Source organism: Chiloscyllium plagiosum, unplaced genomic scaffold (assembly GCF_037043375.1).
Source record: "Chiloscyllium plagiosum isolate Xiang-an unplaced genomic scaffold, Cpla_swu_hap1 HiC_scaffold_27, whole genome shotgun sequence".
Taxonomy (NCBI): Eukaryota; Metazoa; Chordata; class Chondrichthyes; order Orectolobiformes; family Hemiscylliidae; genus Chiloscyllium; species Chiloscyllium plagiosum.
This window is the reverse complement of record NW_028270165.1, coordinates 44442155-44571677: the sequence shown is the minus strand read 5'-3', so window position 1 is coordinate 44571677 and position 129523 is coordinate 44442155. Positions and strand designations below refer to the sequence as shown.

The window sequence follows — 129523 nt, the reverse complement described above, 5'->3', positions numbered from 1 at the left end:
GCCATTTGCTCAATTATTAGCGCGAATAGCAACGGTGAGAGAGGACATCCCTGACGGCAGCCCCGACCCACACTGAAGCTATCCAAACCTAATTCATTGGTGATCACAACTGCTTTGGGATCATTATATAGTGTTGAGACACATATCTCTAGCCTCAATGCTAATGTTTTAGAGAGAATTTTAAAATCTACAGTTAGCAAGACACACAATCATCTGGATCATTTCCTTTTTTGAGAATAAGGGAGATATTCACCTCTTTCAGTGAAGGCAGGAGGCAGCCCTGACTTATATGAGTAGTTATACATGTCCATAAGTGGGCCAGCTCATACTCCTGTGAACTCTTTGTAAAATTAAACCTGAATGCCCTCTGGGCCAGGTGCCTTACCGCTCTGAAGTTACCTGATCACGTCAAGTATTTCCTGGGTTGTTAGGGGAGCATTCAGGACCGATACCTGTTCCGGGGTTAAGTCCGGAAAGGCTTTTAAAAAAGGACTGCATCCTCCTGGCTCTATCTTCACAATCCTGCGATCAGAATAAAACTTTCTGAAGATTGTGTTGATCCTTTTAGGATCGTGAGTCAGAGTACCAGCACTTTCCCTGATAGCTGTGATAGCTTGAGGGGCCCTTTTTTCCTTGCAAGAAATGCTAAGCATCTACGAGGTTTATTGCCGAAATCATATAATCTTTGTTTTGCAAATAATATTTCCCTCTTTGCCGTTTGGGTGAGCGTGGTATTCAGAGCTGTCCTAAGGACCGTAATCCTTTGTAATTTGGCAATAGAAGGTCTGTCAGCGTATGCTGTTTCAGCTGCTTTTGAGCGAGCAGCAAGTAGACGCTGTTGTTCTCCCTTTAATTTTTTCTGGGTCACCGAGTATGAAATGATCAGACCTCGCGCATAAGCTTCAATAGTCTCCCACATCATTGACGGGTTACTAGCCGTACCTAAATTAATTTCCAAGAAAGCTTTAAATTCTTGAGCAAAATATTTTGTAAATTTACTATCCTTCATTAAGAAGGAATCCATACGCCAATGTCAGGGGGATGCCTCATTGTTCCTAGCCTTGATTTCCATGTACACAACAGCGTGATCAGAAATTTTCATATCACCTATTTTACAGGATGATATGGAATTTAAAAAAGTCGAGGGGGCAAAAAACATGTCAATTCTAGTGTGACATTTATGTGGATTAGAGTAAAAAGAGAAATCTCTGCCTTGCGGGTGGAGGCACCTCCACACATGTATTAATCCTAATTCTTGATTCAAATCCGACAATTGTCTAGATCTGGGGGATACACCCGTAGTACTCTTGGGTATCCTGTCTATTTCCGGCTCCATAATGCAATTCAAGTCTCCCCCTATAATTGTATGACGAGCACCGAGAGCCATCAGTTTGGAGAAGGCTTCCGTTATAAATTTGAAAGGATGCACCGGGGGACAATACTGGTTTAAAATCCCATATTCCTCTCCATTTATAAGGGCTTTAATTAGTATATATCGTCCAGATTCATCTTTTATCTGACTTATGATTTTGAAAGGGAGATTCTTCCAAATAAGAATGACTACTCCCCTACTTTTTGAGCTGAAGGAAGAATAGAAGGCCTGATCAAATCCACCCTGTTGTAATTTCAAATGTCCTTTATCCAATAAATGGGTCTCCAGTAGAAGAGCTATATCAACCCTTTCTTTTTTGAGGTTTGGTAATATTTTCTTCCCTTGGATTGGAGAATTACTCCCCTTGACATTCCAGGTGCACCATTTAATCGAATGACTAACCATAATCATCCAGGCAAGTCCGAGACCCCCCCGGAGGAGAAACACCATCCAAAACACCACGAGCATAGACCATAGAAAATTCACAAAAATAAAGATTCTTTAATACATTCACAATATAATAAAAAACTATTTCTAAATAAAAAAACAAAAACATATTTAAACGGAGATTTTCCCCCTCGTTTCCGGGGGAATCACTTCCTTTCCGAAAACCCATCATATCCTCTCCCGACCAGTGCCCCACCCTCGACCCAGGCACCCCATAATAAAGTGAAGAAAATTCAAGTGTATGACCAAGCTAAAGTTAACAGTGAGTTAACTTTACAATACAACGGATACAATAAATGATATTAGTGGATGTGCAGGTAAAACTTTGATCGATGTGGAAGGCTCCTTTGGGGCCTTGGATGGAGGTGAGGGAGGAGGTTTTGCAGTTCCTGCGGTGGCAGGGGAAGGTGCCAGGATGGGAGGGTGGGTTGTAGGTAGTCACGGACGGAACGGAAGGTGGAAAGGGGTGGGGAGGGAAATATATCCCTGGTGGTGGGGTCTTTTTGGAGGTGGTGGAAATGTCAGCAGATGATTTGGTTTATGCGAAGGTGGTAGGGTGGAAGGTGAGCACCAGGGGAGTTCTGTCCTTCTTATGGTTGGAGAGGTGGGGTCTGAGGGCAGAGGTGCGGGATGGGGACGAGATGCGTTGGAGGGTGTCGCTGGTGTCACCAACACATTGTCCATACTCCTCGCTGTCAGCAGAAAAGGCGACATCGCTTGTCTCTGTTTCTAAAGGTCTTCCCTTTATTCTTAAAGCTGTGCCCTCTGGTCCTAGTCTCTCCTACCAATGGAAACATCTTCCTAATGTCATTGCACTGTGGGGATGAAGCCGTACGCTGTCCGGTAACTTCTGCTGGTAGGTGAGACTGGGCCTCAAGGTTAGAGGGAGTAGCTTTCAGACAGAGATGAGGAGGAACTGCTTTTCCCAGAGGGTCGTGAATCTATGGAATAGTCTAGATTAGAGTGATGCTGGAAAAGCACAGCAAGTCAGGCAGCATCCGAGGAGCAGGAAAATAGATGTTTTGGGCAAAAGGTCTTCATCAAAATCTATGGAATACTCTCTGGCCAAGGAAGCAATAGAGGCAGCTTCATTAAGTATATTCAAGACACAGTTCGGTGGGTTTTTGCCTGGTAGGGGAATTAAGGGGTTCCTTGTGACAGTGCAGGGAGGAGGAGATGAGACGATGGACAGGTCAGCCATGATCTTAATGATTGCGGAGCAGGCTCACTTTGTAGCAACTGGATTGATTCCAGGGAGCAGACTTTACGACCTCAGGTATGTGTCTTGTTTACCCGGGTGAGGAGAGACATAAGGACAGACTGGGACTGTTTTCCGTAGCTTGCCAGAGTCTGAGGAGTGACCTTATACGCTTTTATATCGTCATGCGAGACATGGATAGGATAACTAGACATGGTATTTTCCTTTGGATGGGGGAGCCCATATGAAATGAACTGCCAGAGGAAGTAGTGGAGGCCGGTACAATTACAGCATTTAAAACACATCTGAATGGATATATGAACAGGAAGTGCTGGCAAATGGGACTAGATTAATTTAGGATATCTGGTTGGCATGGACAGGTTGGACCGAATGGGTCTGTGACTTTAAATAATAAAGTCTACTTTTCCAAATAACAAACTATATCCATGTTAACAAGGCTTAGTGCACCACATGCTTTACTAACCATTCTCAACAGGTCCCCCCCTTCAATGATTGAGGAACATATACATGCTGGTGCATAATCTCCTTCACTAGTATTTACACACTAACCTCAGCAATTGCACAAGTAACAGTAAAGGGCAAAGAGCACAAGGATTAAACAAACAGTGAGGGGGAAACAACACAAGGATTAAACAAAGTGAGGGGTAAACAGCACAAGGATTAAAACAAAAAGTGAGGGGGAAACAGCACAAGGATTAAAACAAACAGTGAGGGGGAAACAGCACAAGGATTAAAACAAACAGTGAGGGGGAAACAGCACAAGGATTAAAACAAAAAGTGAGGGGGAAACAGCACAAGGATTAAAACAAACAGTGAGGGGGTAAACAGCACAAGGATTAAAACAAAAAGTGAGGGGGAAACAGCACAAGGATTAAAACAAACAGTGAGGGGGAAACAGCACAAGGATTAAAACAAACAGTGAGGGGGAAACAGCACAAGGATTAAACAAACAGTGAGGGGTAAACAGCACAAGGATTAAACAAAGTGAGGGGTAAACAGCACAAGGATTAAAACAAAAAGTGAGGGGGAAACAGCACAAGGATTAAAACAAACAGTGAGGGGGAAACAGCACAAGGATTAAACACACAGTGAGGGGTAAACAGCACAAGGATTAAACAAACAGTGAGAGGGAAACAGCACAGGCGCCAGAAAAAGCAGATGGAAAGTGAGTGTAAAATGTCACTATGACAGGACAGGCCCCACATTCCTTCCCCTCCGTCCCCCCCAATCTGCCTCACCTTTCACCTCCCGGGCCCAGTACCTTCCAGGTGGCCCCATAGTTGACACAGGGGCCGCCCCACGACCAGTAGAACTCCACCGACGAGTTCCCAAGCAGGCCCTTAACCCCATCCGCCTCCAGAATGCTCACCGGCTCCTGCCTGCTGTACAGCCGGCCAGTGTGGCCGGAACACAGCAGCTGCGCCAGGAAGGCAGCGGTGCCCAGTGACGGGTGTCTGCCCCGGGCCGCACGGCGCCATTTTCCTAACGGCCGCCCTCCCGCCGCTTCCCCGCTCGAGCGACTTCTCCTCCCAACCGCCTTCGCCCCCGCGTGACGTCTGCACGGGGGGATGGGCGGGGCCGGGGGAGCCTCACCGTCACCAAGCAACAGCCACCTCGCGCTACAACTGCTCATTCACAAAAACAAACTCTCCTGTCTCGCTCTGCAGCTGCAGGGGGGACACTGCCACGTTTCCAGGAGCCCTGTCTACATTGGGAAAGCTCACGGCTCAACTTAAACAGATATTCCGACATCTAACGGAACGGCGTTATATCTATAGGGGGAAATCTGCATTTTAAAGGGACATGGACATTTTTACGGGCTATTTCTGCAAATAAAGAGGTTTAAATGGACAAGATTACATTTCAAAGGGATGTGGGCACATTCAAAGGGATATCTTAATATGTAAAGTGACGCAGTTATATCTAAGTGAATCTACATTTCGAAGAGACATTGCCCTATTTATAAGCAGAAATATCCCTTTAAGAGACAATAATTGTGAATTCTCTCTGTGTCCCAATGTTGAGTTAGACTGACATTTTTCTTAGAAAAGCTCTGCATGAGAAGGTAATTTATAGATTAGGGTGTAGAGGTTAGGGAGGATTGGCCGTGCTAAGTTACCCATAGTGACCAGGGATGTACAGGTTAGGGTGGATTGGCCATGGGAAATACGGAGTAAGGGGTTCGGTATGGGTGGGATACTGTTCAGAGGGCCAGAGTGAAATAGATGGGCTGAATGGCCCGCTTCCACATTGTTGGAACTCTATGACCCTCCCCACAAAGGAGCATTTTATCTGCATCTATCCTGTCAAGCCCCTTTCAGAATTCTACTGGTTTCAATAGAGGGATACAGCACAGAAACAGACCATTCGGTCCAATTCGTCCATGCCGACCAGGATTCCAAACTAAACCAGTCCCACTTGCCTGCATTTGGCCCATATCCCTCTAAACCTTTCCATTCATGTACCCATCCAAATGCTGTTTCAATGTTGTAACTGTATCTGCATCTACCACATCCTCAGCAAGTTCATTCCACATGCAAATCACCCTCTTTCAAAATATTGCCCCTCCAGTTTCTTTTACATCTCTCTCCTTACATTTAAAAAAAATGCCCCCCCAGTTTTGAGTTCCCCTATGCTAAGCAAGAGCCATTTGCTATTCACCTTACCTCCACTCCTCATGATTTTATCAATCTCAATGAGGTCACCCCCCAACCTCCTGTGCTCCAGTGAATAAAGTCTCAGCCTCTCCTTATAACCTCAAATCCTCCAGTCCTTACAACATCCTGGTAAATCTTTATTAAACCCTCTCTTATAGTATTCTTCCTTTTACAGGGCCACCAGAACTGTACTGAGTACTCTGAAAGTGGCCTCACCAACATCTTGTACAACCTCAACATGATGTCCCAACCCCTATACTCAATGGTGTGAACAATGAAGGCAATGTTGCGAAATGCCACCGTAACCACCCTGTCTAGCAGTGATGCAACTTCCAAAGAACTATATACCTGAACATCCCCCACTACCCCCCATGACTGTCTGTTCTATAACACGACTCATGGCCCGACCATTATCTGTGCAAGTCCTTGTTTTAGCAAAAATGCAACTCCTTGCTTTTATTAAGCCTCTCTCTCACACACATACTCTATCTCTCAAACAGACACACACACACCCCTCAACACTCTATCACACTCCATCACACTCACTTTTCCAAGCATACACACACACTTCTGCGCACGCTCACGCATAAACTCCATGCACACACTCTCACTCTCTCATGCACACACACACTACTCTATGGGGTGAAATTGTATTGGCAGAATCATATTTGCAGATACATTCAATTTTGTTCAAAAAGCACACAATCTTCAGGCAGTCAATGCATCTAATATTTTACAAATTCCGACTTTGGAAACAGAACCAGTCTGATTCAAGATTGGAATACTGACAGACTCAAATCTCACACCTTTAATGCATTGTCTGAGCGGAGATGTTTTTTAATAAAACCTTAAGTCATCTCAAGAACATTGTTACATATTAATGAACCAAAGCGCACACCCATTCTAAGAGATGAAGACTAAGTTTGTTCAATATATTCTATCAGTTGCATGACACTGATCTTTTGACATAAATTCTGTGTCTTATGATGCTGTTCCATGAGGCTTATGTGTTGATGAGGCAAGATGGTACAGATGAGGCGATGGAGAATTACAGATCACCGAGGAAGGATTTAAAGAGAGAGTTAAGAAGAGCAGTCTTTAGCAAATAGAATAAAGGAGAACCCTAAAGCTTTTTGTAGGTATGTGAGGAATAAAAGGACGATTAGGGTAGGAATAGAGCCAGTCAAAGACAGAAGTGGGAAGTTGAGCGTGGACCCTGTAGAGATCGGAGATGCTAAATGAACATTTCTTATCGGTGTTCACTCAGGAAAAGAATGAGGTACGAGATATTAGACTTGAAAGGATCGAGGTTAGCTCCGCACAGGTGTTATCAATTCGTGAAAGTGGACAAGTCCCCTCGGTTGGATGGGATTTATCCGAGGATTCTCTGGGAAGCTAGGAAGGAGATAGCAGAGCCTTTGGCTTTGATATTTGAGTCGTCGTTGTCTACGGGTTTAGTACCTGAGGACTGGAGGATTGCAAATGTTGTGCCCTTATTCAAGAAGGGCAGCAGAGATGACCCAGGTAATTATAGATCAGTGAGCCTTACTTCTATTGTAGGAAAGATTTTGGAAAGAATTATAAGAGATAAAACTTATAATCATCTAGCAAGCAACAATTTGATTTCAGATAGTCAACATGGTGTCGTCAAGGGCAGGTCGTGTCTCACAAACCTCATTGAGTTTTTTGAGAAGGTGACCAAGCATGTAGATGAGGGTAGGACAGTTGATATGGTATACTTGGACTTCAGTAAAGCCTTTGATAAGGTTCCACCTGGTAGGCTGATGGAGAAAATGCAGAGGCGTGGAATTGAGGGTGATTTAACAGTTTGGATTAGAATCTGGAAGAAGGCAGCGAGTGGTGGTTGATGGAAGATATTCAGTCTGGAGTCCAGTTACTAGTGGTGTTCCACAAGGATGTTTTGGGACCACTGATGTTTGTCATCTTTATAACTGACTTAGACGCAGGCATAGGTGGATAGATTAGTAAATTTGCAGTAAAGTCGGTGGAGTACTGGACAGTTTGGAAGAATGTTATAGGTTGCAGGGGGATTTGGATAAACTGCAGAATTGGGCCGAGAGGTGGCAAATGGAGTTCAATGCAGGTAAATGTGAGGTGATGCACTTCGGGAAGAATAACAGATTGGCAGAGTAGTTGGTCAATGGAAAGATTCTTGGTAGTGTGGATGTGCAGAGGGATCTTGGAGTCCATGTGCATAAATCCCTGAAAGTTGCAACCCAGGTGGAAAGTGCTGGTAAGAAGGCACATGGTGTGTTAGGTTTCATTGGTAGAGGGATTGAGTTCCGGAACCGCAATATCATGCTGCAACTATACAAAACGCTGGTGCAGCTACACTTGGAATATTATGTACAGTTCTGGTCACCCCATTACAGAAAGAATGCAGAAGCATTGGAAAAGGGGCAGAGGAGATTTACCAGGATGTTGCCTGGTCTGGAGGGAAGGTCTTATGAGGAAAGGCTGAGAGACTTGGGTCTTTTCTCATTGGAAAGGCGGCGGCTAAGGGGGGATTTGATAGAGACATAAAAAATGATCAGAGGATTAGATAGGGTAGACAGAGAAAGAATTTTTCCTAGGATGATCACGTCAGCTTGTACGAGAGGACATAAAGCTATCACCCCTCAATTTGTAGTTAAGACAGATGTCAGAGGCAAGTTCTTTACACAGAGTGGTAAGGGTGTGGAATGCCCTACCTGCTAAGGTAGTCAACTCAGCCACATTAGGGAGATTTAAACAATCCTTAGATAAGCGCATGGATGATTTTGGGCTCGTGTAGGGGAACGAGCTGAGAATAGTTCGCAGGTCGGCGCAACATCGAGGGCCGAAGGGCCTGTTCTGCACTGGATTGTTCTATGTTCTAAACTTAGTGCAGGAGGCTGAAAGAAATGAGCTTTAAAACAAAAACCTCTTGGAGCTCAAAGCTTTCAATGAGAGTCTGAGCCTGGTGGTAAGTTCAGGTAACCTTTATTGCAACCCAACTTTGTTACAGCTTCAGATCCCCCCAGCAAAAAGGCAGAGGAAAAGTAGTTGCTTTTTGAACAGCTCAAGGTCAAAGTGCACACACCACACCTCCCCTCCTCCCCCGCCACCACACTTCCCCTCCTACTCACCCACCCCCATCCCCCACCACCACACTGTCTTTGCTATTGGCCAGCACCAAGTTGTCCATTTGTAATTGGATCCTTGGTACAGCCTTACCCCGGAGGAAGTATTGCCTCACTCAGCAATTTTAACCCATACCCTGTCTCCAACTAAGTTTCTCCCCGCTCCTTTGCCGGGGGAGAGGGGGGGGGGCGGGAGGGCAGTGTAGAGTCAACCAGACTGCTGTGGGTCTGGAGTCACGTGTAGGCCAGACCAGGTAAAGGATGCAGCTGGAACGACTGAGTGAATCCTCTCCCACAATGGCGGTTCCCTTCCCTAACAAGGGAGATGGTAAATCAAATGGGGGCTTTTTCCCCCCCAACACCTTCTCCCTGAAACGGTCTCATTGTTAGATTCTGAAATCCACATTTCTGACTGAATACCAATTCTGTCATCTGTCGTGGGGGGATTCAAACCCGGGAGTCCCCGGAACCGGGTTGATAGTCCAATCGATAATGGCACTCGGCTGTCACTCCTTCAATCCCCCTGCGATGGCACGTGAACTCGCTGGTACTTGTGCAGGTGGGAGGAGTAGGTGAAGCCCTTCCCACACTGAGAGCAGGTGAACGGTCTCTCCCCGGTGTGGACCCGCTGGTGCCTCAGCAGGGTGGAAGATGTGCTGAAGGCCTTCCCACACTCGGGGCAGCTGAAGGGCCTTTCCCCCGTGTGGACACGCCGGTGGCTCAGCAGGGTGGAGGAATACCTGAAGGCCTTCCTGCACTGTGGGCAGCTGAACGGCCTCTCTACTGTGTGGACCCGCCGATGGGCCAACAGGCGGAGAAAAACATGAAGGCCTTCCCGCACTCGGGGCAGCAGAAGGCCTTTCCCCCGTGTGGTCCTGCTGGTGGGCCAGCAGGTGGGAGGAATGTCTGAAGGCCTTCCCGCAGCGGTGCAGGGGAATGGCCTCTCCCCGGTGTGATTGCGCCGATGAGTCTCCAGGGCAGATGGGAAATGGAAGCCTTTCCCACAGTTACCACACTTCCACGGTTTCTCCACGGGGCGGGATTCCTCTGGTTCCTCCATGGCCAAAGCTTCAGCTGCACACAAACACGTGTAGAGACCTTCCCTGCCGTGAAATCCCCTTTCCAGGCCGTATAACAGTTTCAGGCTCCACACACAGTGCGCTGCAACAGTGGAGGCTCTCGTCCAGTCCCACTGATGCTGAAAGCGTACTCAGACAGGAACCAAAAAGCTTTGATCCCTCTCACAGAAATCACGGTTGAAAATCTTTGCTGGCCCTGGTGGATTGAGTGACTGTCAGACATTGACATCAAAATGAGGACCGAAGATGCTGGAGAGTCAGTCGAAAAATGTGGCACTGGAAAAGCACAGGGGAGTCAGGCAGCATCCGAGGAGCAGGAGGGTCAATGTTTCGGGCATCAGCCGTTCAAAATCTGTTGATTTTGAAACTTCTCTCTTCAAATCTTCAAAAACTCTGTCAGAATAGATTACAAAGCTCAGCACTGCCAGTGCAGGGTAGAAATTCTGAACAAGCAATTCTACTTTTTGCAGTACATTCTTTTCTTTTGTTATTTCACAAAATTGAAGGCACCATCCCACTTTCTCTCCCCCTCTATTCTCACTCCGTTCTAACTAATTCTCCTGAAGGTGCTGATTCAGGATCTTACAGGGGCAGAAAAAGCAAAAATGTCAAGACTTGATATCTCTCTGAATTTTGAATACCTCCATCTGAAAAGTTAATATCTTTCACAACACTGGGATACTGCAGAGAGTGAGCAGGTCTGATTTTGGGAAGCAAAAAGTGTCAATTCAGGGTGAACCTGCCACGCAGCTTCTTGATGAACAACCAGACACAAAACGGTTAACGTCCCCGGGAAGGTGGGAGCAAAATGAGACGTCAAGGCATTAACACCGGCATTAGAGTGAAAGTGAACCTATTGACATGGCAAAAGTTCGTCATAGAGATATATAGCACAGAAACAGACCCTTCTGTCCAACACGACTGTACTGACCAGATATCCTAAATCAATCTAGTCCCATTTGCTGGTATGTGGCCCATAGCTGGGGTCATCCCCACCCCTGTCCTGAGATCTTGATGCCTCCAAGCTGACCCTCAAAGGTTTGGTTTGTCCCTCCATTCTTTCCCAGTTGTCTTTTGTAGGTTTTGAAAACTTTCCCGATCCTCTGAGTATAGGATTTGGGAAGTTATGTTGTAGCCGTACAGGACATTGGTTAGGCCACATTTGGAATATTGTGTGCAATTCTAGTTTCCTTACTATCGGGAAGATGTTGTGAAACTTCAAAGTGTTCAGAAAAGATTTACAAGGATGTTGCTAGGGTTGGAGGATTTGATCTATAGGGAGGCTAGGGCTGTTTCCCCTGAGCGTTGGAGGCTAAGGAGTAACCTATAAAATCATGAAGGGCATGGATAGGATAAATAGACAAAGCCTTATCCGGGGAAGGGGGTCAGGGGGAAAGAGTCCAGAACTAGAGGGCATATGTTTAGGGTGAGGGGAAAAGATACAAAAGAGATCTGAGGGGCAACTTTTTCACACAGAGGGTATTATGTGTATGGAATGAGCTGCCAGAGGAAATGGTGGAGGCTAGTACAATTGCAACATTTAAAAAGACATCTGGACAGGTATTATGAATAGGGAGAGTTTGGAGGGATATGGGCCAAATGCTGGCAGGTGGGACTAGATTGGGTTGGGATATCTGCTTGGCATGAACGGGTTGAACCGAAGGGTCTGTTTCTATGCTGTACATCTCTATGACTAGTTGGACTAAAGGGTCTGTTTCTGTGCTGTATGACTCTGGAACTGTTCTTAAAACCATTTTCTTGCCTTCCCCCACAAAATTCACTGCTGTGTTGTTCAAAAATCAGATGAACTCAGCCTTGAATATATTCAATGACCCCCTAATTGCAGGAAGACATCCCCATTTCTAAACTCAATTCCTCTTGCTAATATACACTTGCCTTGCTGATCGCTTGCTACACCTGTCTGACAAATGACAGTGACTGGTGTAGAAGGACGCTGGGGCCTCTTTGTCCATCCACACATCATTCCTGATAAAGGGCTCGTGCCCAATACGTCAACTCTCCTGTTCCTCGGATGCTATCTAACCTATTGTGCTCTTCCAGTACCACACTTTTTGACTCTGATCTCCAGCATCTGCAGTTCTCACTTTCTCCACATTCAAATACATCTCCATTTAAACAATGCACCTCCTTTCTGTGTTTTTTTTTCCACAGCCAAGGCTATAACTTCATATTGTGGTACTGCATTTGCCATATGTTTACCAATTGTGGTCTTCTCTATATCGGAGAGTGAGTGCAAACTTGGGGAACGATTCGCCGAGCATCGCAGCTGTGTCTGCAGAGGGCGACCAGACCTCTCAGTAACCACCCATTCCAATTTCCCTTCCTACCCCCTTTCTGACATGACCATCTTTGGCCTCCTCCATTGCCACAACGAATCTAACCGCAAATTGGAGGAACAACACCTCATCTTCCGGGCAGCCTGCAGCTCGAAGGACTCAACGTTGAGTTTTCCAATTTAAAAAAAAACATCCCTCTCCATTCCCTAACTCCATTCCCATCCTCCTCCCTGCCACCAACCAGATTCATTCCTCCCATTGACCAGTCAGGTCGTTTCCTCTAACTATCTCGACCTACCCCCACTTCACCACCACCCCCTTTTATCTGCAGCTTCTGCACTCGCTCTCCGATATAGAGAAGACACACTTTCCTCATTCCTGAAGAAGGGCTTATGCCCGATGCTGCCTGACCTGCTGCGCTTTTCCAGCAACACATTTTCAGCTCTAAATCTACTCCCATCAACTTGAGGTCTGGTCTCATCCATCAGCAGAAATGACTGTCTAGGGTAGGGCTTTGTCCCCACAGTGCAATGAATTCCCACTTTCCACCAAACTCTCAGATGTACTCTCACTCAGTTGCTGTCTCACAAACGAAAGACTTCATTGTAACTTCTTTTGCTCCCAGTAAGGGCACAACATCTTGGAAAGCTGCTCTGAAAGTCCAACCACACTTCTGCATTCATCGAAGACAATTCCAGTGTTACAGCACAGAAACAGACCTTCCGGCCCAACTCGTCCGTGCTGGGGGGAATATGTTAAGCTAAATATGCTTGCAAGCAGTTACAAGTAGCTGCATCTTGCTTCTGCAAAAATCGCAAGGCATGAGGGTATATTCCAAAAACATAACTAACTGAAAAGGGAGGTGGTCGACTGGTAGAAGCAGATGTTTTGACATGACAATAGCAATGGTCACGCACAGAGGGAGTTAGTTTGAACAAGGTAACCAAATAAGACCCTGTATTGCATCAGCAAAAGTAATAAGACCCAGCTATCGGGGGGGGGGGGGGGTGCACGCTACAGACAGATGTGGTAAAACGATTAGATTAGCAGAAGTAAGAAGGGAGTCTGGAACAAACTCAATCTTCATTCAGAGAGCAGCAACTTCCAAAACTCGTGTTCCAGCTTCTGGATTCAGACAATAGGAAGGCTCTGATTGGCAGGAGGACCAGTCACCTTCCGGTCCTCCAGTGCTCCTGATTGGCCCACCAAAAGAAAGTCGCGAGGCGTGCCTTGCGTGCACTGAAGAGCATGCGCAATTTCATCCTGACGCCGGCGAGCACGGGCAGTATGCTCTCTGGCGATGAGGCTGTTACTGACAGAATTTAAGTGTCCAAATGCCAAGAGAAGTAAAAAAGGGGAGATGCATAATTTTTCCCCCTGTGATATTTACCTTTCCTATACGCCCCAAGACTTTATAAATCGAAATAAGGTCACCCATCAACTTGTGGTCGTCGATAGGGCGAACAGAAGTGTACTCAGTCCTCTCCACGTGGTCTCACTAATATCCTGTACAACCACAACGTGATGTCCCAACTCCTGCACTGAACGGTGTGAACAATGAAGGAAACTGTGCTAAACGCCTCTTTCACAACCCTGTCTACCAATGATGCAACTTTCAAAGAACTATGTCCCCGATTTGGAGATGCCGGTGTTGGACTGGGGTGTACGAAGTTAAAATTCACACCACACCAGGTGATACTGCAACAGGCTCATTTGCAAGCATTAGCTTTTGGAGCACTGCTCCTTCATCAGGTGGTTGTGTCTTATGTACCTGCTCCACAAACACCCCATGAAGGAGCAGCGCTCCGAAAGCTTGTGCTTCCAAATAAACCAGTTGGACGATAACATGTCGTTGAGAGATTTTTAACTTTATATACCAGAACCCCTCCACGCCGCCCCCCCCCATGAATCTGTTCTAGAACACGATGCAGGGCCCGACCATTAACTGTACACGTCCTGCCCTTCCTTGTTTTAGCAAAATGCAACCCCTTGCCTTTGTCTGTCACTGGCTCAGACACACACACAGCCTAACACTCACACCATATCACAGGCTTATACTCCATCTCTCACACACACTTCATTAGCATATGTGCACAAACTCGCATGCGCGCACACACACTCTCATGCACACACAGTCACACATAAGTCTATGGGGTGAATTTGCATTTGCAGAATTATATTTGCAGATATATTCAATTTTGCTCAAAAAGCACACAAACTGCATGTAATATTTTATAAATTCCTACTTTGGTTAATAGAACCAGTCTGATTCAAGATTGGGATACAGACTCGAACCTCACACCTTTTATGCAGTATCTGAGCTGAGACGTCACCTATTTTTATAAAACCTTAAACCATCTCAAGAAGGTGAATTAAAAGTAGTTCTGGGGTTTACATATTAATGAACTGAAACCTGCAACCCATGGTAAAAGATGAAAGACTAATCCGCAATCTAGATTTGTTCAATATCTTATCAGTTGCATGACACCGTCAGCTTTTGCTATAAATTCTGTGTCTTATGATTCTGCTCCACAGCTACCTGATGAAGGAGCAGCGCTCCAAAAGCCAGTGCTTCCAAATAAACCAGAAGGAAGATAACCTGGTGTTGTGTGATTTTTAACTTTATCCACCCCACCGGTCCAACACCAGCACCTCCACATCATTTCCAGTGGACACAGCCCACACCTCCCAGTGCTGCCAGGAAACTGTACAATGACAATGGGATGATGTAGTACCTGCACTCCTGAAAAATTCACAATTTCTAACAATACTGGCCACTCATTCACTGTTGCAACCGATACACAACATTGGAAACATAGTACAGGAGGCTGTCAGAAATAAGCACAACAGGTCAGGCAGCATCGGAGGAGCAGGAAAATCAACATTGCCCGAAAAATGGAGATTTTCCTGCTCCTTGGATGCTGCCTGACCTGCTGTGCATTGCCAGCACCACTCTAATCTTGACTCTGATCTCCAGCATCAGCAGTTCTCACTTTCATCTGTAAGAAATGAGCAGTTTTAAAACAAAAACCTGTTGCAATTCAAAGCTCTCAATGAGAGTCTGAACTTGGCGTGAAGTTCAGGTAATCTTTATTGTGACCCAACTTTGTTACAGCTTCAGAATCTCCCAACAGAAAGGCATAGAAAAAGTAGCAATGTTTTAAAAACAGCTCACAGTCAAAGTGCACACACTCCCTCCAACCCCTCACTTTCTTCATTATCGGTCACCACCAAGTTGCCCTTTGTAATTGGATCCTTGGTACACCCTTAACCCGGAGAAAGTATTGCCTCACTCAGCATTTTCAACCCGTATCCTGTATCCAAGTAAGTTGGATGGACAGTGCAGAGTCAATCATACTGCTGTGGGTCTGGAGTCACGTGTAGGCCAGATCAGGTAGAGGATGCAGCTGGGACGACTGAGTGAATCCTCTCCCTTAAAAAGAACTGTGTGAATCAGGTGGGAGTTTTCTTCCACCCCCACCCCACCGACAATGGTTTCACCGTTAGATTCTGAACTCCAGATTTCTGACTAAATTCCAATTCCACCATCTGCTGCAGTGGAAATCGAACCCGGGAGTCCCCGGAAACAGGTTGATAGTCCAGTCGATAATGGCACTTGGCTGTCATTCCTTCAATCCCCCTGCGATGGCACATGAACTCGCTGGTGGCTCCGCAGGTAGGAGGAGCAGGTGAAGGCCTTCCAGCACTCGGGGCAGCTGAAGGGCCTGTCCCCCATGTGGACCCGCTGGTGCCTCAGCAGGTTAGAGGAATTGCTGAAGGCATTCCCGCACTCATGGCATGGAAACGGCCTCTCCCCTGTGTGGACCCGCCGGTGGGTCAGCAGGTTAGTGGAATGCCTGAAGGCCTTCCCACACTCTGTGCAAGGGAACAGCCTCTTCCCAGTGTGGACCTGCTGGTGGCTTAGCAGGTTAGAAGAATTGGTGAAGGCCTTCCCGCACTCAGGGCAGCTGAAGGGCCTTTCTCCCGTGTGGACCTGCTGGTGCCTCAGCAGGGTGGAGGAATTACTGAAGGCCTTCCTGCACTCAGGGCAGCTGAAGGGCCTCTCCCCGGTGTGGACCCGCTGGTGCCTCAGCAGGTGGGAGGAATTACTGAAGGTCTTCCCACACTCGGGGCAGCTGAAAGGCCTCTCCCCTGTGTGGACCCACTGGTGGCTCCGCAGGTGGGAGGAATTGCTGAAGGCCTTCCCACATTCAGGGCAGCTGAAGGGCCTCTCCCCCGTGTGGACCCGCTGGTGGGTCAGCAAGTGGGAGGAATTCCTGAAGGCCTTCCCACATTCAGGGCAGCTGAAGGGCCTCTCCCCTGTGTGGACCCGCCGGTGGGTCAGCAGGTGGGAAGAATTGCTGAAGGCCTTCCCGCACTCGAAGCAGCTGAAGGGCCTCTCCCCCGTATGGACTCGCCGGTGGGTCTGGAGGTTGGAGGCCTGGGTAAAGGCCTTCCCACACTCAGGGCAGCTGAAGGGCCTCTCCCCTGTGTGGACTCGCTGGTGGGTCTGGAGGTTGGAGGCCTGGGAAAAGGCCTTCCCACACTTGTGGCAGCTGAAGGGCCTCTCCCCCATGTGGACCCACTGGTGGGTGTGGAGGTTGGTGGAATCGCTGAAGCCCTTCCCACAGACAGGGCTGGGGAATCGCCTCTCCCCAGTGTGGCTGCGCCGATGAGTCTCCAGGGCAGACGGGAAACGGAAGCCTATTTTGCAGTCGCCACACTTCCACGGTTTCTCCACGGGGCGGGATTCTTCTGGTTTCTCCATGGCCGGAGCTTCAGCCACACACAAACGTGTGCAGAGCCTATTTCCCACTGTGAATTCCTCTTTCCAGGCCATATAACTGCTTCAGGCTCCACACTCAGTGCACTGCAATGGTAGGGTCTCTCATCCAGTCCCACTGATGCTGAAAACGTACTCAAACAGGAACCAATACGCTTTGCTCCTTCTCACAGAATCATAGTTGAAAACGGTTGCGGTCCCGATGGATTGAGTGACTGTCAAAGTGAGGACTGCAGACGCTGGAGAGTCAGAAAGTGTGGCGCTGGAAAAGCACAGCTGGTCAGGCAGCATCTGAGGAGCAGGAGAGTCAACGTTTTGCGCATAGGGCCTTAAGCTGTTGATTTTGAAACTTCCATCTTCAGATCTTCAAATACTCTGTAAAAAGAGATTGTCAGTGCAGGGTAGAAATTCTGAACAAGGAATTCTACTTTCTGTGGAATATTCTTTTCTTTTGTTATTCCACAAAATTGAAAGCCATCCCACTCTCTCTCCCCCTCTGTTCTCACTCCACTCTAACTAATTCCCTGAAGGTGCTGATTCAGAATCTTAAAGGGGCAGAAAAGCAAAAACGTCAAGACTGAAATCTCTCTGCATTTTGGATAACTCCACAACACTGGGATACAGTTGACAGTGAGCAGGTCTGATTCTGGGAAGCAAACATAAGTGTGTCAATTCATGGGGTAACCTGCAACGCAGCTATTTGTGGAACAAAATGGTTAACATCCCCAGGAAGGTGGGAGCAAATTGAGACATCAAGGCATTAACACCGACACACTTCAGTGAAACTCTTCTGCTCCCAGTCAGGGCAAAACATCTTTGAAAGCTGCTCTGAAAGTCCAGTCTTCACAACCACACTTCTGCTTTCACCAAAGACAATTAGAGTCATACAGCACGGAAACAGACCCTTTGGCCCAACTTGTCCGAGCTGACCAGATATCCTAAATTAATCTAGTCACATTTGCCATCACTTGGCCCCTATATGGGCTGGGTGCTGGCAGCTGGGACTAAATTGGGTTGGCTATCTGTTCGGCAAGAATGAGTTGGACCAAAGGATCTGTTTCTGTGCTGTACATCTCTCTGACTCCAGTCGCATTTGCCATCACTTGGCCCCGATCCACTGAACCCTTCGTATTCATACACCCATCCACGTGCCTTTTAACTGCTGGAATTGTACCAGAACCCACCACCTCGTCTGGCAGCTCATTCCATAACTGCACCACCCTCTCCATCAAAAAAGTTTCCCCTAAGATCTCTTTTACATCTCCCCACCCCGGCCTTACCGGAAACCTATTACCCTCTCGTTCTGGACTCCCCCATCCGAAGGAAAAGACCTTGAGTATTGACCCTATCCATGCCCCTCAGCATTCTATAAAACGTCTGTAATGTCACCCTTCAGACTCTGGGGAAAACAGCCCCATCCCATCCTTCCATCCCTCCTTGCCCAGGTAATTAAGACACATACCTGAGTTTGCAGAACCTGCTCCCTCCCTGGATTCACTCCAGCTGCTACAAGTGAACAGATTTCCACCCCTCCCCTCTCTCGCCTTCCCAGGATGAACAGTTCCTCCAGAGGGAGGAAGTTTCAGCCTGAAACTGACAGGGCCACTTCCGCGCATTGTGACGCCATCAATGGGTCGGGGGTGGGGGAGGGTATGGGAGACGGGGCAAGAGAAAGGGGCAGGACGAGATACGGGGCTCGGCCGGAAGCGGGACCCCGCACTCCGCCTGCGCTGCCCTGCACAGTTTGCAGAAATTCCTTCCCTTCAGAGAATCCCCAGTGTAGAAGCAGGCCACTCGGCGCAATGAGTCCACACCGACCCTCCAAAGGGTAACTCACCCTCAACCATTCCCCTAGCCTTTTTGCTCAATACTGTTAGAAATGGGGTAAAGTGTTGTTTTTGCAGATGTAGAAAAAGCATACAGAAAAGGGGTACAGCAAGAGAACTATTAACCCTGCAGGTATTTAGGGACTTTTCAGTGTATAATTGTGGTTAATTAAATGCTAACATTGGTGTGTAATTACTATAACAAAAAATTCTTTTTGTAAAATTACGCTTTCAGCAAAAAGCTGAGATAACCGAAATGCTTGAGCTACACAAAACGATACAAGTTAATGAAATGTCCGAGGATGGAATGTACCAGCAGAATTGATACAAAATGTTAAACCAGATCTTGACAAAATAAATGTATGTGTCGGCATTTACAGAAAGGAAGGTTGCCAACCTGGGGAAGGGGGAAGTAATAAGGGTGGAGTGCAGCTGGGCAGTGGTCTGGTACAGTAAGAGAGATTGGGTAATTAGGAGTCTGGAGAGATGCCCTCACTCAGCTCAAAGGGTATAACTGTACATTAACCTAAGTTCTAATTTGCTCATTTGCTTCTGCATTTGATGCCCTTTCTTGCAAGATCGTAGAATAAATTGTCTTGTTTCCAGTTTTGGTGGTCTCGTCTAAATTTTATTAAACTTGTTTCTAAAATATTTGGGGGCGTGTTCCGGGATCCCAAGCTCCGGTCGCTCGGCATTCTTGGAGAAACGGAAAAGGTGCACCTCGCTGATTTCGGCGATCTCTAGTTTCCCCTTGTTGCCGAGGCAGCTCTGAGCGAGCGTGATCCGGACTGGGAGACCCTGGAGACAGGATGGGCAGACGCGACGCAGCGGGGTCGGTCGGGTAACTCTTGTGCACAAGACCCGGGTAAGAAAAAGGTCTTAAATAAGTATTATCTGGGTGACTGGGGTAGGCACAGGGTTTTGTTTTGTTGTCAGTCTTTGCCACGAGCGAGGCGCACTAAGACACGGCGGGTTGGTCGGGTAACTCTTATGGACTTAAGACCCACATTCGCGGGCGGCCAGGATTTGCAGCATTACTTGCTGTTTCGCCGTGCTGCGAAGGGCACTAAGACGTGGTGGTTCAGTCAGGTTACTCTTGTGTACATAAGACCCGGGTAAAGGTAAATTTCGGGCGACCTCGATTGACAACGTATTTTGCTGTCTGGTATTGCCGCGGGACGGGGTGCGCATTCGACCAAGTAACATTTGTGCACAGACCAAGGTATGAAAATTGACCTTTAAGTATTACCTTGGTGGTCAGTTCCGTACGAGAAGTACGGGGGAATTGGCAACTTAAAAAAATAGAGAATAAAGGTCTTTAATTGGCTAGATTAATCTAACAAGTAAGGTGTCTAACTGACTCGATCACCCAGCCTTAGACTGGTTATTAAGAAGGGAAACCCCCACGCGGAGATTAGGACCCTGAAGTGGGTGTGGAAGCAGGTAACACCGAACTTCAGAGAGGTTAATTTAAATTATATAAAGAAAACGGCCGAGTATTAAAATGGGAAATAAGAATAGCAATTTAGATGTAGAAGGGGACATGAGAGGGACGTTCGAGGACCACATCCCAACGGACAGTCCTTTAGGAAAAATGTTAAGAGATTGGAAGTACAATCCTCGGACGCGAGGAAAGGATAAAATACGAATGATAAAATGTCAATGAAAAACAGCCTTATAGTCAGGAGGAATCAGATCATGCTTCGTGTCAGAAGGGCTAGTAGCTGAAGGGCTACTGAGGAGGCACTTCGTAACTAACTTATGGCAGACGCCCAGAAAAATATTCAAAAGCTAGAGGAGTCGTTGCGGGAAACTCAAAGTATCTGTGAGACATGGTGTCTGTGTGTGTGTGAGAGAGAGAGAGAGAAAAGAGTTGTACAGCTAGTAGAAAGTTTAACCCTTTGTGATTCAGTGTGAATGCACATTTGTTTGTTGGTGATTGAATGTTCCCTGGAGCTTGAGATCCGGGATTGTTTTGAACCTGATTTCTATTATGGAAATTTTAACATGATTTCTTTTAAGGTTAAGGATTTTGCAAGATTATGAAATAAAATGTTCTTTTTACAGGTCATGACTGCCTTACTATCAGTTTCTAACTAACCTCTTTTATCCTTACATAAAAGTGATTTATGGAGGACAGTTGAAGTTTTAACTTGAATAGACAAATCCTTTTAAGGCAGCTCTGGTTATTTCACGACCTATAGCATTGTAATTGAGCAATGACTGGTCAGGACTACTTGGGAGGACTAGTTTTGGATTTGAATCAGGGGACTGGAACCGGGTGATTGTGGTGGATTTCAGAGTTGGGAACTGTGTGCATTTTGCATTTTGAATATTAAACACTGAATAAAAGAATTTATAATATATAAATATATATTTACAAGTAAGATTACAAAATGTATAGTTAGGAACAGGCTTTAAAGAAAAGCAAGCATCAATTGATAAATTGTATTTGAGATTACAGGGAGCAAGAAAAATTGCAATATTTCTTTAAAAGAATCAAGGTTTAAACAAAACATTGGGTGAGGAGATGTTACAAAAGGGAGGAGAAAGGATTGGGGAGGAGATGTTAAGGGGTCTGGTAGACAGGAACAAGGATCAAAGTGGAAATCCCCACAGGCGGGATGTTATTACTGTGGAAAGACAGGTAACTTTAAGAGAGAGTGTCCAGATCCAAAAAAGGAAGTAAAGGCAGTGTTGTTTATGAACCTTGATGAAAAATAGGGGTGTCAGGAGTTCCTGCCCCCGGGACCCACCAGGAACCCTTGATAAATTTAAAGGTGGGACCTTACAAAGAGGACGTAGTTTTCCTAGTCGAGACGGGGGCAGCAAGGTCATCCTTAAATTTTAAGCCCAAGGGAGTGGGAACAAAAACAAAAGTTAATTGGATTATGGTGACAGTTTTGTGATGAGAGGCATGAAGAATCAGTTTTGCGTTCATGACGAGATATTGCCACCAAATTGGGGATCGAATTAACTGCAAAAGGTGCTATTGAATCTGTTGAGGTTCTTATAAATGAATGTGCTTGAGCAAAAATATATAATTAATAATTAATATTTATAATAATTCAATTGTGTTAGCCTGAATCAATATTAATTGGCAGGATTCCTTCATGCATTCTCAGTGACCTGTCATATTGATTCATGGTTAATTTAAAACATGACTGCATTAATTCATTGTTAATTAAAGAATGGAAAACTACATTACTGGCCAGTGTGTGTGCAGGCAGTGGTAGCAATAGCCTTATTGGTAGAGGAGAGTCGGAAACTTACTTTTAGGGGAGCCTTAGTAGTCAGCACCCCACATCAGGTACGGTCAGGAGAAGAAAGGGGCATGATTAGAAGAGCTGCTCTGAGGGAATGGAAAAGAGACATCTGGTGGGTGAGGGAGTGATACCAGCCAAAAACAAATTCCCCAATGTGGACCCACATTGGAAGGATATCGATGAACATGATAGAGGAAAAATGAGGGACTTACGAGAAATGGTCATTTTGGGTATTAAAGAAGCAGCACCTAAATCTCAGAAGTTTTTTAAAGCTTTTGAAGTAAGACAGGAAAAGGAGGAAGCCCCATCAGCCTTTTTACAGGGATTAAAAGAAGCCACTAGAAAATATTCGGGAATGAATCCCGATGATCCGGTAGCACAGGGACTTTTAAAGGTCCAATTTGTGACTAAATCATGGCCGGACATACAAAAGAAATTACAGAAATTAGAAGGCTGGAGTGAAAAACAGATAGAAGATCTGTTATATGAGGCACAGAAAGTGTGTGTGAAAAGGGAAGAGGAGAAACAAAAACAAAAAGCTAAAATAATGGTTGCAGCAGTTGAAGAAATTACGATAGACAATGTCCAAGGTTAAGACGACAAAGAGAAGCGGTATCATTGATGATTTTTGATGAAGATTAGGGGAGTCAGGGGTTCCCTCCTCCTGTGACCCACCGGGAACCCTTGATAAATTTAAAGGTGGGACCTGAAGGAGAGGAAACAGTGTTCTTAGTGGATACGGGAGCAGCACGATCATCCCTAAGCTTTAGACCTAGCGGTGCTAAATTAACTAACAAAGGTCTCAAAGTTCCTGGAGTAAAAGGCAAAGAATTCTTAAATCAGAATGCAGGACAATGGCTCACAGACTCTAGGATCTTGAAATATGAGACAATCTTAATAGAACAGGATGACCTTGTGTTAGTCACAGACAGTTGCTTGAATCCAGCTGCATTTCTGTGGCGGAGAGAGGGGGGTAGCCCCTGTCAATCCAGAATATGACTGTCTTGATATTACTGAATATCAGACTAAGTGCGAATGAACTTAAGAGACGTACCGTTGCATGCGGGAGCTCGGTTGTTTATCTGCGGGTCCTCCCGGCTGATTGAGGGTAAAAAGCACAATGAATATACTGTAGTAGACGGGATAGAGGGAAGCATTATCGAGGCTGAAAGACTGCCTAATGGCTGGTCAGAGTTCAATGATAAGTTTTTAAAGAACTATACTGTGGCGCTCGGCTCTTCTTTGTCTATTCTTAGGAATAAAGGCCTGTTGGTACAGACACTGCCACTCAAGTTTGCAGTACATCGAATACAACCGGGTGATTGGGTCCTGATCAAGACCTGGAAAGATACCAAACTGCACCCATGCTGGGAGGGACCATTCCTAACCCTCCTGACTAGTGAAACAGCTATTCGGACTGCTGAGAAAGGGTGGAGTCATCACACTCGCGTTAAAGGTCCTGTGAATGCCCCAAAGGCGGAGTGGCACGCTCATCCTACAGACAACCCTCTGAAAGTTAAGAAAGAAAGAATGAACGGAGACAAAAGAAAGGGCTGTGTGACACCTAAAATGTTAAGACAGGACGGTAGGCAGAGTTCAGAGATGGGTAGATACTGGTATAGTATTGTAACGTTAGTAGTACTAACTATTCAAGGAAATGCAAAAAATCACTTCACTACGCTGTGCCAGAATTATGCTAAACAAGAGGGACTTGCCGACTGTTGGGTCTGTGCAGAGGTCCCACACCATGGCAAATCTGGGATCCCCACCTCAATAATATTGCTCACTAAAAAAGAAGTATACGATGCACAATAATTTGATGTGGGTTCAAATAATACAAAGTGGAGGTTTGAAAGAAGCAAATATAGCTTTGCGGGATGGCTCCCAAGGCCAGCTCCAAAACATCAGGGCACTATTGATAGTCTTAGAATTTCCCCACCGAAAGGAGCAGTAAATACCACCGGTTTCTGTAATCAGAATGATGCTGCACCTTTCCAACTAGGAAAATCATCTTGTGTCCACACCAGTCAAGCCACTGCCACGACCACTCCCCGAATATTAAACGGAACATATTGGGTATGCGGTCTGAAGGCCTATCCTTTTATTCCCGGGGAAAAATATGTTTGTGTGATCAAATGTGTCATGTTATGAAGTTGACGAAACACTTCCTCAAAACCAGAAAGGTTGGAGTGTCTGCTGTTACCTCGCTTATATAGTCCCTCACCTCCGAATAGAAAAGCATGAGCCCAACCTGAGAAAGGAGGGGGGGATAAGACGCAAGACCAGAGAGGTCTCAGAAGGAGACCGTCTACTGTGGACACTACTCCCAATACGGCACTACAAGGGCAGGGGTGGAAATACAGAAATAGCGGCTGCCCTTGAAAATTTAATTAATGATACCACCGGCGCGATGGGAGAAACTCAATCCCAAATATCGGCCATAACCACTGAAATGATTGCCACAAGACTGACAGCTTTACAGAATCAAATGGCTTTAGACTATCTTTTGGCCGAAAAAGGGGGAACCTGTGCTCTGATTGGTAAAGAATGCTGCACCTTCATCCCAGACACCTCTTCCATAGTGGAAGATAAGGTGGAAATAGTAAAGAAAAAGATAAGCAATATAAGAGAAATTGAAGATGAACTCCAAAAAGATGAAGGATGGGGATGGGGTAACTGGAGATTGACCGGGTGGGAAAACGGTTAGTGAATTTAGGCATTTATGTGCTACTAATAATTGTAGGTTTACTGATAGGGTTTAATGTGTTAAAATGGATAATGACTAAGCTGGTAATGTCTTTGGGAGGGCAACAACCAATAATGGTACAAACTTAGAAGGACAGAAATGACTAGATTGTGAACCTCGACACCATAGGGTGAAAAGAGGGCAGAAAATAAGATTGCAAAAACAACAAATGGTTAAGAAAAGAAATGGGGGAATTGTTAGAAATGGGTAAAGTATTGTTTTTGCAGATATAGAAAAAGCATACAGGAAAGGGGTACAGCAAGAGAACTATTAACCCTGCAGGTATTTAGGGACTTTTCAGGGTATTATTGTGGTTAATTAAATGCTAACATTGGTGTGTAATTACTATAACAAAAAGTTCTTTTTGTAAAATTATGCTTTCAGCAAAAAGCTGAGATAACCGAAATGCTTGAGCTATACAAAACGATACAAGTTAATGAAATGTCCGAGGATGGAATGTACCAGCAGAATTGATACAAAATGTTAAACCAGATCTTGACAAAATAAATGTATGTGTCGGCATTTACAGAAAGGAAGGTTGCCAACCTGGGGAAGGGGGAAGTAATAAGGGTGGAGTGCAGCTGGGCAGTGGTCTGGTACAGTAAGAGAGATTGGGTAATTAGGAGTCTGGAGAGATGCCCTCACTTAGCTCAAACGGTATAACTGTACACTAACCTAAGTTCTAATATGCTCATTTGCTTCTGCATTTGATGCCCTTTCTTGCAAGATCTTAGAATAAATTGTCTTGTTTCCAGTTTTGGTGGTCTTGTCTAAATTTTATTAAACTTGTTTCTAACAATACTAACGCTCCTGACGAATACACCTAACCTGCACATCCCTGGGCACTATGGGTAATTTAGAACTGCCAATCCATCCTAACCTGCACATCCCTACACACCATGGATAATTTTGTATTGCAAATCCCCCCCTAAAATGGATAAAATTAAAAATCACACAACACCAGGTTGGAGACCAACACGTTTGTTTGAAAGCATTAGCATTTGGAGCGCTGCTCCTTCATTCGGTGGTTGTCGAGATTAAGGTCATAAGACATAGAATTTATGGAAAAACATGACAGTGTCCACGTCATTGAAATGACATGTTGAACAAACCTGGATTGTTCAGTCTTTCATCTTTTCGATTGGGTTGCAGGCATCATTAACATGCAAATCCCAGAACTACCTGTAAGGCACCTTCTCAAGAGAACTTAAAGTTTTATAACAAAAAGTGACAGAGCTGAAAATGTGTTGCTGGAAAAGCGCAGCAGGTCAGGCAGCATCCAGGGAACAGGAGAATCGACGTTTCGGGCATAAGCCCTTCTTCAGGAAGGGCTTCTGTCCGAAACGTCGATTCTCCTGTTCCCTGGATGCTGCCTGACCTGCTGCACTTTTCCAGCAACACATTTTCAGCTCTGATCTCCAGCATCTGCAGTCCTCACTTTCTCCCCAACAAAAAGTGACATTTTAGCCCAGCTCTGCAAGTGAAGTGTAGTGCGGTGCGGTCATGAGAGAGAGAAAATGTCTATTTCCATCCTGTATGTCTCTACCTATTTGAGAACAGATGCCTTACTTCTGTTTGTTAAGTATTGTTGTAAATCATAGCTGGGTACTAATAGTTAGATATAAGCGGGAAGAGAATTCCTCAAATAGGGCAGTATAAGAATCCTGGGAGAGCCCTATTTCTGGTTTACTTGCTAATGAACAAACATTAAACACAAGCACCTACTTATTTCAAATTTGGTTTCATTTTTCTTGTGTGATTCCCTGTTGTGACTACACTGTGCCTGGATGGTTGACAGGCTGGGAGATTGTGGGTTGGGGCTTGATTGACTGAATGTTTTATTGTTCCAGAAGGTGTAGAAGGGAACAGGGAGATCAACAGAGGACAGAGAAATCAGGACCTGAAATCTGAGCCGACACCAGACTACCCTGTGATCAGTGCTTTGATTAGCAGTGCCAATCCTCCACCTTTACTTAACTTCCCATTTGAGGACACCCTCAATATTCAGGATCCAATCCTTGTCATCCTGAAGCCATGTCTCTGTAGGAGTGTCAGATTGCAATTATTCACTTCAATGTATGTAGTCAATTCATTCACTTTTGTTACAATGCAGCACACATTTAGACACACCATTTTTAGTTTCAATTTTTGTGATCTTTAGAGTCTAGTTTTGATTGCTGGTACATTTCCTCTCCTTGTCCCTTTCAACTGTTCTCTGATGTTCATTTTCCACATTACTACATTAGTCACTGGCCTTGATTTGGATTAGCCATAATGTCCAGGGACGTGCAGGTTAGGTGGGTTAGCCATGGGAAATGCAGGGTTATAGTTTCAGAGTAATAGAAGCAGGAGTAGGCCATTTGGCCCATCCAGCCGCTCCGCCGTTCATTTAGATCAGGGCTGATCTATCCATTCTCTCAGCTCCTCCTCCCTGCATTATTCCAACTACCCTTAATTCCCCTACCATTGCAAAAACCCATCCAACTGTGTCTTGAATATACTTAATGAAGCTGCCTCCACTGCTTCTTTGGGCAGAGAATTCCAAAGATTCACTACTCTCCAGGAAAAGCAGTTCCTCCTCATCTCTGTCCTAAATTTACTCCTCCTCATCTTGAGGCCTGGTTTCATTCACCAGCAGAAATTACTCAATAGGTAGAGCATCATCCCCACAGTGCAATGAATTCCCACTTTCCACCAAAATCCTGGATGCAACTCATTCAGTTGCTGTCTCACAAATGCAAGATTTCATTGTAACTTCTTCTGTTCCCATTAAGGGCAAAACATCTTTGAAAGCTGCTCTGAAACTCCAGCCTTCACAATCACACTTCTGCTTTCACCAAAGATTAGAGTCATACAGCACGGAAACAGCCCATTTGGTCCAACTTGTCCGGCCAAACAGATATCCTAAATCAACCTAATCCAATTTGCCTGCATGTGGCTCATATCCCTCAAAACCCTTCCTTTTCATGTTCCCATCCAAATGCCTTTTAAAATTCTCCCTCACCTCAAACATATACTTTGTAGTTTTGGACCTTTCTACTTTGGCAAAAGTAACTTGGGTATTCACCCTATCCATGCCCCTTACGAACGTCTATAAGGTCACCCTTCAGCCTCCAGTGCTCTAGGGAAAATATCCCCAGTCATTTGAGTCTCTCCCTGTAGCTCGAACCCTCCAACTCTGACAGGAGCCTTAAAAATCTTTTCCGACCCCTTTCAAAGTTTCACAACATCTTTTCTATAACAGGGAGACCAGAAATGAATGCAGTCTTCCAAATGTGGACTCACACAGCTGCAACATGACCTCCCAATTCCTGTACTCTCTGCTCTGACCAATAAAGGAAAGCATACCAAATGCCTTCTTCACTATCCTGTCTACCGGTGACTCCACTTTCAAGGAACTATGAACCTGCACTCTAAGGTCTCTTTGTTCTGCAACACTCCCCTTAACTGTGTCAGTCCTGCCTGGATTGCTTGACCAAAATGCAAACGACACACCTCTTAAACTAATGCAGGGAGGAGGAGCTGAGAGAATGGATAAATCAGCCCTGATCTTAATGAATGGCGGAGCGGCTGGATGGCCCATCAGCTCACCTGATCAATTCTCATTCATAGTGAACTCTGTTTCCTCTCTTATTCCTTTGAAGTTGAAAATCTCCACCCTACACACTCTCTCCATTCTCAGTTTGCTGAACCTCATCCTGAAGGGTCTGCTTCATGCTGATTAACAGGCCCACACTCAGGGTGGAGAGGGGGTGGGGACCTAATTGAAACAAGGAATACTGAACAGCCTGGACAGAGTGGAATTTGGAAAGGTGATTCCATTGGTTGGAGGGATTAGAACCAGTGGGCACAGCCTTAGAGTAAAGGGAAGACCTTTCAGCATGGAGATACGGAGAAACTTCTTCAGCCAGACAGCGGTGAATCTATGGAATTCACTGCCACAGAAGGCTGTGCAGGCCAGGTCACCGAGGATATTCAAGATTGAGATGGAGACGTTTTTGAGTCTCAAGGTGATGGAGGGTTACGGAGATGAAGTGGGAGAATGTGGCTGAGGAACCTATCAGCCATGATTGAACGGCAGAGCAAACCTTGAATGGTCCAATTTCTGCTCCGATGCCTTATGTTCTCTTGCTGTCCTGGACACACACAGAGCGCATTGGAAGCAGGAGTAGGCTATTTGGTCTTTCAAGCCTGCACCAACATTCAACAGATTATCGGCAGATTCACAACCATCGAGATGAATAGGTTGGGACTTGTTCACTGGATCACAGGAGGTTTAGAGGTGACCTAACAGAGTTTTATAAAATCAAGAGAGGCAGAGATGAGGTGACCGCTAGTATCCTTTCCCTAAGGTGGGGGTTTCAAGATTAGGCAGCAAATTTGAAGGTGTGAGGAGAAAGGATTTTAAAAAGGCAGGGGGGGCACTTTTCTTTTTACACAGAGTGGTTTGTATGTGGAATGAATGTGGATGCAGGTTGAGTAACAACATTGAAAAGACATTTGGATAAGTATATGAATAGGAAAGGTTCGGAGGAATATGTGCCAATCACAGGTAGGTGGAATTAGTTTAGTTTGTGAATATAGTCAGCCTTAGACTAGTTTGACTAAAGGGTCTGGTTCTGTTGGTGTCTGACTCTGTAACTGTTCTATACTGGTGTTAAATCATTTACTTGCCTTCTCCCAGAAACATCCACTTCTTTGGTGTTCAAAAATCAGATGAACTCAGCCTTGAATAATATTCAATGACCCCCTAATGCAGGAAGACATCCCCACTTCTGAACTCAATTCCTCTTGTTAATATACCCCTTGCCTTGCTGATTGCTTGCTGCACCTGTCCAGGCAAAAGTGAGGACTGTAGATGCTGGAAATCAGAGTCGAGATTAGAGTGATGCTGGAAAAGCACAGCCGGTCAGGCAGCATCTGAGGAACAGGAAAAATCGACATTTCAGGGAAAAGCTCTTCACCTGCACCTGTCTGACAACTGGCAGTGACTGGTGTAGAAGGATGCTGAGGCCCCTTTGCACATCCACACATCATTCCTGATGAAGTGCTCGGGAACGAAATGTCCACTTTCCTGGTCCTCGGATGCTGCCTGACCTACTGCCTTTTTCCAGCCACACTTTGACTCTACTCTACAGCATCTGCAGTTCTCACTTGCTCCACATCCCAATATATCACCATTTAAACAATACATCTCCTTTCTGCTTTTTTTTTCACAGCAATGGCTATAACTTCACATTGAGATACTGCATTTATCACGTGTTTGTAAATTGTGGTCTTCTCTACATCGGGAAGACTGAGTGTAACTGGGGAACAGTTTGGCGAGCATCACAGCTGGGTCCACAGAGGCTGACCAGACCTCCCAGTCACCACCCATTTTAATTCCCCTTCCCACTCCCTTTCTGACAAGAACATCTTAGCCTTCCTCTATTGCCACAACGAACCAAACCGTAAATTGGGGAAACAACACCCCATCTTCTGCCCAGGCAGCCTACAGCCTGTGGGACTCAACATCAAGTTCTCCAATTTCAAATAACCTCCCTTTCCATCCCCCTACTCCCTTCTCAGCCCCGTGCCCCTCATTTCCACTTTTCCCTTTCACTAACCTGATTTCTTCCACCCATTGACTCATCAGGCCGTACCCTCTCCCTGTCTTCACTTATCCCCACTTTAGCCCCCTGCCCCAGCACCCATCCCCAGTCCTGAAGAAGAGTTACACCCGAAACATCAACTTCTCCACTTCCTGATGCTTCCTGGTTTGCTGTGTCCTTCCAGCCTCCTGCCTGTCTATTTTGCCAATTGAGACACACACCTCGACCATGTTTCCAGAGTCTGTCCCCTCCCTGGGTTCACTCCCTTTCCTTTCAGTTGCTGCAAATCAACAATTGAATCCCAGAATGAAAACGAAACGGAAAAGGGGGCGAGAAAAGAGAGTGCTGTACTCACAGATCTTAGACAGAGGAAGGAATTTGCAGTCTGGGTGAAGCTCAATGTTGATTCAGAAAGAGAGGAGTAGGAGTAACAGCTTCAGAAACTCATTGTCCAACTTCCGCATTCAGACAATGCAGTGGCTCTGATTGGCAGGAGGACCAGTCTCCTTCCGGTCCTCCAGGGTTCCCTCCTGGACCATCAAAGGAAGGTCGCGGGCTTTTTTTTGCGGAATGCGATGAGCATGGCCAGAGTTTTGCTGAGCTGAAAATGTGTTGCTGGAAAAGCGCAGCAGGTCAGGCAACATCCAGGGAACAGGAGAATCGACGTTTCGGGCATAGGCCCTTCTTCAGGAATCCAGAGTTTTGCTGATACCGGTGGGCATGTGCACTGCGTTGCTGACACCGGATTACATGCGCAGTATACTCACTGGGGATGCTGGTGTTCCTGTCAGATTTTAAGAGTCCAAATGCCAATGGGTAAAAAAGGGGTAGAGGCACAATTTGTTTTTTCGCTGTGGTTCGACACTTCATTGCTTTTGCATTCTGTCTGGCTGCTCAACTTTTGTATGTCTTTTCACCACGTTGGGGGGCGAGTCCAGAACTGGAGGGCACGGGTTTCGGGTGAGAGGGGAAAGGTTTCTGAGGGGTAACCTTTTTGCACAGACGGTAGTGCGTGTCAGCCAGAGAAATTGGTGGAGGCTAGTACGTATGATATTTTAAATGCATCTGCATGGGGATATGAATAGGACAGATTCGGAGGGATAAGGGGCCAAATATTGGCAAATGGGGTCACTAGATTAATTCAGGATATCTGTTCGGCATAGACCGAAGGGTATGTTTCTGTGCTTTGTGACGCTATTTCTAGATAGTTGGAACAACTTCATTAGGCCATTCACCCCTTACAGTCAAGATCAGAGTGCTGCTGGAAATACACAGCAGGTCAGGCAGCATCCAAGGGAGCAGGAAAATCGACGTTTCAGACAAAAGCCTTGAATGCTGCCTGACTTGCTGTGCTTTTCCAGCACCACTCTAATCTCCAGCACCTACAGTCCTCACTTTCGCCCATTCACACCTCCCAGCCTCTCCTGAGCTGTGGCCTGACTATGCTTATTTCAGTGAAAGTTTCAGAAAGATTTCAGCAGCTCTTTGAAAAACTTGAATGTGCTTTCTGACTTTAACAATGTTTCTGAAGATATCATTTTAGGTATTCTCAATTTTGAAGATCAGCATCCAAGGAACAGGAGAATTCCTGAAGAAGGGCTTATGCCCGAAACGTCGATTCTCCTGTTCCTTGGATGCTGCCTGACCTGCTGCGCTTTTCCAGCAACACATTTTCAGCTCTGATCTCCAGCATCTGCAGTCCTCACTTTCTCTATTTCTCACCCTTCCCGACTCCCAGGTAGAGTCATCACCATCCATTTTCTCGGTGTGTGTGTGTGTCCTTTGAAGGGCTTGATATAGTAGTCAAAGCTGGTTCGAGGCATGAGAAAGGACGGGTGTGGTGGGGGCTGGGGAGAAAAGAGACAGAATGGATGGGGGACAGAGAGGGAGAAAATGGAAGGGATAGAGAGAAACTGTGTGGGGGGGGGGGGGGGGGGACCGAGAGAGAATAAGTGGGGTTGACAGAGAGATTGGGCGGGGGAGAGAGAGTGGGCGTGACGGAGAAGTGGGAGATGGCACAGGGCACGGTGATACTAGGCACACTGATACACAAGATGATCACTGAGCCATCAGTTGGCCAACTTGACACACAAGATGGCCGCCGGAGGACAATACAGAGAGAAACAGCAGAGCTGATACAGACACTGCCTGGCGCCACCAGAATGCCAGCACAATGGACTCACAACCCAGGTGATTAGTTTAAGGTGGGTGAGGGAGAGAATACACACGAGTAATGAACACTGCCCGCCGAAGTGTCTGGGTCCGGCCAACACCCATTATAGAAGTGCTAACAGCTTGATACAAACTCAATACCAAATGCTAATAGCCAGGGCTGCAGGAATCCTCCTTCTCAGGAAGAGCAATTAGCGCCCATTACTACAACAATGGATTTCCACGCAGACATTGAAATGGACAATGTCTGCACTGAAACTGACAACGACTGTGCGGAAATTAACAAAGGCTGTGCCTGAACTGACAAAGACTGTACCGAAACTATCAACGATTCTATAATGATTACCATAAACAAATCATGTTACAAAGACAATAATCTCATCCCTGACCGATTGTATCACAAGATGTATAAAAGTTTCTTGACGTGTGCTCCAGGTCGAGAGAAGTCTCGCAGCTGACACTGTGCTGTTGGTGTTTTTCTCTCCCCGGTGCCCCGGTATTTCCTTGTGCAATAAACTCTGTCATTGAACCTCAATTCTGAATCCGAGCCTGGTGTTCTTCCCCACAACAGGAGAGAGAGAGAATGGGCGGGGGTGGCAGACGGTGGGGGGAGGGAGAGAGAGAATGGATAGAGAGGAGATGGTGGAGGCCTGGAAGAATAGAAATGGGACAGAGGGTATGGTGAGAGAATAGATGGGGGCAGCGGGTGTGGTGGAGAGAGAATAGATGGGGCAGAGGGTGTGTAGAAGGACTGGTCAGAAGGCAGAGGGTGAGGAATGAAATGACAGGGTTGCGTGAGATAGAATTGCCAGGCTGTTTGAAGTATCGAGGGAGAATGGACAAGAAGCTGGGGATGGAAAGAGAATGGACAAAGGGCGCTGTGGATGGCGGGGGAGAATAGACAGTGGGAGCTGTGGGTGATGGGGGGAATGGACAGGGGGAGCTGTGGCTGGCCAAGATCAAAAAAGTTGATGACAGTCAACATTTATCAGATTGTTTCTGGAACAGAAAAACTTGCACTGGCGTCTCCCGGAAGAGGGGTGTCTCGTATGTATTCCTTAAATTTGTTTTAAAATAATTGTTGTGTATCTTAATTGTTAAGGTATACCTGGCACATACAGAGATGGCTGTGTTTGTTGGAGGTCAGTCATCTCAGTTCCAGGACCGTCTCTGCAGGAATTCATAGGGTAGTGTCTTAGGCTCAACCATCTTTATCAATGACCTTCTTCCATCATAAGGTCAGAGGTGGTGATATTCACCAATAATTGCACAATGTTCACAATTCCTCACAAACTGAAGCAGTTCAGTTTGAAATGCAACAAGACCTTAACAATATCCAATGGGCTGATGAGTGGCAAGTAACATTTATGCCACGCCAATGCCAAACAATGACTCATCCCCAAAAGAGATAATCTGACCGCTGCCCCGTGATATTCAACAGTGTTACTGTCACTAAACACCCCGCGATCAACATCCTTGGGGTTTACCATTGACCAGAAACTCAACTAGACTAACAACAGACACAATCGCAACGAGAGCAGGCAACAGGTCAGGAATATTGTGGCAAGAAACTCCCCAAACCCTGCCCATCTTCTACAAGGCACAAGTCAACTGTGTAATGGAATACTCTCCCACCAGCTTGGATGGGTGCAGCTTCAAAAACATTCAAAAAGCTTGATACCATCCAGGACAAAGTCGCCTGCTTGATTGGCACCATCTCCACATACATCCACTCCCTCTGCCCGACTGTTCAGAAGCAGGAGTGCATATGATCTACAAGACACAACACAGAAATTCACCAAAGATCCTTAGAAAATACCTTCCAAACCAGCAACCACTTCCGTCCAGATGGATCAGGCAAAAGATACTTGGGAACACAACTTCTTGCAAGTACCCCTCCAAGCCACTCGCCATCTTGACTTGGAAATATATTGCTGTTCCTTCAGTGTTGCTGGGTCTAAATCCTGGAATACCCTCCGTAAGGACATTATGGGTCACAGTACAGCGTGTGGACCACAGCAGTTGAAGAAGGCAGGTCACCATTACCTTTTCAAGTGGAACTAAATGCTGGCCAGCCAGCAATGCTCATGTACCATGAATAACTTTTAATAAAAGGATGGAATCTGCAAACTAAAAAAAAATCAACGTTCAGGTGGAACAGACGTCGGGTTTTGATTTGGTCCTTATTTGAGGACGGACAAAGAGCGATATACTAACACTGAATTGGAAATAGAGTTTCGAGTTAAACACCTGTAGTGTTTCACTCAGTGTATCAATTGAAAATCGATTAAAGATTGGCTCCTGGCGTGTACGTCAGGAACACCTGAAAAAGGACAGTTAAGAAGGCATGAGGGACTCTTGATTTCATCTCTTTCATGGCTGATGTCCTACCCACAATCCCATGCGATCCAGATACTGCTCTATCAGCTGTGAGCAATGTTCATGGTGCGCATGTGTGAGATCGGAATGTGGCCCCGCCCCTCGCCGTTCTGATGGACGGTGCGACCAACCTTTGGGAATCCCAGGAGGACCGGAAGGAGTCTGGTCCTCCTGCCAATTAAAACCCCCGCCATTGTCTGAATGCGGAAGTTCGACCATGAGCGTCTGAAGCTCTTCTCTCGCTGAATGAAGATTGAGTTTCAGTACATACTGCATCTTCCTTTCCCTGTTTAACATCTGGGAGTACCGCACTCTCTTTTCTCGCCCCCTTTCCCATTTCTTTTCTTATCTTGGGTTAAGCTGTTGCTTTGTAGGAGCTGAGGGAAAAAGGAAGTCAATCGAGGGAAAGGGGCAGACTCTGGAAAAGGTTGGTTTAGATCTGTGCCTGTTGATGTTTGACAGGCTTTGTTTCCTGAGCTTGATACATTCAGTTGTCTGGCAAAAAAGGATGGCCTCTTAATCCATGTTTGGGATGGAAATGGATTCTGCTGTGGGTGACTTGTTCGTAGTAGTCCAATAAGTATTGGATAAGTATTTATGACACACAAACCTTGAGTTATTGACTGTTTATTCGGGAGCTCACGGGGAGAGCCAAGTCGACCTAATAGTCACAAGTCACTCCGACGAGAAACAGAGTTATGTGATTATATAGGTTACAGTCATTTAACAATTAGCAAACTGTTAATAGCAGGATATTGAGCAACTAAGTCAATTTGCCCAGCGACGTAGTGTCTGGACGATGTTGGTTAGTAGCTGATAAGTGTGCAATAGGTCCTTGCAAAGAGAAGGATATTCCCATGGAAGGAAAGAATTTGTTTATCAGGTAGCAGTACAGCTGCAAGGGAATTAAGGGTAGTTGGGACAATGCAGGGAGGAGGAGCACAGATAATGGATAGATCAGCCATCATCTTAATGAATGGTGGAGCAGTATGGAAGGGCCAAATGGCATATTCCTGCTTCTATTACTATGAAACTATAACCCTGCATTTCCCATGGCTAACCCACCTAACCTGCATATCCCTGGCACTGTGGCCAATTTAGCATGGCCAATCCAAATCATGGCCGGTGAGCAATGCAGTGATGTGGAAAATGAACATCAGAACAACAGAAAGGGACAAGGAGAGGAAATGTATCAGCAATCAAGACTGAACACTAATGTCACAAAAATTGAAATGATACATGGTCAGTCTGAATGTGTGCTGCATTGTAACAAAAGTGAATGAATTAACTGCACACATTGGAAGTGAATAATTATGGTCTGAGACTCCTTACAGAGACATGGCTTCAGGATGGCAAGGATTGGATCCTGGATATTGAGGTGTAGTCAGATGGGAAGCGAGGTAAAGGCAGAGGGTTGGCACTGTTCACCAAAGCACTGAGCACACAGTAGTCTGGTGTCAGCTTGGGTTTCAGGTCCTGATTTCCCTGTCCTCTGATCTCCCTGTTCCCACGGAATAAGATGTCGGTCTGTTCTCAGCTTTGCTGGACTTCTGCAGAAGCTTTCACGCCTCTTTTACAGCTTCCAGAACAATAAAACATTCAGTCAATCGAAAGCCAACCCACAATCTCAGCCTGTCACCCATCCAGACACAGAGTGTAGTCAGAGCAGGGAATCAAACAAGAAAAATGAAACAAAATCAGAAATAAATAAATGCTTAATGTTTGTTCATTAGAAAGTAAACCAGAAATAGGGGTCTCCCAGGATCCTGAGAGTGCCCTACTTGAGGAATTCTCTCTCCCTAGATTTAACTATTAGTATTGTTGGGGCAAAGTAACTCGTGTGTCAAACCGTTTAAAGCAAAGTTGTCAGGAGAGGAGACCTTGAGCAATTGACTAGCTTTATTCATTGCCATGGGGAATACCTCTTAGTTCAAAACAAAGTCTGATGTATTCCAATAAAATACAGAATGTTACAAGTTTTATGTAAAACACAAGCCCCACTCTCCAATAATTATGCAACTGAGGGGCAGTTGTAAGGTTCACATACATTGTCCAGACCTACACTTCCTAATGCCTGCAAAACTGAATGTTTTCTTATACTGCATGTTCAGCTAGGCTCGAATTACTAATAAGGGACAGAGAGAACCAATCCATCATTCTATGAAGCAGCACAGTCTAATGGCCTGAGGAGCAGAGACAGCCTGCAGCTGCAAGGTCAGGCTATCAAACCAGAATTCCTTAGCCAGGGCTCAGACAGCATTCTGTTAACAGTCTACATTTTCCTCCAAACATTGCTTTGTGATAAAATGGCTTCCACGTAGTTTTGTGTCAATTTTGATCAAAATCTCCCACAATCCCTCGTTTTTTATTAAAAAGAGGAGATTGGGGGTGTCAGCAAAAGGGGGATTATACCCAGAGCCAGGGGGACTGTCGGGAGGTAGTGTTTGGAGAGCGAACTGTTAGTCCTCGGGTTCAGTAAGGACAGGGGCAGAAGGCTCCAGGGATTGGGAATCATCATCAGGGGTTTCATCAGGAAGAGGAAATCTCGGCAACTGGTAGATCACTGGAGAGGAGGGCCACAACAGTGAACTGAGCCGAGCACAGGATTGTATGCGGGATGACTTTGATTTCCAATCGAGCAGTTCCAAAGGCAGGGGGAAAGAAAGCTTCAAGTTGCTCAAATTACATAAGGGCTCGAGTACGAGTTCGGGATGGATGGGGATATGGGCACATAGCCAGCAGCTAGAGTGGTTGACCTTCTGTGCATAAAGAAAAGTATTAACTGTAATTTCTGTTTACTAGAGGTTATCAGGCCCAATCAAACATAGTTCGTGAAAGAAAGATAAGGAAGAGTGCAGTGAAAGGCAGAATGATCAGGCTGAGGCATTCACGGATGAAGGCTGAAGATGTGTCTCTGACGGGGTCTTCTGGTGTTCCTCCAGGAGGTGGCGCTCGTTTGCATTGTGTTGTGTGTGTCCATGCGGCCTCCGCTTGACCTTGACTTCTGACCGGGTAACCCAGCAGGACTAGGAACGGGCCTTTCCATCTCAGCGCCAATATGTCCCGGTCCTAATGCTGAGGGTTGGCATACCCATGAATGTAAACTCTGAAGAGTTTTGGTTAACTGATGCAAATATTTCCCACTTGTCCAACATTAGAGTGTCAGCTGTTTCAGCCATTGGGATGGTTTTGATTCATCTACTAAATACATTTACTCTTATTAGACAATATTCATAACAATGTACGCGAGGTGATTCTATAAAAGCAAGTTGTAGACAGGGAAAAGGCTGACCAGGCAAGGAGGTTGTTAGCAAACACACTCTCTGTCTGCCTGCACTACTCTCTCTCCCCCTTTCTCTCTCTCTCCCTTTTTCTCTCTATCTGCCTCCCTCATGCGCATACGCACACATAGAAGTCCATGGCAGTGAATGTGTATCTGCAGAATTAAACTTGCAGATACATTCTATTTTGCTCAAAAAATGCACAATCTGCAGGCAGTCAATACATGTAATATTTTGTGAATTTTGTTTTGGAAATAGAATCAGTCTGACTCAAGATTGGGACACAGAAGACTCTGACCTCACACCTTTAATGAATTGTCTGAGCTGAGATGTCACATTTTGCTATAAAACCTTGAGTTAGCTTGAGAAGGTGACAGACGGAAGATGTGGGATTTACACAGTAATGATACCTGCAACCCATTTGAAAAGATGTAAAACTTAACAATCCAGGTTTGTTCAATATATCATTTCAGTGGCAGGACACTGGAATGTTTTGCTATAAATTCTGTGTTTGTGATATTATTCTCCACAACCACCTGATGGAGGAGCAGCACTCCGAAAGCTGCTGGTTCCAAAGAAACCTGTTTGACAAAACGTGGTGTTGTGTGGTTTTTAACTTTGTCCAGATTAGGGTGGGTTGACCCTGCTAAATTACCCATAGTGCCCAGGGATGTGCAAGTTAGGGTGGATTGGTCATGCCAAATCACTCATAGTTGGCCATGCTAAATTACCCATAGTGCCCAGGGATGTGCAGGTTAGGGTGAATTGGTCATGCTAAATTACCCATAGTGCCCAGGGATGTGCAGGTTAGGGTGGATTGGTCATGCTAAATTACCCATAGTGCCCAAGGATGTGCAGGTTGGGGTGGATTGGTAATGCTAAATTACCCATAGTGCCCAGGTATGTGTAGGTTAGGGTGTATTGGTTATGCTAAATTACCCATAGTGCCCAGGGATGTGCAGGTTAGGGTGGATTGGTCATGCTAAATTACCCATAGTGCCCAGGGATGTGCAGGTTAGGGTGGATTGGTGATGCTAAATTACCCATAGTGCCCAGGGATGTGCAGGTTAGGGTGGATTGGTCATGCTAAATTACCCATAGTGCCCAAGGATGTGCAGGTTGGGGTGGATTGGTAATGCTAAATTACCCATAGTGCCCAGGGATGTGCAGGTTAGGGTGGATTGGTCATGCTAAATTACCCATAGTGCCCAGGGATGTGCAGGTTAGGGTGGATTGGTCATGCTAAATTACCCATAGTGCCCAGGGATGTGCAGGTTAGGGTGGATTGGTGATGCTAAATTACCCATAGTACCCAGGGATGTGCACGTTAGGGTGGATTGGCTATGCCAAATTCCTCATAATATCCAGGGGTGTGTTGGTTAGGTGTATTACTCAGGGTTAAATGTAGAGCGGTGGGGGAATGGGTGTGGGTGGGTTACCCTTGGGAAGGTCAGTGTGGGACTCGTGGGTCAGAGTAGCCTGCTTCCACACTGTGGGGATTCCCTGAAGGGAAGGGATTCTCCTCCCCTTCTGCTGCAGGGCCCCGAAGGTGCAGTGAGGTGGCCCGCTGTCCACCTCGCCCCGCCCCTTTACCGTCACCTTTCCCCGCCCCTTTAATGACGTCACAAGACAGAAGTGGCCCTGTTAGTTTGAGTGACACTCCCTCCCTCTGGGCAAATCCTCATCCTGGGAGGGCTGGAGAGACGGGAGGCGGGGAAGTCTGTTCTTTTGTTGCAACTGGAGTGAATTCAGGGAGGGAGCAGTCTCCGCAAACTCAGGTAGGTTTCTTAATTACCCCAGTGAAGAGGGATTAAAGGATAGAGATTGGAAAGGGGGAGGGGTGGACATTTTTTCTGTTTAAAATGCACCCGATTCCCACCAGTAACTGCAACAGGTACAAGTACAGCACATGCAATATTCCTCATTGCAGCTTCAAGCCGGTTATGCATCCTCTGTTCTTCCTCCACCTTGGCTCCAGCACATTCAGCTTCCTTCCCTCATTCCCATCCCCCCGCCCTGATGTCCAAGCTGACCCGCAAAAGTTCCTCCATTCTTTCTCCAGTGTCTTTTGTGGGTTTTGAAAACTTTCTCAATCCTTTAATTGAGTAGATGAGTTGGGAAGTTATGTTGTAGCTGCACGAGGTTAGGGCACTTTTGGAATGTTGTGTGCAGTTCTGGTCTCTCTGCTAGAGGAAGGATGTTGTGAAACCTGAAAGGATTCAGAAAAGATTGACAAGAATGTTGTCAGGGTTTGAGCTGAACAGGGTTGGGCTGTTTTTCCTTTGAGCGCCAGAGGCTGTAGGGTGACCCTACAGATTTCTATAAAATCATGAGGGGGCATGGATACGATAAATAGATAACATGTTTTCCCTGGCCTGGGGGAGTCCAGAATTACAGGATAATAGGTTTAGGGTGAGGGTGTGGGGAAGATTTAAAAGAGACCTTTGGGGCAATGCCTATGTTGAGGGTAGTGCATGTAAGGAATGAGCTGCCAGAGAAAGTGGTGGAGGCTGGTACAATCACAACATTTAAAAGGCATCTGGATGTGTAAATGAATAGGAAGGGCTCATTTTTTTTTTAATTGGCAGCTCTCAGAATGAACAGGATGTCTGTCTTTCCTGTGTATTTAAAAAATTTTTTTTTCCTTTTAACCCCCACGCTACCGCCTAACTGCGGTAGTGCTTATTTTTACCCCAGAACCCATGTTGTGTGTGTGCAGGTGTGAGACACCGTGAGAGACACAAGGTGTATGAATCTTTATTCAATTTCCACCACCAGGAAGAAAGGAAACACCCGAGTGGCCAATGACAAGCAGTGCCCTTCACAACTAGGAAGGGTTAACAGGGATGTGGGCCAAGTGCTGGTAAATGGGACCAGATTGATTTAGGATATCTGATCAGCATGGATGAGTTGGACTGAAGGGCCTGTTTCTGTGCTGTACATCTGGTAGACAGTGGTCCTCAGAATTCTGTTCCCATTAGGCTCTCCCTTAACTCTCTTGAAAATGGTCTTGGTGACAGTATGAGATTCTGAAAAGAAACAGGACCCATAAATGCGCAAGGGAAGGATTCCGTACATGGAGATGGGTATAGTTACTTATGCCGCATAAGGCCTGCTGTATCCCAGCCAGTGGAACGCAAGCTGTTTGTCTATACGGGCAGGAGGTATATGGCCCCTTTGTCTTACAGGAGTGGGTGAGACAAGTCTCAAATAGACAGGAGATGTTATGTGGAACATACACACCCATAGCTGGTTCCATTAAAGCAATTCTCATACGACCCTGCATGCTGCCTGACCTGCTGCACTTTTCCAGCAACACGTTTTCAGCTATAAAGGTAGTCTGTTTGTGATAGTACAACAGAGTAGCCTGCCAGGGCTCTTGAAGGAAGAACAATGTCCTACTCTCCTGGGTTATTAGAATCCAGTTAGCCTGGCTTATAGGTATCAGGGTTATGTTGTAACAGTGATGTTATTAGTAAAGGAAAGGGATGATTAAAATTAAACTAAAACTGTCTGCAAGAGTTTTTGTAAAATTCCAGACTACCAAAGGTACGATCTCCGGGATAAACCAAGAGAGGCTTGCAAGTTGAGTTCATAAGGAATTCCTTGGGCCGTCTCAAATCTGTACTTCATCAAGAGTTCTTCATTACTATTACCAACAAAGTGCGATCCATTGTCCAAGCTAATGCACGCAGGTATTCCGAAGCAGGGAATAATTTCCTTAAGCAAAATCTTCACAGTCTCAGCAGCAGTGTTAGGGGAAGGGTAGGCTTCAATTTACTTAGAAAAAACATCAACAATAAGCTAAACATATTTATAGCACTGACATTTCTGCAACTCAATGAAGTCCAGTTGAAGTGTCTCAAAGGGAAACTCCGGCAAGGGAGTTCTTCCCGGAGTGCAAGGCAAGCCTTTTCCGGGGTTATGTTCCTGACAAATAAGACACCGGCCGCTAACCCTTTGAGCTCGTTGTTGGAGGCGGGGATGCCACCAAGCCGTCAGGAGAAAGAAGGCGACTGAACGGGCACCACCGTGAGTTGCATAATGTACACAGTCAATAACCCATAGAGCAAGATCATCAGACATACAATTTTAACCCACGGGAGGAGTCCAGAGTTGGAATTGTCCTCCTGCCTATCAGAGCCCCCCCATTGTCTAAATGCAGAAGTTGGACGATGAGCTTCTGAAGCTGCTATTGCTCTCCTCTCTCTCTCTGAATGAAGATTGAGCTTCACCCCAGACTGCAATGCCCTTCCCCTGTCCAACATCTCTGAGCACGGTACTCTCTTTTCTCACCACCTTTTTCCAGAGTGGTGAAGGGAGGTGATTTGAAATTGGAGAACTCAATGTTGATCCTCAGGGATGCAGGCTGCCCAGGCACAAGATGAGGTGTTGTTCCTCCAATTTGCAGTTTGCTTTGTTGTGGCAATGGAAGAGGCCAAAGATGGTCATATTGGGAAGGGGAATTAAAATGAGTGGTAACTCGGGTGGTCCAGTCGGCTTCTGTGAACTCAGCTGCGATGCTCGGCGAACCATTCCCCAAGTTTATGCTCAGTCTCCATGATGTAGAGAAGACTACAGTTGGCAAACACATGGCAAATGGAGTGCCACAATGTAAAGTTACAGCCTTTGCTATGGGAAAAAAAAGCAGAAAGGAGGTGAATTTCCAATGCTGGAGATCAGAGTCGAAAAGTGGTGCTGGAAAAGCACAGCAGGTCAGACAGCATCCGAGGAGCAGGAGAGTTGATGTTTCAGGCACCAGCCCTTCATCAGGAATGATGTGTGGATGTGCAAAGGGGCCTCAGCGTCCTCCGACACCAGTCACTGCCAGTTGTCAGACAGGTGCAGCAAGCAATCAGCAAGGCAAGTGGTATATTAGCAAGAGGAATTGAGTTCAGAAGTGGGAATGTCTCCCTGCAGTTAGAGGATCATTGAATATATTCAAGGCTGAACTCATCTGATTTTGGAACAACGAAGAAGTGGATGTTTGTGGGGGAAGGCAAGAAAATGGTTTCAAGACCAGTCCAGAATAGTTAGTCAGACAGCACAGACACAGACCCTTCAGTCCAACTAGTCCATGCTGACTATATTCAGAAACTAAGCTAGTCCCACCTAGATTGGGCCATATCCCTCCGAACCTTTCCTATTCATGTACTTATCCAAATGTTAAGTTGTAGAACGAAGAGACCTTGGAGTGCAGGTTTATAGTTCCTTGAGAGTGGAGTCTCAGGAACATAGTGAAGAAAGCGTTTGGGATGCTTTCCTTTATTGGTCAGAGCATTGAGTATAGGGGTTGGCAGGTCATGTTGCAGCTGTACAGGACATTGGTGAGACCATTTTTGGAATACTGCATTCAGTTCTGGTCTCTCTGCTAGAGGAAAGATGTTGTGAAACTTTGACAGGAGTTGGAAAAGATTTACAAGGCTGTTGCCAGGGTTGGAGGGTTTGAGCTACAGGGGGAGGCTGAATAGGCCAGAGATATTTTCCCTGGAGCATGAAAGGCTGATGTTTAGCGGTTAGGATAAATTATACAAGAGGGACGGGTTGCACCTTAATAGGTGGGGAACCAGCATTCTGGCAGGTAGGTTTGCCACTGCACACAGCTGCGTTTAAATTAAATAGCTGGGGGGGGTAGAGGGGACAAACTGTAAGTTTAAGAAGAAAGTTAGAACAAGAGAAGTCAAGAAAAACAATGGAATCAATGGAGCAGAAAACTCAAAAGAAAAGGATCATGCCGTAAGGTCAAGTGAAATAGGGATTGATAGGAAGGGTGAGGGGAGTAACAAATTAAAAATATTAAATATGAATGCACGAAGCATTAGAAATAAAGTGGATGAGCTTGAGGCTCATTTGGAAATTGGCAGTTACGATGATGTGGGGATAACTGAGATGTGGCTTCAAGTGGACAGAGCCTGGGAAATGAATATTCAAGGGTATACGTGCTATCATAAGAACAGACTAATTGGCAGAGGGGGTGGGGTAGCCCTGTTGGTAAGGAATGATATTCAGTCCCTTGCATGGAGGGACCTAGAATCAGGGGATGTAGAGTCAGTATGGCAAGAACTGAGAAATTCTAAGGGTAGAAAGACCCTAATGGGAGTTATCTACAGGCCCCCACACAGTAGCCTGGATGTAGTGTGTAAGTTGAATAAGGAGCTGAAATTGGCCTGTCGCAAAGATATTAGTACAGTTGTTATGGGGGATTTCAACATGCAGGTAGACTGGGAGAAATTGTGGATGCATTGGTGATCATTTTCCAATGTTCTATAAATTCAGGATCAGTTCCCTGCAGATTGGAGGGTGGCTAATGTTGTCCCACTTTTTAAGAAGGGAGGGAGAGAGAAAACAGAATTATAGACCAGTTAGTCTGACCTCAGTGGTGGGAAAAATGCTGGAGTCAATTATAAAGGATGAAATTACAACACATCTGGATAGCAGTAACAGGATAGGTCATTGGCATGGATTTATGAAGGAGAAATCATGCTTGACTAATCTTCTGGAATTTTTTGAGGATGTAACTCAGAAGACGGACAAGGGAGATCCAGTGGATGTAGTACACCTGGACTTTCAGATAGTCTTTGACAAAGTCCCACATAGGAGGTTAGTGAGCAAAATTAGGGCACATGGTATTGAGGGCAAAATACTGACATGGATTGAAAATTGGTTGGCTGACAGGAAACAAAGAATAGCGATAATGAAAGTAAGAATAATGGCAGGCAGTGACCAGTGGTGTGCCGCAGGGATCAGTGCTGGGACTGCAGCTTTTTACAATGTACATTAATGATATAGATGAAGGTATTAAAAGTAATATTATCAAATTTGCTGATGACACAAAGCTGGGTGGCAGGGTGAAATGTGAGGAGGATGTTAGGAGAATACAGGGTGACCCGGATAGGCTAGGTGGGTGGACAGATGCATGGCAGATGCTGTTTAATGTGGATAAATGTGTGGTTATCCACTTTGGTGGCAAGAACAGGAAGGCAGATTACTACCTAAATGGAGTCAAGTTAGGTAAAGGAGATCTAGGTGTTCTTGTACATCAGTCAATGAAAGTAAGCATGCAGGTACAGCAGGCAGTGAAGTAAGCTAATAGCATGCTGGCCTTCATAACAAGAGGAATTGAGTATAGAAACAAAGAGGTCCTTCTGCAGCTGTCCAGGGCCCTGGTGAGTCTGCACCTGGAATATTGTGCGCAGTTTTGGTCTCCAAATTTGAGGAAAGACATTCTGGCTATTGAGGGAATGCAGCATAGGTTCACGAGGTCAATTCCCAGAATGGCGGGACTGTCTTACGCTGAAAGATTGGAGCGACTGGGCTTGTGTACGCTTGAGTTTGGAAGGCTGAGAGGGGATCTGATTGAGATGTACAAGATTATTAAAGGATTGGACACTCTGGAGGCAGGAAGCATGTTTCCGCTAATGGGTGAGTCCTGAACCAGAGGACACAGTTTAAAAACAAGGGGTAGGCCACTTAGAACGGAGTTGAAGAGAAACTTCTTCACCCAGAGAGTGGTGGGTGTATGGAATGCTCTGCCCCAGAAGGCTGTGGAGGCCAAGTCTCTGGATACTTTCAAGAAAGAGTTGGATAGAGCTCTTAAGGATAGTGGAATCCAAGGTTATGGGGATAAGGCAGGAACAGGATACTGATTGCGGATGATCAGCCATGATGGTGCTGGCTCGAAGGGCAGAATGGCCTACTCCTGCACCTATTGTCTATTTTCTGATGGATGTTCATAAGGGGCATGGATTGGGTGAATATCCAAGGTCTTTTCCCCTGGGTATGGGAGTCCAGAACTAGAGGGCATATATTTGAGCTGAGAGGGGAATGATTTAATAGGGACCTGAGGGGCAGACCTGCTCGCTCTCAGCAGTATCCCAGTGTTGTGAAAGATATTCACTTTCAGGTGGATTTATCTTGACGTTAGTCTTGACATTTTTGCTTTTCTGCCCCTGTAAGATCCTGAATCAGCATCTTCAGGGGAGTTAGTTAGAGCGGAGTGAGAACAGACGGGGAGAGAGAGAGAGTGGGATGGCGCTTTCAATTTTGTGGAATAACAAAAGAAAAGAATATTCCACAGAAAGTAGAATTCCTTGTTCTGAATTTCTACCCTGCACTGACAATGATCACTTTTGTAATCTCTTTTTAACAGAGTATTGGATGATCTGAAGACAGACGTTTCAAAATCAACAGATGAAGGGCTCTCCATTGTCTGCAGTCCTCACTTTGACATCAATGTCTGACAGTCACTCACTCCATCAGGACGACAACAATTTTCCAACTATGATTCTGTGAGAAGGAGCAAAGCTTTTTGGTTCTGGTTTTAGTACGTTTTCAGCATCAGTGGGACTGGTTGAGAGACCCTACTGTTGCAGTGCACTGAGAGTGGAGCCTGAAGCAGTTATACGGCCTGGAAAAAGAAATTCACGGTGGGGAGGGGCTCCACACGTGCTTGTGTGTGGCTGAAGCATTGGCCATGGAGAAACCCGAGGAATCCTGCTTCGTAGAGAAACCGTGGAAGTGTGGCGACTGTGGGAAAGGTTTCCATGTCCCGTCTGTCCTGGAGACTCATCGGCGCAGCCACACCGGGGAGAAGCCGTTCTTCTGCTATGTCTGCGGGAAAGGCTTCAGCGATTCCTCCACCCTGCTGACCCACCAGCAAGTCCACACGGGTGAGAGGCCCTTCAGCTGCCCCGATTGCGGGAAGGCCTTCAGTAATTCCTCCAACCTTCAGACCCACCTGCGGATTCACACGGGGGAGAGGCCCTTCAGCTGCCCTGTGTGCGGGAAGGTTTTTCGTGATTCCTCAGCCCTGCTGACCCACCGGCGGATCCACGGGGGAGAGGCCCTTCAGCTGCCCTGTGTGCGGGAAGGCTTTTCGTGATTCCTCAGCCCTGCTGACCTACCGGCGAGTCCACACCGGGGAGAGGCCCTTCAGCTGCCCCCAGTGCAGGAAAGCCTTTACCCAGGCCTCCACCCTGCTGAGGCACCGGCGGATCCACTTGGGGGAGAGGCCGTTCCCCTGCACAGAGTGCGGGAAGGCCTTTAGCAATTCCTCCAACCTACTGACGGACCGGCGAGTCCACACGGGGGAGAGGTCGTTCAGCTGCTTCCAGTGCAGGAAGGCCTTTACCCAGGCCTCTGCCCTGCTGAGGCACCGGAGGATCCACACGGGGGAGAGGCCTTTCAGCTGCTCAGAGTGTGGGGAGGGGTTCAGTCAGGTGAGCCACCTGCAGAGGCACTAGCGGCTCCACTAGGGGGAGAGGCCCTTCAGGGGCCCCGAGTGCAGGACGGGGTTCATCTGCTCGAATTAAGCTGCTGACCCACCAGTGTCTCCACTTCCCAGGGAGAGGCCGTTCACCTGCTCCTCCCAACTGTGGACGCACTGAAGTGGCGACGGCCGATTGCCATTATCGACTGGACTGTCAACCCAGTTTCGGGACTGCTGGGTTCGAATCCAGCCGCGGCAGATGGCGGAATTGGAATTTGGTCAGAAACTGGAGTTCAGAATCTAACGATGAAACCATTTTTTGTTGGGGGTGGGGTGGGTGGAGAAAACCCCCATCTGATTCACTCTCATCCTTTTTAGGGGAGGAAACTGCTGTTGTGGGAAAGGATTCACTCAGTCCTTCCAGCTGCATTCTTTACCCAGGCTGGCCTACACGTGACTCCAGACCCACAGCAGTGTGGTTGACTCGACACTGCCCATCCAACTTAGTTGGAATACAGGATACGGGTTGAAATTACTGAGTGAGGCAATACTTCCCACAGGTTAAGGCTGTACCAAGGATCCAATTACAAAGGGACAACTTGGTGGTGACCAATAGTAAGGAAAGTGTGGTTGTGGGGCGATGTGTGCACACTTCGGTCTTGAGCTGTTTGAAAAGTAGCTACTTTTTCTCTGCCTTTTTGCTGCGGGGATCTGAAGCTGTAACAAAGCTGGATCGCAATAAAGGTTACCTGAACTTACTGAGTTTCCAATGTTGTGTTTCAGATCGAGCAGTGAATGAGTAGCTAGTATCGTTAGAAATTGTAAATTTTTCAGGAGTGCAGGCATTGCGTCATTTCATCAGCATTGTAAAGTTTCCTGGCAGCACTGGGATGTTTGGACTGTGTTCACTAGATGTGGAGGTGCCAGTTTTGGATTGGGGTAGATAAAATTTAAAAACTCACACAACACCGGGTTTATTTGAAAGCACCAGCTTTTGGAGTGCTGCTCCTTCATTGGGTAGCTGTGAAGCAGGATCAAAGACATTACATTTTATAGCAAAAGATCACCGTGTCTTGCAACTGATAGGACATATTGAACAAACCTAGATTGCTGTGATTGTGTGCATGTGAGTTTGTGCATGAGTGTGTTTGTAAGAGTGTGTGCATGCTTGGTAAAGTGAAAGTGTGTTGGAGTATAAGTCTGTGAGAGTGTGGGAGTATGTGTGCTTTACGTTTTACTAAAACAAGAAAGGGCAGGATGTGTACAGTTAATTGTAGGACCCTGGTCATGTTGTAAAAGAGAGAGACGTAGAGTCATAGAGATATACAGCATGGAAACAGACCCTTCGGTCCAACCTATCCACGCCGACCAGATATCCCAACCCAATCTAGTCCAACCTGCCAGCACCCGGCCCGTATCTCTCCAAACCCGAGATATGGGGAGATGGGGTTTAGGTACATAGTTCTTTGAAAGTTGTATCACTGGTAGACAGGGTGGTTTAGAGTACTGGGTACAGTTTGGGTGGCCCTGTAATACGAAGAAGACTATTAGAGAGGGTTCGGTAAAGATTTACTAGGACATTGCCAGGACTGGAAGGTTTGAGTTATAAGGAGAGGCCGGGACATCTTTCACTGAGCACAAGGAGGTTGAGGGGTGACCTCATCGAGATTTATAAAATCATGAGGAGTGAAGTTCGGTGAATAGCAAAGGGCTCTCCCTTCGTGTAGGGGAGCTCAAAACTAGGGGGCATATTCTTTCAAGGTGAGAGGAGAGAGATTTAAAAGGAACCGGAGGGGCACTGTTTTGACAGGGTGGTTTGTGTGTGGAATGAACTTGCTGAGGAAGTGGTAGATGCAGGTACAGTTACAACATTTAAACGACATTCAGATGGGTACATGAATAGAAACATTTAGAGGAATATGGGCCAAATGCAGGCAAGTGGGACTGGTTTAGTTTGGGAATCCTGGTCGGCATGGACACGTTGGACCGAAGGGTCTGTTTCTGTGCTGTGTACCTCTATGAACTGGAGGTGATCTTATTGAAACCAATAGAATTCTGAAAAGGGCTTGATAAGATAGATGCCGATAAAATGCTCCTTTTTGGGGAGAGTCAATAGAATCCCAACAATGTGGAAGCAGGCCATTTGGCCTATCTATTCCACACTGGCCCTCTGAAGAGTGTCCCACCCATATCCATCCCCTCACTCTGTATTTCCCCTTCCCCCACCTCACCCCAGCTCCAAACTTCCAGCTCAGCACTGTCCCCATGACTTGTCCTACCTGCCTGTCTTCCTTTCCACCTATCACCTTCATCCCCACCCCCATTCACCCATTATACTCTTTGCTACCTTCCCCCCACCCTCCTCCCTGACCTATCCCCTCCATCCCCACCCCCATTCACCTTGTCCTCTATGCTACTTTCTCCCCACCCCCACCCCCACCCTCACCCTCCTCTCAATTGTCTCTCCACCCTGCAGGCACTCTGCCTCTATTCCTGATGAAGGGCTATTGCCTGAAACGTCCATTTTCCTGCTCCTCGGATGCTGCCTGCACTGCTGTGCTTTTCCAGCACCACTCTAATCAAGAATCTGGTTTCCAGCACCTGCAGTCCTTGTTTTTACCCTGTATTTCCAATGCTAACCTGCACATCCCAGGGCACTATGGATTGGTCATGCTAAATTATCCACCACAACCTGCCCATCCCGGGGCACTATGGGTAATTTAGTAAGGCCAATCCACCACAACCTGCCCATCCCGGGGCACTATGGGTAATTTAGCATGGCCAATCCACCATAACCTACACCTTAATCTATAAGTTAGATTAGTCCGCAAGGGTGAAAAAATCAGTGACGGTAAAAAGCACAAGGACAAGGTTAGTGACTGGTGTCTGCCCCGGGTCGCACGACGCCATTTTCCTAACGACCGCCCTCCCGCCGCTTCCTCGCTCGAGCGACTTCTCCTCCCAACTGCCTGAGCCCCCGCGTGACGTCTGCAAGGGGGGATGGGCGGGGCCGGGGGAGCCTCACCGTCACCAAGCAACAGCGTCAATAATGGACCAACAATCGAAACTGGATACTAATGTCACAAAAACTGAAACGATACATGGTGTGTCTGAATGTGTGCTGCATTGTAACAAAAGTGAATTAATTAACTGCACACATTGGAAGTGAATAATTATGGTCTGAGACTCCATACAGAGACATGGCTTCAAGATGGCAAGGATTGGATCCTGAATATTGAGGGGGGAGTCAGATGGGAAGCGAGGTAAAGGCAGAGGGTTGGCACTGCTCATCAAAGCACTGAGCACACGGTAGTCTGGTGTCAGCTCGGGTTTCAGGGCCTGATTTCTCTGTCCTCTGATCTCGCTGTTCCCACAGAGTAAGATGTCGGTCTGTCCTCAGCTTTGCTGGACTTCTGCAGAAGCTTTCACGCCTCTTTTACAGCTTCCAGAACAAGTAAACATTCAGTCAATCGAAAGCAAACCTACAATCTCAGCCTGTCACCCATCCAGACACAGAGTGTAGTCACAGCAGGGAATCAAACAAGAAAAATGAAACAAAATCAGAAATAAATAAATGCTTAATGTTTGTTCATTAGGAAGTAAACCAGAAATAGGGCTGTCCCAGATTCTGAGAGTGCCCTACTTGAGGAATTCTCTCTCCCTTCGATGTAAGTATTAGCACTGTTGGGGCAAAGTAACTCGTGTGTCAAATCGTTTAAAGCAAAGTAGTCCGGAGAGGAGACATAGAACATAGAACAATACAGCACAGAACAGGCCCTTCGGCCCACGATGTTGTGCCGAACTTCTAACCTAGATTAAGTACCCATCCATGTACCTATCCAAATGCCGCTTAAAGGTCGCCAATGATTCCGACTCTACCACTCCCACGGGCAGCGCATTCCATGCCCCCACCACTCTCTGGGTAAAGAACCCACCCCTGACATCTCCCCTATACCTTCCACCCTTCACCTTAAATTTATGTCCCCTTGTAACACTCTGTTATACCCGGGGAAAAAGTTTCTGACTGTCTACTCTATCTATTCCTCTGATCATCTTATAAACGACCTTGAGCAATTAACTAGCTTTATTCATTGCCATGGGGAGTCAAACAAAGTCTGATGTATTCTAATAAAATACAGAATGTTACAAGTTTTATGGTAAATCACAAGCACAATCTCCATTAATTATGCAACTGAGGGGCAGTCGTAAGTTTCACATACGTTGTCCAGACCGACATTTCTTAATGTCTACAAATCTGAATGTTATCTTATCCTGCAGGTTCAGCTAGGCTCGAATTACCGATAAGGGACAGAGAGAACGAATCCATCATTCTATGGAGCAGCACAGTCTAATGGCCCGAGGAGCAGAGACAGCCTGCAGCTGCAAGATCAGGCCATCAAAACAGAATTCCTTAGCCAGGGTTCAGACTGCATTCTGTTAACAGGCTACATTTTAGTGCAAACATTGCTTTGTGACAAAATGGCTTCCACGTAGTTTTGTGTCAGGGGTAGCTCGGTTTTCTGTTTTTATTTTTAAAATGCAGCTGATTCCCACAATTAACTGCAACAGGTGCACGTACATCACATGTAATATTCCTCATTGCAGCTTCACGCCGGGTTTTGCATCCTCTGTTCTTCCTGCGCCTTGGCTCCAGCACATTCAGCTTCCTTCCCTCATTCCCATCCCCCCGTCCTGATGGCCAAGCTGACCCGCAAAAGTTCGGTTTGCCCCTCCGTTCTTTCCCAGTTGTCTTTTGTGGGTTTTGAAAACTTTCCCAATCCTCTGATTATAGGAGTTGAATTTATGTTGTAGCTGCACCAGACATTGGTTAGGCCACTTTTGGAATATTGTATGCAGTTCTGGTCTCTCTGCTAGAGGAAGGATGTTGTGAAACTTGAAAGTGTTCGGAAAAGATTGACAGGGATGTTGTCAGGGTTTGAGCTGAACAGGCTGGGGCTGTTTTCCCTCGAGCGCCAGAGGCTGAGGGGTGACCCTACAAACTTTTATAAAATCAGGAGGGACGTGGATAGGGTAAATAGACAAGATCTTTTCCCTGGATGGGTCATAGCTTCAGGGTGAGGGTGAGATTTAAAATGAACCTAAGGGGCAACTCCTATATTCAGAGGATGGTGCGTGTAAGGAATGAGCTACCAGAGGAAGTGGTGGTGGCTGGTACAATTACAGCATTTAAAAGGTACCCAGCTGGTGTAATGGAAAATTAACATTTATTGTGAAATCTATAAAAGCACAGGGAAACAAAGAAGTAAGGGCCTGACTTTGCAGACAGGCAGAAAAAAAATGTAAAGTTAAACCGACCTAACAGCAGACTTACAAGACCAGTAAACTACCATATCAACAGTCAAGGAATAAGAAAAACAACTCCATACATGAAAAGGACCTCAAATGTTCCAGGCTCCTGGCCTTGAGCTGTTGATAAGGAAAAGTGAATCCAGCCAGGACTGACACAGTTAAGGCGAGTGTTGTAGAGAAAAGAGACCTTGGACTGCAGGTTCATAGTTCCTTGAAATTGGAGTCGCAGGTAGGCAGGATAGTGAAGAAGGCGTTTGGTATGCTGGCCTTTATTGGTCAGAGCAGAGAGTACAGGAGTTGGGAGGATAAGTTGTGGAATACTGTGTTCAGTTCTGGTCTCCCTGCTGTAGGAAATATGTGTGATACTTCGAAAGATTGACAAGGCTGTTGCCAGATTTTGAGGGTTTCAGCTTCATGGAGAGGCTGAATAGGCTGACAATATTTACCCTGGAGCATCGGAGGCTGCATGGTGATCTTATAGACGTTTGTGAGGGGCATGGATAGGGTGAGTACTTAAAGTCTTTTCCCCAGGGTAGGAGAGTCTGTGGCACAGCAAGGAACCGTAATGACCTCCTCAGGAGACAGACACATGCTGCAACTGACAGGGTACCCTTCATTGTTCTGTACTTCCCAGGGGTTGAAAAATTACGCCATGTTCTTCGTGACCTGCAACACATTATCAATGAGGATGAGCACCTCACCAAGACCTTCCCCACCCCTCCACTGCTTGCCTTTAAAGAACTGCTAAACTTCAAACAGATCATTGTTCGTAGCAAACTGCCCGGCTCTCAGGACAACTCCATGCAACCCTGTCACGGTGGACGCTGCAAGACGTGTCAGATTGTGGACATAGATACCACTATTAGGCATGGGAACACTTCCCACCTTGTACATGGCAGGTACTCATGTGACTCAGCAAACGTTGTCTATCTGATACGTTGCAGGCAAGGATGCCCGGAGGCATGGTACATTGGGGAAACCAAGCAAAGGCTACGACAACGGATGAATGGGCACCGCACAATGATCAACAGACAGGAGGGTTTCCTCCCAGTTGGGGAACACTTCAGTGGTCCAGGACATTCAGCCTCGGACCTTCGGGTGACCATCCTCCAAGGTGGACTTCGGGACAGGCAGCAGAGGAAAGTGGCCGAGCAGAGGCTGATAGCTAAGTTCGGTACCCATAGGGAGGGCCTCAACCGGGACCTTGGGTTCATGTCACATTACAGGTGATCACCATTGCACTACACACACACATATATTCCTACACAAACACACACGGACACAGGTGCACACAGGCGCCCACACACACCCTTATAGACACACACACTTCCACACGCACCCCCTCACAGACTTAAGACACTCTGCACTCACTACACGCACACACACACATTCTCAAACTCACAACTCCCAACCCAGACAGACACACACACACAGACAGACAAAGACCCACATGCACACATATATTTTGTGTGGTGAATTTGTACTTGCAGAGTTACATTGCACTTTGCTCAAAAACTGCATACATTCATGTAGAACTCTGAGCTCAAAAACTGCATGAATTTATGTAAAACTCTGTTATATCACTTTTTAGATTAGAATCAGTCTAAACATCAGGTCATAGACAGAGAACACAGGGGGCTAACTCCTTCAAAATATTATCTAGCTATCACCACTGTTAACAGCTAACCCGAGAATGCAACTTTAAAAAAAAGGGTTTTGTGATTTACACATGAAAGAAGTGAAACTATCACTGTATTCTGACAGATGAAAGGCTTAACAGACAGATCAATTTTTCAATGTATAATTTCAGTTACATCACACTGCAAATTTTTGCTATAAATTCTGTTACGATCGAGCCCTCCACTATCACCTGATGAAGGAGCGTCGCTCCGAAAGCTAGTGTTCTTCCAATTAAACCTGTTGGACTACAACCTGGTGTAGTATGATTTTTAACTTTGTACACCCCAGTCCGACAGCGGCGTCTCTAAATCAAGGTAATCGGAGTTTTTTTAAAACCCGAATAGTTACGAAGTTTAACGACGCGAACCCGAAAATAAACGAAGGCAATCGGAGTTTCTTTAAACCGAAAAGTAACGAAGTTTAAATGACGCGAACCCGAAAATAAACGAAGCTACAACCCGAAAAATAACGAAGTTCAAATGAAACGAACCCGAAAATAAACGAAGTTTAGGCAATCGGAGTTTTTTTTAAAACCGAAAACTAACAAAGTTAACACAACCCGAACCGAAAATAAATGAATTTTAAGCGATCGAATTTTTTTCTATTAAAAAGATAACGCCAGAAAATAACCAACCTCTGGAGATTGATTTTGTTTTATTTCTGAAAGCAACGAAGCTCGGGAGAAAGAATTTTTTTAAAAAAACCAAAAATTAACAAAGCTTGGGAATTCAGATTTCAACCCTCCCCTCAGAGTTCAGCAATTTTCGAAGACCACTGTCCGTAAGTACCAAAGCACCCTCAACTTCAATTAATCTCTCCCCCCTTTTTAAACATTTAACAAGTCCCCCAGACTCAACCATTGCTAAGACCGATCCTTTCGGTCTGGACTAGTCACGTCAGACACCACTTGACTGACAGGAAAACCAAACGTTCTCTAAATAATCACGTCTGGCAGGCCGAATTCCTCAACACTCAATAGTGAAGGACATTTAACTCGTACACTGCTGTTCACAATCTGTCCGAGCCGAAACGTGTCACGGCACCAAAATGAAGATCTGCGTCTCCTCAAGAGGGGCCTCTTGGTTCGAGATCGGTTAAAGGAATCGACAAATGCGGTGTATTCGAAAAGCAAGGTTCACTAGTTTATTGAATTAAGGTATCTGAACGCAATTCTATCCAGCAACACTGAGATTGAAGCTTCTGTGTTCCGTGATGATGTTGCGCAATTACATTTGAAAATTGCACATGATTTATATGTTTTTTTAAGAAATAGTAGTCTTAATTACGAGAAAGACCAATCACATATAATAAGGTGACATGATTTACAGCAAGTTAATCCAATGATATTTTCTTTAAGAAGGATATCTAATTTACATAAATTGTCATGCCATGTATTAGTTCACGTTAGTTCAAATGGTCAAATAATGTGTCAGTATTCATCTTATGAAAATTCTATTGTCCTCTTATCTTTGAACTGCAAGTTAATTCTGCGAATCAGCAGTATGGTTCACAGGCCATTTTGTAGTATTCTTTTAAATCGAGAAGCCATTTTGTTGAAATAAAAATGTACATATTTTGTTGCCTAAATTCCAACTTTAGATCCTCACACCCACCTCCCAATTCAATCTATCACGACCAGACTAGGCAACAGTTTCTTCCCCCAAGCCATCAGGCTCCTTACCACTACATGATTAGACTCTTTTCCGTCTGACTATTTTTGCACATTTTCGAATTTCTGCGAGAAAAATGTCTATTATTTATCATTCTTTTATTATGCTGTAACTTGCGTGTTTTGCACTCTGGTCCCTCGAAGTAGAGGAGATGACAGAAACATTGGAAGCTGGTGAGAGAGCGTTCACAAAATTAATCCCGGGAATTGACGTGTTTGCTAATTTTGCAATGTTGCGTAGCTTAGCTGAGCATTCGTTCGAGTTTGGAAGAATGAGAGGAGATCTGAATGAATAAATATCAGAATTTTAGTGGGCCTGAAAGGTTAGTTGCCAAAAAGGTAGTGCTCATTTGTGGGAGAGTCTCAGACCAGAAGGAATAGCTTCTAATCTTAAGTGTTTGCATATTTATGATGGAGATGAGGTGGATATCTTCTCTCCGAGGGTAATGAATGACAGGGCTATTGAAGTTCTATCACTAAGTATAGTCAAGGCAGATGTTGGGCAGAATTTTAATCAATAGGGGAATCAATAATAAGGCATGAATGTGGATTTTTGGATTATAATATTAATCATTATGGTAATAAATGGTGAAGCAGATTCGATGGGGTGAATGGATTATTTTGGCCAAAGGGCTTATAAACATCCTGTGGGACCTTGACAGGGGAGATATGGATAAAATGCTTCAACTTATGTATGATATTCAGACCTAGAGTTCCACAGGATCTGTCAGTCAACATTTTTCAGCATTTTTAGGAGAACAGGAATGAGGGTGATAATAGCCACAGTAGAATAAGAATGGAGGGAGACTGTAGCATTACGATTCACATTTTTGAGGGAAGGAGAAAAGAAAGAATGTTCCACAGAAACCAGAATTGTCTGTTTTGAATTTCTATACTGTGTAGACAGCAATGTCTTCTGTAATCTCCTTTTACAGGATACGAGAAAGGGAGGATTTACAGCCAGAAATCTCAAAACAAGATCTGATAGAGACAATCAATTCATTGGCACGGGAATATCATCGGCCTTTGAATCTAGTAGAATTTTTTTATTTCTCTCCTGTCCTGTCTGCTTCACAAGGTTTCAAACATCAGTGAGACTGAGGTATGCATACCTGAGTGAGAGTGTTCCAATGAACTGACCGTGGGAAGAGCTTTAAGCGGGTACACAGCCTGAAATAGCAACACCCCATTCGCAGCAGCAATAGATGGAACACGTTCCATACATGAGTGGTCTTTCAACCGATTGTCAAAGCTGGAGAGAGACAAGGATTTCCACATCATGGAGAAATTGTGGGAGCAAAGCAATATCTTCGCCCTTTCTATTCCTCATCCTGGGAGGGAGAGAGAGAGGGAGGAAACACTAATCACTTGTAGCAACTGAAGTGAATCCAGGGAGGGAGCAGACTCTGCACAGGTGTCAGATGCTCTCTGTCCTTCTTAATGGTATATTAATTTTTTTCCCCTCAGTTTGATACGTTTATTTATATACAATTTGCATTGTGGAAAAAGATCGCTTCTTTCCTCATGTTCAGAATTAAAAGGGTAGTTACTCATGGGATGGAGCAGAATCTAAGGGATTGGCACGTTGATATAAAATGTAGACATATGTTGCTTCATATGGTGTATATCTGATATTATTCGCTGTTATAAAAGCCTTGTGGCTATTATTTTTCACATTCTAATCTAGCACTGAAGTTATATTCTGTATTTCTTGTCATCTTTTTTATTGAATAGGACAGCAGAAAGTCATTCAGCAACTTTACTGGTTTGTTTTTCTCAAGTAGCCTTGACATTTCATTTTCATTGTCCTTGATTCAGCTCCATTTCCAGCGCCTTTGTCGGCAGCTTGTTCCAGGTTATTGTCACCGAAATGAAGATTTCCTCCATACACACTTAAGGCTATCTGGCTGCATGAGGGTTTTCAGGTTTCTGTGTCCTGGATAATATGTGATCAGGCATCTGGCAAACTACAGGAATTGTCACCTATGTTATGTTCATTTAACAGTATTGACTGTGATCACGTATTTTGTGAATTTATTTTTGCAGGAAGACATGTAGAAAGAAATCTGAAAGCAAATGATACATCAACTTCTGACAGAGCCACTTGATTCATTGGGACTTGAATATCAGCAACCATTCCAATTGAGAAGAAATGTTTGCTTTTGTCTGCTTGAGAGATTTTGGACACTTTGGCAGGAAGAATACGGAGACACCCAAGTGAGGGAGATTCAGTGCACTGACTGTGAAAAGTGCTTGAAACCTGTTACTCAGTTTGGGGAATCAAAGTTTCACCCCTCATGGTGGAGAGAGACTGTGTACCCATTCTGTTGGTAATTTCAAACCCAGAGCGACAAAAGGGAAGCTCTCCCCATGGGGAAACTGTGGAAATGTGGGGACTGTGGGAAAGGGTTCCCTTCCCCGTCAAGTGCTGGAGACTCATAGAAGCATTCACAAAGGGGAGAGGCCATTCTCCTGCTCTGTGTGTGGGAAGGGATTCAGTTGGCTGTGCAGCCAGCTGATGCACTGGCATGTTCACACTGCGGAGAAGCCATTCACTTGCTCCAAGTACAGGAATACATTAATCAATTCTCCTGGCCTGCTGAAACATCCTTGGGTCCGCATTGGGGAGAGGCCGTTCACCTACTGTCACTGCAGGAAGAGGTTCATGAGTTCATCTACCCTGCAGACATACCAGTGGGTCCACACTGGGAGAGGCTGTTCTCCTGCCCTGAGTGCAGGAAGGGATTTGGTTGGGTGGACAACTTCCAGAGGCATTAGTGAGTTCATGTGCCATCACTGGGATCGAAGGAGCAATGGCCAAGTGGTATTATCAACTGGATTACTACCTCAACTCTGGGAATTCCCGGTTTTGAATCCCGCCATGACAGATTGGAATTTGGTCAGACATCTGGAGTTCAGAATCTAACGGTGAAACCATTTTCAGGGGGAAAACATCCTCATCTGATTCACTCATGATTTTTTTAGGGAAGGAAACTGCTGTTGTGGGAAAGGATTCACTCACTCGTCCCAGATGCATCCTTTACCCGGTCTGGCCTACACATGACTTCAGACTCTCAGCAATATGGTCGACTTTAAACCCCTGTCCCCACCCCTGCCCCCGGAAAATGAGTGGGGAGAAACTTACTTGGATACAGTATATGGGTTGAAATTGTTGAGTGAGGCATTACTTCCTCCGGGTTAAGACTGTATCAAGGATTCAGTTACAAAGGGACACCTCAGTGCTTACCAATAATAAAGCAACTGGGGTGTCAGGGGAGGTCAGGGGTGTGTGTGTGTGCTTTGAGCTTCAGCTGTTGAAGAAAAGGAAAGCTACTTTTTGTAATTTTTTTGCTGGGGAGATCATGAAGCTGTAACAAAGTTGGGTCGCAATAATGGTTACCTAAATTCGGACTCAGACATTGAAAGATTTAAAATCCAACAGTTTCTGTTTTAAAGCTGCTCACTCAGCTTCCAGCACTACGTTACCAAAGTCGTGTATCAGAAGGAGCAGTGAATCAGTAGCGAGTATCGTTCGAAACTGTTAAGATTTTCATCTCTGCAGGCACTGCATCGTTTCATCAGCATTGTAATGTTTACTGGCAGCAGCAGGAAGGTTTATTTGGGAGCACTAGCTTTCGGAGCGCTGCTCCTTCATCAAGTAGCTGTGGAGCAGGATCATAAGACACAGAATTTATAGCAAAAGATCAGTGTCATGCAACTGAAATGATATATTGAACAAACCAAGATTGCTGTTAAGTCTTTCATCTTTTAGAATGGGTTGCAGGTTTCAGTTCATTAATATGCAAATCCTAGAACTTCTTTTAAGTCATATCCTCGAGATAACTTAAGGTAGATAGGATAGTGAAGAAGGCGTTTGGTATGCTTTCCTTTATTGGTCAGAGTATTGAGTACAGGAATTGGGAGATCATGCTGCAGCTGTTCAGGACATTGGTTAGGCCACTGTTGGAATATTGCATGGTCTCCTTCCTATCGGAAAGATTACAGATTATATTACAGTGTGGAAACAGGCCCTTCGGCCCAACAAATCCAAACCGACCTGCCGAAGCACAACCCACCCCTACATTTACCCCTTACCTAACACTATGGGCAATTTAGCATAGCCAATTCACCTGACCTGCACATCTTTGGACTGTGGGAGGAAACCGGAGCACCCGGAGGAAACCCACGCAGACACGGGGAGAATGTGCAAACTCCACACAGTCAGTCGCCTGAGACGGGAATTGAACCCGGGTCTCTGGCGCTGTGAGGCAGCAGTGCTAACCACTGTGCCACCGTGCCGCCCATAAGATGTTGTGAAACTTGAAAGATTCAGAAAAGATTTACAAGGATGTTGCCAGGGTTGGAGGATTTGAGTTATAGGGAGAGGCTGAACAGGCTGGGGCTGTTTTCCCTGGAGCGTCGGAGGCTGAGGGGTGACCTTATAGAGGTTTACAAAATTATGAGGGGCATGGATACGATAAATAAATCTTTTCCCTGAGATCGGGGAGTCCAGAACTAGAAGGCATTCCTTTTGGGTGAGAGGGGAAAGATATAAAAGAGACCTAAGGGGCAACTTTTTCACGCAGAGGGTGGTACGTGTATGGAATGAGCTGCCAGAGGATGTCGTGGAGGCTGGTACAATTGTAACATTTAAGAGGCATTTGGATGGGTATATGAATAGGAAGGGTTTGGAGGGATATGGGCTGGGTGCTGGCAGGTGGGATTAGATTGGGTTGGGATGTCTGGTCGGCGTAGACGGATTGGACCGAAGGGTCTGTTTCCATGCTGTACATCTCTAAGACTCTATGACTCTATTTTATAAAAAGAAGTGACAGCTCAGACAATGCATGGAAGGTGTGAGGTTCAAGTCTGTCAGTATCCCAATCTTGAGTCAGACTGGTTCTATTTCCAAAGTAGGAATTTATAAAATTATTACATGCATTGACTGCCTGCAGATTGTGCACTTTTTGAGCAAAATACAATGTATTTGCAAACATAATTCCGCAAATTCACCCTATTGACTTACATGCATGTGTGTGTATATGAGTGTGTGTGTGTGTGTGTGAGAGAGAGAGAGAGAGAGACTGTATCGTGTAGTGGAGTCACATGTAGTGTGACATCAACCCAAGGTCAATTTGAAGCCATCCTCATGGCTATTGATACCCAAGTTTGGAATCCAAGTTGAACTTAGCCTCTGCCCGGCCACCAGAAATGATTAAGTAGTTACACAACACACATTGGAGAGTGTAAGGTGGGACTTGTCTTTTGATTTGCAGAAGGTGGGAGGCTCTGGATGCTGTGATCCAGGGCAAACACATGCTGGTGGAAATTCGGCTCAGACAGATGGAGCTGAAAGCCAGGCTGCAGACCTTTGATGAGAAAGATAACCAGACATTTTATTCCAGGAGTTGGTCATTCCTCTCCGGACAGACCCTTCTGATTGAGTACGTGGACAGGGTCAGGAGGTGTGAGCGTGGATCAGGCAGGTAAAGGGGATCTGAGAGAAGGCTGCAAGGGAGTGGAGGAGCGAACTGGCTGGGTGCTGGGAGTACGAACAACATTGGGGAGGTGTTGGTAAGGAACAGAATAGTGACAGGGATTGTCTCCGGTCTCCGCAGTTGGTAGCAGGAGGCCAGATGACATCGGTGTCTATCTGGTACCAGGATTCGGGAACCAATGTGCTCAGGGCTGAAGATGTGGGAAATGGAGGTTACAGCAGGTGTGGTCAACAAATGTCAGGAGAGAGCCTCTGCTGAGGGGGCGTGAAAAGTTAGAAGCTAACTCTGGACGGCACAGTGGCTCAGTGGTTAGTACCACTGCCTCACAGTGCCAGGGGATCATGTTTGATTCCATCCTTGGGCAACTGTCTGTGTGGACTTTGGCACGTCCTCCTCCTTGTGTCTGTGTAGGTTATCTGCAAGTGCTCTGGTTTCCTCCCACAGTCCAAAGATCTGCAGTTTAGGGTGGATTGGCCATGCTGAAGTGTGCAGATTAGAGTGGGTTAGCCATGAGGAACTGTAGGGCTGTAGGGTCAGTGGATGGGTCTGGATGGGATGCTATTTGGAATGTCAGTGTGAATTCGATGGGCCGAATGGCCTGTCAGAATTATGAGTCTACTGCTTTCGCCACGTATATATTGAGAAATGATTGACACAAGTCTGCTGTGGGAGGAGTGGGTTCCAGTTCGTGAGATATCAACACCGGTCCTGTGGAAGGTGGGATTTGGGCAGTCTCTCCACCCCACCCTCTGCCCCCCTGTCCAATCTCTCCCCACCCACTGTCCCCGTCCTTTCTCTCACAAACCCCACCCTCTGCCCTGCATTCTCTTCCTCCCCACCTCTGCCCACCAGTCTTTCTCTTTCCCTCACCATCGGTCCCCACAATCTTCTCCATTCCCATCACCCTCTGTTCCCTCCAGTGTTCTCATCCTCCCACCCTCTGTCCCCCTATCAATTATCTCTCTCACCCCCTGACACTCTGCCCCTCCGTCCATTCTCTCTCCTTCTCTTCCACCCACTCCCTGTCCTTGCGGATGCCTCAAACCCTCTTCGATCGCTGTATCAAACCCTTCTAGGAAGAGAGAAAGAGAATGGATGTTGATGACTCTACCTGGTAGACACGGCTGCATGAGAAATGACTGATCTTTAAAATTGAGAATAGCTAAAATGATATATTCAGAAATATCATGAAAGCATGTTCAACTTTATAGAAAAGCTGCAGACATCTTTCTGAAACTTGCATTCAAATATGTCCAGTTAGTCCACAGTTGAGGACAGGGTGTAATTTGTGAATTGATTCTGACTATGCAGAAATAGAACCATAGAGTTGTACAAACCCGTCGGTCCATGCTGACCAGGTATCCTAAATTAATCTTGGCCCATGTACCCATCCAAATGTCTTTTAAATTTTGTAATTGTACCAGCCTCCACCACTTCTTCTGGCAGCTAATTCAATACATGCACCACCCTTTGCGTGAAAAATTTGCCCCTCAGGTCCTTTTTATATCTTTCCCCTCTCACCCAAAATGAATGCCCTCTAGTTCTGGACTCTCCCACACCAGCGAAAATACCTTGTTTATTTAACCTATCAAAGCCCCTCATGATTTTATAAATCTCTATAAGGTTTTATAAACCCTCAGCATCCAACGCTGTATGAAAAACAGCCCCAGCCTATTCAGCCTCTCCCTGCAGCTGAACCCCTCCAACCTTTGCAACATATTTGTAAATCGTTTTTGAACCCTTCTAAGTTTCACAACATCATTGCTACTCATGATTAATAGGCTGTGAACAATCTATCTTATTCAGGGCATAAGATGGGGCATTTGTTGAGGGGAATTAACTTTCAAACTGTTTTTTTCTGACCCTGAGGTCCCTTTAAATCTTTTCCCTCTCAACCGAAATCTATGCCCTCTAGTTTGGGACTCCCCTACCCTGGGGAAAAGACATTCAAAAGTTGAGGAGTCACACAAAATGCAAACGCAATAAAATGTCGAGCTACAGGTTTAAAAAAATGTGGCTTCAGCTTTTTTTTTAAACTCCTGTTGACATTTGACATTCGGGTACAAAATCTGGTCAACAACACCAGCATCGCCACAGACCACACTGCGCATACTCCTCGGTGTCAGTAAGTACTGCGCATGTTCAGCGGCGTTAACAAGAACTGCGCATGCCCCACGCTGTCCGCAATTACGGACCGCGACCTTCTTTTGATGGACCAATGGGGAGCTTGGGATGACCGGAAGGAGCCTGGTCCTTTGTCAATCAGAGGCTTGCTATTGTCTGAATACGGAAGTTTGACCATGAGCTTCTGAAGCTGCTACTGCTGTTGTTCCTCTCTGAATGAAGATTGAGCTTCACCCCAGACTGCAACTTCTTTCCTCTGTCCAACATCTGTGAGTACGGCACTTTCTTTTCTCACCCCCTTTTCCATTTGTTTTCATTCTGGGGTTCAATTTTTGTTTTGCAGTAATTGAAAGGGAGGGGAGAGAGTCTGGAAAAGTTGGTCCAAGATTGTGTCTCAGTTAGCAAACACATGGCAAATGTAGTAGCACAATGTGAAGTTATCGCATTTGCTGTTTTTAAAAAAAAGCAGAAAGGAGACGCATTCCTTAAATAGTGATATATTGGGATGTGAAGAAAGTGAGGACTGCATATGCTGGAGATCAGAGTCGAAAAGTGTAGGGCTGGAAAAGCATAGCAGGTTCAGGCAGCATCTGAGAAGCAGGAGATTCGACATTTCAGGCACGAGGCCTTCATCAGGAATGATGTGTTGATGTACAAACAGGCCTCAGCGTCCTTCTATATCAGCAAGCAATGAGCAAGGCAAGTGGTACATTAGCAAGAGGAATTGAGTTCAGAGGTGGCGATGTCTTCCTGCAGTTGGGGGTGGGGTTCATTGAATATATTCAAGGCTGAGTTCATTTGAATTTTCGACAACAAGGAAGTGGATGGTTATGGGGGGAGGCAAGAAAATGGGTTTAAGACCAGTATAGAACAGTTAGACAGTCAGACAGTGCAGAAACAGACTGTTCTGTCCAACTAGTCCATGCTGACTATGTTCTCAAACTAAACTAGTTGCACCTGCCCGTGTTTGGCCCATATCCCTCTGAACCATTCCTATTCATGTGCTGATCCAAATGCTTTTTAACCCTTTTAACTGGACTACATCCACCACTTGAACTGAATTGAATTTATTTATTGTCACATGTACTGAGGCACAGTGAAAAGCGTTGTCTTGCGATCACATAGTTAAGTCGCATAGTAAATAATAGGTAAACAGTGGCAAAAACAAAACAAAGGTTCAGACAAATCCTGAGAGTTTGAGAGTCCATTCAGTGTTCTAACAATAGTAGGGTAGAAACTGTTACAAAACTGGCTGGTGCGTTTGTTCAGGCTTCTGTACTTTCTCCTCGATGGTAGAGGTTGTAGACAAACATTGCCAGAGTGGGATGGATCTTTAAGAATGCTGGTGGCTTCCCTTGACAGCAGGTCTGGTAGATGGATTCTATAGATGGGAGGTTGGCCTTTGTGATTGTCTGGGCTGAGTTCTCTGTAACCGTCTCCAATCTTGAATGGTACAGTTGCCATACCAGGTAGTGATACATCCAAGACAGCTTGTTGTGGATGACCATTCCCAGGAGCTTGACACTCTTCTCTCATTCCACCTCAGTGCTGTTAATGTGTATGGGTGCATGAGTAACATCCGACCAAAAGTCAATAACGAGTTACTTAGTTTTGCTAGCATTGAGATCTAGTTTGTTTTCAGTGCATCATTTTTCCAGGTCTTCCACCTCCCGTCTGCAGTCTGTTTTGTTGCCATCTGAGATTTGACTGACTATAGTGGTGACAGTGAACTGGTAAATGGCATTAGTCTTGTATTTGGTGACGCAGTCATGGGTATACAGTGAGTACAGTAGGGGGCTGAGTATGCACCCCTGGAGGGCTCCAGTGTTGAGTGTTAGTGAGGATCAAATATTGTCCCCAGTCTTCACTGATTGTGGCCTGTGGGTCAGGAAACTGAGGATCCAGTTGCAGAGAGTGGGGCTTAGTCCGAGATCACTAAGTTTAGTAATCAGTCTTGAGGGGATAACAGTGTTGAAGGCTGAACTGTAGTCAAGTTGGATTCTTACGTACCTGTTCTTGGTGTCAAGATGTTCCAGGGAGGAGGGAAGGGCAAATGATATGGCATCTGACGTGGATCCCAATTTGCCGATGGGCAAATTGGAGTGGGGCAAGAGTAGTGGGAAGGCTGGAGTTGATTAATGCCATGACCAGCTTTTCAAAGCAATTCATGACCACCGAAGTTAGGGCAACTGGGCGGTAGTCATTGAGACATGCTACATGAGTCTTCTGAGGCACAGGGATGATGTTGGCCCTCTTGAAACAGGCAGGGACAGTGGCCTGCTGCAGGGAGAGGTTGAAGGTGTACGGGAAGACCTCTGCCAGTTGGTCTGCACATGCTCTGAGTGCATGGCCTGGTCCTACGTCTGATCCCATCGCTTTCCTTGATTCACACGAAGGAAAACTGATCTGACCTCTGGAATTTCTCTGGACATTCATTCCACACACAAACTACTCTCTTAAAAAAGGGTGCTTCTGATGTCTTTTTAAAATCTTTCTCCTCTCGCCTTAAAAATGTGCTCCCTAATCTTGAAGCTCACATCTGAGCGAAAGGACATCTCTATCCTTCGTGATTTTATAATCCTCTGTGAGGTCACCTCTATGTTCCAGTGAAAAAAAATCCCAGTTTATCGACCTAGATGTAGGTAGATTAATATCCAGTCATGATCTGTTGAATGCTGGTGCAGGCTTGAAAGACTAAATGGCCTACTCCTGCTCCCAAGTTTCTCTCACTGTGTCCAGAACAGCAAGAGCCTATAAGACACAGGAGCAGAAATTAGGCCAATCAGTCCACTGGGTCTGCTCCACCATTCAATCATGGCTGATAAATTTCTCAACCCCATTCTCCAGCTTTCTCCCCTTGATACTCAAGAACCTATCATCTGTTTCAGTCTTAAATATACTCAGTGACTTGGCTACAGCAGGTTTCTGTGGCAGTAAATTTCATAGATTCGCCACTGTCTGGCTGAAGAAGTTTCTCCTTATCTTCGTTCGAAAAGATCTTCCGTTTACTCGAAGGCTGTGCCCTCAAGTCTCCATCTCTCCTACCAGTGGAAACATCTCCCCCAACATGCACTCTGTCCAAGCCATTCAGCATTCTTATGTTTCGATTAAATCCCCCCTGAGTGTAGGCCTGTTAATCAGCATGAACCAGACTTTTCAGGATGAGGCAGAGCAGGGATTTGGTTCAGTAAAATGAGAATAAAAGGAGTGTGTGTGGGATGGAGATTTTCAGCTTTTAGGGAATAAGAGAGGAAAGAGAGTTTGCTATAAATTATAATCGATTGGATGGGATAATGGACCGAGGATTGGCAGGTGGAGTTTAATTTAGACAAACGTGAGGTGTTGCATTTTAGGAAAGCAATCCAGGACTTAACCAGTTAATGGGGAATGTTGCTAGTGAGGGTGAGAATAGGTGGACAGGGCAGATGAATGCGTGGCTGAGGAACTGGTGCATGGGAGAAAGAATCCAAAAATGTGACTATTGGAATCTCTTCTGGGGTAGAAAAGATCTGTACAAGAAGGATGGATCGCACCCGAATTGGAAGGGGACTAATATATTGCTGGGAGATTTGCGAGAGCTGCTCAGGAGGATTTAAACTAGTAAGGTAGGGGTGGGTGGGGGGCAGGGATTGCTGGGACCCAGAGAAATAGTGAGGAAAGAGATCAGTCTGTGACTGGTCCAGTTGGGAAAGGGACTGAGTTAAACAATCAGAGCAGGAAGTAACAAAGCAGAGAACAAGGTAGGACTGGTAAATTAAACTGCATTTATTTCAATTGCAAGAGGCCAAACAGGGAAGGCAGATGATGGTTAGGAACTTGGGACTGAGATATCATGGCAGTTACAAAACATGGCTCAAGGATGGACAGCACTGGCAGCTTAATGTTCTAGAACACACATGGTATTGGAAGGATAGAAAGGGGGGCAGGAGAGGAGGGAGAGTGGCTTTTTTGATAAAGGATATATTACTGTGCTTAGGGAGGATATTCCTGGGAATACATGCAGGAAGCTTATTTGGGTGGAACTGAGAAATAAGAAAAGGGATGATCACCTTATTGGGATTTTATTACAGACTCCCTAATAGTCAGAGGGAAATTGAGAAAAAAATTGTAAGGAGATTTCAGTTATCTGTAATAATAATAGGGTGGTTATGGTCAGGGATTTTAACTTTCCCAACATAGACTGGGACTGCCATAGTGTTTAAAGGCAGTACAAAGGCAGTTGGAGTATACTTAAGAGTAAACTCAGGAGGGCAAAAAGGGAACATGAGATAGCTTTGACAAGTCGAGTTAGGGAGGAATTTAAATGTGTACAAGAAAATTTTCTGATTCAGTAAGTGGATGTTCTGACTAGTGAAGGTGCAAACCGTGACCTACTCCTGGGAAATAAGGCAGGGCAGGTGACTGAGCTATCAGTGGAGGAGCACTTTGGGGACAGTGACCATAATTCTATGAGCTATAAAAGAGTGATGATAAAGTATAGACCAGATCTAAATTGGAGGATGGCTAACTTGGTATTAGGCAAGATCTTCCAAAAGCTAACTGGGAGCAGATGTTCGCAGGTAAAGGGATGGCTAGAAAATGGGAAGACTTCAAAAATAAGAAACTGAGAGTCCAGAGACAGTATATTCCTGTTAGGGTGAAAGGGGAAAAACTAGGTAAAAACAAGGACTGCTGAAACCAGATTCTAGATTAGATGAAGGGCTTTTGCCCAAAACATCGATTTTCCTGCTCCTCGGATGCTGCCTGAACTGCTGTTTTTCCAGCACCACTCTCATCTAGAACCTAGGGTGAAAGGGGAGGCTGGTAGGTGTAGTGAATGCTGAATGACTGGAGGAATTGAGCTTTTGGTTCAGAAAAAGAAGGAAGCATATGACAAGTAAAGACAGGAGAGATCGAGTGAATCCTGACAGTATAAAGGCAGTTGGAGTATACTTAAGAGTAAACTCAGGAGGGCAAAAAGAGAACATGAGATAGCTTCGACAAGTAGAGTTAAGGAAAATCCAAAGGGTTTTTATAAATACATTAAGGAGAAAAGGGTAACTAGGGAGAGAACAGGGCCCCTCAAAGATCAGCAAGACAGCCTATATGTAGAGCTGCAGGAGTTGGGGGAGATAATAAACAAGTATTTTACATCAGTGTTTACTGTAGGGAAGGACATGGAAGAAATAGAATGTGTGGAAACAGATGATGATATCTTGAAAAATGTAAAAATGTACATCCTACAAAGGAGGTGGTGCTGGATGTCTTGAAATGCATGCAAGTGGATAAATCCCCAGAACCTGATCAGTTATACCCTAGAACTCTGTGGGAAGTTAGAGAAGTGATTGCTGGGTCCCTTGCTGAGGTATTTGTACCATCGATAGTCACAAGTGAGGTGATGAAAGACTGGAGGTTGTCTAATGTGGTACCAATATTTAAGAAAGATTGCAAGGAAAAGCCAGAGAACTATCAACCAGTGAGCCTGACATTGCCGGAGGGCAAGTGGTTGGAGGTAATCCTGAGGGACAGGATTTACATGTATTTGGAAAGGCAAGGATTGATTAGGGATAGTCAGCATGGCTTTGTGCGTGAGAAATCATGTCTCACGAACTTGATTGAATTTTTTGAAGAAGCAACAAGGGATTGACGAGGGCAGAGCAGTCAACATGATCTCCATGAACTTCAGAAAGGCATTCAACAAGGTTCCTCATGAGAGACTGGTTAGCAAGGTTAGATCTCGAGAAATACAGGGAGAACTAGCCATTTGGATACAGATCTGGCTTGAAGGTAGAAGACAGAGGGTGGTGGTGAAGGGTTGATTTTTAGACTGGAGGCCTGTGACCAGTGTTGTGCCACAAGGATTGGTGCTGGTTCAACTACTTTTCATCATTCATATGAATGATTTGGATGTGAGCATAAGAGGTATAGTTAGTAAGTTTGTAGATGACACCAAAATTGGAGGTGTAGTGGACAGCAAATAAGGTTACCTCAGATGACAATGGGATCTTGATCCGATGGGCCAATGGGCTAAGGAATGGCAGATGGAGTTTAATTTAGATAAATGTGAGGTACTACATTTGGAAAAGCAAATCAGGTAAGGTCCGAGGGAGTGTTGCTGATCAAAGAAACCTTGGAATGCAGGTTCATAGCTTCTTGACAGTAGAGTCGCAGGTAGATAGAACAGTGAGGAAGCTTTTGTGGGGGGGGGGGTGTGACCTTCCACATGTTTATTCTATCCATAATCCTCATGATTTTATAAACAGACGAGATCTTTTCCCTGGGTTGTGGAGTCCAGAACTAGAGGGCATAGGTTTAGAGTGAGAGGGGAAAGATTTTAAAAGGGACCTCAGGGACAAGTGTTTCATGCAGAGGGTGGTGCATGTATGGAACGAGTGTCAGAGTAAGTGATGGAGGATGGTACAATTACGGCATTTAAAAGGCATCTGGATGGGTATATGAATAGGAAGGGTTTAGAGCGATAGTGGCCAAGTCCTGGCAAATGGGACGAGATTAGGTTAGGATAACTGGTCGACATGGACGAGTTGGACTAAAGGGTCTGTTTCTGTGCTGTACACCTCTATGACTTTACTTCAGGACTCTGAAATTGTTCATGAAAACCACTTCAGTAATCTGCCCAGTTTTAAGACTACAATATACAGGAGCAGAATGAGGCCATTTGGCCCATTGAGTATGCTCCACCAGTCGATCATGGCCGATATGTTTCTCAACCCCATTCTGTTGCCTTCTCCTCGTAACCCTTGATCCCCTTACTTATCAAAGACCTATCTATCCCTGTCTTAAATGCCCTCAATGACTTGGCCTCCACAGCGCTCTGCAGCAATGAGATCCACAGATTCACCATCCTCTGGCTGCAGAAATTCCTCCTCATCCCAGTTCTGAAGGGCATTCCTTCACCCTGAGCCTGTGTCCTCTGGTCCTCGTTTCTCCTACTGGTGGAAACATCTTCCCCACATCCACTGTATCCAGTCAGAGTCACGCAGCACGGAAACAGATCCTTCGGTCCAACCAGTCCATGTTGACCATAATCCCAAACTAAACTAATCCCACCTACATGTGCTTGGCCCAATATCCCTCTGAACATTTCTTATTCATGGACTTATCCAAATGGCATTTAAATGTTGTGACTGTAGGCGCATCTACCACTTCCTCTGGAAATTCATTCCACACGTGAAGCACTCTGTGTAAAAATGTTGCCCCTTATTTTGTTTTTAAATCTTTCTGTTCTCACTTTAAAAATATGTCCGCTAGTCTTGAAATCCCTCATTCCAGGGAAATGACTCCTGACATTCACCTTCTCTGTATCCAGCAAGATTTTATAAATCTCAAAGAAGACCTGAAATGTTAGCTTGCTCTCTCTATGTGGACGCTGCCTGACCAGCTGTGATCTACAGCATTTGTTGTTTTCAGGACGGATTCCAGCATCTGTCGCAATGCGCTCCTAAATGTTGGCTACCTCTTTCCAGATCCTTTGAGACTCAACCTTACTCAACAATCCACTGTGCGGTACCGTCAATAAAGTTCCACATTGCATCTCTTTCAGCACACACGGGCAGCACGTGGCTCAGTGGTTAGCACTGCTGCCTCACAGCACCAGGGACAAGGATTTGACTCCAGCTTCAGGTGACTGTCTGTCTGTGTGGAGTTTGCACATTGTCCCCCCCTCTCCCCCGCGTAGCTGTGTGGGTTTCATTTAGATGCTCCGGTTTCCTCCCACAGTCCAAAGATGTACAGGTTAGGATGAATTGGCCATGCTCAATTGCCCCATAGTGTTCAGGGATGTGTGGGTTAGGTATATTAGTCGGAAGTAAATGGAGAGTTGTTGGGCCAAATGGCCTCATTCCGCACTGTAGGGATTTGATGTGGCAAACCCCCAGCTGTTTGCATTTCCTGTAGGGGAAGTGGGGACGGGCCGAAATTCAGTGTGTGTGAAGCGAAAATTAAACGTAGTGCTTTGCTTGAGCTCAAGCTGAGTGACTTGGTGGCGGACTGGAAAAGGAAGGTACAGTGTCTGTGGTTAGTGATGCTGCCTCACGGCACCAGAGAGCCAGATACAATTCCAGCCTTAGAGCCGTTGTCTGTGTGAATATTGCACATTCTCCGTCTGGTGTTTGCGGCGGATTTCTTCCAGTGCACCTGTTTCTTCCCACTATCCAAAGATGTGCAGGTTTGGGTGAATTAGCCATGTTAAATTGTCCATAGTGTCCAGGATGTGTAGGTTAGATGCATTAATCAGGTGTAAATGTAGAGCAATCAGTGTAGGGTAATGGTGCTTTCAATTTCATGGAATTACAAAAGAAAAGAATGTTCCGCATAAAGTCGAATTGCTTGTTCTGAATTTCTACCCTGACTGACAGTGATGACTTTCATAATCTGTTTTTTCCAGTGCATTTGAAGATTTGAAGACTGAAGTTTCAAATTCAGTAGTTGAAGGGCTTATGCCCGAAACAGCAACTCTCCTGCTCCTTGGATGCTGCCTGACCTGCTGTGTATTTCCAGCACCACACATTTTGACTGACTCTCCAGCGTCTGCAGTCCTCATTTTCATGTCAATGACAGACAGTCAATCAATCCATTGGGACTGTAACGATTTTTGACTATGATTCTGTGAGAAGGAGCAAAATTCTTTGGTTTCTGTTTCAGTACGCTTTCAGCATCAGTGGAGCTGGATGAGAGACGCTACTGTAGCAGCGCATTGAATGTGCAGCCTGTCACAATTATACAGCCTGGAAAGAGGAATTCACGGCAGGGAGGGTTTGTACATGCGTTTGTGTGCAGCTGAAGCTTTGGCCATGGAGAAACCAGAGGAATCTCGCCCCATGGAGAAACCGTGGAAGTGTGGTGATTGCGGGAAAGGCTTCAGTGTCCCATCTGCCCTGGAAATTCATCAGCGCAGTCACACCAGGGAGAGGCTGTTCTCCTGCCCAGAGTGTGGGAAGGGATTTATCCGCTCTTGCCACCTGCTGGACCACCGCCGAGTCCACACTGGAGAGAGACCATTCACCTGCCCCGAGTGCGGGAACAGCTTCACCCACTCCTCCCACTTGCTGACGCACCAGCGTGTCCACACCGGGGAGAGGCCCTTCCCCTGCTCCGAATGTGGGAAGGCCTTCAGCGATTCCTCTGCCCTGCTGAGGCACCAGTGGGTCCACACAGGCAAGAAGCCGTTCCCCTGCCCTGAATGTGGGAAGGGCTTCAGCAGTTCCTCCTCCCTGCTGACACACCAGCGGGTCCACACTGGGGAGAGGCCATTTGCCTGCCCTGAGTGTGGGAAGAATTTTCCCCAGCCCTCCCAACTGCTGACCCACCGGCGGGTCCATACTGGGAAGAAGCCATTCTCCTGCTCAGTGTGCAGGAAGGGCTTTGCGGTCTCCTCCAACCTCGTGGCCCACCGGCGGGTCCACACGGGGGAAAGGCCCTTCAGCTGTCGCGAGTGCGGGAAGGCTTTCAGCAATTCCTCCCACCTGCTGAGGCATCAGCGGGTCCACACTGGGGAGAAGCCGTTCTCCTGCCCAGAGTGCGAGAAACGCTTTAACCGGTCCTCCCACCTACTGACCCACCAGCGGGTCCACATGGGAGAGTGGCCGTTCTACTGTCCTGAGTGCAGGAAGGGCTTCAGCAATTCTTCTGCTCTGCTGACCCACCAGCGGGTCCATAGAGGGGAGAGGCCATTCAGCTGCCCTGAGTATGGCAAGAGGTTCACATTTTCCAGCAACCTGCGAAGACACCAGCGGGGGCACCAGTGCTCCCAACAATCGGATACTGCCAGTGACGCTACTGTGGATTAAACCTTGTGCCCCACTCTGACAATGGGTGCAGTGGGAAAGTTGGTGGGCTTTTAAAAATTTCTGGACTGCACACTGCCTTGCACCCCCAAGTGCAACTCTAAAGTGGCTCGGGGCGACATGGTGGCTCAGTGGTTAGCACAGCTGCCTCATAGAGCCATGGATTCGGTTTGAATCTACTGTTTGATTCTCCCGTGTCTGCATGGGTTTCCTCCGGGTGTTCCGGTTTTGCTCCCACAATACAAAGATGTACAAGTTAGGGTGAGTTAGCCTAGCTAAATTGTCCATAGTGTTCAGGGAATGTGTAAGTGTGGTGCAGTAGTCAGGGGTAAATGTAGACTGGTCAAAAGTGTGGTGCTGGAAAAGCATAGCAGGTCAGGCAGCATCTGAGGCGCAGGAGAATCGACGTTTTGGGCATAAGTCCTTCATCAGGATTCTCCTGGTCTTCGGATGCTGCCTGATCTGCTGTACTTTTCCAGCACCACATTCTTGACTCTGATCTCCAGCATCTGCAGTCCTCACTTTCTCCAAGTAAATGTAAAGTTAATAGGGTTAAGAGAATAGGTCTGGGTGGGTAACTGTACGGAGGGTTGGTGTTGCCTTGTTGGTCCAAAATGCCTGTTTACATTCTGTGGGGATTCTGTGATTCCATAAACTTTGCTTCCAGTGGGCGACATTACTCGGAGTCTGGGACTGCACGTTCCTAAGAATCCACAGAAACCTAAGACCACAAGACCACTGGAGCAGACATGAGGCCAATCAGCCCATTGAGTCTGCTCCACCGTTTGTTAGAAACAAAAAATAATTGCGGTTGCTGGAATCCAAAGTAGGCAAGCAGGAGGCTGGGAGAACGCAGCAAGCCAGGTAGCATTAGGAGGTGAAGTTAGCATTTCGGGTATTAACCCTCCTTCAGGACTGAAGAAGGATTCTTCCCAAAACATTGACTTCGGTATCAGAAACAATTTACCAGGATGTTGCCGGGGGTTGGAGGGTTTGAGCTGCAGGGAGAGGCTATTTGACTGGGTGAGAGATTTAAAAGGGACGTAAGGGGCAATGTTTTCACGCAGAGGGTAGTGCATGTATGGAATGAGTTTCCAGAGAAAGTGGAGGCTGGTACAATTATACCACTGAGAAGGCATCTGGTTTCGGACATGAACAGGAAGGGTTCAGAAAGATAATGGGCCAAATACTGACAAATGGAACCAAATTAATTTAGGATGTCTTGTCAGCGTCGATGAGTTGGACCGAAGGGTCTGTTTCCGTGCTGTACATCTCTATGTCTACCGGTCCTGATGTAAGTTTTAAAATTGAGTCCAAGTAACTTTGAATAGTTCAGTCTTGTTGAACTCACCTCTTGAAAGGTTTCAAGTGAATCCTCCAAGTGATACTGTTTAAAAATGCCGAGTTGGACAAAATATCCCATTAAGTTCGACACAAACCCACAGCTGAAGATATCAGAAATCACACAACACCAGCTTAGAGACCAACAGGTTTATTTGAAATTACAAGCTTTAGGAGCATTGCTCCTTCTTCAATGCTGCTGCTTCATCACTTCACCGACAAAGGAGCAGTGCTCTGAAATCTTGAGTTCAAATAAACCTGTTGGACTCTAACCTGGTGCCATTTGACTTCTGACCTTGTCCAGCCCAATCCAACACCAGCACTTCCACAGCAGAGTTGACTAATGAGATCGGATTTTATTCTGTGAGATTAAGTGAGATGCTCATCTGAAAACTCAAAACTGTTGGAGAGACAAAGAGACACGAGTCAGTGCTACAGCACGGAGACAGGCCCATCGGCCCAAACTGGTCCATGCCGACCAAAATGTCCATCAACAGTAACCCCATTTCCCTGCACTTGGCCACTATCCTTCTAAGCCTTTCCTCTCCATGTGTTTGACCAAATGTCTTTTAAATGTTGTTAATGTACCTACCTCAACCACTTCCACTGGCAGCTCATTCCATACACAAGCCACACTCTAAATTTTTTGCCCCACATAGTTTTTCAATCACTCCCCTCTGACCAGGTTTGTATGCTCTGTTTGGAGATGTAGGAGTAAAACTTCACAATAAAAGATTAATACAGCCTTTATTCATGACTCATGATTAAACACACTTTCTCTATTTACAGCTGTAATTGAGAGGCTTCTCTGAATTAGTCGACATGTTTGTAACAAGTTGTGAAACATGAAAGGGTTCTGAAAAGATTTACAAAGATACTGCCAGGGTTGGAGGGTTTGAGCTGTTGCAAGAGGCTGAAATAGCCCCAGTCTATTTTCCCTGGAGGGTCAGAGGCTGGGGGGTGACCTGACAGAATGTTTCGCTGTAGAAGTGTTTCAGAAAAAAAAATCTCAAACCTTTTTCCGATTGTTGCCTTTGCCAACATCTGTTGGCCATTAGTGAAGTCCCTTAGCCCAGTCGAATCGGACCCTCTGCCTTTTACAACCCCTCTTGGGGAAAAAAAATCAAGATGACATAATCTTCTTAAAGGAGTAACATCATCACAACAGAGAGCACACAAACAGAAACATTTCTATCACAAGGTTGTACAGTTAACAGGCCAAGATAATGACTTTTCAATTTAGCCAATCAATTTAAATCTGGTCCTTTGGCTACCAATATCTATTAAATTTAAATCTGATGGTTTTGACAACAGAGGACCAATCCTATTGTAAAAACTCAATATGGCATCAAGGGTATAAAAGAAGGGGACAGTTGGACAGAACCCAGAGCTAACTCCCCATTGCTAGAGCTAAGAGTCCTCAGCACTAGAGAGAGACATCAGCTCTGACAGTCAGCTGTGAATGAGACAGCATAATTTACAAAAAAACCAGAAGAGCAGGAATTGCAGGAGGCATTCCTGACAAAAGATTCAATAGAAGGATGCTTAGAATATTCTGGAAGATGTAATCTGAGAGACTAAATTCTATTTCTTGTTGTTTTAGTGGGTCTTGTATTTACTGGAACAGCATATGACAAAAATCCTGTTTCATGCCAGAATCGTCAGTAGTTCGAAGGGATTTATTAGGTTTGTTAATAGTTTAGTTCAGTTGTTCACCATTCAAGTTGGATATGTAAATTGCTTTTTGTTGATTTTTAAAGTGTCAGGGATTTATTTTTGTTTTTAAGACTAGAGCAGATGACACTACTTTTCACACTAATTTTCTGATTATAGGGCAATGCGCTCCTCTTTTGGTGTTTCGGTTTGAGATCTCCGAGGGGAGGGGATTCAGCATTCGCTTTATAACAGTATTGACATGCCGTCCTGCTGAATGCAAAGGAGTCATTATTAATCCTAGCCTCTCACTCTGATTGTGGGTGAATCGCTTTAATTTGAATACTGACTCAGAAACTGCACAGACAACCAACTGTTGAATCATAATTTACACTTTATTGTAGGTAGGAACCAAAATATAAAACCCCTCAAGTAAGCAAGTTCACCCTCACCCCCTTGGCTATCACCCAAATGATGGCGGAATTTAACATTGTTTCTACCAACAGTGCCCATCTCTGGAAGTTTACAGGGGTTTGATGCAGGGTTGTTCTTCCAAGCACTGCAGGTGAAACATTCTGGAGTTGAATTCTGGTGGAGTTCCGTTACTTTCAGATTTGTGCTGTAACGTTTCTTTAGATTCTAACACCATCTCCCCACACTTCTGGAGACCTCAGGTCTGTAGCTTACCTTCTTATCCTTGAGGGTTTTCCACCTGTTTGAAACAGCCTGTCCTGCAATTAACCCCTTTACGCCAAGGTAAAAACAATGACTGCAGATGCTGGAAACCAGAGTCGAGATTAGAGTGATGCTGGAAAAGCACAGCAGTTCAGACAGCATTCAAGGAGCAGGAAAAATTGACATTTCGAGCAAAAGCCCTTCATCAGGAATACAGGATTCCTGATGAAGGGCTTTTGCCCGAAATGTTGATTTTCCTGCTCCTTGTATGCCCTCTACACCAAGGCCTTCCTTCTACAAGCAGAATTAATTGTCCTTTTGTCACACAGTTATTAAACACCATTATCTCATCTGTCCAAAGAAACAGCTCATTGTTTTGCCTCCTTCTTCCCAGCGATAGTTAATGTATGTTATTTGTTAACTCCCTTGTAGCAGTTTCTCATTGGCCCTTTCGTTTCTTGGTCCAAAAAGCGTTATTGCTGACTCATGAAGTTATCAAAGTTCTGGAGTTTACAGGACCACACCACATTCCTGTCTGCCTCTTCCAGGAATAACGACTGCTCCTGAGATACTCGCAGTTCCTGACATCCCTTGGTATCCCCAAATACAATCCACATGTCAGGAAATCACTAGTGCTGCCCTGACACCAGACAGTCACTGTTGGAACAGAAGGATTATGGGAAGAAAATACAGAAATCTGAAGTGCAAAGAGACTTGGGAGTTCAAGTCCAGGATTTTCTCCAAGTAAACTTGCAGGTTGAGTCAGTAGTTAGGAAGGCAAATGCAATAATGGCATTTATTTTGACAGGACTTGAATACAAAAGCAGGGATGTACTTCTGAGACTCTATAAGGCTCTAGTCAGGCCACATTTGCAGCATTGTGAGCAGTTTTGAGCCTCCTATTAGCAAGGATGTATTGGCCCAGGAGGGTGTTGAGAGGAGGTTCACGAGAATGGTCCCAGGAATGAAACGTTTAACATATGAGGAACTTTTGAGGACTCTGGGACTATATGGAGTTTAGAAGGATGAGGGGGGTTACAATTGAAACCTACAGGATATTGAATGGCCTGGACAGAGTGGATGTTGGGAAGATGTTTCCATTGTTAGGACAAAGTAGGACCCGAGAGTACAGCCTTAAGAAGAAAAGGAAGACCCTTTAGTTGGGAGATAAGGAAAGCCTTCTTCAGCCAGAGAGTGGTGTATCTATGGAATTCACAGCCACAGAAGGCTGTGGAGGCCAGGTCATTGAGCAGATTTAAGATGGAGACAGAAATGTTCTTGAGTATCAAGGGGATCAAGGGTTCCGGGACGAATGGGCTTGAGAATGTTAACAGCCACGATTGAATGGTGGAGTTGACTCAATGGGATGAATGGCCTAATTTCAGCTCCTATGGTCTTATCATATGCTGATGTGTGGAGAGGTGATGAGTGGGCAAAGAGATGAAGAGGGAGTAGAATTAAGGGGAAGCTGGATACAGCCACAAGGGAGAAAGAAATACAAGAACTGTACAATAAATGACAGAACTCTTAGGAGCATTGGCATGCAGAGGGATCTGGAAGTGGAAACAGAGGTGGGTATGGTGGTCAAGAAGGCACATAGGCCACTTGCCTTTCCTGGGTGTGAGAGTTGGCAAGTTACATTACAGCTATTTATTTCAACCACATTCGGAATATTGTATGCAGTTCTGGTCACCACGCTATCAGAAGGACGTGGATGCTCTGGGAAAGGGTGCTTTAGTCAAGGGCTAATGTTGCGTAATAGGAGTAGGTGAATAAGTCTGTGTCAGTTACTCTTCAGAGGGTCAGTGTGCACATGTTGCGCTGAATGGTCTTTTCCACACTCGGGATTCTATGTTACTCAGAGGTTTTTTTATTCCCCAGAGTGAAAAGATCAACAACAAAAGGGCACAGGTTCAAGGCAAGAGGAGGGCAGTCTACAGGAGAAGTGGAGGGGAAGGTTTTTCACACAGAGGGGTGATGGGTGGTGGAAGGAGGCATCTTAGCAACGTTTAAGGTGTATCTTGATAGACACATGAATGCGAGATGAACAGAAGGATAGAAACCGCACATGGGCAATAAATAGCAGGTCCAAGTGAGAATTAAGAATTGGCACAGGCTTGACAGGGGTGCCTAAACCAAATAAGAATGGCTTGTTGTCCTGATGTAGGTTTTCCCCACTGTCCAAAAGTGGAGCGTTCCTATGAAACCTTTCATAAGGCAAAATAGCGTAAAGCGAAGAAGCAATGAACACTAATTCATTTATATTGTATATACTCAAGTAACAGTCAAATTTTTGACTACTTTTTACGGTTAAATTTAGGGAGTCGACTGTTACTTGGATACTACTTGAGGGGCTGAAATTCATGCCTGTCAAGATTCATACCGTATCATAAGCAGAAGCTCAATTGATGAATAAAGCAAAAAAAGTTTATGGTAATTCTAAAAACTGAGTGGAGCATACAGATAACGGACTGGAAGACCGGAACAGAGCCGAACAACCAACAGACTGCAGAGCTGGAGTGGAACATGACGGCCATCACACTGTCTCACAAACATGGGTCTGTTGTCTATGAAGAACTAGGGTCGACTTTTACATGATCAGACTACTTTTCACAACACTTGCAAGAAAAAGAAATCAAAGACGTCCAATTCGCCATGCATGGAGAACAGGAAATAAAGTAAAGAATTTTTTTTAAAAAAAAGAGATTTCCAGCATTCATACACAACTATACATGTGCACATGTCCATTTAAATACTGGGTAGGTTGATTCTTTGGAAGATGACAATCGCAAAGAAATGAAGCTCTTCAACAAAATGCTGGATTTGGTAGAAAGATTAATTAGTATGCCCACTCCCCTCCCTCCACAGCCGAATCATCACTGGGCAAGATAAAACCCCAGGATCTAAATAACATACCTACAATACACACACACACACAATCCTACCCATTTTACGTGCAATTACCTCAAATCACATTTATAAAACATAACCATAGAGGTTTACACAGGCTCTCGTACACAATATTGCCTGTGACCTTCTACAGCGCTGTGAAGTGCTGCAAATCCCATGATGACAGTATTTCATATCCAATGTGTTAAATCACATTGTATATTTTATAAAAAAAATCTATACATTATACACAATTTAACATCGGAACAGTTCAGTCAGATGGTACAGCCTGCCCTCCTACATGGATTATAGAAGGTGCATGGAGGATTAGATAGTGATTCTAATAGAAATTATGTTTGTTTTAGGAATGGGAGTGATTGTGGCTCCAGGCTAATGGCGATCCGCCTTATCCCCCGGGTTCCCCCTCAGCCCAGCCCGGTACCTGGTAGAGTGAAGCCGCGGGTAGCTCCAGGCTCACGGTCCAGCACAGCACCGAGTGCAACCTCTCCTCCAGCTTGTGCTCCGCCGGACTTTACCCCCCGCCGCCGCTCCTCCACCTCCCGCCGCCGAAGAAGCCGCGGGCGCCGGCTCTCTCTCCTCCACCGCCGACATTTTTAATTTGTTTTCTCGTTCACCCGGTAACCGTCACCTCCCCCTTCCCGGGCCCCGGGAATTATACACAAATAAACAATAAACCCCACCGGGCACTGTCTCCTTTTCTTCACAACTTTTGTTTGAAAGGTTCCGTCTTTAATTTGAAATGTATTTTAAAGGTATTTTCTGAGGTAAACGGTGCCTGTCTGCCCCCCTCCCTCCGTCAGAAACCGCCCGCTGAGTCGATGAGAAAACCGCAGTCTCGCGCCGCCATCTTTGTTTTTCTTCTTTCCGTCTCCTCCTTCAGTGACGCGCGTCATCCACGCCCCGTCCAATCAGAGCGCACCTTACTCCACCTGACCAATGGCGGTGGGCGCCGGTTGTTATTGACAGGTTTTGTGTCTAATTGCCAATTTGGAATAAAAATGGCAGGAGTCACAATTTCTTTTCCCTGTGGTTGCACTTCTCATTCTCCTTACTTTTCTCCTCCCCAGGGGAGGGGAATCCCAAACTAGAGGGCACAGGTTTCGGGTGAGAGGGGAAAAATTTAAAAGGGTCCCATGGATTAGAAAAAAAAGTGTGAAAGTTAGTTCACCTCAAGAAAAGCTCCCTCTTACGACCTGAACAAATTAGATTGTTCACAGCCTATTACTCACTAAACAAGAAGGATGTTGTGAAACTTAAAAGAGTTCAGAAATTATTTATAAGAATGTTGCTAGGGTTGGAGGGTTTGAGCTCCAGGGAGAGGCTGTATTGGCTGGGGCCGTTTTCACTGGAGCACCAGAGGCTGAGGGGTGACCTTATGGAGGCTTATAAGATCACGACAGGCATGGATAGGACAAAAAGATAAGGTTTTTTCCCTGGGGTGGAGGAGTCCAGTACAAGTGGGCATTAGTTTTTGGGTGAGAGGGGAAAGATTTAAAAGGGCCCCAAGGGGCAACTTTTTCACATATAGGTTGGTGTGTGAACTGAATGAGCTGCCAGGAAAAATGGTGGAGGCTGGTACAAATACAACATTTAAAAGGCATCTGGATAAGTATATGAATAGGAAGTTTTAGAGGGATATGGACAAAGTGCTGTCAAACAGGACTAGATTAATTTAGGCTATCTAGTCATCATATACTGAAGGGTTGTTTTTGTGCTGTACAACTCAATGGTTCTATTTCTACAGAGCCAGAACCAATTTCACAAGACTAGGAATAGGCCATTCGCCCCTTACACACTGTCCTCAACTGTGGCCTAACTGAGCATATTTCAATTCGTAGTGCTATGTAATGAGCCAGACTTTATAAAAATATCTTAAAGCAAAGGAACACTTAGGAGGCAGCAATTATAATATGGTCGAGTTCAGTGTGCAGTTTGAAAGAGAGAAGGCAAAATTGGATGTAATGGTGTTACAGTTAAAGAAAGATAATTACAAAGGCAATGAGAGAGGAACGGACAAAAATTTATTGGAAGTAGAGCCTAGTGGGGAAGACAGTAGAGTAACAATGGCAGGAATTTCTGGGTGTAATTGAGGACACAGTACAGAGGTTCATCCCCACCCAAAAAAAAAGATTATCGGGGGGGAGGGCAGTGAAGAAGATAGCCATGGCTGACAAAGGAAGTCAGGAAATGTATCAATGAAAAAAAAGAGAACCTACAAAGTGGCCAAGACCACTGGGAAATCAGATGCCTGGGAAGACTACAAAAACAAACAGAAGATAACAAAGAGAAATAAGGAATGAGAGGATCAAATGTGAAGGTAAGCGGGCCAGTAATGTTAGAAATGATAGTAAAAGTTTTTTTGCAATACATAAGAAACAAACAAGAGGCAAACGTAGAGATTGGACTGCTCCAAATTGATGCAGGAAGATAGTGATGGGCGATAAGGAAATAGCTGAAGAACTTAATAAATACTTTGTATCAGTTTTCACAGTGGAAGACATGAGTAATATCCTAACAATTAAGGAGGTAAGGAACAGAGTTGAGTATGGTCGCCATTACAAAAGAGAAAGTGCTGGAAAAGCTAAAAGGTCTAAAGATTGAGAAATCTCCTGGTTCTGATGGCTACATCCTGGCGTTCTGCGGGAGGTGGCTGAAGAATTCGCAGAGATGTTGGTTGTAATCTTTCAAAAGTCACTGGAGTCAGGGAAAGTCCCAGGCAATTGAAAAATCACTGTCGTAAGTCCTTTGTTCAAGAAAGGATCAAGACAAAAGATGGAAAATTATACGCCGATTAGCCTAACCTCAGTTGTAGGTAAAATTCTAGAATCCATCGTAAAGGATGAGATTTCTAAATTCTTGGAAGTGCATGGTTGGATTACAATAAGTCAGCATGGATTTAGTAAGTGGAGGTCGTGCCTGACAAACCTGTTAGAATTCTTTGAAGAGTTAACAAGTAAGTTAGACTTGGAAAACCCAGTGGATGTCACCTACCTAGATTTCCAAAAGGCCTTTGATAAGGTGCCTCATGGAAGGCTGCTGAGTAAGGTGAGGGCCCATGGTGTTAGAGGTGAGCTACTGGCATGGATTGAGCATTGGCTGCCTGGCAGAAGGCAGAGAGTTGGGATAAAAGGTTCTTTTTCAGAATGGCAGCCGGTGACAAGTGGTGTCCCGCAGGGCTCAGTGTTGGTGCTGCAGCTGTTCACTTTAGATGTTAATGATCTGGATAAAGGGACTGGGGGTATTCCCACGAAGTTCGCTGATGATACAAAGTTAGGCAGACAGTCAGGTAGTTCTGAGGAGGTGGGGAGGCTGCAGAAAGATTTGGACAGTTTAGGAGAGTGGTCCAGGAAATAGCTGATGAAATTCAATGTAAGCAAATGTGAGGTCTTGCACTTTGAAAAAAAGAAACAGGCATGGACTATTTTCTAAACAGTGAGAAAATTCATAAAGCCAAAGTACAAAGGGATCTGGGACTGTTGGTCTAAAGGTTGACTTGCAGATTGAGTCAGTGGTTAAGAAAGCAATGTAATGTTGCCATTTATCTCAAGAGGGTTGGAATATAAAAGCAGCGATGTGCTACTGAGACTTTATAAAGCTCTGGTTCGGCCCCATTTAGAATACGGTGTCCAATTTTGGGCTCCACACCTGAGGAAGGACACAGTGGCACTGGAGCATGTCCAGCGGAGATTCACAAGATGATCGTAGGCCTAACATACAATGAACAGCTGAGGATCCTGGAATTATATTCATTAGAGTTTAGAAGGTCGAGGGGAGATCTATTAGAAACTTACAAGGTAGTGCATGGCTTAGAAAGAGTGGATGCTGGTAAGTTTTTTTCCATTAGGTGGGGAGACTTGCACCCATGGACACAGCCTGATAATTAGAGGGGGTCAATTTAGAATGCAAGTGACGAACATTTCTTCAGACTGAGTGGTGGGCCTGTGGAATTCATTGCCGTGGAGTGCAGTGGAGACCAGGACATTAAATGTCTTCAAGGCAGAGATTGATAAATTCTTGGTATCGCAAGGAATTAACAGCTATGGGGAGAGTGCGGGTAAATCGATTTGAAATGCCCATCAGCCATGATTAAATGGCGGAGTGGACTTATGGCCTTACTTCCACTCCTATGTCTTATGGTCTTAAGGAGAGCTCTTTGCTATTGACTTTACCTCCACTCTCCATGATTTTATAAATCTTAGTAAGGTCACCCCTCAACCCCAACACTCCAATGAAAACAGTCCCAACCTTTCCTTATACCTCAAACCCTCCAGTCCTGGCAAAATCCTGGTAAATCTTTACGGAACCGTCTCTACTAGTATTCTTCCTATCACAGAGCCACCAGAACTGTACTCAGTACCCAGAAAGTGGCCATACCAACATCCTGTACAACCTCAACATGATATCCGAACTCCTACACTCAATGATGTGAGCAGTGAAGGCAATGGTGCTAAATGCCTTCTTTACCATCCATGAGGTGAGGGAAGGAAGAAGAGTGTGCTGGAGCCAAGGTGGAGGAGGAACAGAAGATGCAAATCTGGGTTGGAGCTACAATGAGGAGTATTGCATGTGCTGTACTTGTACTGGTTGCATTTATTTGTGGGACTCAGGAGCATTTTAAAAATAAAAACAGAAAAGATTTCAACCACTGCCCCATCCCAATCTATCCTACTGTCACTCCTCATTCGGGTAATTCAGACACAATAGTGTCCAGAGATGTGCAGGTTAGGTGCATTAGTCAGGGGTAAATGTAGAGCAATAGGGAAATGAGTGTGGGTGGATTATCCTTGGGAGAGTTGATGTGGAGTCTTTGGGCTGAATGGCCTATTCCACACTGTGGGTATTCGTTGATAGGTTGGTAATTTTGCAAACTGTGCAGGGAAGTGCAGGCCAGCCGTCCGTAGCAGGCGCGGTGGGGGTTTCTGCTGCCAGCCTCACCTGCCCACTGTCTTGGCCCAACCCCTTTGTCTCGCTCCATCTCCCAAACCTTCGGCCTGCCTCTGCCTGCCGATCCATTGATGACATCTCAACGCAGACCCTCCCTCTAGCTAACTCTTCATCCTGTGAGAAGAGACGGGGGAAAATCTGTTCACTTGTAGCAACTAGATTGAATCCAGCGGGGGATGGGGGGGGGGGGGGGGGGGGGGGGGGAGGGGGGGAGGGGGGGGGGGGCGGAGGGAAATTTGTTCAGTTGTAGCAACTGGACTGAATCCGGGGGTGGGGGTGGGGGTGGGGGGGGAAGAAGAAGAGATCTGTTCACTTGTCGCAACTGGATTGAATTCAGGAAGGGACCAAACTCTGGTATGTCTCTTAATTACCTGGGTGAGGAGAGACGGAAGAATAGCGTCTGAGGGGTGACCTTGTAGACTTACATAAGATTAATTTATAAGACTAATCCGCAATCTAGTTTTGATCAATATGCCGTATCAGTTGCATGACACTGTGATCTTTTTGCTATAAAATCTGTGCCTGATGATCCTGCTCCGCAGCTACCTGATGAAGGAGCAGCGCTTCAAAAGCTAGTGCTTCCAAATAAACCTGTTGGACTTTAACCTGGTGTTGTGTGATTTTTAACTTTATCCACCCTAGTCCAACACCAGCTCCTCCACATCATTTCTAGTGAACCCAGCCCAGACTTCCTGGTGCTGCCAGTAAACGTTACAATGGCATGATGCAGTGCCTGCGCTCTTGAAAAATTTACCATTTCTAACGATACCAGCTACTCATTCACTGCTCCTTCTGATACACGACATTGGAAACTTAGTGCAGGAGGCTGAAAGAAATGAGCAGCTTTAAAACAAAAACCTCTTGGAGCTCAAAGCTTTCAATGAGAACCTGAACCCAGCTGTAAGTTCAGGTGACCTCTATTCTGACCCAACTTTGTTACAGCTTCAGATCCCCCCCAAGAAAATCGCGTACAAAAAGTACTTATTTTAAAAAAAACAGCTCAAGGTCAAAGCACACACACTCCACTACGTACTCACCTCACCTTTCTTTAATATTGCTCACCACTGAGTTGTCCCTTTGTAATTGGATCCTTAGTACAGCCTCAACCTTTCGGAAGTATTTCCTCACACAGCAATTTCAACCCATATCCTGTATCCAAGTAAGTTTCTCCCTGCTCATTTGCCAGGTTGGGGCAGTGTAGTCAACTACATTACTTTGGGTTGGAGTCACGTGTAGGCCAGATGAGTAAAGGATGCAGCTGGGACAACTGAGTGAATCCATTCCCACAACGGCAGCATCCTTCCCCAAAAATGATGTAAGTGAATCAGATAGGAGTTTCTCTAGGCCCATCCCCCTGAAAATTGTTTCATCGTTAGATTCGGAACTCCAGATTTCTAACCGAATTCTAATTCCGCCATCTGCAGCGGCAGGATTTGAACCTGGGAATCCCCAGAACTTGGTTAATAGTGCAGTCGATAATGACACTCAGCCGTCGCTCTTTCAATCACCCTGCGACAGCATGTGAACTTGCTGGTGCCTCTACAGGTGGGAGGAGCGGGTGAAGCCCTTCCTGCACACAGGGCAACTGAAGGGCGTCTCCCTGGTATGGACCTGCTGGTGCCTCTGCACATTGCCCACCTGAATGAATTCCTTCCCGCACTCAGGGCAGAGGAAGGGCCTCTCCTCTTCGTGGACCCACTTTTGCTTCAGCACGTCAGAGGAATTGCTGAAGGCCTTCCCGCACTTGGGGCAGGTGAATGGCCTCTCCCCCGAGTGGACCCGCCTGTGCCACAGCAGGGAGGAAGAATTACTGAAGGCTTTCCGACATACAGGGCAGCTGAAGGGCCTCTCCCCTGTTTGGACCCGCCAGCGGGTCAGCAAGTGGGAGGTATTGTTAAAGGCCTTCCCACACTCGGGGCAGCTGAAGGGCCTCTCCCCCAGGGTGGTCCAGCTGGTGTCTCAGCAGGTCGGAGTAATGGCTGAAGGCTTTCCTGCACTCACTGCAGGGGAACGGCCTCTCCCCTGTGTGACTGCGCCGATGCGTCTCCAGGGCAAGATGGGAAACGGAAACCTTTCGCACAGTCACCACACTTCCATCGTTTCTCCAATGGGCAGGATTCCTCGGGATTCTCCATAGCCAAAGCTCCTACCGCACACAAACATGTGTGGAGCCTCTCCCCACCGTGAATTCCTCTATCTAGGCCGTTTGACTGTTTCAGACTCCATACAATGTGCTGCAACAGTAGGGTCTCATCCAGTCCTAGTGATGCTGAAAACATACTCCACAGGAACCAAGAAGCTTTGCACCTCACAAAATCACAGTCAAAAATCATTGCAATCCTAATGGATTGAATGAATGTCAGACTTTGATGTCAAAGTGAGGACTGCAGACACTGGAGAGTCAAAACGTGTGGCTCTGGAAAAGCACAGCAGGTTAGGCAACATCCGAGCAGCAGGGCAGTCAACGCTTCAGGCATAAGCCCTTCACTGCTGATTTTGAATATTGCATCTTCAGCTCTTCAGATGCTCTGTAAAGAGAGATTACAAAAGTCATCACTGTCAGTCCAGGGTAGAAATTCAGATTTGTTATTCTACAAAAATCTCTCTCTCTCTCTCTCTTCCCCCCTGCTGTTCTCACTCCACTCTAACTAATTCTCCTGAGGGTACTGATCCAGGATCTTACAGAAAAGCAAAAACATCAAGACAGACATCTCTCTGAATTTTGGATAACTCCACCTGAAAGTTAATATCTTCCACAACATTGGGATACTGCTGAGAGTGAGCAGGTCTGATTTTGGGAAGCAAAAAATGAGTTTGTCAAAATCCCTTCCCTTCAGAGAACCCCCATGAGTTCTCGCTGGCCCTCCGAAGGGTAACCCACTCACACCCATTCTCCTCCCTGCAGTTGCTCTATATTTACCTCTGACTCAAGCACCTAACCTGCACATCTCTGGGCACTATAGCTAATTTAGCATAGCCAATCCACCCTAACTTGGACAAAGTTAAAAATCACACAACACCAGGTTAGAGTCCAATAGGATTTTTTGGAAGGACTAGCATTTGGAGCGCTGCTCCTTCATCAGGTGGTTGTAGAGAATAAGATCATAAGACAGAATTTATGGAAAATCATTACAGTGACCTGCCACTGAAATGATATATTGAACAAACCTGAATTGTTAAGTCTTTCAACTTTTAGAATGGGTTGCAGGTATCATTACTATGTAAATCCCATAACTTCTTGTGTGTCACCTTCTCAAGAGCACTTAAGGTTTTATAGCAAAAGGTGACATCTCAGCTCAGACAATGTATTTAAGGTGTGAGGTCAGAATCGGCCTGTATCTCAATCTTGAGTCAGACTGATTCTATTTTAAAAGTGGAATTTACGAAATAGTACATGGATCAAATGCCTGCAGACTGTACATTTTTATTGCGCAAAATAAAATGGATCTGCAAATACCATTCTGCAAGTACAAATTCTCCCCCATGGACTTATACATGTGAATGTGCATGATAGAGAAAAAAGGTCTATTTCTATGCTGTATATTTCTATGTCTGTTTGAGAACAGATGCCTTATTTCTGTTGGTGTCAATATTGTAAGTCACAGCTGGGTACTAATAGTTAGATATAAGGGAGACAGAATTCCTTAAGTCGGGCACCAGAAGAATCCTGAGAGAGCCCTATTACTGGTTTACTTCCTCATGAACAAAGCATTAAGCATGATCACCTATTAATTTGTAATTTTGTTTCATTTTTCTTGTTTTATTCCCTGCTATGACTACACTCTGTGTCTGGATGGTTGACAGGCTGGGAGATTGTGGGTTGGGTCTTGTTTTACTGTTCCAAAAGGTGTAAAAGGGGGGTCAAAGCTTGAGCAGAAATCTAGCAAAGCTGAGAACAGATAGACATCCAGATGCCTTTAAATGTTGTAATTGTACCAGTCTCCACACTTCCTCTGCCAGTTCGTTCCATATATGCAACACCCTCTGAGTGAAAAGGTTGCCCCTCAGGTCCCTTTTAAATCATTGTCCTCTTACCTCAAACGTATGCCTTCTAGTTTTGGGCTTCTCTACCCTGGGGAAAACACCTTGGATATTCACCTTATTCATGCCCCTGACAAACATCTGTAAGATCACCCCTCAGCCTCCGATGCTCCAGGGAAAATATCCCTGGCCTATTCAGCCTCTCCCAGTAGTTCAAACTCTCCAAATCTAGCAAAAGCCTTGTAAATCTTTTCTGACGCCATTCAAAGTTTCACAACATCTTTCCTGTAGCAGGGAGACCAGAAGAGAACGCAGTATTCCAAAAGTGGCCTACCCAATGTCCTGTACAGCTGCAATATGCGTTGGGTGGCAGGTGGGACTGGACAGGGGATGCTGTGGAATGTGGGGGTCAATGGACAGAGAGCGCTGGGGGTTGTTGGGGAAACAGACAGGGGGCACTGAGGTGACGGGAAAATGACAGGTGGTGCTATAGGTCACGTGGATGAATGGACGGGGCACTGTGGGTGGCGGGGCAGAAAGGACAGGGGATGCTATTTGTGGCGGAGCAGAATAGATAGGAGGCGCTGTAGGTGGTGTGAGGGGCAATGGACCGGGAGAGCTTTGGGTGCCGTGGGCGATTGACGGGGGGAACTAGACAGAGGGTGCTTTGGGTGGCATAGGGAATGGATGGGGGGGCTCTAGGTGGCAAGGGGAATGGACGGGGCTGCAGTGGGTGCCAGAGGGAATGGCCGGCAACGCTGTGTGTGGCGTTGGGGAATGGACAGGGGATGCTGTGTGTGGCGGGGGGAAAGAGACGGGGGCACTGCGGGTGACAGTCTTCAATGGACAGGTGGTGCTGTCACAGAGTGGCAGGGATGTGGATTAAGGGACTTAAAGGGCAAGCTTTTCATGCAGACGGTTGTGTAGGTGTAGAACAAGCTGCCAGGGGAAGTTGTGGAGTTGGGTACAATTACAACATTTAAAAGGTGCCTGGATGAATAAATTGGGTTGAGAAGGATCTGGGCCAAATACTGGAAATTCGGATTGGGTCAGATCTTGGACAATTGGTCAGCGTGGATGTGTTGAACTGAAGGGTCTGTTTCCATGCAGTGTCACTCTATAAATTGATTATTTTTATGATCAAAACCAGACCTTTTTTTACTGAAAATCGTCCTGCTGGATTTTTTTTAGTGCACCAAGTTTCAGGAGATTTGTGGTGGGTAAAAGTGGTGCAAGTCCCCAATCCTGGAAATTCTGGAAAATATAAAGGGGTTATTAAAAATACTTTAACTTTGGGAATACTAGGTCTTGTGGAAATAGTCTATTTGTCAAATATTTTCTTCTGTCCATCTTCTACAAGGCACAAGTCAGCAATGTAATGGAATACTCTCCCATCAGCTTGGATGGCTGCAGCTTCAACAGTTTTCAAGCAAAGACTTGATACCATCCAGGACAAAATAACCTGCTCGATTGGCGCGATGTCCACATACATTCACTTCCTCTGCTCCACTGTTCAGAAGCAGTAGTGTGTATTATCTATAAGATGCACTGCAGAAATTCACCAAAGATCCTTAGAAAATAGCTTCCAAACCCAGACCCTCCCTCTAGCTAACTCTTCATCCTGCGAGAAGAGAAGGGGGAAAATCTGTTCACTTGTAGCAACTGGATTGAATCCAGCGGGGGATGGGGGGGGGCGGGGGCGGAGGGAAATTTGTTCAGTTGTAGCAACTGGACTGAATCCGGGGGTGGGGGTGGGGGTGGGGGGGGAAGAAGAAGAGATCTGTTCACTTGTCGCAACTGGATTGAATTCAGGAAGGGACCAAACTCTGGTATGTCTCTTAATTACCTGGGTGAGGGGAGACGGAAGAATAGCGTCTGAGGGGTGACCTTGTAGACTTACATAAGATTAATTTATAAGACTAATCCGCAATCTAGTTTTGATCAATATGCCGTATCAGTTGCATGACACTGTGATAATTTGCTATAAAATCTGTGCCTGATGATCCTGCTCCGCAGCTACCTGATGAAGGAGCAGCGCTTCAAAAGCTAGTGCTTCCAAATAAACCTGTTGGACTTTAACCTGGTGTTGTGTGATTTTTAACTTTATCCACCCCAGTCCAACACCAGCTCCTCCACATCATTTCTAGTGAACCCAGCCCAGACTTCCTGGTGCTGCCAGTAAACGTTACAATGGTATGATGCAGTGCCTGCGCTCTTGAAAAATTTACCATTTCTAACGATACTAGCTACTCATTCACTGCTCCTTCTGATACACGACATTGGAAACTTAGTGCAGGAGGCTGAAAGAAATGAGCAGCTTTAAAACAAAAACCTCTTGGAGCTCAAAGCTTTCAATGAGAACCTGAACCCAGCTGTAAGTTCAGGTGACCTCTATTGTGACCCAACTTTGTTACAGCTTCAGATCCCCCCCAGGAAAATCGCGTACAAAAAGTACTTATTTTAAAAAAAACAGCTCAAGGTCAAAGCACACACACTCCACTACGTACTCACCTCACCTTTCTTTAATATTGCTCACCACTGAGTTGTCCCTTTGTAATTGGATCCTTAGTACAGCCTGAACCTTTCGGAAGTATTTCCTCACACAGCAATTTCAACCCATATCCTGTATCCAAGTAAGTTTCTCCCTGCTCATTTGCCAGGTTGGGGCAGTGTAGTCAACTACATTACTTTGGGTTGGAGTCACGTGTAGGCCAGATGAGTAAAGGATGCAGCTGGGACAACTGAGTGAATCCATTCCCACAACGGCAGCATCCTTCCCCAAAAATGATGTAAGTGAATCAGATAGGAGTTTCTCTAGGCCCATCCCCCTGAAAATTGTTTCATCGTTAGATTCGGAACTCCAGATTTCTAACCGAATTCTAATTCCGCCAACTGCAGCGGCAGGATTTGAACCTGGGAATCCCCGGAACTTGGTTAATGACACTCAGCCGTCGCTCCTTCAATCACCCTGCGACAGCATGTGAACTCGCTGGTGCCTCCGCAGGTGGGAGGAACGGGTGAAGCCCTTCCTGCACTCAGGGCAACTGAAGGGCGTCTCCCTGGTATGGACCTGCTGGTGCCTCTGCACATTGCCCACCTGAATGAATTCCTTCCCGCACTCAGGGCAGCAGCAGGGCCTCTCCTCCTCGTGGACCCACTTTTGCTTCAGCTCGTCAGAGGAATTGCTGAAGGCCTTCCCGCACTCGAGGCAGCTTAAGGGTCTCTCCCCCGAGTGGACCCGCCTGTGCCACAGCAGGGAGGAAGAATTACTGAAGGCTTTCCGACATACAGGGCAGCTGAAGGGCCTCTCCCCTGTTTGGACCCGCCAGCGGGTCAGCAAGTGGGAGGTATTGTTAAAGGCCTTCCCACACTCGGGGCAGCTGAAGGGCCTCTCCCCCAGGGTGGTCCAGCTGGTGTCTCAGCAGGTCGGAGTAATGGCTGAAGGCTTTCCTGCACTCACTGCAGGGGAACGGCCTCTCCCCTGTGTGACTGCGCCGATGCATCTCCAGGGCAAGATGGGAAACGGAAACCTTTCGCACAGTCACCACACTTCCATCGTTTCTCCAATGGGCAGGATTCCTCGGGATTCTCCATAGCCAAAGCTCCTACCGCACACAAACATGTGTGGAGCCTCTCCCCACCGTGAATTCCTCTATCTAGGCCGTTTGACTGTTTCAGACTCCATACAATGTGCTGCAACAGTAGGGTCTCATCCAGTCCTAGTGATGCTGAAAACATACTCCATAGGAACCAAAACGTTTTGCTCCTCACAAAATTACAGTCAAAAATCATTGCAGTCCTGATGGATTGAATGAATGTCAGACTTTGATGTCAAAGTGAGGACTGCAGACACTGGAGAGTCAAACGTGTGGCTCTGGAAAAGCACAGCAGGTTAGGCAACATCCGAGCAGCAGGGCAGTCAACGCTTCAGGCATAAGCCCTTCACTGCTGATTTTGAATATTGCATCTTCAGCTCTTCAGATGCTCTGTAAAGAGAGATTACAAAAGTCATCACTGTCAGTCCAGGGTAGAAATTCAGATTTGTTATTCTACAAAAATCTCTCTCTCTCTCTCTCTCTCTCTCTCTCTTCCCCCCTGCTGTTCTCACTCCACTCTAACTAATTTTCCTGAGGGTACTGATCCAGGATCTTACAGAAAAGCAAAAACATCAAGACGGACATCTCTCTGAATTTTGGATAACTCCACCTGAAAGTTAATATCTTCCACAACATTGGGATACTGCTGAGAGTGAGCAGGTCTGATTTTGGGAAGCAAAAAACTGAGTTTGTCAAAATCCCTTCCCTTCAGAGAACCCCCATGAGTTCTCACTGGCCCTGCGAAGGGTAACCCACTCACACCCATTCTCCTCCCCACAGTTGCTCTATATTTACCCCTGACTCAAGCACCTAACCTGCACATCTCTGGGCACTATAGCTAATTTAGCATAGCCAATCCACCCTAACTTGGACAAAGTTAAAAATCACACAACACCAGGTTAGAGTCCAATAGGATTTTTTGGAAGGACTAGAATTTGGAGCGCTGCGCCTTCATCAGGTGGTTGTGGAGAATAAGATCATAAGACAGAATTTATGGAAAATCATTACAGTGACCTGCCACTGAAATGATATATTGAACAAACCTGAATTGTTAAGTCTTTCAACTTTTAGAATGGGTTGCAGGTATCATTACTATGTAAATCCCATAACTTCTTGTGTGTCACCTTCTCAAGAGCACTTAAGGTTTTATAGCAAAAGGTGACATCTCAGCTCAGACAATGTATTTAAGGTGTGAGGTCAGAATCGGCCTGTATCTCAATCTTGAGTCAGACTGATTCTATTTTCAAAGTGGAATTTACGAAATAGTACATGGATCAACTGCCTGCAGGCTGTACATTTTTTTTGAGCAAAATAGAATGGATCTGCAAATACCATTCTGCAAGTACAAATTCTCCCCCATGGACTTATACATGTGAATGTGCATGATAGAGAAAAAAGGTCTATTTCTGTGCTGTATATTTCTATGTCTGTTTGATAACAGATGCCTTATTTCTGTTGGTGTCAATATTGTAAGTCACAGCTGGGTACTAATAGTTAGATGTAAGGGAGACAGAATTCCTTAAGTCGGGCACCAGAAGAATCCTGAGAGAGCCCTATTTCTGGTTTACTTCCTCATGAACAAAGCATTAAGCATGATCACCTATTAATGTGTAATTTTGTTTCATTTTTCTTGTTTTATTCCCTGCTATGACTACACTCTGTGTCTGGATGGTTGACAGGCTGGGAGATTGTGGGTTGGGTCTTGTTTTACTGTTCCAAAAGGTGTAAAAGGGGGGGTCAAAGCTTGAGCAGAAATCTAGCAAAGCTGAGAACGGATAGACATCCAGATGCCTTTAAATGTTGTAATTGTACCAGTCTCCACACTTCCTCTGCCAGTTCGTTCCATACATGCAACACCCTCTGAGTGAAAAGGTTGCCCCTCAGGTCCCTTTTAAATCATTGTCCTCTTACCTCAAACGTATGCCTTCTAGTTTTGGGCTTCTCTACCCTGGGGAAAACACCTTGGATATTCACCTTATTCATGCCCCTGACAAACATCTGTAAGATCACCCCTCAGCCTCCGATGCTCCAGGGAAAATATCCCTGGCCTATTCAGCCTCTCCCAGTAGTTCAAACTCTCCAAATCTAGCAAAAGCCTTGTAAATCTTTTCTGACGCCATTCAAAGTTTCACAACATCTATCCTGTAGCAGGGAGACCAGAACAGAATGCAGTATTCCAAAAGTGGCCTACCCAATGTCCTGTACAGCTGCAATATGACCTCCCAACTCCTATACTCAATGCTCTGACCAATAAAGGAAAGCACATGAAATGCCCTCTTCACTATCCTGTCTGCCTGAGACTCCACTTTCAAGGAAATATGAACCTGCACTCTACGGTTTCTTTGTTCTACAACACTCCCCTTAACTGTGTCTGTCCTGCCTGGATTGACTAATTTCTCCAAATTAAACTCCATCTGCCAATCCATGATCCATCGATCAATTATAATTCATAGGGAACTCTTTTTCCTCTCTTATTCCCTCAAAGCTGAAAATGTCCATCCCACCCACTCTCCCTCCATTCTCACTTCGCGAAATCTAATCCCTGCTGCACCTCATCTTGAAGGGCCTGGTTCATGCTGATTAACAGGCCTACACTCAGGGGCGATCTAATTGAAACATAAAGAATACTGAATGGCCTGGACAGAGTGGATGTTGGGAAAATGTTTCCATTGGGAGGACAGACTAGGACCTGAGGGCACAGCTTTAGAGTAAAGGGAAGACCTTTTAGAATGGAGATAAGAAGAAACTCCTTCAGCCAGAGACCGGTGAATCTATGCAATTCTTTGCCACAGAAGGCTGTGGAGGCCACGTCACTGAGGATATTTAAGACGGGGATAGATAGGTTCTTGAGTATCAAGGGGACTGAGGGTTACGGGGAGAAAGTGGGAGAATGGGGTTGAGGAAACCCCATCAGTCATGGTTGAATGGTATGTGCAGACCTGATGGGCTGAATAGCCTAATTTCTGCTCCTAAGTCTTATGGTCTATTTCTGTCCTGGACACAGAATTGGGAGCAGTTGTCAGCCATTTGGTCTTTGAAGCCTGCACCAGCATTGAACAGATCATAACTGGATATGAATATCCCTACATTTAGTTTAATAGGCTGGGACTTTTTCACTGGAGCACAGGAGAGGTTTTTAAAATCATGAGGGTGATAGAGGAGGTGAACAGCAGGTATCCTTTCCGACAGGTGGGGCTTCAAGATTCATGAGCAAATTATGAAGGTGAGACAAGAAAAATGTTAAAAAGACTTGAGTTGCACCTTTTTTCTTTTAAGAGAGTGATTTGTGTGTGGAATGAATGTCCAGAGGAAGTGGTGGATGCAGGTACAGTTACAATGTTTAAAAGACATTTGGATAGGTACATGAATAGGAAAGGTTCAGAGAGATATGGGACAAACACAGGCAGGTGGGATTCCTTTAGTTTGAGAACACAGTCAGCATGGTCTATTTGGACTGAAGGATCTGTTTCTATGCTGTATGACTCTGTAACTGTTCTGTACTGGTCTTAAAAGGATTTTCTTGCCTTCCCCGATAAACATCCCTTCTTTCGTGTTCAAAAATCAGATTAACTCAGACTTGAATATATTCAATGACACCCCAACTGCAGGAAGACATCCCCACTTCTGAACTCAATTCCTCTTGGTAATATACCACTTGCCTTGCTGATGGTTTGCTGCACCTGATTGACAACTGGCAGTGACTGGTGTAGAAGGACGCTGAGGCCCTTTTGTAAATCCACACATCATTCCTGATGAAGGGCTCTTGTTCCTCGGATTCTACCTGACCTGCTGTGCTTTTCCAGTGCTACACTTTCCGACTCTGATCTCCAGCATCTGCAGTTCTCACTTTCACCACACCCCAATAGATCACCACTTAAACAATACACCTCCTTTCTACTTTTTTCACAGCAAAGGCTATAACTTCACATTGTGGTACTGTATTTGCCATGTGTTTGCCAATTGTGGCCTTCTCTACAATCGGGGAGACCAAGTGTAAACTTGGGGAACACTTCACAGAGCATCGCAGCTGGGTCCGCAGAGGCCGGCCGGACCTCCCAGTCACCACCCATTTTAATTCCCCTTCCCATTTCCTTTCTGACATGATCAGCTTTGGCCTCCTCCATTGCCACAACAAACAAAACTGCAAAATGGAGGAACAACACCTCAACATTGAGTTCTCCAATTTCAAGTAACCTCCTTTCCCATCCCGATCCCCTCTCCCACCCTGCCACCAACCAGATTCCTTCCTCCCATTGACCAACCAGGTGTTCATCTGTCCCCATTTCCCCACCCTGCCCCCAGCACCCACTTGTTCTGCAGCTCCCACGCTCAGTCCTGAAGAAGGTTTACACCCAAAACATCAACTTGTCCACCTCCTGACGCTGCCTGGCTTGCTGTGTTCTTCCAGCATCCTGCCTGTGTATTTTGCCAATTCAGACATTGATCTGGACCAATATTTCCCGAGTCTGCCCCCTCCTTACCTTTCAGTTGCTACAAGTCAACAATTTATAGAATCCCTGCAGGTGTGGAAAGAGGCCTTTCAGCCCAACAAGTCCACAGCAACCCTCCAAAGAGCAACCCATCCAGATCCATTGCCTTACTCTATTACTCTCAATTTATCCTGACTAATGCACCTAACCTACACATCCCTGATTAATATGGGCAATTTAGCATGGCCAATTCACCTAATCTCTCCGTCTTTGGATTGTGGGATGACTACGGAGCACTTGGAGGAAACCCACGCCCCTTAATTTAAGAATGAAAAATAAATGGAAAAACGGAGTCGGAAAAGAGAATTATGTGCTCACAGAAGTTGGACAGAGGAAGGAAGTTGCAGTCCAGAGTGAAGCACAATCTTCATTGAGAGGAGCAGCAGCAACTTCAGAAGTTCATGGTCCAACTTCCGCATTTAGACAATGGGGACTCTGATTGACGGGAGGAACAGTCATCTTCCGGTCCTCTTGGTTTCCTATTGGTTCATCAAAAGTAAGTCGCGCGCCTTTTCCGCGGACAGCAAGGAACATGCGCAGTGATTTGTTGACACTGATAAACATGCGTAGTGCATTACTGACACCGTAAAGCATGCGCAGTATGCTCCGGAGAGATGCTGCTGTTACTGACAGTTGTGTCCAAATGTCAATAGGAGAAAAAGAGGGTCGATCCACAATTTTTTTCCTTTTGCATTCTGTCTGGCTGCTCAACATTTTTATGCCTTTTCCTCAGGGTAGTGGAAGGGGCGAATCCAGAACTAGAAGCATAGGTTTAGGGTGAGGGGGGGAAGATTTATGAGGGACCGAAGCGGCGACTTTTCACACAGAGGGTGGTGTGTGTTTGGAATGAGCTGCCGGAGGAAGTCGTGGTAGCTGGTACAATTACAACATTCAAAAGGCATCTGGATGGAAGGGTTTAGAGGGATATCGGCCAAATTAGGATATCTGGTCGGCCTGCACTGAAGGTTTTGTTTCCGTGCTTTACAACTCTAATTCACAAGGGGGACCAATTTCACGTGACTAGGTGTAGGCCATTCACCCCTTACAGCCTGTCCTGAGCTATAGCTTAACTGCGCATATTTCACTGCAAGTTTCAGAACGATTTCAGGAGCTCTTTTTTAAAAAATGTACGTGCTTTCAGACTTTAACGATGTTTCTAAATATAACATTTTCGCAATTCTCACTTTTAAAGATTAACCATTTCTCGTCCCTCCGGTCTCCCAGGTAGAGTCATCATATATTTTGTCTCTCTCTCTCTCACTCTCTTCTTAGAAGGGCTTGATACAGCGACCAAAGAGGGCTCAAGGCACGAGAAAGGACAGGGGGTGGGTTTGTGGGCTGGGGAGAAAAGAGGCAGAATGGACAGGGGAGCAGAGGGTGGGGGTAGAGAAAGATGGTGAGGGGGTGGGACAGAGGATGGCAGGACAGAGAATGTGAGAGGGGCCACAGAGGGAGAATGGGGGAGGCAGAGTGTTGGGAAAGAATGAGAGAGAATAGTGTGGGGTGCAGAGTGTGAGGAGAGAGCGAATGGTTGGGGGTGCAGAGCGTGGGGAGAGAGAGAATGGATGGGGTGCACTGGGTGGGGAGAGAAAGGACAGGGCCAGAAGATGGGGAGATAGAATGGACCGGGTGTTCGGGGTCGAGAGGGATAATGGACAAGAAGCTGGGGATAGAGAGAGAATGGACTTGGAGTGCATTGGGTGGCAGGTGGGACTGGACAGGGGATGCTGTGGAATGTGGGGGTCAATGGACATAGAGCGCTGGGGGTTGTTGGGGAAATAGACAGGGGGCACTGAGGTGACGGGAAATTGACAGGGGTTGCTATAGGTCACGTGGATGAATGGACGGGGCACTGTGGGTGGCAGGGCAGAAAGGACAGGGGATGCTGTTTGTGGCAGAGCAGAATAGATAGGAGGCGCTGTAGGTGGCGTGGGGGGCAATGGACCGGGAGAGCTTTGGTTGCCGTGGGTGATTGACGGGGGGAACTAGACAGAGGGTGCTTTGGGTGGCATAGGGAATGGATGGGGGCGCTGTAGGTGGCATGGGGAATGGACGGGGCTGCAGTGGGTGCCAGAGGGAATGGCCGGCAGCGCTGTGTGTGGTGGGGTGGAAGGGACAGGTGGTGTTGTGGGTGGCGTTGGGGAATAGACAGGGGACGCTGTGTGTGGCGGGGGGGAAGAGACAGGCGGCACTGCGGGTGACAGTCTTGAATAGACAGGTGGTGCTGTCACAGAGTGGCAGGGATGTGGATTAAGGGACTTAAAGGGCAAGCTTTTCATGCAGACGGTTGTGTAGGTGTAGAACAAGCTGCCAGGGGAAGTTGTGGAGTTGGGTACAATTACAACATTTAAAAGGTGCCTGGATGAATAATTTGGGTTGAGAAGGATCTGGGCCAAATACTGGAAATTCGGATTGGGTCAGATCTTGGACAATTGGTCAGCGTGGATGTGTTGAACTGAAGGGTCTGTTTCCATGCAGTGTCACTCTATAAATTGATTATTTTTATGATCAAAACCAGACCTTTTTTTTTACTGAAAATCGTCCTGCTGGATTTTTTTTTTTACTGCACCCAGTTTCAGGAGATTTGTGGTGGGTAAAAGTGGTGCAAGTCCCCAATCCTGGAAATTCTGGAAAATATAAAGGGGTTATTAAAAATACTTTAACTTTGGGAATACTAGGTCTTGTGGAAATAGGTCTATTTGTCAAATATTTTCATCTGTCCATCTTCTACAAGGCACAAGTCAGCAATGTAATGGAATACTCTCCCATCAGCTTGGATGGCTGCAGCTTCAACAGTTTTCAAGCAAAGACTTGATACCATCCAGGACAAAATAACCTGCTCGATTGGCGCGATGTCCACATACATTCATTTCCTCTGCCCCACTGTTCAGAAGCAGTAGTGTGTACTATCTACAAGATGCACTGCAGAAATTCACCAAAGATTCTTCGAAAATAGCTTCCAAACCAACAACTACTTCCATCTAGAAGGACCAGGACAACAGATACTTGGGAACACAACCTCTTGCAAGTACCCCTCCAAGCCACTCACCATCTTGACTTGGAAACGTACCGCTATTCTTTCAGTGTTGCTAGGTGTAAATCCTGGAATTCCCTCCCTAAAGGCATTGTGGGTCATCATACAACATATAGACTTCAGCAGTTGAAGAAGGCAGCCCACCACCACCACCACCAGGGGAATAAAATGCTGGCCAGCCAGCAACGCCCATTTACCACGAGTAACTTTTAATACATCGTTGAAACTGAGCGTTGAATTGTGCAAACTAAAGAAAAATTAACGTTAAGGAGGGACAGATGGAGGGCATTGATTCGGTCCTTATTTGAGGACAGATAAGGAGCAATATACTGGCAATGAATTGGAAATAGAGTTGAGAGTTAAACACCTATAGTATTTCATTCAGTGTATCATTTAAAATCGATTAAAGGTTGGCTCTAACGTGTACTTCAATATCACGTGAATAGTATGATTAAGACGGCATGTGGGAAACTTCATTTCACCTCGTTACTGGCGGCTATATCTCCCACAATCCCGTGCGCTGCAGAACCCGCTCTGTCGGTCGTAGGCAGTACGCATGTGTGAGATCGGAATGGGGCCCGCCCACATTGTTCTGATGGACGGCAGACCAACCTTTGATCCTGATGAAGGGCTTCTGCTCAAAATGTCGATTTTCCTCCTCCTCGGAAGCTGCCTGATCTGCTGTGCTTTTCAAGCACCATTCTAATCTAGACTCTGATCTCCAGCATCTACTGTCCTCACTTTCGCCTTCGCCAACCTTTGGGAAACCCTGGAGGACTGGAAAGAGTCTGGTCCTCCTGCCAATCAGAGTCTGGTCCTCCTGCGAGGATAAAGAACTGGTTGAGCAACAAGAGACAGACAGTCGTAGTTGAAGGGAGTTTCTTGAAATGGAGAAAGGTGACCAGTTCCACAGGGATCAGGGCTCTGGAAGAGAGCACTGCTGGTATGATTAGCACATTTGCAGATGACACAACGATTGGCGGAGTAGCGGAAAGCATAAGGGATTGTCAAAGAATACAGGAGAATATAGATAGACTAGAGAGTTAGGCAGAGAAGTGGCAGATGGAGTTCAATCCAGGCAAATATGAGGTGATGCATTTTGGCTAGTCTAATTCTAGAGCAAATTATACAGTGAACAGAAGAGCCTAGGGAAAAGTTGATGAGCAGAGAGATCTGGGAGTGCAGGTCCATTGTCCCCTGAAGGTTGCTGCACAGGTGGATAGAGTGGTCAAGAAGGCATATGATATGCTTGCCTTCATCAGACAGGGTGTTGAATATAAGAGCTGGCAGGTCATGTTAAAAGTTTAAACGATGTTGGTTCAACTGCTTTGAGAATATTGTGTACAGTTCTGGTCGCCACATTATCAAAATGATGTGGACAATTTGGAGAGGGTACTGAGAAGGTTTATGAGGATGTTGCCTTGTATGGAAGGTGCTAGCTATGAAGAAAGGTTGAGTAGGTTAGGTTTGTTTTCATTAGAAAAAAGGAGATTGAGGAGGGACCTGATTGAGGTTTACAAAATGATGAACGATATAGACAGGGTAGATAGAGATGAGCTTTCTTTCCCAGGATGAAAGATTCAATAACGAGAGGTGAAAAGTTTTTAAGGGTGGTGGGTGTCTGGAATGCATTGCCAGCAGAGGCAGGCACGGTAAATTCATTTAAAATGCACCTGGACAGATGCATGAGTAGGTGGGGAACAGAGTGATACAGATGCTTAGGAATTGGGCAACAGGTTTAGACAGACAGAAGATTTGGATTTGCTCAGGCTTGGACAGCTGAAGGGCATATTCCTGGACTATAAAATTTCTTTGTTCTATCTGTGAGCACAACACCCTCTTTTCTCACCCTCCCCTCCTTTTCTATTTGTCATCCTCGGGTTCAACTGTTGGTTTGTTGCAGCTGGAGGGAAAGCAAGTCAATCCAGAGGAGGGGACAGTCTCTGGAAAATGTTGGTCTCGATCTGTGTCTATTAAAGACATTGACAGGCTTTGTTTCCTCAACTTGACACATTTATTTGTCTCGTAAAAAGGATGGCCTCTTGATCTGCAGTCAGAAAAGATACAAGAATGTAGGTAAAAACTATGACTGCAGATGCTGGAAACCAGAGTCCAGATTAGAGTGGTGCTGGAAAAGCACAGCAGGTCAGGCAGCATCCGAGGAGCAGGAAAATCAACGTTATTCCTGATCAAGGGCTTTTGCCCAGAACGTCGATTTACCTGCTCCTCGGATGCTGCCTGACCTGCTTTGCTTTTCCAGCACCACTCTAACATAGATACAAGAATATTGGATCTACATGAGAAACGGCACTGGTCAGGGGTGAGATTCCCTCTGAGAGTTCTTTGTGAGAGCTTTTTGACTTGATTTATTGCCATATGTCCCACATTGAGTTGGTGGAGTTGTGGGTCGTGTGGAGGGCTGATCTAGTTTGCAATTAGACATTGACAAGATGCAGAACTGGGCTGATAAATGGCAGATGGAGTTCAACGTGGGAAAATGTGAAGTTATTCACTTTGGAACGTCGTATTTGAATGCAGAATACAGGGTTAAAGGCAAGATTCTTGGCAGTGTAGAGGAACAGAGAGATCTTGGGGTCCATGTCCACTGATCCCTCAAAGTTGCCATGCAGATTGATAGGGCTGTTATGAAGGCGTATGGTATGTTGGCTTTCATTAGCAGGAGGACTTCGTGTAAATGCTATGAGGCTATTCTGCAGCTCCGTAGAATCCTGTATAGACCACACTTGCAATATTGTGTTCAGTTCTGGTTGGCTCATTGTCGGAAAGATGTGGATGTTTAGAGAGGATGCAGAGGAGATTTACCAGGATGCTGACTGCACTGGAGGGCATGTCTTATGAAAAAAGGTTGAGGGAGCTAAAGCTTTTCTCATTGGAGCGAAAAAGGATGGAAGTGACTTGATAGAGGTGTACAAGATGTTGAGAGGCATAGATAGAGTGGATAGCCTTGGCAGAAATGCCCTTACAAGAGGGAATAAGTTTCAGGTTATTGGAGGAAGGTTCAGGGGAGATGTTAGAGAAAGTTCTTTACTCAGTGAATGGTGGGTGCATGGAATACACTGCCAGCGGTTATAGTACAATCAGATACATTAGGGACATTTAACCAACTCTTGTATAGGCACGTGGAAGTTAGTACAATGAAGGATATGTAGGTTTGATCTAAGAGTAGGATAAAGGGTCGGCACTACGTCGAGGGCCAAAGGGCCTATACTGTGTTGTATTGTTCTATGTACCTAAGTACAGTCAAAAGTTTTGATTTGTGAGCAGTACAGTTAGATCCTAGCAAACAAGGACATGCAGGTCATACTGTGCTTAGACAGAGCGAGGCGTGTAGGATTATGGCTGCACAGAAGGTGCACAAAAGCAAGGTCAACATCAGATTTCAAATTCATGAGTTACATTCAACAGTCTAATAATGGCAGGGAAGAAGCTATTCTCAAACTTTTGGTTCGTATGTTCAAGCTTCTGTATCTTCTGCCTGACAGAAGAGGGTGTAGGAGATCATTCCTGGGTGCCAGGGCGGGGGTGGCTGCGGGAATAATGTTGGCAGCCTTTCCACGACAATGAGAAGTGAAGATGAATTCCATGGATGGAAGGTTAGCTTCCAGGATGGACTGTACTGTGCACACAACCTTCTGTAGTTTCTTCTGGTCCTGGGCAGAGCAGTTGCCGTTGCAGGCCGTGATGCACCCAGACACAATGCTTTCTATGGTGCATCTGTAAATGTTGGTGAGGATCCTTATGGACATGCTGAATTTTTAAGCCTCGTGTGGAAGAAAATGCATTGTTGTGCCTTCTTGACTGTTACATGGGTAGGTTTGGATATTCAGCCGCTCCTTTTTCATTCTTATTAACTCCTTCACTTGAAGTAGTCACACAGTCAGTTTCATACCTGGTGCTAATATGTTTTGAAGGATTTCTTCAGGAGGATGAAATATTACAAGCGGCAAAGATAGTGTACATACATAATATGAAGTCTTTAAACTTATAGAGTCATAGAGATGTATAGCATGGAAACAGACCCTTCGGTCCAACCCATCTATGCCGACCAAATATCCCAACCCAATCTAGCACCACCTGCTAGCACCAGGCCCATATCCCTCCAAACCCTTTCTATTCATATAGCCATCCAAAAGGCGCTTAAATGTTGCAATTGTACCTGCTTCCACCACTTCCTCTGGCAGCTCATTCCATACACGTACCACCCTCTGTGTGAAAAAGTTGCCCCTTAGGTCTCTTTTATATCTTTCCCCTCTCGCCCTAAGCCTATGCCCTCTAGTTTTGGACTCCCCGACGGAGGATTGTTCCATTCCTGGTCGGGGTGGTGGTGCGGGGCGGCGAATGGGGATGAAAAGGATGCTGTCACTCATGGGGGTGGGGGTGGAGGTGAGGAAGAATCATCCCATGGACATGGGAAAAGGAGAATTGTACAGTCCAGACAGGGAGGGTTGTTTCATTCATGGCGGATGTGGGTAGGGGAGAACTTTACCATTGACAGTTGGAAGGATTGTGCCATTCGGAGACGGGAGAATTGCACCCTACATGGGTGAGGGAGGAAAGGATTGTACCATTGAGAGGGAAGGATTGCATCATTCATGGGGAGGGGTAGAAAGAATAGGATGATTGTACCATTTGGGATTGGGGGGGGGGGGGTGAGGTGCAGAGGGGAAGGAGAGGATTGTACCATTCACGTCGGGGGATGTGGATTGTACCGTTCACAGAGAATTATTTATTTTTATTTTCCAGAATTTCCAGGATACAGGACATGTGCCAATTTCACTCACCACAAATCTCCTGAAACTGAGTGCTCTAAAAAAAATCCAACAGGAAGATTATCAGCAAAAAGGCCTGCTTTCAGTCATAGAGTGAGAAACATAGTCACACTGCACAGAAACAGACCTTTTGGATCAACTCATTCATGCTGACCAGATGTCCCAAACTGACCCAGTCCCAAGTTCCAGCATTTGGCCCAAATCCATCTACACCCAAACTAGTCATCCATTCACCTTTTAAATATTGTAATTGGACCAACCACCATTACTTCGTCTGGCAGCTCATCCCATACAAGCACCACCCTCTGTGTCCAAACATTGCCCTTTCGGTCCTTTTTTTAATCTTTCGCCCTCTCACCTTCAACCTATGCCTTCTAGTTTTTGACTCCCTCATCCTGGGAAATAAGACCTTGGCTATTCGTCCTATCTGTGACGCTCATGATTTTAGAAACCTCTAATAACGTTACTACTCAGACTATGACGCTCCAGGTTTTAAAAAGCCCCAGCCTCTCCCTCCAACTCAAAACCACTAGTCCCAGCAACATCCCTGTAAATCTTACTGCTTCACCATTCAATCATGGCCGGTACGCTCCTCACCCCCATTTTCCTGCCTTCTCCCCATAACTCTTCAACCCATCACCAATTTAAAAACCTATTTCACACCTCTTCAAATTTATTCACTGTCCCAGCTTCCAACACTTTGGGGGAGCGAATTCCACAGATTCACAACCCTTTGGGAGAAGTAGTTTCACGCAACACTGTTTTAAATTTGCTCCCCCTTGTCCTAGTCTGTGACCTCTCCTAGAATGCCCCACAAGAGGGTGCGTCCATTCCATGTCTACTTTATCCATACCTTTTATCATCTTGAATACTTCAATTTGATCTGCTCTCATTCTTCTAAATTCTCAAAAGTATCAGTCTAAACTGTTCAATTTCTCTTCATTCGACAACCTTTATGGGCGGCACGGTGCACCAGAGACCCGGGTTCAATTCCCGCCTCAGGCGACTGACTGTGTGGAGTTTGCACGTTCTCCCTGTGTCTGCGTGGGTTTCCTCCCACAGTACAAAGATGTGCAGGGTCAGGTGAATTGGCCATAATAAATTGCCCGTAGTGTTAGGTTAGGGGTATGGGTGGGTTGCGCTTCGGCGGGTCGGTGTGGACTTGTTGGGCCGAAGGGCCTGTTTCCACACTGTAATGTAATCTAATCTATAAAAAAAGACCTCCTCATCTGTGGGATCAATCTAGTGGACCTCCTGTCAACTACATCTTTTCTGAAGTAAGGGTTTCAGAACTTGGCAAATCCTTCAGGTGTGGTTTCAGCAATACCATGTACAGTTGCAGCAACACTTCCTTAACCTTATATCCTATTCCTTTACCTGTAAAACCCAACATTCCATTCACTATCTTTATTATCTACTGTACCTGCATGCTAGTTTTCTGTGACTCATGAACGAGGATACCCAGATCCCTGTGCATCAGATCACGCCAAAGCCTCTCACCACTTAGATAATAGGTCTCCTTCCTGTTTTTGTGACCAAAATGCATGACCTCACACTTATCTACCAAACTCCATCTGCCAAATTTTGGCTCACTCTCCTAAACTATCTATATCTAGTAGATTAGATTAGATTACTTACAGTGTGGAAACAGGCCCTTCGGCCCAACAAGTCCACACCGACCCGCTGAAGCGTAACCCACCCATACCCCTACACCCACCCCTTACCTAACACTACGGGCAATTTAGCATAGCCAATTCACCTGACCTGCACATCTTTGGACTGTAGGAGGAAACCGGAGCACCCGGAGGAAACCCACGCAGACACGGGGAGAACGTGCAAACTCCACACAGTCAGTCGCCTGAGGCGGGAATTGAACCCGGGTCTTTGGCGCTGTGAGGCAGCAGTGCTAACCACCGTGCCGCCCACGGAAATAAGGTTCTTATTTCCTCAATGCAATTTACCATCCTGCCTATTTTGTGTCATCTGCAAATTTGGCTATAGTGCCTTTTATCACTGTATGTAGATTGTAAATAGTTGGGCTCCAAGGACCCAACCCTGTGGCACATCAATAGTTACATCTTGCCATCCAGAATAAAAAAGCCATCGATTCAGACTGTCTGTCTCCTCCCCATCAGCTTGTCACCTATTCAAGCAGATAAATCAACCCTAATCCCATATGATCCCACCTGTGAATTGACCTTTTGAGTGGCACTTTCACAAATGCCTTCTGGAAGGCCAGATATATTACATCTACAGGATCCCCATTATCCAATTCACTTGTTATATCTTCGAAGAACTTAGTCAAACCTGATTTGCCCTTCATAAAACCATGCTGACTCTGATGGGTGGAGTTTTGAATTTCCAAACGTCCTGATATTGCTTCCTTTATAATTGATACGAATACCTTCCCAACATCAGATACTATACTAACTGGTCTGCAATTTCCTATATATTGCCTCCCTCCCTTTTTAAATACAGATGTTACATTAGCATTTTTCCAATCAACTGGAAACATAAGATCATAAGATATAGGAGCAGAAATCAGGCCATTCAGCCTATCAAGTCTGCTCCACCATTCAGCCATGGCCGGTAAGTTTCTCAACTCCATTCTCCCGCTTTCTCTCCGTAACCTTTGTTCACATTGTCAACCAAGAATCGACCTATCTCAGTCTTAAATACACTCAATTAGTCTTTCTCATGTCCAGGGAATTTTGGAATGTTGTAACTAATGTTTCTACTATTTCCGCCATTATTTCCTTTAGTACCCTAAAATGTAGGCCACCAGGCCCAGTGAACTTGTCTACCCTTAATCCTCATAGTGCACCTATCAACGTTGATTGTTTAAGTGCTACGCTTTCTATGGCTTCTGCCTTGGCTGTTCCAATAGGACTGGTACTGCTGTCCTCCAAGGTGAAAACTGAGGAAAAGTATTAATTTAGAAGCTTGCCATTTCAGTATTCCCCCGATTAACTCACCGGTTTCATCTTCCAAGGGACCAACATTTACTCTGTTCCCTTTAGTATACGACTAGAAGCGTTTGCTTTTCTTTTTGATATTTTGTGCTAGGTTTCTTTGGTAATTTACTTTACCTACTATTATTAATTTTATTAGTATCCCATTGTTTATGTCTGAAAGTTTCCCAATGTTTCAGCTTTCCAGACGTCTGGAATACCATTTCTGTACAGGCTGAAAATTGAAAACATACTTTTGTTCAAACTGAACATAAACCCACCTATCAGGTGGCTGGGGGCGGGCAAACCTATCGCCCCGCTCCCATTGTTTTCAAATTCTTGGAAGACTCGTCCAATCACGTCCCTTCAGCTGGTGATGACATCACCCTTATTCTCACCCCCGCCCAAACGCGTCTCGGGTCCGGTGATCCTCCTTCAGAACAGGACCAGGTTTCAGGAACATCCCGGGGAGGTCGCCAGGCCCGAGCGCCAAGACCTGGCTCCTGTCCCCGGGGAGATGAGACAGGGTAGGATTGGGAACCGCGGGAGGAGGGAGACTGGGGAGTTTATAAACTCCGAGGGGGAGGCCTCAGGCCGCGAATAAAAGCCCCACAGGTCAAGTATTTATTGGAGAAGGAGATCTCGGGTTGCCCGGGTAACCGGCCGCCATCTTTGTGAGGGTAAGGCGCATGTTGTCTTGGGGTGGGCGGCCATCTTGGTGAAGGCACCATCCACGGTCATTTCCGGGAGAGAACTCCAACCTCGTGACAGCCTTTGTGTCAACTAGAATTTCCTCATTTCATTTTGAGAGACCTGGCGCTGAGTTTGGTATATCTGCCCTTAACACAGGAAAAGGGAGTGAGAGAGAGATCCTGAATTTGAGTTGAATGTGATAACTTGTGGCGCTGGACAAGAAAGTGGTGATCGCAGTCACCTGGAGAGTATTGACGTGTTGATGGTTTCAGTTTGTAGACTGGAGAAAAGGGAGAACACCACGAGTGGAAGAAAGACATGAGGAAGTGGATGTGAATTTCAATGCAGGAGGAGAGACAATGTGTAGGATTGAAATTTTTAATACTTCCAGCTAGTAGAGAAGATAAGTGTTCTGTGGAAAGTAGAACTGTCCCCTGAGCTTTTAATCTTGTACTCACAGTGACGTCTTTTGTACATTTTGTTTAGTGGATGTCACAAGTTTCAGATGGGAAATTCAAGACAAACATCATAGAGTCATAGAGATGTACAGCACAGAAACAGACCATTCAATGCAACCCGTCCATGCCAACCAGATATTCCAACCTAATCTTGTCCCACTTGCCAGCACCCAGCCCATATATTTCCAAACCCTTTGTATTCATATACCTATCCAGATGCCTTTTAAGTGTTGCAATTTCACCAGCCACCACTACTTCCTCTGGAAGCTCATTCCATACATGCAACACCCTCTGTTCGAAAAAGTTACCCCTTGGGACTCTTTTATATCTTTTCCCGCTCACTCTAAACGTATGCCTTCACCTCCGGGAAAAGACTTTATCTATTTATCCTATCCATGACCCTCATGATTTTATAAACTTCTATAAGGTCACTGCTCAGACTCCGACTCTCCAAGAAAACAGCACCAGTCTGTTTGACTTCTCCCTGTGGCTTAAATCCTCCAACCCTAGCAACATCCTTCTGATAGTAAAGAGACTAGAATTGCATGCAATATTCCAAAAGTGGCCTAACCAATGTCCTGAACAGCTGCAAAATGACTTCCCAAATCCTGTACTCAATGCTCTGACCAATAAAGGAAAGAATACCAAATGCCACCTTCACTATCCTAAATACCTGTGACTTTACTTCCAAGGAGCTATGAACCTGCACTCCATGGTCTGGTTGTTCAGTAACACTCCCCAGGACCTTCCTGTTAAGTGTGTAAGCCCTGCTAAGATCAGCCCAAGGTTTGACAATTGGATGACTTATCTCAGTCCATACCCTGGAGTTCAGATTATCAGGTGCTGGGGCTTTGTAAACTTTTAATCCCATCAATTTCCCCAACAACTACTCAGTTCTGCTCTCGATGGACCATGTGTTCCCCAAAATTTTGGGGATGTTACTTGTGTCCTGCTTTGATGATACAAGCAACATGTGTGGTTAATTGGTCTGCCATCTCTTTGATCCACATGAGAACTTTGCCTGTTCTCATTTGTAATTATTTTCACTAATCCTTTTTTTTTTGTCTTTACATACCCCATTTTCCCCTTTTTAATCAATCTTTTTGCTGAAACCAGAAGTGCTCCCAGTCTTCAGATCTGGATCCAGTACGATCCATGATGTCCCTTGTTAGCCGTGGCTGGACCACCTTTTGTATTTTATTTTGCCAGACAGGAAGGGACAACTATTGCAGTTCCTCCAGGTGCTATTTAAATGTTTGTCATTTTTTTTTTAATAATGTTCCCTCATTTGTTGTGGCCTGTTTGTGCCTTTGCCATTGTAATTTTCTCGCTTTAGATTTAAGTCCCCAATCACAGAATCAACTCTGTTCCTCTCCACCTTAATGGAAAGTTCTCTCTCTGTTTTTCACTCTTCCGTAAGGGGCCTCTCTCAGCTACGTTGCAAATTATTTCCTTCTCGGTGAAGGAATTAGCATTTTGGAACTAAATTACCATTGCCCAACAGCCACTTTTGGAATGTTGCATGCAATTCTGGTCTCCCTCCTATTGGAAAGATGTTGTGAGACTTGAAAGGGTTCAGAAAAGATTTACAAGAATATTGCCAGGGTTGAGAGATTTGAGCTATAGGGAGAGGTTGAATAGGTTAGGGCTGTTTTCCTTGGAGTGTGAGAGGCTGAGGGGTGGCCTTATAGATGTTTATAACATCATGCGGGGCATGGATAAGGTAAATAGACCATCTCTTTTCCTGGGGATAGGGGAGTCCGAAGTGAGAGGGTCATCGGTTCACCATTGGGGGATGTGGAGGGGGATGGTGGGTGGGGGGGTAGCGAGATTAAAAGGGAGCAGAAGGGCAACTTTTTCATTCAGAGGGTGGTGCATGAAAGGAATGAGCTGTCAGAGGAAGTGATGCAGGCTGGTACAATTACAATATTGAAAAGGCATCTGAATGAGGAAAACGAATAAGAAGGGCTTAAAGGGTTATCGGCTAAGGTGCTGGCAAATGGGACTAATTGATTTAGGATATATTTTCTGTACGGATGAGTTGGTCTGAAGGGTCTGTTTCTGTGCTGTATATCTCCATGACCCTGGCTTTCCAACAATGCTCGTCATGTCTGTATGTTTAGTTTCTCTCGAGTGTTGGTGTTAATGCCTTGATGTCTCACCTCCTCCACACCCACCCTTTTTTTTTTACTGGGGATGTTAACAATTTAATGTCTGGTTCTTCATCAAGAAGCTGCATTGCTGGTTCACCCCGAATTGACACACCCTTTTGTGTTTGCTTCCCAAAATCAGACCTGATCATTCTCAGCAGTACCATGGTGTTGTGAAATATATTAACTGTTGGATGGGGTTATCCAAATTCAGAGATGCCAGTTTTGACGTTTTTTGCTTTTTCTGTCTGAGATCCTGAATCAGCATCTTCAGGAGAATTAGTTCAAGCAGAGTGAGAACACAGGGAGTGGGAGAGTGGGATAGTGCTTTCAATTTTGTGGAATAACAAAAGCAAAAAATGTTCCTCAAAGTAGAATTGCATATTCTGAATTTCTACCCTGGACTGACAATGCTCTGACCTTGTGCTGTATAAAAAGCAGCTACTTTTTCTATGCCTTTTTGCTGGGAGGATCTGAAGCTGTAATAAAGTTGGGTTGCAATAAAGATTACCTGAACTTACCACCAGTCTCAGACTCATGGAAGCTTTGAGCTGCAACAGGTTTTTGTTTTAAAACTGCTCATTTCTTTCAGCCTCCTGCACTAAGTTTCCAATGTTGTGTATCAGTTGCAGCAGTGAATGAGTAGCCAGTATGGTTAGAAATTTTCCAGGAGTGCAGGTACTGCGTTATGTCGTCAGCATTGTAAGGTTTATAGACCGCACCAGGTGTGGGCTGTGTTCACTGGAAACAATGTGGAGGAGTCGATGTTGGACTGGGGTGGATACAGTTAAAAATCACACAAAACCAGGTTATAGTCTAACAGGTTTATTGGGAAGCACTAGCTTTTGGAGTGCTGCTCCTTCAGGTAGCTGTGGAGCAGGATCATAAGACACAGATTTTATAGAAAAGATCAGTGTCGTACAACCGGGCTATATTGAACAACCCTAGATTGCGGTTTAGTCTTTAATCTTTTAGAATGGGTTTTGGTTCATTAATATGTAAAGCTCAGAAGTACTTTTAAGTCAGGTTCTCGAGATGACTTAAGGTTTTATAAAAATCGGTGACATCACAGCTCAGTACATGAACGGTGTGAGGTTAGAGTCTGAAGATTGTCTGTATCCCAATCAGACTGGTTCCATTTCCAAAGTAGGAAGTTTTAAAATATTACAATTTTAAAAATTATTAAAATATTGACTACCTACAGATTGTGCTTTTTGATCAAAATTGAATGTATCAGCAAATGCAAATTTATCCCATAGACGAGTGTGTGTGTGTCTGAGAGTTTGCATAAGTGCGTTTGCCTTTGTGCATGTTTGGTAATGCAAGAGTGTGATGGAGTATAAGCTTGTGAAGGTGTGAATATTGGGTGGTGGGAGTGTGTCTCTGAGAGAGATCATGCGTATGAGAGAGGTATAGATAAAAGCGAGGAGTGCATTTTGCTACAAAAACAAAGGGCAGGACTTGTACAGTTACTGGTAGGGCCCTGGATCATGTTGTAGAACAGAGACATGGGGCGTGGTTTAAGTACATAGTTCTTTGAAAGTTGCATCACTGGTAGACAGGGTGGTTAAGGCATTTAGCACACTTGCCTTCACTGTTCACACCATTGAATATTGGAGTTGGGATATCACGTTGAGGTTGTATAGGATATTGGTGAGGCAACTTTTAGAATGCTGAGTACAGTTCTGTTCGCCCTGTTATAGGAAGAACACTGTTAGATAGGGTTTGGAAAAGATGTACCAGGACGTTGTCAGGACTGGATGGTTTGAGTTAGGAGAGCCAGGGACGTTTTTCACTGGAGCATAGGAGGTTGAGGGGTGACCTTATTGAAACTTGTAAAATCATGAGGGGTATAGGTACGGTAACTAGCAAAAATAATGAGGAGCCACGGAGGAAAATAAATTGTGGGTCTACCCTTTTTTTTTATCTATTAGCATTTGGACCCTTAAAATTTGTCAGTAATAGCAGCATTTTCACAGAGCATACTGCACAGGCTCCTCGGTGTCAGCAGGAACGGCGCTTGTTATTTTTGTCAGCTAAAAAATGCGCATGCTCCTAGTTTCCGCTGAAATGGGGCGTGACTTTTAGCTATTGGGGCATTCCTGGAGGACCAGAAGCTTGGTAGTCATCCTGCCAATCAGAACATCCCCTATTGTCTGAATGTGGAAGTTGTCCTGCACCTCTCTCTCTGAATGAAGATTAAGTTTCACCCCAGACTGCAACTTCCTTCCTCTGCCCACTTTTCTCATGCCCTTTTCTTCATTGTGGGCTTAAATTGCTGACTTGTAGCAAATGAAAGGAAACGGATTGAATCCAGGAAGGAGCAGACTCAGGAAATGTTGGTCCAGGACTGTCTGAATTGGCAAACACATGGCAAATCCAATACTTCAATGTGAAGTTATATCCTTTGCTGTGGGGGAAGAAAAAAAACAAAGAAGGGGCATTGTTTAAATGGTGATATTGGGATGTGGATGAAGGTGAGGACTGCAGGTGTTGAAGATCAGAGTCAAAAAGTGACACTGGTAAAGCACAGCAGGCCAGGCAGCTTCCAAGGAGCAGGAGAGTCGATTTTATGGGTACGAGTCTTTCGTCAGGAATGATGTGTGGATGTACAAAGGGGCATCAGCATCCTTCTATGCCAGTCAATGCCAGTTGTCAGACAGGTGTAGTAAGCAATCAGCAAGGCAAGTGGTATATCAGCAAGAGGAATTGAGTTCAGAAGTGGGGATGTCTTTGTGCAGATAGGAGGTCATTAAATATATTCAAAGCTGAGTTTATCTGACTTTTGAACAACAAAGAAGTGGATGGTTGTGGGGGAAGGAAATAAAATGGTTTAAGACCAGTACAGAACAGTTAGAGTCAAACAGCACAGAAACAGACCCTTGAGTCCAATGAGTCCATGCTGACTATATTCACAAACTAAACTAGTCCCACCTGGTTTCATCCATATTCCTCCAAACTTTTCCTATTCATGTACTTATCAAAATGTCTTTTAAATGTTGTTACTCTACCTGCATCCACCATTTCCTCATTCCACACACAAACCACTCTCTTAAAAGAAAAAGGTTTTCCTCATGTCTTTTTAAAATCTTTCTCCACTCACCTTAAAAATTTGCTCCTCATTTTGAAACGACACTTGCCATTCAACTCATCTATACCCCTCATGATTTTATAATCCTCTAAAAAGGTCACCTCTCAACCTCCTGTGCTCCAGTGAAAAATTCCCAACTTATCCACCTAGATGTAGGTAGATCCATATCCAGTTATGATCTGTTCGATGCTGGTGCAGGTTTGAAAGACCAAATGGCATACTCCTGCCCCCAATTCTGTGTCCAGGACAGTAAGAAACTGGAAGACAGGAGCAGAAATTAGGTCAGTCAGCCCATCAGGTCTGCTGTTACCATTCAAATGTGTCTGATAAGTTTGTTAACCCTATTCTCCCACTTTCTCCCGGGACCCCTCGATACTCCAGAATCTATTTGTCTCAGTCTTAAATATCCTCATTGACTTGGCCTCCACAGCCTTGTGTGTCAAGGAATTCCATGGATTCACTGCTCTCTGGCTGAAGATGTTTCTCCTTGAATCCGTTCTAAAAGGTCTTCTCTTTTCTTTAAGACTGTGCCCTCTGGGCCCAGTGTCTCCTGCCATTGGAAACAGCTTCCCAACATCCACTCTGTCCAGGCCGTTCAGTATTCTGTATGTTTCAATTGGATCCCCCCTGAGTGTGGGCCTGTTAATCAGCATGAACCAGACCCTTTAGGATGAGGTATAGCAGGGATTAGATTCAGCAAAGTGGGAATGGAGGGAGAGTGTGTGTGGATTGGAGATTTTCAGCTTGTCTGGAATAAGAGGAAATAAATATAAATTAGAATTGATCAGATGTGCTGAGGAATGGCAGATGGTGTTTAATTTAGAGAAATGTGTGGTTTGCATTTTGGTCAAGCAATCGATGCAGGACTGGCACAGTTAAGGGGAGTGTTGCAGAACAAAGAGACCATGGTATGCTTTCCTTTATTGATCAGATCATTGAGTATAGCAGTTGGGAGGTCCTTTTGCAGCTGTGCAGTTCATTTGGTTTGGCCACTTTTGGAATACTGCATTCAGTTCTGGTTTCCCTGCTGTAGGAAAGATGTTGTGAAACTTTGAAAGGGGTGGAAAAGATTTATAAGGCTGATGTCAGAGTTGGAGGGTTTGAGCTACAGGGAGAGGCTGAATACCTCCGGTATATTTTCCCTGGAGTATCAGAGGCTGAAGGCTGACTTCATAGAAGTTTATAAGGGCATGGATAGGGTGAATACCCAAGGTCTTTTCCCCATGGGGGGGGGGGGGGTCCAGAACTAGAGGAGTTTAGGTTTAAGGTGAATGGAGAAAGGGACGTGAGGTGAAACTTTTTCACGAAGAGGTTGGCGGATGTTTGGAACCTGCTGCCGGAGGAAAAATGACACAATTTAAAAGACATCTGGGTACATGAATAGCATGGGTTTAGAGGGATATGGGCCAAATGCTGGCAAGTGGAACTACATTAATTTAGGATCTCTGGCCGGCATCTGTCTAGGTTAGGGTGGATTAGCCATGTTAAATTGTTCTGTCAGGTTCAGGGATGTGCAGGTTAGGGTGGATTAGCCATGGTGTTTAGGGATGGGCAGGTTAAGTGCATTAGTAAGGGTTAAATGTAAAGCAATAGGGTTTGGGAAATGGGTGTGGGTGGGTTACCATTCGCAGGGTCGGTGTGGACTCCTTGGGCCGAATGACCTGCTTCCACACTCTGGGTATTCTCTGAAAGGAAGGAATTTTGCAAACTGCGTAGGGCAGTGCGATCCAGGCGGCCGCCATCCGGAGCAAGCGCAGTGCGGCACTGGTGACGTCACAACACGGAAGTGGCCATGTCCGTTTCAGAGTGAAACTCACTTCCTCCCTCTAAGCAACTCTTCATCCTGGGGGGATCTGTTCACTTGTAGCAACTGGAGTGAACCCAGGGAGGGAGCAGATACTGCAAATTCAAGGTGAGGAGAGCCGGATGGAGGGTGGGAGGTGCTGTTTTCCCCAGCGTGCCAGAGACTGGGGGGCGGGTCAACCAGAAAGATTACTTATAAAATCGAGGGGCGGGGATAGAGTAAATAGACAAGGTGGTTTCCTTGGGATGGGGGAGTCCAGAACTGGAGGTTAATAAGTCTAGGTTGAGGACGGGGATGGGAGTGGTGAAGATTTAAGAGACCTAAGGGGTATTGTTTTCACGCAGAGGGTGGTGCGTGTATGGAATGAGGTGCCAGAGGAAGTGACGCAGGCTGGTACAATTGTAACATTGAAAAGGCATTTGGATGGTATATGAATAGGAAGGGTTCAGATGGATATGGGCCAAGTGCTGGCAAATGTGACTACCTTAATTTAGAATGTCTGATCAGCACGGAAGAGTTTGCTCTAAGTATCTGTTTCTGTGCTGTATATCTCTGTGAATCTGACTTTCCACAAACATTTGCCACGTCTTTGTTTGGTTTCTCTCTGGTGTTGGTCTTAATACCTTGATGCCTCACTTTCTCCCCCGTTCCTGGGTACGTTAACCATTTTGTGTCTGGCTGTTCCTCAAGAAGCTGCTTTGCAGGTTCACCCTGAATTGAGGCACTTTTTAAAAAAAATTCTTCCCAAAATCAGACCTGCTCACTCTCGGCACTATCCCAATATTGTGATAGATATTAACTCAGGTGGAGGTATCCAAAATTCAGAGGGATGTCGGTCCTGACGTTTTTGCTTTTCTGCCCTGTGAGATCCTGAATCAGCACCTTCAGGAGAATTAGAGTGGAGTGAGAACAGAGGGGGAGAGAGAGTGGGATAGTGCTTTCAATTTTGTGGAATAACAAAAGAAAAGAATATTCCACAGAGTAGAAATTCAGAACACCCAATTCTACCCTGGACTGACATTGATGTTTGTGATCTCTTTTTAGAATATTGGAGATCTGAAGACGGAAGTTTCAAAATCAACAGATGAAGGGCTCGTGCCTGAAATATTGACTCTCCTGCTCCTCAGATGCTGCCTGACCTGTGCTTTTCCAGCGCTGCACTTTTCGACTCTGACTCTCCAGTGTCTGCAGTCCTCACTTTGATGTCAATGTCTGACAGTCACTCAATCCATCTGGACCACAATGATTTTCAACTATGATTCTGTGAAAAGGAGCAAAGTATTTTCATTGTTGTTTCAGTACGTTTTCAGCAGCAGTGGGACTGGATGAGCCACTGTACTGTTGCAGTGGACTGTGGAGCCTGAAACAATAATACGGCTTGGAAAGAGGATATCATGGCGGGTAGAAGCTCTACACACATTTGTGTGCGGCTGAAGCTTCGGCCATGGAGAAACCCGGGGAATCCTGCCCTGTGGAGAAACTGTGGAGGTGTGGCGACTGCGGGAAAGGTTTCTGTGTCCCCTCTGCCTTGGAGACCCATCGGTGCATCCACACAGGCCTCCACCCTTCAGATCCACCAACAAGTCCACACGGGGGAGAGGCCCTTTAGCTGTCCTGAGTGCGGGAAGGGCTTCAGCCATTCCTCCAATCTGACACACCGGTGGGTCCACACGGGGAGAGGCCCTTCCCCTGCCCCGAGTGCAGGAAGGCCTTCAGCAATTCTTCCCATCTGCTGAGGCACTGGCGGATCCACAATGTTGAGAGGCCATTTGCCAGCCCCTAGTGCAGGTGGAGGTTTTTGTTGTCCTGCAACTTGCGGGGGCACCAGTGCTCCCAACAATCGGATGACACCGGTGATGCTGTTGTGGGTCACCCCCAGGACTGAAACTCCCGCCTGTTCTGGCAGTGGAGAGTCAGTGAGCTATTTTTGTTTCCTGCTGGACTTCCCTCCGTCCAACTTTGCTTCCAGTGGGAGCTGCAGCATGTTGAGCCCAGAAGCTACTCTTTTTTTTTTTCTGTCCAGTTAAAGAATTGTTGGCTTTTTCTGGGAATGAGTCGCAGTCTGTAAGAAGTAGTTGAATGCATCGGGACAACCATTCACATTCAGCAGTGACTTTGAAATTAGATATACGGTTATGTGTGTGTGAACGACTCATCGTCCAAAAATTGCACAAAAGCTTGGAAATCAATTGTTGGAAACTGGTTGAATTGGTAATTTCTTTATTTTCTTTTTTAATTTACCCCTTAAGTCTCTGTCTGTGAGATGGTGGGGGCATGATCATTGCTATTAATTAAATTATCTTGTTTAACTTTGCCTGAGTAAAGTTGCAGTATTTATAATTGTTAATTTTTATTTAAATTATAGTTTTGGTGTGCAAAATCTGTTCTTCAAGTCTGACTAGGAAGAGCTGAGAAATTCTGAGGGACATTGTGTGTTTTAATTTAATTGTGCTGTGAATCTGGTGATAATGACAATCGTTTGTATTGGCTTGCTTACCCTTGCCTTCACCCTAACTACTCACTGTGGTAGTGAGTTCCACAGTCTCACCACAATCTTGAAGTTTCTCATGAAATCCTCAGTACAGACTTGGAAAGGAAAATGTTGACGAGCAGAATATAAGGTGCTATCTGCAAAAAGCCAGGAAGAATTCGGCAAAGTAAAACTTTGACAATGAAGAGACAAATAAGGAACTTTGACAACAATGCAGAGATCACAAGTCAGTGTTCAAGGTAACAGTCATGACAAAAAACTGTACTCTATAGACATTGGATATTGTAATTAGGCAAATGTCGAGATGCTGTCGTTGGTTAAATCCAATAAGGTAAGACAAATAAAATAACCAGAACTACTAATCGTAATTGGATGTGGATTTCCCTACGGAGAAAGTGAGGACTGCAGATGCTGGAGTACCAGAGTTGAAAAATGTCATGCTGGAAAAACAGCAGACCAGGCAGCATCCGAGGAGCAGGAGAAGGGCTTAAGCCCTTCCTGAAGAAGGGCTTATGCCTGAAACGTCGATTCTCCTGCTCCTTGGATGCTGCCTGGCCTGCTGTGTTTTTCCAGCACGACATTTATCGACTGTGGATTTCCCTAAGACAAGTGTATACTGTTGATTTGGTATAGGTAAGCTGCTCTTAAAATAATTGAACAGTATATCAAACAGATGTACTTGATCATCTGGGGGGTTTGTTGCCAACTTATGGAAGTGGCTCTGCAGGCTTGAATAAAAGCAGTGTACGAAAAGTGTCCACGTATCATCTGGTAAGTTACAGGCTCCAGGCAGTTCTAGAATCCCGACCAGCGTGCAATAGGTCGTTCAGCCCATCAAGTTGACACTGACCATCCATTCCAACTACCCTATTCTGGTAACCCTTCATTTCCCATGGCCAATCCACCCTAATCCGGATATCATTTGGACTGTGGGAGGAAGCCCACACATACACAGGGAGAATGTGCAAACACCACACAAACAGTTGGCTGAGGGTGGAATCAAACCTGGGGCCCTGATGCTGTGAGGCAGCAGTGCTAACCATTGAGCCACCACCCTGTGCAGCTCTGAGGGAGTGAATTTCAAAGACTCGTAACCTTTGAGAGAAAAGCAAAACTTTTCCATCTTAAATGAGAGGCCACTTATTTGTTAACTGTGTCCACTCATTTCTAGTCTCTGCCACAAAGGGATTCATACATTCACATTAAGTCCTCTCAGGATGTTATACATCTCCATCAGATCATCTAATTCTTCGAAGCTCAAACTGATACAAGCCGAGCCCAATATCCCCTTGACCCCGATAAGCTAAGTAATGCAGCGACCCTTGACCTCACTGACATGACACAGGATGCCTTCAATCTAAGTTGACCTTTACCCTCTAACATCTTGACCCCAGGCCAGCATGTGGTCAGCTACAACTCAGCTCTGACGGGAACAGATGAACTGATCAGACAGCGGTAAGGTGGACACTACATCCCCAGAGAAACCTATTCGAGTGTGAAAGTTGTTCAGCTCCCATTCGGATTGTTGCAGGGACAATATCTCCTGTCATTTAAAAGTCTTTGATCCCAATAAAGTTCTGGTTCTGTTGCACGTTGTGTGTTTTATCAATCTGTGTTTCACTTGATTTTCTGTTCCTGCCATTCCCATTAGGAAGTGTGAATTCAGTACCAGATAATAGTCTCACTTCTGAATTATCATTGAGGATTGGTGTAGAACATACCAAGTGTCAGTCAGAATGGAAGGAGCTGTACTCTTTATTTAACCCTCTGCTGTCTCTGTCCTGGGAGTGTTTGAATGGGAACGTTAGAGGGAGTTTTACTCTGTATCTAACCCAATGATGTGTCTTTCTTGGCACTGTTTGTTTGGGACAGTGTCATGGTTGCTTCACTTTCAACTGAAAAGAGTAGAGGAGGCTGTATTCTGATTGTATTCCCATGCTGTCCCTGTCCTGGGAGTTTTAGATGGGACAGAGTGCTGATGGAGAGAGCTGTCCTATCTGTCATGAAGACCTCTGTAATTGCAATGAATGCAGACTTGGCTGTGGGAGTGGAGGGTACTTTTACTTGAACACACCCGTCTTGGGCTTTGCTCTGCTGATCAAGACCATCTCAGACACCTTCATTCTCTTTTCCAACCAACCACAGGATGGTTAAGGATGGGTAAAAATGCTGGCATTGCCAGCGGTGCCTACACCCCAAGAACAAATAAATACTTTTTGTTTAAAAGTTACACTTATATTCCAAACCCTCTGATTACTTACATCTGAAAATTCATATTTGATTGCAATATCGTTTTAAAACATGGGAATGTGGCAACCGTAGAAATATAACGAGCAACAAATTGAGCAGGTAACAGGTAATGAGCAGGATGGTAATTTGGACCAGAATGCTGAGTCAGCCTGACCCATGGCTGAGAGAGTTCACCCAGATGTTGCAGTTACAACTTCCCCAAAAATATGTCCCTGATGTAAGATCATTCAATGACTTGAAGAGCTAAATGTTTCTATCTCCATAGCTGCTGCCAGACTTGCTGAGTAATTCCAGCCCTTCTGCTTTACCCTTTTATGGGATTTGAGCTTCCCTAAGTCAGTGTAATGAAGAACTGCAGATACTGGAGATCTGAAATACACAAAGGCAGAAATTGCTGGAGAAACTCAGCAGGATTAGTAGCACGTATTGAGAAAGAATCAGAGTTAGCATTTTGAGTGCATTTTGACCCTTCTTCACAGCTGTTCTGGACTTAGGACAGGATATTGACTCAGTTTCTTTCTCACTCCACCAGTGTTGCCTGACTGGCTGGCTGAGTTTCTCCAGCAATTTCTGTTTTTGACTCTTTCACAACGTTGATGTTTGTTGCCCATCCTTAATTGCAAGGTGTCTTGCTTGTGCCATTTCAGAGAGCAGTTTAAGAGTCATCCACATTGCTGTGGGTCTGCAATCACATGTAAGCCAGACCAGGTAAAGATGGCAGTTTCCTTCCTGAAAGGACATGGTTTTTTATGACGATTGACATCAGTGCCATCGACACCATGCTGAGACTAACTTTGTGTTCCACATTTATTCGTTGGTTTATTCAAATTTCACCACTTGCTGTGATGGGATTTGATCCGATGTCCCTGGATTACTCACCCAGTGACATTACGACTATGCTGTTGTTTCCTGTACTTTACTATTTTGCGTTTACTGTTTCTGTCTTTGGCCTCTGATGTTTGGGAAATGAACCTGTTTAAAGGGCTGCCCTAAACCTGCCCTTTGACCAAGTCTTTCGTCACCTGTCGTTATCTGTGCTCCGGTATTGTAATTTTAGAAAATAATTCTTCTTATTTTCACATGAAGCACTTTGAGGCAGTTGACTATACCACGGATGTTATTTGAATGCAGCTTGTATCCCTATCTTAACATCTGGAACTAGGGAGTCATATGTTAAAAGTGTGAGGTTGCACATTTAAGACAGAAATGAGATTTCTTTTCTCTCTGAGGGTTGTGTGTCTTCCACAAAAGGCAGTGGATTCAGTATCTTTAAGGCAGAGATAGATAGATTCTTGCTAACCAAGTGGGTGACAGATTGTCGGGGATGTGGAGGAATGTAGAGCTGAGGTTGTATTCAGATCAGCCATGATCATATTGAATGTTGCAGCAGGCTCGAAGGGCCGAGTGGCCTACTCCTGTCCCTTTGTCTGTGTCTCCCCTCTTATATCCTTGAACTGGGTCCTTCCTTTCCAATATTGCCTCTTGTAGACAGTTAATTGCTGTGTTTCTTATATCAATTTTGTTCCTTCTTGCTCAGTGTTGCTGAAAATCTTCTAACTAAAATAAAAGTTCCTGTTACTATCGCATCAATGGAAGTGTTGGTTTGGATGTAACGTTGAAATAGCCATTCCCATCTTTTCCAGACTTCCACATTTAAAGCCCTCGAGTCTGGTTTCTGCCCCTGAAACAGTTCTTGTCAAGGTCATGTTTGACATTCTTTGCAATGGTGACAGAGGTAAACATTCCCTGGGTTCAAAACCTACTAAGACAGATGGTGGAATGTAAATTCAATACAAATCTGGAATGAAGAGTCTAATTACAAAACTGTTGTGTATTGTTGTAAAAATGGGCGGCACGGTGGCTCAGTGTTTAACCTTGGGCGACTGTGTGGAGTTTGCACATTCTCCCTGTGTCTGCGTGGGTTACCTCCAGGTGCTTCGGTTTCCTCCCACAGTCCAAAGATGTGCAGGTTAGGTGAATTAGCCATGGTAAATTGCCCATAATGTTAGGTGCATTAGTCAGAGGGAATTGGGTTTGGTGGGTTACTTTTCGGAGGGTTGGTGTGGACTGGTTGGGCCGAAGGCCTGGTTTCCACACTGTAGAGAATCTGTAAGGAATCTAATCTAATCTTTTTTTAAAAAACTCATCTGTCTGAACCTGGTCTGGCCTACATGTGATTCCAAACCCACTGTAAGCTGGTTGAGTCTTCATTGCCCTTATGGTCAATTGTTAACACTCACCCTTTTTGACCAGGATGTTGCTGGAATGATTTATAGACTGGATAGGCTGGGATGTCTTTTCACTGGAGTGTAGGAGATAGAGGGGCCACCTTATGGAGGTTTATAAAGTCATGAGGGGCAAAGATAAGGTGAATAGCAAATGTCTTTTCTCTAAGGGTAGGGGAGTTCAAAACTAGGGCATATATTTTTAAAGTGAGAGGAAAAAGACTGAAAAAGGACTAGAGGGGCAACTGTTTTTACACAGGGAGGTTTGTGTGTGAAGTGAACTGTTAGAGGAAGTGCTGAATGTTTAAAAGTCATAGAGCCAAAGCGATGAACAGCACAGAAACAGACCCAACTCTCCATGCTGACCAGATATCCCAACCCAATCTAGTTCCATCTGCCAGCACCCAGCTCATATCCCTCCAAACCCTTCCTATTCATGTACCCACCCAGATGGCTTTTAATGGTTGCAATTGTACTATCCTCCACCACTCCCTCTGGCAACTCAACACGTACCACCCCCTATGTGAAAAAGTTGCCCCTTCGGTCTCCTCTAAATATCACCCCCCACCCCCCCTTAACCCTAAACATATGCCCTATAGTTCTGGACTCCCCCAACCCATGGTGCGATCTGGGTACGACATCTGTTACCCCATTGATTTTCAGGGTTGATTTGGCTGATCTGGCTGGGTAGGTGGTTGTCCCTCTTCTCTCTCAGTTCCATGTGCGTCCCTCCTGAAGCTCAACGCTCTGGCGCAGAGGATGACCCCCTAGAAGAGAATTGCTCCGCCGGTCTAGGGTATATGATGTAGCTACACTCCCCTGCTTGGCCAAATCTCCATTTGGATAGGTACATGAATAGGAAAGGTTTGAAGGGATATGAGCCAAACACAGGCAGGGGGACTAGTTTAGTTTGGGAACAGGGTCAGCATGGACTAGTTGGACCGAAGGGTCTGTTTCCATGCTGTATGATTCTATGACCAAGATAGTGATCTTATGTTTTATGGTGCTCCTTAGGATTGTTTGTTCTATGAAAGGTGATATTGTGTATAGATAGAAATGCTCCAAGCAGGCACCACCCCCTCACCTCAATCCAGAGTCCCAAGTAGTCCTTCCAGCTGAGACAGAGGTTAACCTGCACATTTTCTAACCTAATTTACAATATCAGATGCGCCTGATGTGGTCCTTTTTACATCGGGGAGACAAAACATAAACGGAGGGAAAGTTCACCAACCATCTCAGCCGGGCCGACAGGACCTCCCAGATCCGCCAATTTTAATTCCCTTTCCGACATGACCATCCTCGGCCTTCTCTATTGCCATGACAAACCACACCTCAACTTCCGCTTGGGCAGCCTTCAGCCTGGAGGACTCACCATTGAGTTCTCCAATTTCAAATACCGTCCCTCTCCTCCCCTCCCTCCGACCCCCAACCGGATTCGTCTCTCCAATTGGCCAACCACGTCAAACCCTCTACCTGTCTACACCAATCCCCACTCCGCCACCCTGCCCCCACAACCCCCTTTATCTGCAGCTCCCCCAACACCCACACCCAAACCTGAGGAAGAGTTACACCAGAAACGTCGACTTCTCCCCCGCCTCCTGCTGCTGCCTGGCTCGCTGTGTTCTTTCAGCCTCCTGCCTGTCTACTTTGAGTCAGAAGGTGGAATGAAGTCGAGTTCGGTCCGAGTTTTGTTATCGGCAGATTCCGGGGCAGCGTTGTCGGAGACCGAGGTTGCGGGTGAGTACTGGGGCGGTCGCGATGGCCTGGGTACCGACCCGGAACTCACATTGGACTGGAGAGGCCCGGTGCTGGATAGAGTCTCCACGTGGAGAAAGTGAGGACTGCAGATCAGAGCTGAAAATGTGTTGCTGGAAAAGCGCAGCAGGTCGGGCAGCATCCAAGAAGCAGGAGAATCGACGTTTCGGGGATGAGCCCTGAAGAAGCCACATTTTCAGCTCAAGTCTCCACGTGGGCGACACGGCAGTGTGGGCGGGGCCTGGGGTAGAACGCATCGTGGGGGCGGCGCCTGGGAGACGGTGGCAGCGTGGGGGCGGCACCTGGGAGACGGTGGCAGCGTGGGGGCGGGGCCTGGAGGAGGAGGCGGCAACATGAAGGTGGCTGAAAATGTGTTGCTGGAAAAGCGCAGCAGGTCAGGCAGCATCCAAGGAGCAGGAGAACCAACCCTTTGGGCATGCGCCCTTTTTCAGCAATGAGGAAAGTGTGTCCAGCAGGCTAAGATAAAAGGTAGGGACTTGGGGGAGGGGGGTTGGAAATGCGATAGGTGGAAGGCGGTCAAGGTGAGGGTGATAGGCCGGAGTGGGGGTGGGGGCGGAGAGGTCAGGAAGAAGATTGCAGGTTAGGAAGGCGGTGCTGAGTTCGATGGATTTGACTGAGTCAAGGTGGGTGGACGGGAAATGAGGAAACTGGAGAAATCTGAGTTCATCCCTTGTGGTTGGAGGGTTCCTAGGCGGAAGATGAGGCGCTCTTCCTCAACCGTCATGTTGCTATGGTCTGGCGATGGAGGAGTCCAAGGATCTGCATGTCCTTGGTGGAGTGGGAGGGGGAGTTGAAGTGTTGAGCCACGGGGTGGTTGGTCCGGGTGTCCCAGAGGTGTTCTCTGAAACGCTCCGCAAGTAGGCGGCCTGTCTCCCCAATATAGAGGAGGCCACATTGGGTGCAGCGGATGCAATAAATGATGTGTGTGGAAGTGCAGGTGAATTTGTGGCGGATATGGAAGGATGCCTTGGAGGGAAGTAAGGGGGGAGGTGTGGGCGCAAGTTTTGCATTTCTTGCGGTTGCAGGGGAAGGTGTCGGGAGTGGAGGTTGGGTTGGTGGGGTGTGTGGACCTGACGAGTGAGTCACGGAAGGAGTAGTCTTTTCGGAATGCTGAAAGGGGAGGGAAATATATCCCTGATGGTCTTTGAAGAAGACATGGAGGTGGCACCTGGTATGGAATACAGCGTGGGGGCGGGGCCTGGAGGAGGTGGCGACGGCACCTGGTATGGAATACAGCGTGGTGACGGGGCCTGGAGGAGGAGGCAACATGGAGGTGGCGCCTGGTATGGAATACAGCGTGGGGGTGAGGGTGTATGTGCAGGTCAGGTGCATTGGTCAGGGGGTAAATGTTGGGTAATATGTCTAGGTGAGTTACTCTTCCGGACTTGGTGTGGACTTGTTGAGCTGCAGGGCCTGTTTCCATACGGTACTGACTTTATGAGCTTCTTTTCTGCTAATCCTAGGGAAAAGACACCTTATCTATACTCTTACGATTTTCTAAACCTCTACAACGTCACCTCTCAACTTTCTAGGCTCCAGCGGAAAAACGTCCTAGCCTATCCCGTCTCTCCTTATAATTCAAACCCTCCATTCCTGGTAATGTTCTGGTAAAGTAAGGAATAGGGAATTGTATCGAATCATGTAAATGTACTGTCTGAAAAAAATTGGTTGTGTTCTTGCCTGAGATGATGACAATATCTGATATAAGTAATTACAAATCCAATTATTTTGGTCACAAAATTGAACAATCATTGTGTAACAAAAGGATCTTTGCCCTGAGGCATTGGTGCTTCCAAGCTGACCATCAAAAGTTCAGTTTGTCCCTGCATTCTTTCCTGGTCGTGTTTTTGTGCATTTTGAAAATATTCCCAATCCTCTGAGCAAAGGAGTTGGGCAGTTATGTTGTGGATGTATAGGACATTGGTTAGGCCACTTTTGGAATATTGTGTGCAATTCTGGTCTCCCTCCTATCGGAAGGATGTTGTGAAACCTGAAAGGGTTCAGAAAATATTTACAAGAATGTTGCCAGGGTTTGAGCTGAATAGGCTGGGGTTGTTTACCCAAGGGTAAGGTTTACCCAAGGGAGGCTGAGGCGTGACCTTATACACATTTATAAAATCATGAGGGGCATAGATAGGGTATGATAGATGACAAGGTAGGGAATTGGGGGAGTCCAGAATTAGAGGATAATAGGGTTAGAGTGAGGAGGGGGGAGATTTAAAGGGGACCCATCGTGCAACTTTTTCATGCAGAAGGTGGTGCATGCAAGGAATGAGCTGCCAGAGGAAGTGGTGGAGGCTGGTATGATTACAACATTTTAAAAGGCATCTGGATGGTTATATGAATAGGACGGGTTTAGAGGGATATGAGTCAAGTGCTATCAAATGGGACTAGATTAATTTAGGATATCTGGTCAGCATGGACGAGTTGGACCAAAGGACCTGCTTCTGTGCTGTATATCTCTATGACTCTGGCTTGCCACTAATATTTACTACGTCTGTATGTTTAGTTTTTCTCTGGTGTTGGTGCCAATGCCTTGATGTCTCATTTCTTCCTCACCACCTCCCCGGACATTAACCATTTTGTGTCTGGTTATTTCTCCAGAAGCTGTAGGTTCATCCTGAATTGACACTTTTTTGCTTCCCAAATCAGACCTGCTCACTCTCAGCAGTATCCCAACATCGTGAAAGATAATAACTTTCAGGTGGAGGTATCCAAAACTCAAGAAAAAAAGAGAGAGAGAGAGAGATGGTGCTTTCAATTTTGTGGAAAAAGAAAAGAATGTTCTGCAGAGAGTAGAGTTGCTTGTTCTGAATTTCTACCCTGGACTGATAGTGATGATTTTTGTAATTTTTTTTAAGAGTATTTGAAGATCTGAAGACAGAAGTTTCAAAATCAACAGTTCGGGCTTATGCCCGAAACATCAACTCTACTGCTCCTCGGATGCTGCCTGACCTGCTGTGCTTTTTCAGCATCGCACTTTTCAACTCTGACTCTTCAGCATTTGCAGTCCTCACTTTCATGTCAATGACTGACAGTCACTCAATTCATCAGGACTGCAACAATTTTCGACTATGATTCTGTGAGAAGGAACCAAGCTTTTTCGTTCCTGTTTCAATACGTTTTCAGCATCAGTGGGACTAGATGAGAGACCCTATTATTGCATCGCTCTGAGTGTGGAGCCTGAAAAAGTTATACGGCCTTGGAAGAGGAATTCACGCCGAGGAAGAGCTGTACGTGCTTTTGTGTGCGGATGAAGCTTCGGTCATGGAGAAACCCAAGGAATCCCGCCCTGTGGAGAAACGGTGCAAGTGTGACAACTGTGGGAAAGGCTTCCATTTCCCGTCTGACCTAGACACTCATCGGCGCAGTCACACCGGGGAGAGGCCGTTCTCCTGTCATGAGTGTGGAAAAGGCTTTAGCAATTCCTCCCACCTGCTGAGGCACCGGCAGGTCCACACAGGGGAGAGACCCTACAGCTGCCCCGACTGTGGGAAGACCTTTAGCAGTTCCTCCCACCTGCAAAGGCACCAGCTGGTCCACACAGCTGATAAGCCATTCACTTGCCCTGAGTGCAGGAAGGCCTTCAGCTATTCTTCTGCCCTCCTGACCCACCACCGGGTCCACACGGGGGAGAAACCCTTCAGCTGCCCTGAATGCGGGAAGACATTCAGCAATTCCTCCAACCAGCTGAGGCACCTGCGGGTCCACACGGGGGAGAAACCCTTCAGCTGCCCTGAATGCGGGAAGACATTCAGCAATTCCTCCGCCCGGCTGAGGCACCACCGGGTCCACACAGGGGAGAGGCCCTTCAGCTGCCCCGAGTGCGGGAAGGGCTTCAGCAATTCCTCTGCCCGGCTGATGCACCAGCGGATCCACACCGGGGAGAGGCCTTTCAGCTGCCCCGAGTGCGGGAATACCTTCAGTAATAGCTCCCACCTGCAGAGGCACCAGCGAGTCCACACTGGAGATAAGCCGTTTACCTGCCCAGAGTGCGGGAAGACTTTCAGCAGTTCCTCCCACCTGAAGAGGCACCAGGGGGTCCATACAGGGGAGAAGCCCTTCACTTGCCCCAAGTGCAGGAAGGCCTTCAAGGATACCTCTGCCTGGCTGAGGCACCAGCAGGTCCACACCGGGGAGAGGGCATTTTCCTGCGCCGAGTGTGGGAAGGGCTTTACCCAGACATCCCACCTACTGGCCCATCAACGGGTCCACACGGGGGAGAGGCCCTTCCCCTGCCCCAAGTGCGGGAAAGCCTTCAGCAATTCCTCCAACCTGCTGAGGCACCAGCGGATCCACACTGGGGACAGGCTGTTGTCCTGTCCCTAGTGTGGGCAGAGGTTCTCATCATCCTGCAACTTGCGGAAGCACCAGTGCTCTCAACAATCTGATTCTGCCGGTGACACTACTGTGGGTCACTCCCAGGACTGAACCCTTCCCATTCTGACAGTGAGTGCAGTGGGAGAGTCAGCATGCCCCCCCCCCCACCCCCAACTTTGCTTCCAGTGGGCATTGCTGCTCATTGTGCCCGGGAGTGTTCTTTCTAGTTTTTTCTGCCCACATAAAGATTTGTTGGCTCTTTCTGGGAACGAGTCTACAATAAATAGCTAAATACTTTGGGGTGTCCATTCGTATTCAGCAGTGACTTTGAATTTAGATTTACAGTTACGTGCCTGTGAACAATCCATTGTCTAAGGATTGCACAAATGCTT

General features: G+C 45.8%; 2 protein-coding genes, 1 long non-coding RNA gene and 1 pseudogene across 3 annotated transcripts; 3 read left to right on the top strand and 1 right to left on the bottom strand.

Annotated features, from left to right (window-relative positions):
• Positions 1-13324: 13324 nt before the first annotated feature.
• On the bottom strand, positions 13325-16769 carry LOC148143839 (uncharacterized). The gene is made up of 2 exons (XM_087975271.1): positions 15985-16769; positions 13325-13505 (listed from the first exon to the last, which is right to left on the bottom strand). Exons 1-2 carry the CDS (start codon positions 16767-16769, stop codon positions 13325-13327), a joined length of 966 nt encoding a protein of 321 aa, XP_087831397.1.
• A 7709-nt stretch (positions 16770-24478) lies between these two features.
• Positions 24479-71809, top strand: LOC148143838 (uncharacterized; annotated as a pseudogene).
• Positions 71810-72542: 733 nt separating this feature from the next.
• On the top strand, positions 72543-129162 carry LOC148143836 (uncharacterized). Its single transcript, XM_087975270.1, has 2 exons — positions 72543-73289; positions 128265-129162. The coding sequence occupies exons 1-2, from the start codon at positions 72543-72545 to the stop codon at positions 129138-129140; spliced, it is 1623 nt and encodes a 540-aa protein (XP_087831396.1). The 3' UTR covers positions 129141-129162.
• On the top strand, positions 116062-118383 carry LOC148143837 (uncharacterized). The gene is made up of 2 exons (XR_015751325.1): positions 116062-116177; positions 117114-118383. It is a non-coding gene; the product is annotated as an uncharacterized LOC148143837 (long non-coding RNA).
• Positions 129163-129523: the final 361 nt, after the last annotated feature.

Excerpts from the sequence above, each read along its gene's own strand:
- LOC148143839 (XM_087975271.1), bottom strand. The coding sequence starts at position 16,769 with ATGGGGGAGAGGCCCTTCAGCTGCCACAAGTGTGGGAAGGCCTTTTCC. Across the intron at positions 13,506-15,984 it reads AGGCCGTTTCCATGCCATGA|TAACAGCCTCATCGCCAGAG; the intron begins GTGCGGGAATGC and ends AAATTCTGTCAG.
- LOC148143836 (XM_087975270.1), top strand. The coding sequence starts at position 72,543 with ATGGAGAAACCGTGGAAGTGTGGTGATTGCGGGAAAGGCTTCAGTGTC. Across the intron at positions 73,290-128,264 it reads ACCTACTGACCCACCAGCGG|GTCCACACAGGGGAGAGACC; the intron begins GTCCACATGGGA and ends AGGCACCGGCAG.